Source organism: Lynx rufus, unplaced genomic scaffold (genome assembly GCF_022079265.1).
Source record: "Lynx rufus isolate CCGP_SWC_20201006 ecotype Redwood Valley unplaced genomic scaffold, mLynRuf1.p SCAF_5, whole genome shotgun sequence".
Classification (NCBI taxonomy): domain Eukaryota; kingdom Metazoa; phylum Chordata; class Mammalia; order Carnivora; family Felidae; genus Lynx; species Lynx rufus.
Window position 1 is genome coordinate 36,394,615 of NW_025814867.1, and position 144,179 is coordinate 36,538,793.

The 144,179-nt window shown below is 47.4% G+C and overlaps 1 protein-coding gene across 1 annotated transcript; it reads left to right on the top strand.

The window, feature by feature from the left end:
• The first annotated feature begins 31,985 nt into the window (after nucleotides 1-31,985).
• On the top strand, nucleotides 31,986-95,719 carry SPSB4 (splA/ryanodine receptor domain and SOCS box containing 4). Its single transcript, XM_047098740.1, has 2 exons — nucleotides 31,986-32,679; nucleotides 95,592-95,719. Exons 1-2 carry the CDS (start codon nucleotides 31,986-31,988, stop codon nucleotides 95,717-95,719), a joined length of 822 nt encoding a protein of 273 aa, XP_046954696.1.
• Nucleotides 95,720-144,179: the final 48,460 nt, after the last annotated feature.

Here is a 144,179-nt window from a genome sequence, read left to right on the forward strand (position 1 = left end):
GCCTGAACCAGGGAAGGCTACTAGGGGCATGTTGCACATGAAATCAGCTGAGCCCTTCTAGAATCTTATGTACTCTAGTCTGTAAGATCTCTGGATAATACATTTCAAATATGCACTCTCCAATGTCAGGAGAATACTAGCTGTGTGGCCCTGGACAAGTTATTAATCTCTCTGAGCCCCACACGGGGCACTTTGGTGCTTGGAGAAAAGACGTGAGCCTGTCTATGATGTTGCTCAGAAAATGTTTCCAAATTTACCTTGAATCAATGGTTTTGGCCAACAGCACGTTTTTCTTTAATTGGCAATTGCCTATTCCTTTCAACACTACAGGAATCTCAAATCCTTTTAATACATGGCATCGTAATTGTAGTTTTCATCTTAAACCACTTATTTTCAGAGGGAATGAGAGACTATGTCAAGAACATAATGAGATAATTTAATGAAAAAGATGAAATGCTTGACTACCACCCAAGTAATAGCTGACAAAAAAAAAATCTTCAAGTGGCAGTATAGATCAGGTAGTGGAGAGTAGGTATCTCTAACCTGTGTAGGTGGAATATATTCCAAGTTATTAAATTCCCTATGTGCTCAAGGCCAGGCATCCTCCGTGATGGCCTGACCTGGCTTCCTGTCAGCAGAAGGGATGCTATCCATGTTAGTAGTGGAGGGTAATGACAATAGTCAGGACTTTGGAGTCAGCCAGACCTGTATTCAAGTTCCAGCTCTGTTCTTCATCACTGTATAATGCTGGGCTGTTACAAAGGGGTAAGAAATCCTGAATGTGTAAGATATGCCTTTGGTAAGATAATGAATGATGAAAGCCAACCACACAGACACACAGTGAGTGAGTGTTCCCTTCCCCCTTTGCAACTTCCATGGATTTACTTTTGTGCCCCGACAAAGCCCTATTTATCCATATATCCTCTCAGCTACACAGTGGCCTCAGCCTAATGTACCATTAGCCAGCCATGAAGATTAGACACCAGAGAAACAAGAGCCAAGAGGAACCATGCTTCTTCCAATATCACACCCCGTATTTCTTTCAGGACTCAGGAAGCACTAAGTCACCTGTTTCTCTGTTTATAAAGACAAGTTCATAATATTCTTAAACACCTACCCAGCACTCAGTTTCTGTCCTGAATTTTGTGGATGATACAAAGAAATATAAGGTGTGGTCCCTGCTTCCCAGGAACATAAGGTCCCAGTTAAGGACCCAAGTAAGCACAATGCATAGCAGACAGACCTGGGTTCAATCCCAGCTCTGCACTTACTAGCTGTGTGACCGTGAATAGTCATGTAACATCTTTGTACCTCTATTTCCTCACCTGTAAAACAGACCCACCAGGTCTGTAGGTCTAAACCTACATCATAGGTTTAGAGTAACTACTACATGGAGGTGCATGGGTGGCTTGAGTTGGTTAAGTGTCCGACTCTCGATTTTTGCTCAGGTCATGATCTCACAGTTTGTGAGTTCCAGCTCAGTTTGAGCCCCACATCGGGCTCTGTGCTCACAGTGCAGAGCCTGCTTGGGATTCTCTCTCTCCTCCTCTCTCTCTGCCCTGTACCCGCCTCTCTCAAAATAAACAATACAAAACTTAAAAAAAAAAAAAAAAAAAAGGAATAGCTACTACATGTAGTTGGCCCAGAGTAGGCACATGGAAAATCTAAGTTCCTCTTTCCTCAAAGCATATTGTAGCTAAATAATGTAACAGAAGATCTCTTACAGGACAGCCTATATTCACTGCAAGTGAAATGCCCTGAAATAAAGGCTGTTAGAGTTCATTGAAAAGCAAAAGCATTCAGGCTGAGGCAGGTAGTGTAGATTCTTGGATGAAGAAGGAAAATGACTGGCATCCTCCAAAGATGGGCTGATTTTCTCAGATGCATCGTGGAAGCCCTGTTTCCTGCACCAGTGACAAGGAATAAAGACTTGGGCACCTAAGATCAAAGTAGCACCTTGAAGACTAAAGAAAGTCATTCAGTTATCCATCCAGTGCCATGCATTCTTTCAGGTGGGAGGGCACATCCAGACTCTGCTCTTTCACCTTGGCTGGAGGCAGAAGTCTTCCTTTTGCACTTCCTGTTGGACACAGCCAGAGTAACTTTCTGATGTTTACAACCGAAAACCCTGGCTGAAACGTTACCTTGCATGATTAGTGTGAGGATTACGTGAATGTAATGCACGCATGTAAATGCTCAGGACGGTGCCAGCACACAGCAAGTGTTCAATTAAAGTTAATGTACTAGTCAGTTTATCAGCTTTTTGTGGCCACAGCAAAACTGACTAGTACATTGACTTTAGTCAGTGTAAGTCAGTGACTTACAATAACAAACATTTCTAACTAATGTGTCTGCTGGTATGTTGGTTTACTTAATGCTGTCATGACTCAGCTGTGCTTAATTTACCTTGAGGACCAGGCTTCCTCATTCTGGGACCCAGGTGGAAAGTAACATCATCTGAGAAGACAAGAGCCTAAGGCCAAGTAAACGACTGAAATGCAGTTAATGTTTCCGCTCTGATGTAGTGGCTATTGCGTCCTCCCATATTTTATTGGCCAAAGCAGGTTATATGGCCATCCTGAAACTCAATGGAATACCACTGTACTCTACCCGCAGAGAGTCCTGGCAAGAGGACACTTACAGAAGATTTTCTTACAGAAGGAGGAACTGATAATTGGAACAATAACATAATTTACCATAGCCGCTGATTGTTATTAACATCCTCGTCTAGAAGTAAATTTCCCTGTACATGTCTGTTCAAAGCAATACTATTTTTTAGAAGTATTGGGGTGAGCACATCTCTGTCCATCAGCATTTCCTTCATCCTAGGGATATCTGTCCTCCGCTTAATTTGTCTTTGCCCAATGGACTCCGATTACTGCGGGAGGGGGGTCGATTGATTCATTGTGGGGTGAAAGGCCATTGAGACAGGTGGATGGTGAGAACTGGCAGTTTGAGGGCAAAGAATGTTCTCTAAATACAGTAGAATTAAATTAGAAATTAATATGGAACAATGACTGGAAAATCTCCAAATACTTGGAAACAAAATAACATGGTTTTAAGTAATTTATGAGTCAAAAAGAAAGTTTGCTAAAGTTACAAAATATTTTGAACGGACTGAAACTGAAAATGCTATGTTGCAAAATCTGCAAGATGCAGCTGTAACAGTACTTAAAAAGGACTTTATAGCAGTAAAGGCCTATATTAGACAAGAAAAATGGTTGCAAATCAATGATCTCCACTTCCACCTTAAGAAACTAAAAAAAGAAGAGCAAGCAGACGCCAAAGTAACAGAAGAAAGGAAGTAATGAAAGATCAGAGCAAAAATCAATGGAATCAAAACCAGAAAAACAAAGAAATAAATGAAACCAAAAGCTGATTCTTTGAGAAGATCAATGAAGTCGATAAACTGCTAGCCAGACCGAACAGGCAAAAAGGGAGAGAAAAGACCTGAGTTACCACTATCAGAAACATGAGCAGTGGTACCACTATAGATTCCACACATATTAAAGGGATAATAAGGAAGGGGCTCAGTCGGTTGAGTGTCCAACTTCAGCCCAGGTCATGATCTCACTGCTCGTGGGTTCGAGCCCCACGTCGGGCTCTGTGCTGACAGTTTGGAGTCTGGAACCTGCTTCAGATTCTGTTTCACTGACTCTCTCTGCCCCTTTCCTGCTCACATTCTCTCTCTCTCTCTCTCTCTCTCTCTCTCAAAAATAAACAAATAAATAAATATTAAAAAAAATTTAAAGGATAATAAAGAAATATTATAGACAACTTAATGCCAATAGAGACAACAACTAGATGAAATGACAAATTTCTTAGAAGATAATGAACTACCACAGTTTACTAAAAAGAGAGAGGAAGGCTTGGGTGGCTCAGTCGGTTGAGTGTCTGACTTCGGCTCAAGTCACGATCTCACAGCTCCTGAGTTCGAGCCCTGCGTCGGGCTCTGTGTTGACAGTTCGCAGCCTGGAGCCTTCTTCGGATTCTGTGTCTCCCTCTCTCTGCCCCTAACCCACGTGCATGGTGTCTCTGTCTCTCTCAAAAATAAATAAACATTTAAAGAGGGAGAGAGAGAGAGAGAATAGCTCTGTATCTGTTAAAGTAATTGAATTTCTATTTAAAAATCTCTTCACAAAGAAAACTCCAGGGCCAGGTTACTTCACTGGTGGGTTCTGTGAAGATTTAAAGAGGAAATAATACAAATTCTACATAAATTCTTCCAGAAAATAGAAGGAAAGAGAACACCTCAACTCACTTGTGGATTTGATGCCAAAGCTAGGCAAAGATAACAAGAAAAAAAAAATCTCAGACCAGTATCCCCCATAAACATAGATGTAAATGGAACCCAACAACGTATTAAAGGGATAATAAATATATTATGGCCAAATGGGATTTATTCTCAGAATGCAAAGCTAGTACCGCATTCAAAATTCAGTCAATGTAATTCACTGTATGACCAGACTCAAAAAGAAAGGAAATGGGGAAATGGCAGAATGACTGGGGGACTGGAGAACCAGACCCAGAACCACAGCTGGAATCACAGCCCAAACATGATCTGTTGCGGACACTGCTGCCACGGCCAGGTCCCTGGACACTGGACACGGGGGTGGGCACCATGGCTAATGCCATTGCTGGGGTCTGGATGTAGCTGCTGCTAACCCTGCCCCCATCAGAATGCATTCTCTGCTATCTTTGCTTCTTTGAATGGCTGGTTCCAGCTGTGAAGACCCAAGAATGAGGTTCTGATCAGCCAAGCTGTCAAGAAGACAGGATAAGACAGGGTGACAGAAGAGGTTCTTAGTTGTCAACAACAGAATCAATGCCACCTGCTTCACACAGGTGGGGACTTAGTGAGACAGATTAAATAGTTCACAGAATCCTTGGAATTGTTGAAAACTAGGCTACAGACAGAACTTTCAGGAAAATACCTGAGATTACACTGCAGAGCAGGGCCTGATAAGGCAGCTTCTGCCACAACTGAGCTCTTGCTCCTGATCCCAGAAAAGAGCTGCCTCTACTTCCCCAGAAGTACCAGCCAGAATGGGTGTCCCAGGCTCAGAAAGTTTCCTCAAGTAGCTCACTTTGTTTGTTTGTTTGTTTGTTTGTTTGTTTTTTAAGTTTACTTATTTTGAGAGAGAGAGAGAGAGAGACCACAAGCAGGGGAGGGGCAGAGAGAGAGGGAGAGAGAGAACCCCAAGCAGGATTCACACTGTCAGTGCAGAGCCTGATGTGGGGCTCAAATCCATGCATGGCGAGATCATGACCTGACCCGAAATCAAGAGTTGGATTCTTAACCGACTGAGCCGCGCAGGCACCCCTCAAGTAGCTCACTTCTGAATTAGACTGGTGTTATCTGTTTGGCAGAATCCAGATGATATCCACACCGAGTGGCAAGGGAGGCTAGGGAATGCAGGGGCTTTGTTTGGTTTTACCAAAAATAAAATGTGAAGAGGGTTTGCAAGAGATCTGAAAGTGCCATGAATGAGTGCTAGGTTTTTTGTCCCTCAGTGAGAGGCGACTCTTCTTCCTACCCAGAGGGAGGAGGGAACTTCCCTCCTTCATGTGGAGCAAAGTTCCTCAAGCTTAGGAAGGTGGTTTGGATGCTGGATTTCCAAAAGTGACAATGGAAAAGCACTAGAGAAAGGCACTTTATTACTTCCATTGTACAGACTAGAAACTGAGCTTCCCAGACATTTGGTAACTTGTGCAAGATGACAGTTTGAAGAACAAGCATCAGCCAAAACGCTTACAGACCTCACTGCCTTTAATCTTCACAGCCCTCCGTGGCAGTTATTACCACCCTGGTTTATATAATAGAAAAACGAGCATTATAGAAATCAATTAAAAAGCTCAAAGTCCTGTGGTGTGACCCTGCTGTAACCTGCCCTCCATCCCACCACCTCATCCCAGCGAACCAAGGTGCCTCATGACAGCAGAACTCTCCAGGTCTCTGGGTATAGGTGTGCATTTGCGCGTGTGCAGTTGTGTGTCCTTAACATCTTGTCCTGCACCAAGTTCAATGTTCATTGGATAAATTTGGGTATCTCTGTTACTAAGTCTCACTTTTTCTTACTACACACTATCTCAGGTATATTCCAGAGTCTCCTGGGGTGCTGAGATGTCTGGGCCCTGCTAGCTCTAATGATCTAACAAGTAAAGGGCAATGGGATGGGAGCATGGAATGGTCTGGGATCTGTAGCTATGTCAGTATGCAAGTCATTTATTTATATGCAAAATATTCCAAGGAAATGGTGTTTGGGATCCCTGAGTCAATCTTTCTTTCCCATAAATGATGCAAAATACCTTTGGTGTATATGACCCTCTGTGTTTTGTGGTTAGACTGAAATAGTTTTTAAAGAATAGACTTTATTTTTTTAGAGTAGTTTTAAGGACACAGCAAAACTGAGCAGAAGATACCAAGATTTTGCATGCACTCTGCATAGCCTCCCCTGTTGACATACCCTGCAGAGTGATACATTTGTTACAACTGATAGATCAGTATTACATTGACACATCGGTATCACTCTAAATCCATAGTTTCCCTTAGGGTCATTCTTGGTGATGTTCCAAATAAAATGAACTGAAAAAGATCCACACGAAGATACATTATAATTTAAATGTCAAATGCTAAAAACAAGGAGAGAATGTGAAAAGCAGCAAGAGAAAAACAACTTGTATGTACAAGGGAACCTCCATAACAGTACTGCAGCAAATTAGTCAGCAGAAACTTTGCCGGCCAGAAAGGAATGACGTAATATATTCAAAGTGCTGAAAGAAAAAACACTTCCAACCAAGAATGCTCTACCTGGCAAAGTTATCATTAAGAATTGGAGGAAAGGGGCGCCTGGGTGGCGCAGTCGGTTGGGCGTCCGACTTCAGCTCAGGTCAAGATCTTGCGGTCTGTGGGTTCGAGCCCCGCGTTGGGCTCTGGGCTGATGGCTCAGAGCCTGGAGCCTGCTTCCGATTCTGTGTCTCCTTCTCTCTCTGCCCCTCCCCCCTTCATGCTCTGTCTCTCTCTGTCTCAAAAATAAACAAACGTTAAAAAAGAATTGGAGGAAAGACAAAGTTTTTTCAGACAAGAAAAAATAAAGGAATTCATTACCATTAGGCCGGCCTCATAAGAAGTGTGAAAGGGACTTCTTTAAACTGAAAGAAATGGTGCTAATTAGTAACAAGTAAACATGAAAGAATAAACCTCACTGGAAAGGCAAATATGTAGTAAAAGTAGTAGGTTAATTACTTATATGCTAGTATAAAAGTTAAAAGACAAAAGTAGTAAAAATAACTATAATTATAATAATAGGTTAAGGAATACACAAGATGAAAAGATGTAAAATGTGATCTCAAAAACATAAAATGGGGGGAGGGAGAATAAGAATGTTAAACTTTAGAATGGGATCACACTTAAGTTGTTATCAACTTAAAATAGACTATTACAGGGGCACCTGGGTGGTTCAGCTGGTTAAATGTCTCTTGGTTTCAGCTCAAGTCATGATCTCACTAGTTCATGAATTTGAGCCCTGCATCAGGCTCCGTGTTGACAGCATGGACCCTGCCTGGGATTCTCTCTCTCTTTCTCTCTTTGCCCCTCCTCTGCTCTTTCTGTCTCTCAAAATAAATAAACTTAAAAAAAAATAGACTATTACAGATACAAGCTGTTATATGTAAGCTTTGTGACAACCACAAAGTAAAAACCTATAGTAAACACACAAAGAGAAAAGGGAAAGGATTATAAGTGTACCACTAAAGAAAGTCATCAAACCACCAAGGAAGAGAACAAGAAAAGAACAGAACCAAGAGGAACTATAAAAACAGCCAATAAACAATTAACAATATGGCAATAAGCACATACCTATCAATAATTTTTTTTAATTTTTTAACGTTTATTTATTATTGAGAGACAGAGAGACACAGAGCGTGAGCAGGGAAGGGATAGAGAGAGGGGAAGACACAGAATTTGAAGCAGGTTCCAGGCTCTGAGGTGTCAGCACAGGCCTGATGCGGGGCTCGAACCCACAAAGTGTGAGATCATGACCTGAGCTGAAGTCGGTCACCTAACCAACTGAGCCACCCAGGAGCCCCCCAATCAATAATTATTTTTAATGTAAATGGATTAAATTGTCCAAAAGACATAGAGTAGCTGAATAGGAAAAAAAAAAAAAGACCCATCTATATGCTGCCTACAAGACATACACTTTAGATATAAGGACACACACATGGACTGAAAGTGAAGGATAGAAAAAGGTATCCCATGCAAATGGAAACCAAGCAAAGTTGGAGTAGCTACGCTTAAATTAGGCAAAATAGCCTTTAAAACAAAGACTGTAATAAGATACAAAGATGGATGTCACATAATGATAAAGGGGTCAAACCAACAAGAGGATAGAATATTCATAAATATTTATGCACCCAACATAGAAGTACCTAAATATATGAAGCAAATATTATCAGACCTAAAAGGAGAAATAGACAGCAATATAATAATAGTAAGGGATTTTAATACCTTACTTACATCAAAGGATAGGTCATTCAGGCAGAAAATCAATTAGGAAACATTAGCCTTAAATGACATGTAGGACCAGATGGACTGACAGATAATATACAGAACACTGCATCCAAAAGCACCAGAATACACATTCTTCTTAAGTGCACGTGAGACATTTTCCCAGATGGATCATATGTTAGGCCACAAAACAAGTCTTAATACATTTAGTAGGAAGCATTTTTTTTTTTTTTTTTTTTTTTTTGCTACAAGGGCATGAAACTAGAAAATAATTATAAAGGAAAACTGGAAAATTCACAAATATGTTGAGATTAAACACATGTTACATGAACAAACAACGGATAAAAGAAGAAATCAAAAAAATATCTTAAGGCAAATAAAAATAGAAATATACCAAAATTTGTAGGATGCAGCAAAAGCGGTTCTAAGAGGGAATTTCATAGCAATAAATGCCTACCTCAAGTAAAGAAGAAAAGTCTTAAATAAAAAAAACTTAACTTTGTACCTCAAGGAGCTAGAAAAGTAAGAATAAATGAAGTTCAAAGTTAGTAGGAGGTAAAATAACAAGATTAGAGCATAAATAAATGAAATAGAGATTATGAACACAATAGAGAAGACTAGTGAAACTAAGAGCTGGTTCTTTGAAAAGATAAACAAAATTGACAAGCCTATAGCTAGACCCATCAAGACAAAAAAGAGAGAGGACTCAAACAAAATCAGAATTGAAAGAGAAGATATTACAACTGATATCACAGAAATACAAAGGATCATAAGAGACTACTATGAGAAATCATACCATCAAACTGGACAATCTGGAAGAAATGGATACATTCCTAGAAACATACAACCCATCAATACTGAATCATGATGAAATAAAAAAATTTTTGAATAGATTACTAAGAAGGAAATTGAATTGGTAATCAGAAATCTTCTAACATATAGAAGTTCAGCAGCGCATGGATTCACTGGAAAATTCTATCAAACATTCAAATTCAAAACACTCTCAAATTCTTTCAAAAAATAGACAAGGAGGGAATGCTTCTAAACTTAGTTTATGAGGTCAGCAATATCCGGATACCAAAGCCAGACGAGGACACCACAAGAAAAGAAAATTATAGGTCAATAACCCTGATGAACATAGATGCAAAAATCATTACCAGAATATTAGCAAATGGAATTCAACAATACATTAAAAGGACCATGTATCATGATCAAGTGGGATTTCCTCCAGGCATATGAGGATGGTTCAATATCCACAAATCAGCCATTGTAATATACCACATTAACAAAATGAAGGATGAAAACCATAAGATCATCTCAATAGATGCAGAAAAATCATTTGACAAAATTCAACTTCCATTTATGATAAAAATTCACAACCAAGGCTGGCTGTAGAGGGAACATACCTCAACATAATAAATGCCATATATGATAAACCCACAGCTTCACACTTAGTGGTGAAAAGTTGAAAGTCTTTCCTCTAAGATGAGGAACAAGACAAGGATGTCTACTCTCGCCAGTTTTTAAAAATGTTTATTTATTTTGAGAGAGAGGGACAGAGAGCAAGCAGAGAGAGAGAGGGAAACAGAGAATCCTAAGCAGGCTCTGTACTGTCAGTGCAGAGCTCAATACAGGACTTGAAATCTGGAACTGTGAGATCATGACCTGAGCTGAAGTCAGGAGTCAGATGGCTAATTAACTGAGCCACCCAGGTGCCCCACTCTTGCCAATTTTATTCAACATAGTATTGGAAGTACTAGCTACAGCAATTGGGCAAAAAAAGAAAGGAAGGAAGGGAAGGAAGGAAGGAAAGGAGGGAGGGAGGGGAAAGAAGGACGGTAGGATGGTAGGACAGTAGGAAGGAAGGAAAGAAGGAAGGAAGGAAGGAAGGAAGGAAGGAAGGAAGGAAGGAAGGAAGGAAGGAAAGGCATCCATTAGAGAAGTAAAACTATCACTATTTGCAGATGACATGTAGAATCCTAAAGACTCCACCAAAAAACTGTTAGAACTAATAAGCAAACTCAGTACAGTTGCAGGATACAAAAGCAATATGTGGAAATCTGTATTTCTATTAATATACTATTAGAGGAATTAAGAAAATCCCATTTACAAGTGCATCAAAAAGAATAAAAAACCCAGGAACAAATTTAACCAAAGAGATGAAAGCCTTGTATATTGAAAACTGTAAGACATTAATGAAGGAGACTGAAGAAGGCACAAATAAATGGAAAGATGTTCTGTGATCATGGATTGGAGAAATTAATGTTGTTAAAATGTCCAAAGCAATCTACAGATTTAATGAAATCCCTACCATAATTCCAATGCATTTTTCACAGAAATAGAACAAAGGATTCTAAAATTTGTATGGAACCATAAAAGGCCCCGAATAGCCAAAGCAATCTTGAAAAAGAAGAACAAAGCCGGAGGCATCACACTTCCTGATTTCAAACAATATTACAAAGCTATAATAATTGAAACAGTACAGTATTGGCATAAAAACACACATATAGATCAATAGAACAGAATAGAGAGCCAAGAAGTAAACCCATGCATGTAAGTTCCATTAATTTATAACAAAGGAGCCAAGAATATACAATGGGGAAAGGACTGTCTCTTTAATAAATGGTGTTGGGTAAACTAGACAGCCATATGCAAAAGAATGAAATTTGACCACTATCTTACAGTGTACATAAACAATCACTCAAAGTGGATTAAAGACTTGTATATAAGATGTGCAACCATAAAACTCCTAGAAGAAAATACAGACAGTAAGCTCCTTGACATAGGCCTTGGTGCGATTTTCTGAGTCTGATATCAAAAGTAAAAAGCAACAGGGGTGCCTGAATGGGGCAGTCAGTTAAGTGCCCAACTCTTGATTTTGATTCAGGTCATGATCTCACGTTTTGTGAAATTGAGCCCCATGTCAGGCTCTGCACTGTGTGTGGAGCCTGCTTAAGAGTCTCCCTCTCCCTCTCCCTCTCCCTCTGCCATCCATCCCATCTCTTGCTCTCAAATAAATAAATAAATAAATGGGACTGCATTGTACTAAAAAACTTCTGCACAGGAAAGGAAACCATCAACAAAATGAAAAGACAGCCTACAGAATGGTAGAAAATATTTGCAAAACCCGTATTTACTAAGGGGCTAATATCCAAAATGTATAAAGAATTCATTCAACTTAATGGAAAGAAAATTTAAAAAACCAATCGTATTAAAAAAATAAGCAGAAGTTTAAAAAATAAAAATATAAAAAATTTTTATAATTAAAAAAAAAGAAACAGAAGATCTGGATAGACCTTTTTCCAAAGATGACAAACAGATGCCAATAGGCACATGAAAAGATGCTCAACACCACTAAGCATCAGGAAAATGCAAATCAAAACCACAATGAGATATCACCTCACACCTGTTAGAATGTCTATTACAAAAAAGGTAAGAGGGGTACCTGGATGGCTCAGTTGGTTGAGGGTTCAACTCTTAATTTCAGCCCAGGTCATGATCTCATGGTTTGTGAGTTCGAGCCCCATATCAGGCTCTGCACTGACCGTGTGGAGCCTGCTTGGAATTCTCTCTCCCTCCCACTCTGCCCCTCCCCTGTTCTCTCTCTCTCTCTGAAATAAATAAACATTGTTTTAAATTTTATATTTGAGAGAGAGAGACAGAGACAAAGTGCAAGCCGGAAAGGGGCAGAGAGACGGAGACAGAAACTGAAGCAGGATCCAGGCTCTGAGCCTTCAGCACAGAGCTGGACCTGGGGCTTGAACTCAGGAGCAGCGAGATCATGACCTGAGCCAATGTCAGACACCTAACTGACTGAACCACTCAGGCACCCCAATAAATAAGCGTTTTTAAAAAAAGAAAAGATAGTAGTATTGGCAAGGATGTGGAGAAAATAAAACCCTTGTGCACTGTTGGCAGGAATATAAATTGGGGTAGCCAGTATGGAAAACATTATGGAGGTTCCTCAAAAAATTAAAACTAGGATTACCACATGATTCAGGAATTCAAATTCTGGATATTTATCTGAAGAAAATGAAAACAATAACTCAAGATATCTGCACTCCATGTTCACTGCAGCATTATTTACAACAGTCAAGATATGGAAACAACCCAAGTGTCTACTGATGAATAAATGGATAAAGAAATTTTTGGTGTATATACACACACACACACACACACACACACAAAATGGGATATTATTCAGCCATAAAAAAAGAAATTTTGCCATTTATGACAACATGGATGGACATTGAGGGTATTATGCTAAGTGAAATAAGTCAAAGAAAGACAAATATTCTATTATCTTTTTTATATGTGGAATCTAAAAAAATAAAAATATGAAAATAAAAATAAAAATCTAAAAAAATAAAAATAGAAATAGAAATAGAAATAGAAATAGAAATAGAAATAGAAATAAACCAAGCTTATAGAGTATAGACTGGTGGTTGTCACAGGTGGGTGGGTGGAGGGGAAGAAATGCTAAAGGGGGTAAAAAAGAGAAAAAAAAAACCCGTAAATCTCCATCCATGGTTATAAACAAGGAGAGTGCTCATGTTCTATGTTATTTCTTCCTCCCTTCCTTCCTTCCTCCCTCCCTCCCTCCCTCCCTCCCTCCCTTCTTTCTTTCTTTCTTTCTTTCTTTCTTTCTTTCTTTCTTTCTTTCTCTTTCTTTCTTTCTAAGTAGGCTTCACCCCCAACACGGGGCTTGAACTCATACCCCTGAGATCAAGACTTGAGTTCAAGAGTTGTATACCTAAGTGACTGAGCCACCCAAGAGCTCCTCTATTTTACTACTTATAACATTAAATCTACCATCGTATTCTCAGTGTATGAGCATCAATTTTTCCATATTGTCTAAATGAACTTCAACATTTAGTCATTAAAATAAATAATTATTTATATTTTTAGTGCATACAGTACACATAGACTGATACTCAATATTAAATAGTACTTTAGGTCATTTCTGAGTTCCTGAAAAGGCTCATCATTAAATACTTTGGATTGTGCTCTGTAGGAATCATGTTATTGAGTCCGGAAAAGAAATTAAATGTGTTAATGGAATGTGGTAGATGTAGCGTAGTCCCTTAAACCAGTTATTTAAAAAAAATCTTTTTTAAAAAGATGCTCTGAATCTAGTAGAAATTATTGGTACTGAGAATCTATCTGATTAAAAAAGCCCTATCTCTGTTCAAGCATAGAGCTAAACTTCTAAACTGAGATGCTCTTTTCACAGACTCTGAGTTATGGTTAAATACACAGTTGGGCTGACACAGTTTAGCAATCAAGGTAGTATCTGCATTTAAAAAGAAGAAGAAGAAGAAGGAAGAAAAATGAATTTTGCTAAGTCAGTTTAGTGAAAATCTCCTGCTCTGGTATCTGACCACCCTCCGCATCTGAACAAATTCCTCATCTCTCACCCTAGTCTGCCTTCAGCAAGAACCCTGTGGGGTTTGGTGTGGCACGGATCCCCATCACCCCTGATGTGTGCTAATTTTCTATCCACTGACCCCCACCCAGTTCCTCGGCTATAAATTCGCACTTGTCCTTGTATTGAGTTGAGCCTAATCTTTCTCCCCTACAACAAAACCCCATTGTAGAAGCCCCCCTCACCCTTGAACAAAGTCTTCCTTACCATCTTTTACAAGTGTCAGGAATGGTTTAGCATTGTTTGTCCACCCAAAGAACTATTATAAGCCATGAAAATGAAGGAACTACAGGTGCATGCATCAGTGTGGATGAATCCTGTTGAGTCCAAACAGCAAGTCCAAGAGTATAGCATTAATAAAGTTCAAAAAACAAATACATAAAACTACATAAGATGATGTTTAGGCATATACATATAACTTTTTTCAAGTGCCTGCATATGTGTATGTATATCAATACAGATAGTGGGTTTTGTTTTGTTTTGTTTTGTTTTTGCAGAGACAAAAAGATGTACTAGGAAAGGAGCACACAGGGAACTGTAGGAGCCTGGCTTTGGATAGTGGGATCATGGGTGTATTATATTGTGAATAAACACATAAATAAATGTAAGTTCCAGGAAGACTCCCTGGAGACAATTGGCATACAGGCAGAGAGCTGGAGGGTGAATCAGAGTTATCTGGGGTCAGGCTCTATCAGGCAGAGAGATCACTGTGTGCAAAGGCCTGTGTCAGAGAGAGAGAGCTCAACTTTCTGGAGCCACTGAGAGGGTCTCAGCACAGTGTGGCCCAGAGCAAAGTTGCATAAAAGTAAGACTGGAGTGGGGTGCCTGGGTGGCTCAGTCAGTTAAGCGTCTGGTTTGGGGTCAGGTCATGATCTCGGGTCCATCAGTTTGAGCCCCACGTTGGGCTGTGTGCTGACAGCTCGGAGCCTGGAGCCTGCTTTGGATTCTATGTCTCCCTCTCTCTCTGTCCCTCCTCCACTCATGCTCTCTCTCGCTCAAAAATAAATAAACATTAAAAAATTAAAAAAAAAATGAGACTGGAGCTCAGGAGCTAGCCTCAGCTAAGAAGTGGGAAAGCATCCTGTAGGCCATGGGGTACCAGGGAGGGAGAGTACTGACTTTAGGGAAAGTACCAGGACACTGACTTTAGGAAGACAGCTCTGGCTGTCTACTCACTGTGGGAGTGAGTTGGCTGCCCTCAAGCAGCCTAACCACTGTCTGTCCCTTCAGCTTTGTCTTAACCACCTTCTGCTAACACACCAGTCTTGCTCTGTGCTGGATTGGGTACTTAGCTAGGTGATCATCCCGTCGTCTGCCTCCAGGAGCTAATTCTTGTAACTACCTTCACCAGGAAACATTCCCAGACTGCCCTTCCCAGCCCGGGAAAGGAGCTCCAGATCCTCCATCAAAACATTTCCCTCACTGGTTTGAATGGTCTTTACCTGTCTGTGTTTTTGATGAACCGGCGCTTGTTGCATTTAGGCTCTTTGGTTCCTGGCACAGAGTGAACGGGGATCAGACCAAATGACTGTGGAATGGAACTGAAGTCAACCCCGGGAGCAGAGATGAGGATACCCAGACCAGGAACTTTCAATTTCCCTAAGGAAGCACCCCCTCGGCCTTCGCTCTGGCCACGCCCTCTGCCTTAGGTCTCCGCTCTGGCTGGGGAGGAGGCTGCCCACCATCAGCTCTAGGGGCCGGTACAGCAGAGAGACCCATCTCCCTGAGCCTCGGGTGGGTGGGGAAGGCTCCGCGAAGCAGGTGCAGTGTGAAATGGGGATTTAAAGACGATCTGAAGCCTGCTCTTTAAAAATAAAGTGTGGACACATGTCTGAGGAAGAGGCTATTAAGCCATCCTCTTTTCCTGGCTGCTACTTCCCACGTGCGCTGGGTAGAGACACCAAAGCTGCCGAGTGACCGAGGGTGTCTCCTCCCTCTCAGGGGCACCCACCCTGGAGCTCCCCGCGCGCTTGAATGAATGGGGGAGGACCCGTGCACATGAATGAGTGCGGGAGTGAGGGAGTGCGCGGGTGAGCGGGCGGGTGAATGGCGACCGCGCCGACTCGGCACGGGGGCGCGGGCGCGGGCTCCACTTCCCTCTCCCGCCAGCTGGTGGCCTCGGGAAGGTGGCGGCGCCGGCAGCGGCCCGAGCTGGGACGGGCCGGGGCGCGGGATGGTGGGGGAAGGGGCGTTCCCGGCGGCCGCGCCTTCCGCGGCTATTGGATTAGTGGCCTTCAGGGATGAGCTCAGCCGGATCGGCTTTCAGCTGCAGCCTCCGGGCCGGCCGGGAAGGCGGGGAGCGGGCGGCGGCGGAGGAGGAGGAGGAGGAGGGGGAGGCGGCGGCGGCTGCAGCATCCAGAGCTGGCCGCGGCGGCCGGCGCGCCCCGCGCACAAAGGCGCCCAGCCCCTGGGGAAGACGATGAGCACACCGCAGCCTGGGCCAGGACCCCAGCTCCAACTACCGAGACGTGCGCCCAGGGCGCCGGGGAAGACGCAGGGCGCGCCAGGGGCCAGCGGCCGAGGCGCGGGCCGTGAGCCCTGAGCCCTGAGCTCGGGACTCGCCGCCCTCCGGGTCAGGCGCGGAGCTTCGGAACGGCTAGCGCGCGGGCCTTGGCGCGTCCCCGGAATCCGCGCAGGAAGGCACTGCCCCACTCCCACCCGACCTCTCGCGCCCTCCCGCCGCGCCCGAGCGCCAACTTCCCCAAGAACGCTCCAACTCCAGGCCACCCTGCCGGGCAGAGGGGGCGCTGCTGCTGGGCACCGGCCGTGAGGACGCGCCCCTGGCCCTGGGGAGCCAGCCGGCATCTTCGAGGTTCCTCGGGCGCCCCTGAGTGGGCGGCGGCGGCGGCGGCGGCAGACGCCTCTTCAGGGAGTGCAGGACCTGCCAGCGCTGGCGATTCCTCCCGGCAGGCGCTCGCCCTCTCTTTTATGGTGAGTATTGTCCAGCTTCTGGCGAGGGGCGCCCTTGGGCGCGCTGGAGCCGGGAGCCAAGATCTGGCAGCGCGGACCTCGTGCGGGCAGGCACTCACCACAGCGGGAGCTCCTGGCACGGGTCCTGTTCGGGTTCCCGGGAATTCCTCTCTGCAGGCTGTGGCGGTCCCAGCTGGTTTGGTTTTGCGCTCAGCCTTTGGGGCGTTTGGGGCTGGCCCCTCTTGCCGTAGGTTCGAAGCCTGCCGCTTCTCTGTAATGGAGACAGCACGAAAAACTGTCCCCCGAGTCACCCTGCCTGGGTTTGGGTCCAAGATCCGTCATTCACTGGCTGGGTGACCTTGGGCAAGGAGCCAAACCTCGGTTTTCTCATCCGTAGGATGGGGATGGTCATGGTACGTATTTTATAGGAGTATTGGTAGGATCTACGAGGTGGTGCCTGTAACGCCCGTAGACCCGTGCCTGGCACAGAGGAAGTACTCAGGCAAATGCTACTAGCTACATTATTATTAGCTGGGTGAGCCCAAGCGTGTCACAACTTTCCGGAGCTGTAGCAGCTCCCTCGTCTATTTAACGGGGAATGAATAGATTGTGGGGGTCTGGGCGGGGTCAGGGGATTCGGAGCGGTGGAAATTAAGGGCCTGGCACGCAGTAGGCTGTGAGGAACTGGTGTCTGTTGTTATCGTTTACTCTAGACGCTGGGGTAAGAGAGCGCTGCTCGCTGCTCGGGGCCAGTTTCTGGCCTTGCCTGGAGACAAACTTGGTGATGCTCAGGAAGGGAAGGGAAGGGAAGGGGTCGCGAGCTCTGCGAGTCACGGATAGGGGTAGGAGGTGGGGTCTGGGAAGGCGGGAGGAGGCCAGAGCCTGGAGCGCGGCAAATGTGGCTGCTCGGGTAGCGCAGGACGCGCCACGGGCTCCGAGCCAGGAGGGGACACCAAGCCCGGGACCTCTCTCTGGTGGGATAAGCTGAGAAAGTGACCTATCCAGCCTCCCTAATGGCCGACCGTGGACTATTGCGGACTGGAAAGGAGGGGAGGGCAGTTTTGTACCGCTGTCACCAAGAGGCGGAGAGTTCTGGGCTCTGGAGACAGGCTAGAGTTCGAATTCCGCCTCCACCATCAGCCCTCCGTATGACCTTGGGCAAGTACTCTAATCTCTCCCAGTTTAGTTTCTTCCTCTGCCCTATCCTCCTCCGGGGGCGGTTGGGGGTGGGGGGGTGTGAAGAAAGGAGTTCTCTCCTCTCTAGGAATCTGAGCCCCCATCTTTCCACCCACCTTCTGCCCTCCCCGCAATCTGATGAGCCTAAATCCGGAAGACGTGAAATGTTACGCCTGAGCCTCAGGGAAACGCTGTTAAAAGGAGGATCCAGGATCTGCCCACCCTCTTCCCGTCCGGTCACCGCAGCATAAGAAGAGATCAATGTACTAAATCTCTCTCAGTCTCTCCATCTCTGTTTCCCCACCTTCTCACCTCTCTCCTCCAGACATATTCTGCCCCTTCTGTCAGGCTGATGGGGGAACCTCTTCTCATCCTGCAAAACCTTCATTTGTTTTTAAAGCTCTGCAGATTAATGGAGTTTGCAGAAAGACAAAAAGTGTCAGTAGCATGATATAAGCAAGCTTTACACAAGGGCATATTCCTCTGAAACACATACTTTCTCATTGATTCAATTTTTAAAACTTCCTTAAAAAGTAGTAATAAAAGTACTTTAAGCCACCTTTGGCAAGAAGCAAACAACATTCAACTTGCTGGCCTTTCCACTCAAATATCTCTCCAGTTTGCATTTCTATTTTATTTCAAAGACTGATAAATTCAATGATATGAAAAGAAACTCTGCACGGGAAAGAAATCACCATAAATAGTCAAAAGTCAAAGTAGGGGGAGAATTATTACTCCTATCCAAAGGGCTCACCTCTTTAATATGTAAAATGTTCCTCATGTCAATAAGCAAAAGACCAAAACTGGATAAAGATCATAAACAGTCCACACACACGAAATGACACTTAAACATGTGACAAGATGCTCTACCTCCCTCAATAAGAATGCAAGTGAAAACATGCACTCTTTTCACTTACTTACTTAGTAAGTAAGATAGGGGCCCTGGGGAGGCTCAGTTGATTGGGCTACCAATTCTTGATTTCAGCTCTGGTCATGATCCCAGGGTCGTGAGAGTGAGCCCTGAGTTTAGCTCCACGCTAAGCATGGAGCCTAATAAAGATTCTCTCTCTCTGCCCCTCTCCCCTGCTTGTGTTCTATCTCTATTAAAATACAAACAAACAAACAAACAAAAAACACGCTACAATAAGATACATATTTTTTTCACTTCAGCAGATATTAGCAATAAGCATTTATCAGAAACATCTTTTAAAATTTAAATCAAAACCCTCTCTCTCTTAGAACCTTCTCCAAGCTGCCACACAGTAGAGCCTGGTCACCACCAGGGTCTTCCAGGTCTGGTTACTGCCCCCTACTCCCTTTTGCCATCATTTTCTTCCCACATTGCCCTCCACTACCGGCCTTTCTGGTTTTGCTGCAACAGTGGAAGGACTTCATTTGCTGTTCCCCCTCCTAGACTACTTTTTCTCTTTGCTTTTCTTAAGACTGGCGGCTTCTTCTAGCTTGGGCAGGCCTGTCCTTGGGGGACCTCACTCCTCTCCCAGGAAGTGGCCCAGGCCCGGGCCACTACAGTGTTCCTCATCCCTCTGTGAACAGACCCAGTTCAACTCACCAAATGGGGGCTACTTAATTCTGAGTTGCCTGGCCTGTTGTCACATAGCCAGGCTCTTGAAAGGTCCCTTCTCTGTTGTTATAAGAACCAAGGGTCTCAGGGCAGCTCCCTGGCTAGAACATGCCATTCTGTGTGGAAAATCAGGAGGGTGGTGGGACCTGGGGTGAAGTTACCAGGCAGAAGCGTCTGCCTCATAGTCATTTAAAAAAATTAGTACATAAATGTGTGCGCTTAATTTTTGTGGACATAACCATACGTATTTGGTTAAAGAAGATCAACAGCAAAATATATGTAAAATATCAACACATTTTTAATAAAACATGGTTCCTAAATAAGTCAACTAGTTTATCTGCTGCTGCTGAGCTCAAGAAATAAGGTTCTGTTTGGAAGCTGTGAGAAAAAGTCATCTCTGCTAAACCCTTTGGGAAAGAGGATGGTGAACCCAAATCAGATATCATGGGCCTTGTGGACCTTTCCAGGGCATTGTTGACTGTGTGATTTTTGCTTCACATATTGAATTTAGAACTGAATCCCCATTTAAAGTGTGTACTTGGTTTATTATTTTTTTAATGTGTACTTTAATTTTGAAAAAAGTGTTGCTTAAAATGCAAAATACACAGGAGATGTGGAATGGATATTCCTTCTTCAATCCAACAAGTACTTTCTAACCTAGCCCAAGGGGCTGGGTGCTGGCTGGCTGCTGCCAGGAGGTAGAGGAGAGTCGGGTGCTGGCTTTGCCAGCAAGAAATGCAGCATGCACTGCAGAAGACAGCAGAGATGAGGGTGCATAGAGCTGGAGGGCTGGCAGAGAGGATGCCCAGCCTGCCTGGGGGGAGCAATCAGCCAGGCAAGTGAAAGTGGGAAGGCTCCTAGGACACCAAGGTATGGACAAGATGTGGTGCTTGGGGGAGTCTGGCATGGGTACCCTGGGCTAGGCCATGCTGGGAGGCAGTGCAGGAGGAATAAGCAGGAGCAGGTCTTGGGGGCTGTTGTGCCAAGCCACGGGGTGCAGCTTCTCCTGAGAAGCCACGTGGAGAGGTGAATGAGAAGATGGGTGGTGGCTTGGTCAGATTTACCCCTTGGCAATGTGGAAGTGGGCTTAGGGGACACAGACTGGAGTCCAGGAGCCCCATTAGGAGACCATTGTAGTAATCCAGGCAACAGCTGAGCTGAGGGAGAGCTGGAGGCACTAAATGAGAGGGATGGGGGGGAAATCCATGGCAGAAATGGGGGTGCACAGAGGGGAACCTGGTATGCTGGAGAGGGAAGAGGCTGAGGTTGAGCCCTGGACATGTACTATTGGGTCATCTTCTCCCCAGATGTCTGGTATCCCAAGAAGGTGAGCATGCCCCCAGACGAGGCTTGTGGTAGAGACCAGGTGGCTTTCCGAGGCTGTTTGAAGGAGCACCTAATCTGGTGGGCAGAGGCTTCCAGCAAGAGGGTTGTGGTGCTGAGGAGAGAAGGCAGGGCTGGATACACAGTTTGGAAGAATCTGCAGAGGCCGGAATTGAGAGAAGACACATGGAGAGAGAGAGGAGCAGAAACAAAAGATGTGACCTAGGGGGTACCCCCAGGTTTATGGGGCAGGCAAGGTGCATTCTGGAGCCAGGAGGTGGCAGGAAGCTGCCACGAGTTCTGTACCTCTATATGTGCACAGGAGAGGCCCAGAGCAGCTCCCAAGTCACCACCTGGCTTAGTGCTGTGAAATGTCATTGGTGGGGAACATGGAGCTCTACTTTGTCCAGGAGGGAGCTGAGTTCTTCCAGTTAGCCAGACCACAGAGATGGCTCCCCTCTCGGCCGCATACTGTGAGATAGGTTGAATTACATAGATTCCTGGGGTCGGGGACTCCCTCTCACCTGTCCTCCCCGCCCCCACCCCTACCCCCATCGTCTCTCTCTGTCTCACTGTCTTCCCTCTCTGGCCTCCCTGTTTTCCCAATTCCTCACCAGCCCCTTTTCCTCTCTTGTCTGCTCCCTGGTATCTCAAAAATGCTCCCAGAGACCTCAGCCTTAACAGAGGACCTTCAGAAATCCCAGAAGGTGCCTATCATGATCTCCTCAATCAAGCCTGAGGCATGAATACTTTTGCTTTTCTTTCAGGCATCCTGTGTTTTCCCACAACCAGTTAAACCAAATGGGCAACGTTCAGCTTGGGAGACAAACGAGGTGCTGGACCTGAAGATTATTGTGTTGTCCTCATGGAATTTTCCCTGAGAGGGTCCCAAAGTGTAGCACCCTCCCCCAGCCCCTGTGGTCCAGCTTTGCCGTAGCCCGAGCCACGCTGCGCCTCACGGAGGCCAGCTGTCCCTCAGAACAACCCATATGTGCCTGGGGCTGCCCTCTGGGTATGGGAGCAGCTGCAGGGTGACCAGGCCTGCCCAGGCTGCATCTGTATCAGGGCCCCTGGCCTCCGCTGCCTCAGAGGAGTGTCTCTTTCAAATGACCTTGCGAAGCACGCTGGCCTGGTCTCCGCCCAGCAACCTCCTTCATCCCATCCTCTGCTCTCCTTGCTGGCTGACAGCCTGAGCTTCTGCCTTGGGGGCTCCTGGCTCAGTCACGCGTGGGAGGATTCCCATGGAAACCCCACAAGAAGGAGAGGCTTGGGAAAGCCTCATTGATTCACACTCCAGGAAGACAGGCGTGAGACGGTTCCACCTGGAACTGGACAGATGGCTCTCTTTGTGAGCTCTGGGGAAGAAAAGACTTGCCCAGCCAGTTGTAGCATGCGCTCCAAGCATGTGTATAGAGGGGGAAAGATCATGGGCGTCAGTGGAGAAAACCTTGGAGGTTCTTTAGTTCATTCATCATTGGTGGTTTCTCTCTGAATGAGCATCTTGTGATGAAACAGCCCCTCTACTGAATGTTTGTATTAAGAGAATCTTAAAAACATCCCAGTCAAACCAGATTAGGGTAGGTATCATTGGCACCATTGGAGAGGCAAACACTAAAGAATAAAGATGGAAATGAATTGCCCGAGCTGCCGGGGCTCTGTACTTCCAGCTCATGCCTCAGTGGAGGTTCTTTTACTCATTTTCTCAGGCTTGTGTGTTGTGTAGACATTCACCTAGCCCTTGCTCTGAGCCAGAGCCATGGAGACTCCCTGGGACTTCAGTGAGGGGACCCAGCCCTGCTCTCGAGTTGTTTCCTTGCTGGCGGTGGGCAGGCAGCTAAGGAGAGTCACGGCCTCCTGTGATTAGTCTGGTGGAGACAAGAATAGGGGCTTTGCGAGCAGGGAAGGAGGCTCCCCAGAAGTGTTGATTCCCGAGCTGAATTACCCACCTGTGTGCCTGTGGGGGTGTGCAGGGAGAGGGAAGGGACGAAGGCAGCAGCGTGTCAGGACAGGAATGTGTGGGCTTACATGTGCCTGTTGGGAAATTCTGGCAGGTTGGTAGGGATGCAGTGAAGGGGTTTGTGTGGAGGCCAGGGGAGCACTTTGGGAGGTTAGGGTTAGGGGTCTGCACTTTGTCCTGCTGCGGAAGATTGTAAGCAGGGACATGATTAAATTAGTTTTGCATGTTACAAATGCTGTAGTATACATTGAAAGGCAGTATGCCGTCTGTTAAAGGAATTCAAACGGTATCAAACTGCACTGTTGTTTTTTTTTTATAGTCCTTGTCATTATTCAGACCTGTCACTGGGTGTGACCCCTTTGGTGTGAGCTCTCCCTAGAGGGACGCGGTCTGGTTTTATACTTCCCTGTAGCCTCAGCTCCCCAGGGAGGCAGCATCACTGTCGGTTACAAGAAGGACTGAAATCCATACCCACCCCGTAAGTCTGAAGCCAAAGGCCACACTGAGAGGAGGGTGGCTCACCCAGTCATTACCAATTCCTGCAGCGTCTGTCTTGTGGCAAACCCCATGCCTAGGTGAGCCTGGCCAGGCCTCTGAGAATGGGATTTCTGGTCCCGTGCCTCTGAAGGCTGAGTGTCACATTTTGCAAACCACTGAGGCTCTTTAAGCGATGCAACCTCCACACTTCACATCTCCTTGTTTCTCTGTCGGGTTGCGAGACCCACCAGGGTCCTGGGAAGGGCAAGTGGCAATTTGGGTTTTTGTTTTCTTGCTCAGTCATCGTTGAAGCCCCAGGGCGGACCCTTCCAGATAATGTCATTAAGCATCCCATCCAAGCGTAGACTAAGAAATTAAGTTTGGTTTGGGGGGAATGTGAAAGAGGAACCATTAAGCATTGTTCAGTATGCCCTCTGCTTACTGGGTTGAGAGATGATGTTATTATTCCTATCAGGAAGTTGGACTTTGTTGTATCTCCTGTGTGCCTGGCCCGGTGCCACGTCCTGTGGTGGAGACAAGAAATGTGACAAGCCACTCCTGGCTGAAGAGAGAAGGCAGGGACTGAGCCTGACCTGGCCACTGCTCTATCCCTAGCTCTCAGCAGCACAGAGCCTGGCACGTGGCAGCTATCCTCCAAGTGTTTGTTGAATGAATACATGAGAACTAGGGCAGGAAGCGTGCACAGCAGTACCTAACAAAGGGGCAGATTAGGTACAGCCAAGAGTCAGGTGATCAGAGGCGATGACAGTGTTAACGGCAGAACTAGGCCCCATGTCCTCATCTCCTGATTACATCCTCTAAAAAGCAGAAAGTGAGACCTCCCTGAAGGTCACTGTCACCTCTCCACATGCATACATGTACTCTACCCTGTCTTTAGAGCATGGTGCCTCTGTCTGTGCTTGGAGGGGAGCAGAGATGTGCAGGTGAGAGATTCCTGTCCTCAGAGGAACACCCCTAAAGGTAGAAAAAAAGCAGACCAATAGGACTAGAGAGACCAGGCTGGCTCTGGGCGGACAGAGGTCCAGGGCAGGTCCCTCGAGTCCTGGTGGATCAGGGCAGGCTTCCTGGAGAAGGTGGAGCTCTCAGGCAGGATTGGGAAGATGAGGCAGGAAGGACTAGGGACTCCACCCCCCTGGACACAGACATGAAGACTGACCTGTGGCCCCGGTTTAGGAGTTGGGACTCTGCATTGCTAATTTCCTTTCTCCCAGCTCTGGCCTCGAGCCGGTTGTCAGCTGGTCCTTCTGTCCCTCGATTCTGATCCTGACCATTGCCCGTGACAGGGTTCTATGGGACTAAAACCAAATTTCTTAGCCCCTCTTTTATTCATTATTCACTCACTAGTTGCAGGAAACCAAAGATGCTAGAACTTCCCTGGGGTGAAGACTATAGAGGCTGTGAGTCTTGGCTGGGTGCAGGGAAGGTGAGGGCAGAATAGGGCCCCCGCTGCAGACCAGGATCTGGGCTAGAAGCTAACACATAGTCCCCTATTGTTGAGCGTTTGCGCTGGTCTCCATTCTTCACGGCTGTGAACCACTCTGCCCTTCGCTCCGTCGCTGAATCCTAGTGCACACCCGTGGTTGTGTCTTTAGGGTGCGTTCAGGGCCCAAAATGGCAATGTCAGAGAATATACAGAGTTTAAAGGAGCACTTACCATTTACTGGGTACCTCCTGAGTGCCCTGGGCCATTCCAGACATCCTGGCAAAAGCAGGCAAGGTTAGCACAGAGTTAGCAGCCCTTCTCAGGTGAGTCTCAGAGAGGTTATGTCCTTGCCCAAGGCCCAGTGGACAGCCAGGCATTCAAACCCTGCCCTTCATTATAATGTGCGGTCGCTAGTTAGTGGACATCAGCACTCTGCGTGGGTCCTGCCTTGGGGGGGAGCAGCAAAGGGGCCATCTGTTATATGTCTGCCTTGCCTCACCCCCAGTGTGGGCAGCCTATGGGATCCCCACCTGCCACTGTTGGGACAGAGGCCTTGAGGCCCTGAGACTGCAGCTGGGAAGGAGAGCCTTGCCCTCAGGGACCCAGTGCGGGTCTCCTCTGGGGATGTGGTTTCGCTGTTGCTCTCAAACACCTTAAAGGTGTCTGTTCAACAGCAACAACTCTCAAGCGGGCCTGGCTGTGCACAAGGATAAGGCAGCTTCCCTTAGACTCGCCCTGTGTGGGCCACACAGCCCTGATTACAGGAAGAAAAATGGGAGAGCATGGGCTTGTCCTACCATGGCCCAGGGGTCCCTCTCAGTCCTGCCGCTTGCTAGGAACCTCTCTGAGCCTGTTTCCTCATTTGAATAAAGGGGCAGATGCCTTACAGTTCCTGGGAAGCGGCTGTCATGCCGCTTGGCACAGAGCGAGTGCAGATACTTAAGGTTAGTGTTGGAGGAAGCATAGAGGAGCGCGTGCGATGGGGGCTTTGGCTTCAGGATGGGAACAGCTCTGCTGTCCTTTAGCCGTTAGCTGCGGTCAGGCTGCTTCCTCTTGGCGCCTTAGTTTCCTGGTCTGTTAGCTGGGACTATAAGGTGCCTTCAAGGTAGATTCCAACCCTTACAGTCCGTTGCATCAGGGCAGACTGTACAGACTTACAGACACGGCCCTGGATGAGTGTCAGTTCTATTAACGGAGTCCCCACACACAGCCTGCACCTCTCACACGTTATCTTGTTTATTTCTCATAATCAGGTTGAGGCTCGAGGGCTGAGTGAAGGTTGCTATGAAGCTCTAAGGTGAATAGAGAAAAAAAGCAAGTTGTCTTGCTCACTGAACTACAGTGTCCAGTTTTCTTGTACACACAATGGGTCCTCATTTCTGTCTGGGCCCTTTGGGTTTGACACCCCCACCCCCTCCTCACTCCCCTACCTCTTCCCTTTTACTCCTTCCCCTGCCCTCCACAGAAATGGCAGCACACCTCACATAAGGTTCTGCACTTTGTTTGACTTCATCATCGGTACGTTCTTTTCTCCAGTTGCATAGTATTCCATTACACGGATTTACCATAATTTATTTAGCCTGTCTTTAGTTATGTTTTCCCCCCAATATTTTGCTATTACAAACAATGCTGCAGTGTATTACATCTATATAAAATATTTGATATATACATGTATTATATACGTATTATATATAATACGTATTTTATGCATCTGATGTATTATACGTATGTACATAGTTCTGCATATTCAATACTGAATAAATACTGGCAGTGGAATAGCTAGGTCAAAAGGTATGCGCATTTCCAATTCTGATAGACGGTGTTAATATGTCATCCACTGAAGTCACACCATTTTACCTTCACTTTAGCAACATATGAGCCTGTCTGCTTCTCCAGGAAGGTGTAATCCAACTTTTTGAGCTTTGCTAATCTGATAAATAAAATAGCATTTCATTGCAGTTCTAACTTGTTTCTCTCTCTCTTTTTAAATGTTTGTTTATTTTTGAGAGAGAGTGAGTAGGTGAGGGACAGAGAGATAGGAGAGAGACAATCCCAGACAGGCCCTGTGCTGTCAGTGCAGAGACCCACACAGGGCTTTGAACCCACAAACTGTGAGATCATGAGCTGAGCCGAAATTAAGAGTCCAAGGCTTAACCGACTGAGCCATCCAGGTGCCCCCTAACCTGTTTCTCTTTTATTATGCATTTGGTGGAACATCTTTCCAAAGGAGCCATTTGGTTTTCTTTTTGTGTGAACTATTTGTTGTATCTTTCACATTCTGTATGTGGGTTGGTCTTCTCTTAGCAATTTGTTTGTCATATATTTGTAATCTGTGTCTTAAATATTTCCCCATATTAAAACAATAAGCAAGTCTAACTTCTTTCATGAGTGCTTTTTGTTACGCCATTTGGTTATTTCCCATTTTCATTTCTTTTTTATTTTTTAATAAATTTTTAATGTTTTATTTCTTTTCAAGAGAGAGAGAGAGAGACAGAGTGTGAGTGGGGGAGGGGCAGAGAGAGAAGGAGCACAGAATCCGAAGCAGGCTCCAGGTTCTCAGCACAGAGCCTCACGTGGGGCTCGAACCCACGAACCATGAGATCATGACCTGAGCTGACGTTGGACACTTAACTGACTGAGCCACCCAGCTGCCCCCCCCATTTTCAGTTCTTATGTCTCATATTTGTGCCTTCTCCCCACCCTTTACATGATTAGCTTAAATGGTTTATGTGTTTTATTGTTTCCTTATTTTAGTCATTGAAGTTCTGCATTTAAAGTACAGTTAACAATATATGAAAATATAAATTATTTAATTTTAGGTGAAATGACCTGAATAAAGGCCCATGATGCCATTTTTTAAAAAGAAAATTCACTAATATTTTGTAAATTAAGAAAAAGATAAACTGAAATAATCTAAATGCTAACACTGTTTACATCTGGTTAATGAGATAGGTGGTGATTTATAGTTTTGTACATTTTTTTGAATTTTCTAGAACTTAGAAATTAATTTGTTTTCTAATTAATAGACTTTAATTTTTAGAATAGTTGTAGATTTATAGAAAACTGCATAGAAAATATGTACAGTTCCCATATACTCACACCCAGTTTTCCCTATTATTAACATTTTACATTAGTATGGTACATTTATCACAGCTAATTAACCAATATTGATACCCTGTTAACTAAAGACTATGCTTTATTCAGATTTCCTTAGTTTTCTCCTAGTATCGTTTCTCTGTTCCAGGATACCATATTAAATTTAGTTGTCATGTCTCTTTAGGTAGGCTCCCCTTGGCTGTGACAGTTTGTTCCTTTTTCTTTTTTTAAGCTTATTTACTTATTTATTTTTGAGAGAGAGAGAGAGCCAGTGTGTGCCCTCAAATACAAGAGCAGGGGAGGGGCAGAGAGAGAGGGAGAGAGAGAGAATCCCATGCAGCCTCTGCACTGTCAGAGCAGAGCCCAATGTGGGGCTCAAACCCACAAACCGTGAGATCATGGCCTGAACCAAAATCAAGGTCTGGTGTTTAACCGACTGAGCCACTCAGATGCCCCAGATGTTCCTTGTCTTTAACACCCTTAACAGTGTTGACGAGTATTGGTCAGGTATTTTGTTGGATGCCCCCCATTGGAATCTGTCCTATATCTTTGTCATGATTAGACTGAGGTTATGGGTTTTGTGGAAGAAGACCATAAAGTACTATTTCATTACATCATGTTTTATCATTTCATGACATACTATCAGCATGATAATGATATAATAATTAATAACCATATAATAGATAATATAATATGGTAGATTAAATGATTGCCTTAGACAGTTTTTGTGTTTTATTGGTTTTGTTTTGTTTTGTTTTTGTGGTACTTTTTTCCCAAAGAATTAGTTCTCACATTAGTTCTATTGTTTTTCTATTTTATTATGCTTAATTCACGTATTTTCATTTTTTATACTTACTAGTATAAGTACACCAGCCGTGATTTCCTCTGAGTAGTAGGATCCCACAGGTTTTAAGATATGGAATGTGTTTTGTTATTCTCACTCTGTATATATTCTTCAAATTCTATGTAGGTTTCTTTTTTTGATTTGAGTTGTTTAGAAGAAAGTTTTTAGGGGCACCTTGCTGGCTCAGTCGATTAAGCTTTCGGCTTTTGGTTTCAGCTCAGGTCATGATCCCATGGTTCATGGGTTCAAGCCCCACGTTGGGCTCTGCTCTGATAGCATGCAACCTGCTTGGGATTCCCTCTCTCGCCTTCCCTCTGCCCCTCCCCCCACTCATGCTCCCATGCTCGCGCGCTCTCTCTCTCTCTCTCTCTCTCTAAATAAATAAACTTTAGAAAAAACAGAGTTTTGTAAAATATCCAAGTGGTAGGGTTCTGTCTCATATTTTTGTGACTAATTTTTAGTTTTTTTTTTTTATGTTATTAGATTCTGTATTATCTCTGCTTTTTTCGTAAGGTTTACTTGTGGCCTGATAAATGGGAAATGTTTTGATATATACTTCAATTAACCCTGCCTGATTAATTATGCAATTTTTATTTTTTTATGTCCTTTGCTAATTTGGTTCACTGATCTGTCAAAAGCTTACAAAGGTACATTAAAGTCACCTGCCTCTGCTGTGTATCTATCTGCCTGTTCTTCCTTGTTATTGTCTGTAGCTTTTGATCTGAATTTTGGTGCTATTATTTGGTATGTTAGATCTTTAATATTGTTGCCTCTCTTTGCTTTGGAGATACCTCTTTTTAAAAAAAATTTTTTTTAATGTTTATTTTTGAGAGAGAGAGCATGAGTGGGGGAGGGGGAGAGAGAGACAGAAACACAGAATCTATTGGAAGCAGGCTCCAGGCTCCGAGCTGCCAGTACAGAGCCCAACTCAGGGTTCGAAGTCACAGGTTGTGAGATCATGACCTGGGCTGAAGTCAGATGCTTAACCGACTGAGCCACCCAGGTGCCCCTGGAGAGGTCTTTTATATGTAGCATATGGTTGGGAGTTTTGTCTTATTTTCCAACTTACTTTTTTTTTTTTTTTTTTTTTTTTTACTATGGCCATTCATTGACACAGCTAGTGTTTCAGGCTTAGTTTTACTATCATATTTTATGTCTTTGTGTTATGATTTCTCTTGCTTCTTACAGCAGAATCTTTCAGTGTGCGGTCTTTTGTGTTGTGTTCTTTCTGACAGTTTGGAAGCTTTGCACTTTAGTTCTTCTAGAGGTTGCCTTTATAACTATGTAAGATGCATTTTATCTTTTTTTTTTTTTAGACTGTGCTAGTTGTCTCCCTTCTGAAATAAGTGATCACAAAATTACTTTACAAATTTAGTCACACTTTTTATATGCTTTGTGACAGCTTTTTTCCGGTGAATTTTCTTGATTTGCCATTTGTTGTTGTTGTTGTTCTCTCCCTCCTTTATTTCTCCTGTAAGCATCTTTGACTATGTCGTGTGCTAATTCCTCTAGATCAACGTTTTGCAGGGGATTTATGCAGAGGGGAGGTGCCAGGAAGTATTTTAGGAGAGCAGGATTGCTCCCGGTTCATGGTAATTTTGTTCCTAGGACTGAGGCCGTGATTTCTTTTGGCCTCGCTTCTACCCAGCAGCACAGTTCTGTAGCTATGGGCTTCCCCCCATCTCCCACTCTGCCTCAACAACACACTGCTTCCTGTGACGATGGCAGGCCTGTGGTTTTCTTGCTGCCCCTGCCCTCCTCTGTCCTCAGGGTGTCCGAGGCAGCTCCCACTGCCAGACCACATGCCCTGCTCCCACTGTTCTGTTTAGGAACCATTGGTTTTTTTCCATCAGAGAGTGCCAGCTACTGGTTGGCTCTGCCAGCTTTAGCCGAGATCTGCAGCCACAGGTGTTTTCTGTAGGTGTTTTCTCACCCCCGTTTGATCTTCGCTGCTTTTGGCAGTCCTTTACTGTTTTTGGCAGTCTTTCCTTATAAGTTGTGGTTCGGGTTACAAATGTGTTCTGGTTTTGCTGAAGATAAAATTTGCATTTCTCTTTCTCTTTCTCCTTTATTTTAGGTGGTTTGGGATATGAAAAGAAGTAACTGTATTCTGCTATCTTCGGGCTGTCTAGTGTTGCAAATTTTTACGTGCTCTGGTTTCCCCCAGATTAAACATTAGCCAGAGCTCTCTGGATAGGGTTGGCATGTGCTGAAGTTGGGGTCTGCAAATAGAAGGAAAAGAAAATGAGAGTTGAGAATAAAATAGGAGAGTTAGAAAGGAATCCATAGTATACTTGCCGTGCTGTGTAGCAGCAAGCTTCTTTCCTTCTCCGTTTGGACTGTGGCTGGGAGTGGGCCACTGTTTGGGTGGGAGGTTGTGGCCAGGCAGAGCAGGGCATGAAAAATGCCTGCCTCTTGGTCTGTCTCAGGGCAAGTCATTCTGAGCCCAGCAGCTCTTAGGCCAGAGAAGCGAGGGCACATACCTCTGCCCTGGACTGGCTGCCGGGCTCACCTCTCCATCTTTCCCCACACCCAGGGCTTGTCCAAGCAGCCCAAGCACTCTGGGCTCTGGCTGGCCTCCTAGAGATGGTGGCCAAGTCCTCCTCCCTGAAAACCAGGATCTTGCCTCAGAGGAGGTCGTCCGGGGTCAGTGTTGTTAATGGTGTTTACGTGCCCAAAGAAAAAGCATGCTTATCCGGAGGGAAGGGGTGCTTGTGGGATTCCCAGAGGATAGAGCCAGAGAGGAAAACCTGCCCCCAGAGTCTCAGGCTTGGCCCTTTGTATTACTGTCTCTCCAGATTACCATGCCACCCAGCGGGTGCTATTTATCCCCATTTTACAGATGAGGAAACTGCAGGCCACGCAGCTTCGAGTTGGAGACAGGCATTTGGATGCAGTTTTTTCTGGCTCCAGAACCTGGGCTCCAGCTCCCTCATTCCCCCTGCCTCCCGCTCCCCTTCCCATGGAGACCCCACCCCACCCTCAGATGGCTGTCCTGTGTCCATGTTCACGTTATTATTCACGCAGCCCCTGGGCATCACTGGCTGTCGGTGCTGCTGTTGTAACCCGTGCGCTTTGCTTCCTTCCAGGAGCTTGGGCCCCTGCCCCAGCCCGGTAGAGGCTGTGGAGGTGTACGGTCCAGAAGCCTGGTACCCAGCCCGGCGGCCCATCCCTGGCTGTGGGGAGCGGAAGCTCCCACGAGGTAGCGGTGGCCTGCAGCGGCCCCCTCCCGGCAGCGAGCCATGGGCCAGAAGCTCTCGGGGAGCCTCAAGTCGGTGGAGGTGCGAGAGCCGGCGCTGCGGCCGGCCAAGCGGGAGCTACAGGGAGCGGAGCCGGGGCGGCCGGCGCGGCTGGACCAGCTGTTGGACATGCCGGCGGCGGGGCCGGCGGTGCAGCTGCGGCACGCGTGGAACCCTGAGGACCGCTCGCTCAATGTCTTCGTCAAGGATGACGACCGGCTCACCTTCCACCGGCACCCGGTGGCCCAGAGCACCGACGGCATCCGCGGCAAGGTGGGCCACGCCCGGGGCCTGCACGCCTGGCAGATCAACTGGCCGGCGCGGCAGCGTGGCACCCACGCCGTAGTGGGGGTGGCCACGGCTCGAGCCCCCCTGCACTCCGTGGGCTACACGGCACTGGTGGGCAGTGACGCGGAGTCGTGGGGCTGGGACCTGGGCCGCAGCCGCCTCTACCACGACGGCAAGAACAGGCCGGGAGTGGCCTACCCCGCCTTCCTGGGGCCCGAGGAGGCCTTCGCGCTGCCGGACTCGCTGCTCGTGGTGCTGGACATGGACGAGGGCACGCTCAGCTTCGTGGTGGACGGCCAGTATCTGGGCGTGGCCTTCCGCGGCCTCAAGGGCAAGAAGCTGTACCCGGTGGTGAGTGCGGTGTGGGGCCACTGCGAAGTCACCATGCGCTACATCAACGGCCTTGACCGTAAGTACAGAGTGGGGGTGCCTGGCGGTTTCAGAGGCGGCCTGTCGCGGGACCAGTTGGGGAGGGCGGCAGGAAGCAGGCGAGGCCCCACCTTCCGTGGTCGCTGGGCATAACCCTGCCGTGTAGAGGACGTGGACTCGCCTTTACTGGCTTGGTGATCTTGGGCTGTGCCTCAGTTTTCCCACCTGCAAAGGTGGCACAAGGACAGTAACCTTGGGCGGGTTGTTGTGACGATCACATACCATAATAATGTATGTGACGCGCTGAGAACGGTGACTGGCGCCTAATAAGGGGCTTCCTGTGTTGATGCGAATCATGAATCTTGCTATCTGTATAACGGTTATGCAAAATGAGGTCTCCTCTGTGCCAGGCCTCAGCTCACAGCAGGAGGAGAGGGACGGTAGAAGACAGAGTCCCTGCACACGAATGCCATACACTCTGAGTTAATATGTATAATAAGTGTAGTAAGTGATGATAATAACGACTCTCCTGTATTGACCACCAGCTGAAGGCAGGGACTGGACGCTCAATTCCCAGCTCTTCCTGGTGAGGAATAATCATCTCTAGCTGATTATTGCTTCCTGGGAATGAGAGCCAAAAGTTGTAGAATCTCTTAATTTTTCCAAGAGGACCCAGAAATTTAGATCTGTGTGAAAGATCCCAATTTTCGGGAGTTGGCAGCTGCTGAAAACACCACGTTGTCAAACAAAACACCCTCGCAGGCTGTAGGCAAGCCCCCGGGCTGCTGGGGTTGATCCCTGGCAGCTCTAAGGCCTCCTGTCATTTAACATGCACCATCATGCTGTCAGGCAGCTTCAAAATCACGGCAACAAAAATGGTTATGTTTTTAGGAGGGAGTCATTCGGAGGCAGGGTGGCCTCTGGACAGAGGCACCTATGGCCACCAGCTGAGCGGAGCCTTGTGGGCTTATGCACTCCTCATCCAAATAGACTTCCTGCCACACCCCTGACACAGCTCACAGAGGCAGGTGCTTAAAGCCTGAATTCCAGTTTATTCATTTCAAATGAGAGATATAATTGCCCCCATTTCAGGGAGCAGAGCTATAGAGAGCCAGTGTCTACCTAGGTCGTCTGTCAGCCCCTGAAACTTATTCTTTTTCCACGCTCCCCCCCACCACCTTCAGTTGAGGCGCTGAGAGTAACACCCAAGAAAAGAAGTCAAGAACAAGATTTTACTCAAGTAAAATTTATATTTACTTGAGTATAGGTTAGGTTGACTGTTTTCAAGGGTGCCAGGCCAGCAGAAAGTGGCTGGTGTGCTCAGCTCTCTGGTGTAATAGGTGATATTCTTGCTCAGATTTCCTTTTCACGGTTGTTGAACTGAGATTGCCATTGATGGCAAAGTGTTGTTCTCTTTTCTCTGATTTATCTGGTTAGATCTCAGAGCAGCTGAGTGTGTGCTGAGAAGGGCTAGTTTAATCATCCCAGTGCCATGTGGAGAATGTCTGGAACCCTCACAGACATGGGGCGCAGGCAAACCCCAGTACCAAGAAAACCAATGGCAACAACAAACACTCTTTTCAAGCAGAATTGGGAAATTTACTTGCCAGAATTTATCCTGGGACTAGAAGGGTGGACTTGGTGCACAAGGCTCTGGAGTCTCACATGCCTTAGTTCCAACTGCATCCCCAGTGCTCAATGGTTTTGTGTCTTCAGTGAGTCATTCTAATGCCTTACAGCTCATTTTGCTTGTCAGTAAAATGGGACAGGATCAGGTCTCTTTCACAGCTGCTGTGAGATCTCATAGCTGGGATTAAAGGCTGACATTGATACCCAGCAGGAGCTACCTGAGCCAGCAATTGGGCCCCCAAGGTGGACTTCCTCTTGGGTATTGATTCACTGGTATTGATACCCAGCTATTATCTGTTGCTTGGTTTTCAGGCACAAAGCTGAGATGCTAACAAGGTCATAGACCGTGGCTCCCCCATGAGTGTTAGGATCAGGAGGAGTCAAGCCCTGGTATCCTCCTTGGTGCAATGTTGGTGGGGAGCTAGGTGGGAACAGATAGTTGTGATGGGGGCATTTTGAGTGCTTGGATCCTTCAGGTGGCTGGAGAAGCTCGGTGAGGCTGAAACGTGGACTGTTCCATGCTTCTCCCCACTGGCGGTGATTTTTGAGGTTGGCTGAAGCTGGAATGCTCCTCGAGGAGGCAAGCAAAGGCCGGGATGTCATGTGATGCTGGCCTGTAGCATCTGTTGTTCCATGTCAGGATTGGCTTGTCTGCTATGACACTGGCCTGTTCTCCAGCTAGAAGTAATGTTCTCTATCATGGGCAGGGTATGATTGCAAAAAGGAGGAGCTCAGCAGAGGCACCTGGCTGGCTCAGTCGCTTAAGCGTTCGACTCTTGGTTTCAGCTCAGGTCACGATTTCACAGTTCATGAGTTCAAGCCCCACATTAGGCTCCACACTCCTGCTTGGAATTCTTTCTCTCTTCCTCTCTCTCTGCCCCTCTCCTGCTCACTCTTTCTGTCTCTCTCTCAAAGTAAATAAGTCAACTTCAAAATTTTTTTAAAAAGGGGGGGAACTCAACTTTTCTGTGCTTTGAAAGGCCATGGTCAGCCTAGGACAAGCCCTGACTACGGAGTGGGCCATAGGACATGCTGCAGTGGACTCTGATAGGGACTGGTTGGGAAGGGACTGTGTGATGCCCGTAGCTGGGACCTGGGCTGATGTCCACCAAGGGCATCCTGGGCACCGGGAGGCGTTTGGCCTCAGGGAGTCCCTGGGCAGGGAAGGTGACCCAATGTGGGGTTGTGTACATGAGAATTCTGTGCCAACATTGGTTGCGGACATGATGTCAAGTCCCCATTCTCAGACCCGACAGGGATGTAGGGGAGCACAGTCAGAGACACGTTCTGGAGCAGAAAGGCGGGGCTGCTCTCTGGGGTTGCTTCCCCGGAAGATCATCAGGGAGAGAGCTGTGCCCCGGGCTCCTCACAGACTATGTTAGTGTGGCCCTAGCGTTCACCAGAAGGCCGGGCACAAAGATTACCGCTCTGAACCTCACTGTTCTCCTTTGTAAAATGGACGTAGTAAAGCTCGCCGACACAGAGCAGTTACACGGCAAGTGGTGCTTCTGCTTTCATTAGCTAGGTGAGCGGAGCCAGGTCCTGGGGTTGACCTATGGGTTACAACAAAAGTGGCCTCAATAGACGCTTCTCCTCTAATGTGATGGAAGGAAGTTGATGGATGTCCTTTTCTCAATTTTTGAATTTTTATGACTCTGAAAGCAAGACCTAAAAAGGTCTAACCTCATTTAACTCGGAAGCATGTGTTCGCTGGGGGCAGGAGCTCCTAGAAGCACGTTTTCCTGTTGCAAATGTGTTCTTTGGCCGTGGCATGGAGTGAAGTGCCTCTACCTCTCAGAGTTTGCTGCAAAGAGCTGCAGGACCCCCGGGGGCTCTGCCATCCGAATGAAGCGCAGAACCAAGGCCGGGCAAGTGGGCAAGTCTCCAGATGATCAGATCCAGGGCCCAAATAATAACAGCAGTAATAGCACACCAGCAATAAACTAAACTCCCTCTTAGGTGGTGCTGGGCTCTATTCTAAACACTTTACAAATTTTAACTCATTTAATCCTTGTAACCACTCATTCAGCCAATGCCTGTATTATCTCATTTAAAGTGAGGAAATTGAAGCACAGAGAGCTTGAGTATGTTGCTCAAGGTCACCAAACTGGAAACTGGGGGAACTGGGATTCAAACGGGAGGCATAGTGGCCCAGCGGGCCCCTTGTGGAGACGTTTGCAGAGGGGGCAGAAGGGAAGGAACAGGAAAGGCTGCTCCACCGGGCTGGGTGGCCACACAGCCAACTGGACTTTTCCTTCAGCGGTGGGTCTAGGTGAGACTCTGAAATGCTGTGCTGGTAGCTCTCCTCACTCCTGCCTTCATCTCTAGCCCTCAAAGCTCTTGGCTCAGCACAGAGCTCCACGGGGTGTTCTAAAAAGTTAGCTGCATAAAGACAGCCCCAGCAGTGGCTGTGAATCAGGCATGCTTTGGTCGCTAACAGGAGAATGTCACTGAAAATGTCCCAACTGCTGTGAGGTTTGGCCCAACTGCTGTGAGGTAGGCCAGGCCTTTGGAATCTGCTCCAGGATGGTTTCCGGAGTTGCTCCTCTGCTCCCTGGCTCCTCCTTCCACATGTTGGAGGCCAGGAAAGTAGGTTGACAGAACGGCTTTGTCTCCTGTCTTGGAGATCTTGGGTGGCGAGTGGAGTATAAGTGACACAGGAAGTGGAGAGGAGCCCCAGACAGAGACGCGCAGGCTTGGAGTGCCACACAGCTTTGATTTGAGAGTCATATAACAATTACAAGGTGTTTGTTTGTTTATGCCATTCATGTTTCGTGCTCTGGGCCAGGCATTCTTCTCTCCCTCTCCCTCTCCCCTGCCTCGCTTTTTTGTGCCTACAATAAACATGGAGGCATTGTGCTGTTATTATCTCCATCCTGTAGATGGGCAAATGGACTCTTGGAAAGGTAAATTAGTGAATGTGCTCAAGGCCACACAGACAGGCAGCAGTAGAGCTGTGCTTAAACCCGGGCCCGAGCACTCCTGTGCCCTGCCTCCTGCTGTCTAGACCATCCGTGACTCCATTTTGCCCACCAAGTAGGGCCTGATTCCACAGAGCAGGTGTCGGTGCCCAGGGCTCATTTTCTGGGGTGGGGGTTGTGGGGGAGAACGGGAAACATAGGATCTGAGGTCTAATTGGCAGAGAGGGCTTGGCCACCTGCATCGGGCCAGGGAAACTGTATTTCCAGACGTTGTTCCTAGATGGTTTAATTGACCTGCCAACAAGTATTTATTGGCGCAGCGGCTCAGCAGAAGAGGCTGGCAGCCAGCCAAAGCTTCTGGTATTGATGAAGGCCAGAGAGAGTTTTATACCGAGATGAGTACAAGGACACCATCCCCTTGCCAGAGCCATCCTCCAGTCTGCACTGAACTCACCACCTTCCTGCTCAACTCCCATGTGTCTCTCCCAGGTGACATGGTCCTCCCAGTCTCCCTGACATTGAGACTCAGCTCCTCTTTGCTCCTGACGCAGGGCCATACCTGGTCTCCCCTTCGCCCTCTGTCATATCATTGTGCCCTGACCCCAGCTCACCCCCAGCCCTCAGCCCAGGCTGTCCCCTGTGTACTCATTCAGCACCTAGTGTCCCTCATCTGCTCCATTTACTTTTCCATATGTGTGCCTTCTTTCCCTAAGTAGATATGAAATAAGTTCCTTAGGACGAGGGACGGTGACCCAGGAGGCATGCGTGGGGAAGCCATAGAGACTTAAAAATATGTATGTATTTACTTATGTTTGTCTTTTTAATGTTTATTCACTTTTGAGAGAGAGAGACAGACAGACAGACAGACAGACAGAGTGGTGAGCAGGGGAGGGGCAGAGAGAGAGGGAGAGGGAGGCACAGAATTGAAAGGAGGCCTCAGGCTCTGAGCTGTCAGCACAGAGCCCGATGAGGGGCTCAACCTCATGAACCATGAGATCTTGACCTGAGCCCAATCGATGCTTAACTGACTGAGCAACCCAGGTGCCCCTGCATTTACTTTTGAAAGGCAAACTGAAATATAAACATGACAATGGAATACCCCTCTCCCCTACACCCATCAGCTCCCCAGCTCCTCTCCCTGCTGGCAACCTCCCTTAACAGTTTCTCGAGTTTCCTTCCAGAATTTTATGACAGAGAATTTTTACATGAGTGTGATCATGCTGTAAACATTGTTCTGCATCTCACTTCCCCCTTAATAGATCTTGACGATGATTTAATATGATTAATGTAGAGCTGCCTCATTCTTTATTAACAGCTGTATGGAGTTTCTTGGTATGGTTGTCTCATAATTTAATAACTCAGACCCCTGGTTTTTGACATTAAGGCAGTTTCCAATCTTTGAGAATGATCATTTGATTCCGATTTAAGTTTCATTTCTGCTTCCTGGCCAATTAACATCCTCGAGCCATTGTTTTCCCATCTGTGCAGTGGGAATAATCGTATGTACCTTTGCATCATTGCTGCATGAGAAATGATGCAGAAACAAAGCATGGTCCAGCACGTGGCTCCTAGGTGTGTGTGCTGCAGGGTGCTGTGGGTATTACTGCGCTTACCCTGCATGACCGACTGGACCATGTCCAGTGCTGAACTCACCCTGGACACTTGATGAATCTTGTGAACGATTTGGCTTCTTGTTTAAGATATAGTAGAATGACATTAATTTGCTGTTACGGAGGCTTCAGACAGTACTGGACTCAGATCATTTGAGTCGCATAATCTGGTCCTTTCGTAGGGTGAATGTCAGTGCGGTAAGTCACCGGGTCCCTTACCTGCACAGAGCGGGTCCACAATGAGCGTGGCTTGCTCTTCTGTTGTTGCCACTGCCGCTGCTGAAGCTGGTGGTTCTGGGAGGCAGGGACTGCATCTCAGCCTTCTCGGCCACCCGCTGTTGCACCCCCTTGGAACTGAGGACATAGTAGGTGCTCAGTAAGTACACGTGAATATACTGGCCTCCTACCACCCAGCACAGCTTTTCTTTTCTCTGCTGCAGTGGGACCTGAGTCACAGTTAGCTGGAACAGAGGGAGGCTGGCTACGAGAGGCCGCCCTCTTGAAGCCTGACCCTAGAGTGACCCATTCCCGCCTCTCATTGTGCGTGGAGCACAGCACATCTGTCCCCACACTCAGGCCAGGCGAAGGCTGAACGATGGGCTGGGCAACTCAATTCAGAATCTTGACATTCAGAAAGTGGCCCCTGCCCTTTGTTTTCCACAAAAAGGAACAGACTTTGAGCTGAAAAAAAGCTTTTGCTCAGACACCGTGGCCTGCTGTGAGTGGGGGTTTTTCGCATTTGAACAGCGGTGGGTAGGTTCACTCTAGGAAAGTCCTGCCTGTAGGAAGGGGGCTCTGGAGCTCAGGCTCAGTCAGGAGAGTGTCACCATGGGCCGGGTTGCAGTTACACACGGGGCACTGCAAACAATGCGTGCCTGCCATCTTCCTTTCAGAGGGCGTCAGTGTGGCCTCGTGGGACAAGCTAGGGCTCACTCCTGACTGGGCTGCTCATTAGCTGTGACCCTGAGCAAGTCACTTCACTTCAGAGCCTCAGTTTCCTTATCTATAATAGTAATAGAAACATAACCATGCTCAAGTTGTCATGTGGATGATATATACAAAGTAAGTGGGCTAGTGCCTGACACATAGTAGATACTGGAAAAAAGTAGGTTTCACAATTGCTGGTTATGACAATTGCAGCTCCCATAGATTGGTAAAATTACTGTTAGAGTTATTAAATGTGGAAATACTCATTGTTATTGAATTTTGGTCCACGGGGCGCCTGGGTGGCTCAGTCGGTTAAGCGTCCGACTTCGGCTCAGGTCGTGATCTCATGGTTTGTGAGTTTGAGACCTGTGTTGGGCTCTGTGCTGACAGCTCAGAGCCTGGAGCCTGCTTCAGATTCTGTGTCTTCCTCTCTCTCTGCCCCTCCCCTACTAGAGCTCGATCTTTCTCTCTTTCTCTCAAAAATAAACATTAAAAAAAATATTTCGGTCCACATTGTGCAATCTGAGGGATTTCACATAAGGGAGTATGTTGGTTTGGGGAGATTTTGACTCTTTTATCTTTAAGATACTTGGTGGAAATGCCACCTGAGGTTCAAAGACCACTGTGAGTTTGTCACAAATGAGCTGGGAGTGTTTAGCCTTCCTTGTGAGCAGTTTCAAAGGTTTCCAGCTAAGTGTCTGGTTTAAGCATTTTGTAGTTCCCAGTGGCAACTTGGTTGGTGAACGAGTGTTCAGCAAGGATGTCCAAATAAGTGACCTCCTTGCCAGCTGTGCCCCACATGCATATTCAGTGGGGGTGAGCTACTGAGGTGGTGGGCCTGAGGGGCAGCATCTGCCAGAGAACAGATGGTCAGTAGGCCCGACTGTGGGCCAGCCCCTGCTGGACCTTTGGAGGAAAGGGAAGGGGGAGTAGGTGGCCGGTCTCCACTCTTCGGGAGCTGGCAGGAGGGTGAAGGCAGGCCCCAGGCATTATAACTGGAACAGATGCCATCCAGCAGCCAGTGCCAGACCCCCACTTTACAGGTGGGAGCTGAACGGACCAGAGAGCTGGGAGGACGTGCCCAAGGTCACCAACTAATTAGCCTAAAACCCAGACTGCCAATCCCCCTTGAAAATGCACCTCGCTGGAAACAAGAGAGTGAGAATCCAATGCAATTTGTGAGCTCATCTTGAAAAACCCTGACATAGATGACAGAGGACATAGGAGTTTAAGAGGAGAATGATGCCTTCCTAGAAGCAGCCTTTGCAGTTTGAGCAAAGTTCAAACCCTCCATGGCTTCCCAGTGCCTTCTACATGTCAGAGACCCTGTCCCTACCCCTCTCAGACCATAGAGCAAGGAGTTCAGCCCAGAGACCAGAGACCCACCGGTCCCTTCATTTATGATGAGCTGGGCATAAGTTTCCTAACTTCTCAGTGTCTCAGTATTCTCATCTGTAAAGTGGGTCTGATGATGGCACTCACCCCATAGACTTGTGGTCAGCAGTGCTTCTCAAACCTTAACGTGCATTCAGGTCAGCTGGAGATCTTGTTAAATGAGGTTCTGACTTAAAGAGGTGTGGGCCGTGCCCGGGATTCTGCATCAGCTGCATGTTGAGGGCAGGGCACAAGATAAGACTTCCACATGAATGGCTTGTCCCTTACTTCCACCGTCCTCACTCTGATCATGCAGCCAAGCCAACCTGCTTATTCCTCTGCGCCTTGGTCTGTGCTGACCTCTTTGTTGGAATTGGCCTGTTCCTCAGGCCCGCCCCCCTCCCCCCATCAAAGCCCAGTGTTACCGAGCCAGGCTCTGCCCACTACCCCTCCTGCCTGGCTGACGTGAGGGTAGTTCCTGTGCCTTGCCCCCCAACACTCCCCAGCCTTCCGATGTCCACCTGTGCCTCAGCATAGCTCCTTCATTTCCCATCCAGCCCCATTTTCCTCTTGTTCTCATCCTCCCCAACCACTGTGTGACCCAGTTTACCTGTCCTGGAACCCCAATTCACACAGCTGCCAGCAACGTATACACAAGTAAATCCGTGAATTTTCCATGAGGGCAACTTTGTTTGGGAAAAGATTACTGCAAATAGAAACGGCTCTTTGTTAAACAGTTATTGAGCACCTACAAAAGTCCACATACTGCTTGGCACTGCTTATGCATCACATCGTCTTATTTAGACACCCCCAGCCCCATACAAATGCTAGAAAGTGCCCTGTGCCCATTCGCTCATCAAATCCCCACAGATGAGAAGATACTGTTGCCCCGCTTCCCACAAGAGGAGCCTGAGGCCAAGGGAGACGGAGAGCCCGCCCACAGCACAAGCTTGGAGGCAGCCGTTTGCACGGGAATCCAGGCCGCCAACCCCAGCACCCCCACCTCTAACCTCCAGGCCGCACGGGGTCACGGCGAGCCTTCCTTCATATTTGCTGGTGGTCTCGAGCCTTAGCAGAAGAGTTTACTGAAGCTGGCATCAGCAGACCCACTGCCACGGCATTTAGGCCCCCTAAATACAGGACATCCGGACTGTGTTCATTCCCACCTGTGCCCGTGGGAGCGGTGCTGACGCAGAGTGGGTGGTGCGGTGGTAGCGATGAACGGAGTAAGCAGATTTGCAGGACGGTGTTGAAACGACTGGGGAGAGCAAACAGCCTGCCAGGCTGGCAGCAGCATTTGTTTGCCGCGGTCGGGGAGCCAGCTGACCCTCCCAGTCGTGTCCCTTGGTTAAGGCAAGGGGGCAGTTAGCATGAGTTACAGCCCAGCCCAGACACTAATAAGGCTGCTTGTCTGAGGCCTTCCATAATTCAAGCTAAGCCTGTCCCGTTTAAGGGCTGTTCTTCATCGCATCTTCCAAGACTCGATGCCTCCTTAATGATTTATTTGCTTGGGATGAAATTAAGCCGAGACAGCGTGAGCTTGGAAAATACTGCCGGGCTGGTTCTCCCCAGTTCTTCGTCCTTAGTGGTGGCCACTTCTCTACACAGAGCTGTGAGCCCCGCTTTGTGACCTACCTGCTGGGAGCCCCGGGGGGCACGGGCGGCCCTGCCACGACCCTCTGGGGCCACACCTGATGAGGCACCTGGTGCCTCTCATCTTTCCCACCTCCCAGGCTGGCGACCCCCCTGGGGAGCAGCGAGGGGTGGGAGCTGTCAGCAAAGACATCGCTGTCTTGGCTTTGGAGCCATTTAAGTAGAAGCGCTTGAGGTGATCCATTTGGAGCTACGGCCGTGTTCCAGATCTTGCCCTATTTGTTGATGTTTCTCCCTCAAAATGCATTTCATGAGAGAGTCCCAGGGTGAGAGTGGGTTTGCTTCTGGTGTTTAGTGAGGTGGATGACAGATCTCTGCCTGAGTCTGGGCCTTGCTAGGAGGGGCATGTGGGATCCGGTTTATCTCCCTAAGTGTGGCCGCCTCTGTGGGGTGGGGCCGGAGATATGGCCAAGGGCCACTCACGTGGAGGCCGGGTGCCGAGTGAGGGTGGGACGTTTAGTCCAGCTCCTTTGGAGTTGCCTCAAGAAAGGGGTGAGTGTGAGGGTGTGTGAGGACTGAGCGGTCCAGGAACGGGAGTGTGCTCATGTACCTCACTGCTGCCTCAACGGGTTGAGTGTCAGTGTTGGGTGCCTGAGTTTGGAGAGGCTGCTTTACTCCCCTTGTTGCCTCCTGGGGTGTCCCAAGGGGTGTCGGGGTCGATCGGTCCATCGTGTGGAAGTTCTGCCCCGAATCAGTCCCTCAGCCAGGGCTCCAGGAGGTGGAACATACCTGTGTGTGCCACTTCTGCACCTTTGGGATGGCCGAGGTGCAGTCTCGGGACGTCCGGAGCCACTGCTTTTCTCCCCGTCGACAGAGACTAGGTCGCCCCCTTTGCCCTTGTGTCCTCAGCATCTGGCACATGGTGGATTCTCAGTGACCTCTGTTGAATGAATGACTAGATAACCAAGGGTCCACGTGGCAGGGTGAAAAACCATTGCAGGTTTGGGTGGAGGAGGACAAGGCCCAGGGAAGAGCACATTCCTCCTACAGCATCTGCACAAAAGCCTTTACAAGCTTCCTGTTGAAACTTCGGGGAACGGAATCCTAAGAAATTTCCAATTAGCCAGGAATAGTAAATTAAAATTAGTCGCACTCTGCCCACAGCCAGTAATTTGATCTTGGTGTAAATAAGCCGTTGCTCTTCGCTCAACCGCATGCCGTCCTGCGGGGGCCAGTCCGTCCCGCGGTGTAAGGAGGTGATTTATCCTTTCACTCAGTGTTTGTGAAGGGCCTGACCTGTGCTGACCTGGGCCGGGAGCCGGGCCGCAGTGGTGAGCAGGGGAGGCCGGCGGGCTTTCCACTCTCCGTGGAGCCACAGTCTGCTGGAGAGCCATGGTCACAATAAGAGAGGCTTTTTATCACTCAGCTTATCAGTCAGTGACTATTTTTTAAAACATCTCCTGTGTGCCAGGCACTGGGGGTACTGTGATGGCAATTTAGGAGAAAAGGCAGAAACAGAAAAAAACAAATAAATGCTGTGATAAATCTAGACATGGAAAATTGTGGTTAAATGAGCAAAACAGGGGACCATGATGGGCAGGGGTGTCTCCATATGCTGCTGCTGGGGATGGGCCCTGGAGGTATCTATGGTAAGGTGGAGGCAGCCCTGGGAAGATCTGGGGAAGAGTGAGTTGGTGGGCACCAGGCGGCAAGTCTGTGGCCAACAGGGCAGCCAGCAAGGCCGGGTGTGGTGCAGGGGAGAGCAAGGGCTGGGAGACATAGGGGTTGGCAGAGGCAGGACTTGGGGGCCTGCAGCCCGTGGCATTTCCTCCCATCCTACAGACTCAGATGATTCACTGTTTTTTAAAAAGTCATAAACAACGTTATTTTAAAGAAGCAATATTTGAAGTTCCTTTTCCACTGGGACATGTCTCCTGGTTCTACCAAATGACATGCTGTTGGACGTTTGGTGAAGGTAGCTTTGTTTGAGGTGGGTATTGCCATTTCCATTTTTACAGAGGAGTTGATTGAGGCCCAGAAAATTTGGGAGCCTTGCCCAGGTCGCACTGTGAGTGGGAAAGCTGATTTGAACTCCATCTTTCATTTTTCCACATTGTCACTGCTCAAGAGGCGGATCCTAGGGGTGTGTGTGTGTGTGAGCATGACAGGGCTCTGTGGGTCTACTAAGAGCCATCTGGCAGTCCAGATGAAGGCCCCAGAGAAGGGGCCTCTCCAGAGCAGGGAAGCCCATGGGGACCTGGGTAAGTCTCCGCCCCACACTGTTCTTTTGTTCCTCCAGGCTGTTGAGGGTGCTGTGGCTGGTGATTTGTGGTTCACAGTCATCTTCCCTATCTGGGTGGTGGGTGGCTGACCCAGGGCTTGGAGCCACCACTGTGGCCAAGGTCTGGGCCAGCCACTGTTCACTGTGCTTCTGCTCCTCCGTGTCCTTGGCTGCACCCTGGGAAGGGGGACACCTGGGTGGGTTCTGGGCAGGTAGGCTCTGCCTTCCCTTCTGTCCCCTGGCATGATGGAGCTCCAGGGATGGGACAGATGTCTTTTGGCTTAGGCGCTTGTCACCTCCAGGCCGGGTGAGCCACCCAGGAGGGACATGGCAGGTGGAGGACTTTGTTTCCATTTTGGATGACACCGTCAGCTTCCCTCAGTTATTCAAGGCGTTGTGGCAAATGGATTGTTGAGATATGTGAGTTGAAAAAACATTTTCAGGCTGAAGTAACTTGATTTACCTAGAATCTGGTGTTGGGTGGACAAGAGAAGGAGGAGTTAAGTCCTGGAAAAAAATGCTAGATTTGGAGCCAAAAAAGCTGGTTCAACCCATTCCACCTTGGCCATCAGCTCTGTGTGATGTCGGGCAAGTTACCTCACCTTTCTGTGCCTTTATTTCTCTACTACTGGAAGGAGGGGATTGGACAAGATGACCTCAAAGCATCTCCATTGTTCTGTTTTGCTATCTAGTATTGAGACACTATCTGCACATGATGACAAATATTTTACACTGCTGTGCTGTCCAGTACAGCAGCCGCTAGCCTCATGTAGCTGCTTGGATTTGAGTTTCAGTTAATGTAAGTTAAAGTTAAACATTCAGTGCTTCAGTTGCACCAGCCGCATTCAAGTGCTCCATAGCAACATGTCGGTGGTGGCTACCATATTGGATGGGTACATGCAGAACGTTTCCATCGTCACACAAAGTTCTTGTGGTCAGCACTGCTTTCAAGCCCCTGGGGAGGACTGGGGAACATAATAGAGGGGTGCAGGCCTCTGTTCCCATTCTGGAACTATTCTGGGGCCAGTGCCAAGAGGAGGGTCAGCTTTCCCCTGGGCCTGGCTTGAGCAAGGTGAGTGTAGGAAGAAGATTCAGCACAGATGCCCATCCAGGGAGTGTTGGGCACAACCAGGAAGGAAACCTTAGAGAATGTCAAAGGTCCTGGGTGAGGAGAGCCAGGAGGGGGCCAGTGACAGAGGTATGCAAGGAATGCCAAAGAGGAGGGCCTGGGGACAGCAGGGACCAGGAGCCCCTGGGGAGGGGCGGCTGCCACAAGGAAGAAACAGGTCTGGACACCTGGGTTCAAGATCCGAGAGCAGCCATCACCCACCCCCAGGTCTGTGTCCTTGGGCAAGTTTCTGAGCCCATGGAGCCTCCACTTCCTTTTGGGTGAAAGGGGAGGAAGAAGAAACGAAGGTTTTGATGGAGATGAAATAAAATCAGGCTCTTGAAAGCCCACTGTCAATGGTACGGCCAAATCATGTTAGAGAGTGCTTCACAGAGCACTGTTGACGATTTGTGTTGACTTGTAATCACAGACGGGCTTCAGTTGTGATTTTAAGGACCTGAGGTGTCTGTCCTGTCTTTCCAACTGGATGGTAGGCTCTTTGGAGAAGGGGACCAGCCTGTTCTTCCGGTGTCTCCTTAGCCCCGAATACTCAGGCACTTTCCCTTTGCTCAGTTGAATGGAACAGGGCCGGTGGCCACCATGTGGGGGGCCATGCTGGCTTGTTCTCTTTGCTCCTGACCCGGTGGCCTTTCACCAACACCTAGCCATGCTCTGAGAGTTGTTGAACACTCTCCTTGTCCCTGACACATAGGCACATCTGGCTAGGTCTGGTTGTCATTTTCTGAACCCATGCCCATCTCAGGCTCTGACCCCAGCCCCACTGTGTGTAAACAAATCAAGGGCAGAGGTCAAAGGCCAGAGCTGGGCTTTGCCAGTACCTCGCACATGCTCTTGGCAGGAAGCAGCCTGGTGTCTGGTTTCATCATGTAGGCCCCCACCCCACGCAGAAATCAGCTTTTTGTCTGCATTCCTAGCTGGGAGGTGACATTTCTGGCCGGCTTGTCAATGATGGATTGCCTGCTACACACCAGCCCTGGGTAGGTTCATTGCTCAGGTCTGGCTCTGGCTTTTCATGAAGTCTGCACCATGGGCATGCAGAACACAGATAGGGGAGCTCGAATCCCACCAGAGCCACCTTTCCTGCCACAGAACTGGTATGCTTCCCAAAAAAAGTGGCAACGAAGATAAGTCAAAGAACCATTTGATAAACATCTCCCAGCCCCAAACAAGTGTTTTACACATATATGCATCCCATCCTTTTGGCCCTGTGTGGGTCATATTAATATCCCCATTTCATGGATGAGGAAACTGAGGCTGCTAGAAGCTAAAAGGTCGCAGGGCCAGAACTGGAATTGGAACCTTATCTGTCTGACTCCAAGTTCAAAGGCTCCCTTTCAGGAGGTCCTGAAGGCCTCCTTTCTTGCTCCTGGCATCTTTCCTCTGATCACGATGAGCTGTAGCAGAGTTTTTAAACCATCTGATATGCCCTGTAGCATCCTTGTTTTCCTTGCTTCGCCTCAACTTGACGATCTGAACTTCTCTAGATGTGTGTTTAAGGCCAGGTTTTGCGGAGCTGTGTGACCTAGGCCAGCCACAGGACCCCCTCACCCCCTGAGCCTCAGGTGTCCTCACTAGACAGTGGGGACACCATACGTATCCAAGGAGCTAGAGGGATGGAGTGCCCCAGTCCATGGCAACTGTGCTCTGTGGTTGTTCTGTTGTCCCCTTGCTACCCACCCACCCCCTACCCCAAATAGAACCCTGGATGGTGCCCCTCTTATTCAGGAAATGTCCGCCACAAGACATAGGACAGGCATCAGCCCCACTCGGGCCCCATTTTCTCAGCCTCTTGTCAGGAGGGAGGCCTGGGGAGCAGGGGCCCTCATTGTGCCCCTTTCTCTAGGCCACCCCAAGGCGATGCGCCCTGTGTGTGGCCTCCCTCCGCAGAGCCCGCGTATCAGAACTTCCATCACAAAAGTATGGCCCCAAAATAAATAAACATTAAAAAAACAAGAGAATGGCCCCCAGTCCTGAGACCAGGCAAATTTCACCCCCACACTTTTGCTTATGCTGTGCCCCCTGACTGGAGGCCAGCCCCACCTCTCCGTCTGCCTAAAGGTATCCTTTCTCACAGGTCAGAGAGATGCCAACTTCGTTTTTAAAGTCCTCTTTAGTGATCTCAGTCTGGAGTAACAACATTCTGTACCATTGGAGCACATCTGGGTGGATAGTAGGGGCCTGCAGGGTTTGTAACCCAGAAAAGATGAAGGCATGACCACCTTCCTGGTGACACATCTTCGGACGTCGTTCTCTGTGGCTCCTCCTTGCTGGACTCTGGCCCCTGTCACCTCTCCCTCCACTAACTCCAGAACCTCTGGAGGCCCTTCAGGGCAGAGGGGAAAGGCTCTGAATTGGGCAGAAAGCCCGAGCTTGAATCCTAGCTCTGCCCTTCCAAACCGCGGGACTCTGCACTTTCGCTTTGTTCCCATCATCTGTAAAATGTGGCTAATAATGGCTCTGCTGGAGGGTGACAGAGAGGCCAATGAGCCTGCCAGCATGAAAAGCCTAGCACAGTGCCCAAGGCCTGGCATCACTGGATGGAGCTCAGGTGGCTGTTTCTTCTCCCAACAGTAACAGCATGTGATATACTCCCAGGTGGATAGTGGGCATGCAATAAAGACTTCTTAGTTCTTTTCAATCTTTCTTTTGTAATGTTGCTCTATTAAATGCAACCTGAGGCACTCCAAGGCCCAGAGCAGAAGCACAGTGCTTGCTCAGCCTTCCAGGGAGCCTCTCTCTGCCTGGCCCTTCCATCCTCCTCCCCGACACCCCTGCCCTGGCCCCTCTTTGCCCTCCTCTCCATGCCGCCTGGGCGACTGCAGTGGCCTATAAATCAAACCTGTCCCTGGAGACCTCTGACCCAAACCAGATGGCCCTACATCGCCAGCACGGAGTAACCCAGCTTCCAACAATGCTTGACCCCTCCCGTGCCTGACCCAGGGCCTTAGAGCTCCTTTACGCAGCTGCCCTGTCAATCAATCCCAATCCGTGATCCAGGCTCTAGCTGGGGGCCATGACCTCTCAGAGACACTTAGGGACTGCCTTGGAGACATTCCATTAAAGCCATATAAAGATCTCTGGAAGGTTTGTGCTGCCTGCTTTGCCACACCAGGCCAGGGAGTAGCCTGGCTCAATAGCCCCAGAGCTGGCATGCTCTGTGCAATTTTCAACCCCTCCTTCAGGAAGCCTTCCCTGACTACAGCAGTTACTGTAACTTCTATGGCATAGAATATCTGACGGCCCCAGGCACTCACTCATATATTGTTCATTCATTCTGCATTTACTGTGCTTCCTTTGCCTGGGCCCACTGGGAAGCTTGGACGTTGCCCTTACCACCCGGTGTACCCAGAGACAGCTATGGATATAGAGTATTACAGGACAAGGTGTTAGGAGCTACAGTGGAGCAGGAGACCCAGAGCACTGTGAGAACTTAGAGGTGGGTGTACTATAACCTAGGAATCTAGGACAGTTTCCCAGGGAGGAGCACTGAAGCTGAGTTTTGAAGGATGAGTTGGTGTTTGCCAAATGAAGGTGGGTGTGTTTCAGACAGAGGAACAGCATGTGGCAGGGGCAGGCATGGGGTGTGAAGCAGCTTGATAGATTCAGGACCTACAAACTGGAGAGCAGCTGCAAGTCTACCTGGGGAATAAAGCGGGGCTAGCGGTGTATTGGGATCAAATAGGTCTGGCTGTGTGTGGCCAAAAATTGCCGCTAATATAGGCTTAAACAAGAAGAGAGATTCATTTCTCTCTCATTTAAGGCAATCCAAGGATATTGTGAGCCTCCGTGAGGTGATCAGTGCCCCAGGTTCCTTTTGCCTGCTACTCTACCTCATCAGCTTGTGACTTCTATTCCCAAAGGTACCATATGGTACAGAATGGCTGCCAGAGCTCCAGCTTTTGCATGCACACTTCGGGCAGTAGGACCAAAGAAGAGGTGAAGGAGGGCACACTCTTTCCTTTAAAAAGATGTCTCAGAAATACCATACCATGCTTCTGCTTATAGCTCAATGGTCAATATGTTATCACATACCACTCTCGGCTGCAAGGAAGATGAGAAAGGTAGCTCAGGTCAGTAGGTGCTGCCTGTAATACTGTTCTTCTGTGAAGGATCCTGAGGCCCTACCTTGCCTTTGTGGGAAAGAAGGCGGCTCAGTTAATAATGCCTCCCTTCATTGTGGGCATGGAGCCAATTAGCACGCATTCCCGTGTTTGTCTTGTTGGTTCACAGCCAGAAGGTCCTCTCCCCAGGGATTCCCATGGTGTTTTGGTGCACTTCCTGCAAATAGAGCCAAGCGCATGGCCAGTCAGTCTCCAAAGCCCCAAAGCTGAGCTGAATTAAGGCAAAGGGTTTCTTGGTGTTCTGCAGTCTGATTTCGTTTCCGATCTACCACCTCCTTAAGGCATCCATTGCCCTTCCCTAAGCCGGGATTTGCACAGAATGGGCTGTGCAGTGAGAGCAGGGACTAGGAGGACAAGAAAGAAATACAATGTCACTAAATAGCTGCAGCCTCATTCCTCAGTGAGGAGAACTCCGAGAATGCAATAATACAGAAAGAATTTGAGGGAAGTTTTGAGCCATTTTATTTTCACAGCTGGAAATGGATTGTCTCCTGGTTTAATTTCATACCTGCCGTGTGCCAGAGCCCCCTTTACTTAGCTGTGAAATGGGGCTAATACTACCTACCTTGAGAGGCTGTTTGGAGACTCACATGAAATAAGAGAGGGCAAAGCAGGGAAGAGACACCGAGGATGGCAGATGGGAGCCTAGGCTCTGGCCTCCAACTGCCTGGGTTCCAATCCTGACTCTGCTACTGGTTACTGTGTGACCTTGCATATGTTACTTAACTTCTCTGTGCCTTGGTTTCATTATGTGAAATGGGGATGATAATAATAACAGTACCTACCTTGCAGAGCTGTTGGAAGGCTCACCCGTATGAAAACGTACAGGAAGGGCTTAAAGCCTGGCACGTGATGTGTGCGTGTAGGAGGTTACAGCTCCAAAAAGCACCGTCTTTGGGTAATTGCTCCTCTTCGCCATTTCCTTGTTTGTGAGATAAGGATAACGTGACCTCCCTTGCAGCCTGAGGATTAGTGACAGAATAACTGTAAAGCGACACGTAGGACACCTGACGAGTCAGAACTATGGTAAGGATTATAATAATGATACCTTGTCCCAGGCTCTGTCAACAGCTCCTTTACCTAAAAACACTATAGATGTAGGCTGCTGTTAAGGTTCCTCCTGGGGCAGCTGAGGCCTAAGGGCTGGCCCAAGGTCACCCAGCTGCTGAGACATGAAGCTGAGGTTTGACTTCCTGGGTGAACTGACCCGGAGCCTGCGCTGTCCTCTTGGGAACGTCAAGAGGAGCAGGCCCTGGGATTAAGAGGGGAAGGGCTGGGGGTGGAGGACTCCCAGAGTTTCAGGAACAGCTGCCCCTGAGGTGATGCACAACCGAGGACCAGGGCTTCTGAGCCGCTGTAGTCGGATTTGCACGCAGGACCTTGACCCTAGCTCAGAGGACGAGCTCCTGGGACCTGCCTCTGAGGTGGGCTGTGCTTGCCGCGTGTGGCCGGCAGCAGCCGGGTGACAGGCATGGAAGGCGGTGGGGCTGGGCTGAGGCAGGCCTGGATCTCTCAGCTACATTTAGACCCTAGCTGCAGGCAGTGGGATCCAAGGGAGGGGCTGGAGGGGCACCAAGAAAGCCACATTTTTGGAGGATTCGCAGTACGTGGAGGGATGGCAGACACTGTGGACTTTGCGCAGACAGGATTGGAGAGTGGAGCGGGAGCAGGCCACAGGGAGAGGTCACTCAGGAGACAGACCCAGCAGGAGGCGAAAAGCCTAAGGTGTGCCGGTGGAGCCCCGGTGTCTGGGTCCCAACGATGTCAGGACCTGTGACAGCTGCTTTATCCGATGATCTTGTTTGATCCTCAGAGAGTCCTGGGAAGCAAGTGTGATGTACCCGTTTTCCAGATGAGGAAGCAGAGGCTCAGGAGGTGAAATGGCTTGCCTGAGGTTGCACAGCCAGGGAACAGCAGAGCTGGACCTGGGCCCAGAGCCGAGTACTAAGGTCAGGGCCCTGCTCTCTGCCTTGCCCACCTAGGCTGCCGTGGGCAGGGGGAGAGGCAGAGTGGGACGGGGAGCGGCAGGTGAGGAGTTGCTGCCTTGTCTGTGGCAGGAGTAGGCATGGTGGGACCCTTCTGTGTTTACAACCTTAAGGAATAGACTTTTCTTTAGGACGCAAAAGTTTGGTTGTGCTCAGTGAGCAGGAAAATGGAAGTGACCCTGGAGCAGAGATTTAAAGCCCTGTTGGCCGTTTAGGCAGCACTGTGTTTAATAACTTGGGACCACAGTGTCAGAGTGATAAATCCACTGTGCACCGTGAGGTGGGGAGCTGGCCTCCTGGGGTCTCCCTGCTCTCTGAGTTCCACCAGGACCCAAAACTCCTTCCAATCTGTCTTGGAAATGGACCCGGCCCTGGACTAGAGAGGCTGTTAGCACCAGCTTCAAAAGGTGACGTTGCCAGTGTTACACGGGAAACACAAAGAGGGCACAAAATGATACATATGTAAGTCCACAAGTACGAAATTAATGTAAGTACACACTATAAAAACTAATGCTAGAAGGCTACACTCCAAACAGGTTATCTATCCAAGGTTACTTCTAGGCAGGAGGAGAGGTAGATTTCCTATTTCTTTGTGCTCAATGCCCCTTACAAATCAACACACACACAGGGATATAAAAAGTGCTCTCCATCCATCCCCATTTCCTAGCAGATTCTTGGGGTGCCCATGCTTCATCCCCCCAGCCCACTGGGTTTCAGAGCCACTGTGGTGGGCGTTCCCAGGGCCCGTCGCTTTGGCACTGTGCTGGCTTCCGTCCGCTCTGCTCTGTGCTGACCTGCAGCGGCCCCTCAGCTGGGTGCAGCTACCACTTGGACGTACCCGTGGGGGGTACCCCTCAACTACTGTGAGGAGGGGGGCCAGGGGATAAATGCCTCCATCCCCCAGGACAGCTTTGAAGCATGACTGAGGGTTGCTCAGAGGGACCTGAGAGAATAAGGCCAGGTGCCCCCATCTGTGTGAGCTCATTAGCATGCTCTTTCTTGGGGCTTCTGGGTGGTTCAGCTGGTTAAGTGTCTGGCTCTTGGTTTTGGCTCAGGTCATGATCTCACGGTTCATGAGTTCGAGCCCCGCATTGAGCTCTGTGCTGTCAGTGCAGAACCTGCTTGGGATTCTCTCTCCTTCTCGCTGTGGCCCTCCCCTGCTCGTGCTCTCTGTGTCTCTCTCAAATAAACTTTATAAAACAAAAACCATACCCTTTCTTGTCTTCCTCCCTTCCCTGTTGTACTCTGCCCTTTCCCTCATATTTTTGGACATCATGTCCCCCCCCCACCCCCGAAACTACCTGCTCCCCTCATCTCAGGGGAGCCCCAACCAAGAAAAGCCCACACTGACCAATTTCTGGAAGAGCTCCTCAGACGTCTTCTAGCACATCTGTATCCACAGCTAAATACTGATGTGTGCACTTGCTTTTTCGCAAAGCACAAACGGGACCAGACCGTACTTACCATTCTGCAACTTGCTTCCTTTGTGACTCAGTGGAACACTGCAGTGGGATTTCAGGTGCCGGTGTGTGCACTTAGCAGCCCTTCCTGGCGACCTTGATCCTGCTTATTGTGGACACCCAGGTCCCCCAGGACGGGACCAATCCCAGCTAGAGGTTACTGGTCCTCAAGGAAGGGGAGCGTGTGACAAATACTTGTCCTCATCCAGTAGGTCCGTATTCACTGTCCAAGCACTGGCTGAGCCTTGTCCGCTTCCCCCAGGCCAGATCCTGGCTGGGCTTTGCAGCTGCAAAGATAGGCCTGCATGGTCCAGCCCATTTGCCCAGCAAAAATGGAACAGTCCAGTAAGAGCTGCAGGTTTCCACAGACCTCAGAAAGCGGAGAAAGGGCGCCGAGGGGGCACAGATAGCAGATAAGGTAGGTCTCTGCAGAGGAAGGGACCTCTGAGTCCTGAAACCTGGGTGTTTGCCAAGTGGGGTAGAGCCCAAAGGAGCGAGGCAGGCTGAGGTGTGGAGGTGAGAGAGAGGGTGGCGGGGGGGAGGGGGTAGGACAGGGAGCAGATGTGGTATTTCTCATGCCTCGGCCTGACATTTTCCTCGACTGCAATGGATTCTTTTATCACGACTTTCACAAGCAGGCCTGTGTCTGCCAGCAGCCTTAGGGTCAGGAACAAAGGAGATGATGGACGCATTTGGACAGAAGCCCTTACCTCATTCTTTGGGGACTTTGTCAAAAGCCAGTTATCTTTGAAAAAGCAATTTTCAGGGATTTCACAGAAATTGTTCCAGAATTTGTGAGTGTTGACAGCTCTGTCACTAATCAGCTGGGTGACCTTGGGAAAGTCACTTTAGAGACTGTTTTGGAATTGCTCTATTTGCTTTTTTGAAAGCAGCTGACCAAATGAGTGTACCCATTGTGTGTGGGTGGGGGAGGTGATGGGAACATTCATGAATACTTGTCTGAGGTGACGCTGGCTACCTACTCCTTTTTCAGCTCCTGCCCCCCATCCAGACTGCTTGTAAAGCCAGACGGGTAAACAGAACAGTTCTCTCTCTCTCTCTCTCTCTCTCTCTCTCTCTCTCTCTCTCTCCCTGCCTCCTTGCCTACTCCCCAGATTGGGAATACACATTAGGGTCAGCCCAGAATTTAAAACCCCAGCTCTTCCGCCGTTTGACCCTGGACAAGTCATTTTTTAAAAATTCATTTATTCTGCACATACTGAGCACCTACTATGTGACAATTACTAGTAGGCACTGGGGATACAAATGACACAGGCAAAATGGATAAAAAAAACTCCGTCCTTGTGAAGCTTATATTTAGTAGGTAGAGACAGACAAAATCAGGCAGTAAAAATGAATAAAATGTTAGCTAGTGATAAGTGCTACAGAGAAAAGTAAAGCAGGGAAGGGGCTAGAGTGTGTTGGAGGAGGCCTTGTTGAGATAGAGACATTTGAGTAAAGAACTTGAAACAGAGCAGCGGTGAGCCCAGTGGGTGTGTCTGGGAAGGACCGTCCAGCTGACAGTAACAGCAAGTGCAGAAGCCCTGAGGCACATGTGCTGTGAAGGGTACAGGAACACGGTATGAAGCCAGAGAGGATCCAGGCACGAGGATGGGCAGGTCATGTATGACATTTGGCTTTTTCTCTGAGTGTGGTGGGGAGTCAATACAGACTCTTGGGAAGAGGAGCAACATGATTTGCCTTAGGTTTTAGCGGGATCGCTTTTACTGTGGTCTTGAGAATAGATTGTAGGGTGGTCTGGGTAGAAGCATGGAGGCCACTTAGGAGGCTATTAGAGATGCTAGTGGCCTGGATCAGGAAGGTAACAGAAGAGGTGATGAGAAGTAGCTGAATGCTGGATATAGTCTGAAAATTCCAATGGGATTTGCTGGAGTGGGTGAGAAAAAGAGAAGAGTCAAGGAGTCAGGGATGATCTCCTGGTTTGGGACCCAAGCAACGGCAAGGGCAGAGGTGCCATCAACTGAGATGAGGAAGACTGTAGGTTGGGTAGTGATCAGGAGCCTTACCTTGGACATGTAGGGGTTAAGATGCCCATAGGACATTTGAGAGGAGGTGCTGTGTAGGGAGTTGCATATGGGGTGCAGGGGAGAGTCCCGCATAGATATGGCTTTTATAGCCATGAGACAGTGTGAAGTCTGCTGGGGAATGAGCGTAGCTACTAAAGGGAGGAGGTCCCAGACCAAACCCTTGGGCACTGTGGTGCTTAGAAACCAAGCCTCAGTTTCTCCTTCTGTAAAATGGGAATCAAAACTAGAATCATCTCATAAGGGCTGCCATAGAGATCATGTGAGACACTGCATGTGTTATGCATTTATTAAACATTTCACAATAAAGGCCATAGGTAAGAGTATCATAGGCCCGAGTTGTCATTAATGATACAAATAGTTGTTATTAATGAGTAATGACGGTCTCAATAAGCATAATGCCTCCTACTTATAAATGCTTTTTAACTTTCAAATCTACTTTCTGGTTTTTTTTTTTAAGATTTTATTTTTTTTCTTTAAAATCATCTCTGCACCCAAAGTAGGGCTCGAACTCATAACCCTGAGATCAAGAGTTGCATGCTTTACTGACTGAGCAAGCCAGGCACCCCAACTTTGTTATTTTTGACCATCAAAACTGTCCTGAGAGGGGCACCTGGATGGCTCAGCCGGTTCAGTGTCCAGCTTCAGCTCAGGTCATGATCTCACAGTTCATGGGTTCGAGTCCCACTTTGGGCTCTGTGCTGACACCTCAGAGCCTGGAGCCTGCTTGGGATTCTGTGTGTGTGTGTGTGTCTCTCTCTGCCCCATTCCCACTCGCACTGTGTGCCTCTCTCTCTCAGAAATAAACATTTTTAAAAAAGCTTTAAAAAAGTGTCCTGAGCTATAAGATACATCATAAGTATCCCTGTGTAGCAAGTGTGAAACCTGGGGCTCACAGAGGTTAAGGGAGGTGCCCAGCTTTCCACCAGGTTAGTGACAGAGCCAGGATTTGTGTGGACACCCCCCCCAAACCCCTGCTTCTCTGATCCTCCCACCACAGCCTGTTAAGCCTGACGAATGACTTTATTAAGTAGAACAGGTGCTACTCACCTGTGAGAATGTGGATGCCAGCTTTACTCAGGACAAGCCCCAATGGCAGTGCTCCCCACTGGTGGTACCAGTGGCCCAGGTTCATGCTAAATGGCCAGGGACACAGGCTGAAACGTATGGAGGTGGTGACAGGACAGGGTGACTCCCTTTTGTCAGACACCCTCCTTTTTCAAAGCAGATGAGGAGGCCGTAAAGCTCATTCACATACCAGCTCTATTCAGCAAAACCTGCAGGACCCCTGCTCAGCCCGGGTACTGCTTTTCCTGGCGGTCAGTGCATCTCCCAGCACAGCAGCTAACTCTGGAAGAAGCTGTGAACCCAGTTAGCGGCATAGGAGGTTTGGGGGGGAGGCCTGGGTTGGCCCTGGGTCAAGCTGAGCTGCGTTCAGATCTCGACTTCTTTGTCTTCAGCTGGGTTCCTGGTGTAAGTTATTTTACCTCTTTGAGCTTCAGCTCTCTCTTCTGTAAGGTGGGGGGGGGGTCCCCTTGGTTCCCAGCATTGTTTATGGACTAGAAATAACATATAGGGTGAATGGCACAAAACAGGGCTTGATAAATAGGTGATGACATGATTATTATTAGCATTAATGTTATCAGCAAACTAAATGAAGAGTGAAATCAACCTACACACGTTCAACCAAAGCCCTTCTCCTTCAACAACCACATCTACTCTCAACCATCGACAAGGGGGTCTATCAAGAAGTACTGATCAGAGGGGCGCCTGGGTGTGTCAGTTGGTTAAGTGTTTTGGCTCACGTCATGATCTCATGGTTCATACGTTCGAGCCCCGTGTCCATACGTTCGAGCCCCGTGTCCTGTCGGGCTCTCAGCTGACAGCATGGAGCCTGCTTGGGATCCCCTCTCTCTCCTCTTTCTCTGCCACTCCTCTGCTGTGCTCTCTCTCTTTGCAAACAAATAAACTTAAAAAAAAAAAAAAAGTACTGATTAGAATCTGCTACAATTAAGGCCTCCATCACTGATATAGCCAGTACCTCTGAGTGCCCCTGTGCACCAGGAGTGAGACTTGAAGTGGGGAGGAAGCCAGATTCTGCCCGGAACTCAGGGCAGCCAGGCCCGGCTTAGGCAGCCTCTGGTTTTGCTGGTGTCCTGCCCCATGAGCTGGCCCTCTGGAGGAACAACTGGCATGAGAGCTCGGTGTCCTGCACCAGGGGCCTCCCACGCTTGCTGACTGCATTGGAGTGGGCCTCCTACCCTCAGCTCCCTGATCCAGGGAGAGCAGGGAGGGAAGCTAAGGATAGGTACGTAGCCTGGGCACTGTCTCAAGGCAGAGAGAAAGAAGCAGCATTGCCTCCTTCCACCGGAAGGGAGCCCCTCCTGTGTCCAGTGTATACTTGATATCTTCTAGACTCCTTCACCTCTGCTCCACTGCAGAGAGGGGCTGCTTACCACATTTTAAGAAGCTCAGGGAGGTGAAGCAACTTGCCCATGACCACACAGTTGTTTCGAGGCCAGTCTGATGCTTGGGCTCTGGCTCCTTCTGCTCTGCCTCCCTCCCTCTGCCCTCAGAGGGGGCTGTGGGCCACACTGTGGCTGCCAGCCCGCAGGGAAGATTTCAGTGACGGGCTCTGGGCCTGGGATAGCAGTGGGGCTGAGCCTGACCTGCCTGGAGCGGAAGATGGAAGGTGCCAGGATCCCCACTCAGAGAGGAGAGGAGGAGGCAGAGGGTGGGGCAGCCCTGGCGATGTGGGAACATTTGCAGAGGTCATGCAGGGAGATGAAGGTGTTCTTTTTCATAACAGAGTCTGTAGGGAGAAATTAAGCCTTCTTGGAAGTTGAACCTAAAAATGACAGCTGGCCGTAATGACAACAGCAATAATACAATATGTAGTAATGCCATATATTGTGGTAGGCACTTTTCATATTGTAAATCTTCCTAGCACATCTGCCGAGTAGACGTTACTTTCTTCTCTACTTTGTAGCTGAGGTCATTGGGGCTTAGAGAGGTCACTTGATTTGCCCAAGGTCACTCAGCTAATAAGTGGCAGAGCCAGGATCTGTCTCATTTCAAAAACATGCTCCTTCTGCTATTCTAACTGAGGTATAATTTAATTCATCAGCCTGTTTGATCTGAAGTGACCAAGAGGAGGCCCAGAGAGGTTAAGCTGGGCGTGAGGCCCACGGTGGATTAGTCACAGCTGGGGAAGCTTCCGGATCTCCAGAGCCACCTTACCACCATGCACTGCTGGAGAAGGGCTGTGTGCCAGCTGCCAGGGCCCGGCTGGGCTCCCTTCTTCCCTCCTTCCACATGCCTATTTATCACATATATATTTTTACGAGCAGCTCAACCTCTGCAAGAGAGGCAAACTGGAAGCCAAGGGTCTTCCTTGCCAGTCGTGTACAAAGAGCCATGCGCCTATTCCCTTGGCCATCTGCAGCCAGAGCCACATCTTGCTGAACTCCGGCACGACGGCCTCCTCCTCTAACACCATGTAGACATTCTATGTGACCTTGGGCAAGCCATTGCCAAGTTCTGGGCCTCAGTTTCCCCTCCTGGGAAATAGGGGCTAGCAGCACCTCCCTCTGGGATGGCAGGGGGGCTTTGGTGTGGTGACATCTATGAAAAAGTCAGCCAGCTGCCCGGCACCCAGTCAGTTTTTAACAAATGCCACTTAGGCCTGACCTGGTTCCCTTTAGTGAGTGGTAGCCAGGAGTGCTCATTCTATTTCTAGAACAATATCTGTGGCAGTCTTGCAGCTTGGGGCCACCAAGTGGTCACCCTCTGCAGCCGAGGGCAGCTTGTGTCCATCGTCATCTTCCTCCTGTGACTCCCCCAGCGTCGGCCCTTTCTACCTGACCCAGCATTGTCTGCCCTCCCCCATGACACTGCACAGAGTAGGTGCTTGGAACCTGGTGGGTGGTTGAATTCGTGTTCCGGGTCAATGCAGATCTGTGCTGACTACCACAGGGTGTCCCGAGGAGCAAGCGACTCCGCCAGCCTCACCCATGGGGTGGCTCCTGGCCTGCACATCCCCCTCAGGGACAGCTGGCTGGACAGCAGTTCCTTCCACACACTTCTGTGCCCTGAGCAGGCAATTTTTGAGGTGGCCTGAAGAGAACACGGATTGGAAATTACGTTTGCCCCTGGCTTTTTTTTTTTTTTTTTTTTTTTTTTTAGCTTACCCCAAAAGTCCTGTCACAAAAGGCTTTCAGGTGGAAATCGCTCTATTGCACCCTGAGGAGGAAGATGTCATAGGCTAGGACTGAGACTGGTTAAGGACCCATCGCGCCCAGTGCCCGAGCACAGACTGGCCGGTGCCCTCCATGCCTGTGGCCTGACTTCCCGCTGTGAGAGATGGCTGTGCCACCCGATTGTCCCCTGGGAGCAGCCTTCCTTCACAGTCTGGAGGTTGCTGTATAAACTCCCCAGCTGCCCTGTCCTCAGGTGGGATCGCTCTGAGAGCACCTTCCGGCCAACTCTCGCTGCTAGCCGGCTGAAGAACACATCCTGCCTACGTGTCCCTTCCCCTGCCCTCCTTCCCCCGATTCCCTTGTCCCCTACACTACACGCTTTCTCTGTGGCTGCACTTTCTGTCTCAGGGAACATGGGGGTTTAGAAGTGCCCCAGGGGCCACCAAGGAAGCACTATAGGAGAAAAGGTGTCAAGGAGAGTCTGGACTATCTACCCATGTATCCTGCTTCCCAGCAGGGCATAACTAGTGGATGTTCCCATTGGAAGAATGGGCTTGGCTCCTCTCAGGCCCGCTTCCAGGTAGCTTGGGGCAGGGGGGCCTGCCGCTGGGTGTCAGGGTGACGAGGCAGCCCTGCACCATCCCTGGGGAAGAGTGCTCTGGGCGAGACTGCAGAGGGCATGTTCGGGAAGGGATTTCCGGGCTACTCTGAGGCGGAAAATTTGAGACCGTAAGCTCCTCAACAGCTGTGCTCTCTGTATTGTTTGGGCCACTGCCTGGAGCACCATGGCTACGGGATGAATACAAATGCATAATGGAAGAGGCTGTCCTGGGGCTCAGAACAGACTTATTCATCCCTCGCTCCCCCACCTGCTCCCTGCCCAGCTCCCCTGCGACTTCTCTGGGACTCGATGTTGTCAAAACTCATATAAATCCCAATGTCATCTGGCTCTGTTGTCTGCAGGGCCCCAGACATCAGGAGGGAAGAGGGAATTTTCACTTTTCTCCATAAATGAGGGGGATCGATGGGGAGGGCCCGTTGTCCACCCAAACTTCCTGGGAAGCATCTAGGACCCAGAACGCAGGGATGGCTAGGGATCCTTTGTGCCCCATCCCCCCAGAACATTTTAGGTCATCTGCTCCAGTGCCATCTGCTTCAGAGGCTGGGCCGGGGGGAGCTGGCACTGTGCGCGGGGGTGTCTCCCAAGAGGATGGAGATCTCCAAACTGGTACAACCATAAGACCTCTGTGACTGAGTCTGGGCTGGGAGTCTGAGCCTGGATTTGGACAAACCATAAGAAGAGCATAGAAGGAGTAGAAATAACACCCAAGGCAGAAGTAGAGGCCCCCTCTGGAAGAGGAGCCAAAGCTGGGGTGTGATGACCATCTAGGGCTATAGGGGGAAAGAGCTAAATAAGTTCATAAGCCAGCAAGTGATAGATAGGTAGCAAGGAGGTAGATAGTCGGGGCCTCTCCAACAAACATTATAGCGAGACCTCCCCTCCTGTCATCTGGACCTCATACTGCTTTTGATGCAGCCTCTGTTAGTCTCAGCTAACTAAGCAGCCAGCTCACATTGTCCAGTCTCAGGGAGCTTATGACTCTGTTTCACAGAATACACTGCCAGGCCAGCTCTTCCTGTCCTGCCAGCTGGATTTATTTCCAAGGCTTAAAAGCAGGACTTTATAGGAAACCGTGATAGGTTCCATCTTACTGCAGTATGCCAAATTTCCTAGAGTGTGCAGATCATTTGGGTTTCTAGTTCCATACTGGGTATCATCTATCATTTCCAGCTTGTGCTTCTTACATATGTGGTAACATCATAACAAACACATTAAAACTTACAACACCCTTAAAGCGAAATAAGTCAGTCAGAGAAAGACAAATATCATATGATTTCCCACTCATATGTGGAACTTAAGAAATAAAACAGATGAACATAGGGAAAGGGAAAAAAAATAAGATAAAAACAGAGAGGGAGGCAAACCCTAAGAGACTGTTAAATACAGAGAACAAACTGAGGGTTGCTGGAGGGGAGGGCGTGGGGGGATGGGCATGAAGGAGGGCACGTGTTGGGATGAGTACTGGGTATTATATGCAAATGATGAACCTCTGGATTCTACTTATGAAACCAGTACTACACTGTATGTTAACTTGAATTTAAAAAAATTAATTTCAAAAAGCCTCGCAGCATCCTTTGTTAAACATAATGAAGGTGTAGTGGTGAGTTCAGTTGTGTTGCCCGGAACTTGACTTCTTGACATAATGCTCTTTTTCTAGGGTAGATATTTAGTTAAATGTATTAACTTTAGTTTTGCAGCTTTCTTTCAATAAGTTTGCCAATGAATGAACCAATAAATTTACCCCGATCTCAAACATATTTTAAGGATCTTGGAAAGTTTGTAATCCAGAGCCTTATGTCTGGAGCGTTGCATGGTTTAAGCAGGCCTGGCATCTTCCTGCTCCTTTCTAGGTCAGCTGCATCAGCAATCCTGGCTGAACTTCCTGCCTCTGGGTTCCCTGTCCGCAACCTGGTGCCTTTTATACATGGCTGCCAGACTCATCACCCTGAAATACCATTTCTTTTTGTTCCATTTTCTTCTTGACAGTCTGTGTTGGAGCTGGAATTAGGCCAGGACACTCAGCCTGCATTTGGGGCTCTCCATCATCAGCTCCCAGCCCCGGGTGACCCAAAGTCCCTTGGTCCTAACACAGGCCATCCCTGAAGTCAGGCCAGGGCCTTTGTTGGCCCTTGGACCCACCATGCTGATTCCTTCATGTCCACCATTGTCCCTCTTCTCTCCCAACCTGGGGATGCGATGATCTTCAATAATACCATCCTGGGCCCATAACAGAGGCTTTCCAGCAATGGAGACTGTTTCTGAGGCTGCCCACGTTTCTCTCCAAAGACTTACATTTCTTGTAGTCTTGATCCTTTCTTACGAGTATCTCCTAAGGCCTCCACTTTGACTTTCTGCTTGTCTCCCATGGGAGAGAGAGCCTGGCCTCCTCTCTGTTAAAGGAGGAGAGATGGGCTCAAGGACCCTCGGGAGGGAAGACCAGATGGCACTGGGATGTGGCTGGTGCCACAGGAAAGAAGGCCGGTGAGCCTCTGACTGGGTGGCAGTGTGGTAATATCCAAAAGGTAAATTCAACAACTTAAAATAGTTAAAACAATCCAGTCATTAAAATAATTTAAAAATAACAAATAATAAATTACTGACCATCATTGTGTCTCTTCACTGAGTCCCCGTGACATCTGACCCCCTATTCATGACCTTTACCTTACCATACTCATGTGAAATAAAAATAGGCTCAGGGCAGGTACCGCAGGTGTTCAAGGCCACACAGTCTGTGAGGACAGCCCAGGCCTGTCTGCTTATCACATCCATGACCTTTCTTCCCCGTCAGGACCATTTTCTCACCCAGCAGCAGATAGGTTCACCAATTGCTGGAGAAGTACAGCATTTCACTATCTGTCTAGACCTCCACCAGTGCCAAGTGGTTTTAATTACTGTAATGCAGTGATTAAAAATCTGTTTTAATAGCCTGTAGGACTGCTTCTGCCTCATTATTCCTTATTTTTGCATTTTTCTGTTTCTTTTGTGTTTACTTTTCCAGATAAACTTTAATCATTTTAGTAAGGTCCCCCCAAAGCCCCATTGGCATTTTAATCGAGATCATACTACATTTATGTATTATTTTAGGGGATAATTGACATCTTTGAGTTACTGAGTACTGCGGTCCACACATAAAATATATTTCTCCATTTAGGCAAGTTTTCTGTTACGTCCTTCAATGTGATTTACATTTTTATTCTTACAAGCCTTACACATTTCTTGTTGTGTTTATCCCTAAGTATTTTATCTTTTTTTGTTGTTATTATGAAAGGAATCCTACCTTCCATTATATTTCCCAACTTGTTATATGCCTGCAGGGAAGCTGTTGATTTTTGATGACCAGTAATTTTCTACTTCACTGCATTCTTATTTCTCTCGAAGGTTCTCTTTTGGTTCTCCTGGGTATACAAGCAAACCATCTGCAGAAAATGACAATTTTGCCTTCTTTCTCTTCTTTCACTTACAGAACAGTGATAAGTAGTCGTGGTGTTGGTGGTATAATGTAATTTTTAATAACTAAATAAATAGTATGTCACCATTTAATCATATCATAATTTAATTAACTGTCCTCTATTTTATACATTTGTTTCCAACTTTTCCCTCTTGTAAATAACATCGCAGTGAATGCTTTTACCTATACCAGCTGTTCTCTTTATTTATCTCAGCATGGTAGATTGTTAGGAGTAATAATAGGTCAAGAAATATAAGCTGTTTTTGAGATTGCTGACACTGAGTGCCAACCGATTTTCCAGAAAGAGTTTATCTAATTAATTAAACATGTACATGTTAAAGCTTTGAACATTGGCTAGTGCCTTGTAGAATCTCAAGATTGGGGGACCATTTACTTAGAGGAGATTTATATTAAGTGAGGTTGGTTGTTAGTCTTGTCAAGAAGATGTTTTATTGTCAACTCAGACTTAGTTCAGAACAAGAGATTGTAGCATCAGAATGGGCTAGTGCTGAGGCCAGGTCTGGCCTCTTGGGGTCCCCTGAGCTCAAGTCCAGCAGAGTCTATGTTTACCTTCTTCTGAGAATCCCCTCTGCCAGAGACTGTTGTAAACTACACCACCATTGGGCATGGGCCAAGTATTGTCCTGACTGGGCTTGCCCATGCCCAGAAGCCACAAGTCTGTGGCAGGGGTCGTGGTCCTTTGGCTCATGGCTCTGCCCCTCTGTGCTGCCTTTTGCATACATGTTTCAGTCTTTCTCTCCTGACTCTCCAGACGTACCAGCTGCTGAGCTGGTTTGTTCTTCCTTGGTAGCCCTCATCTTCCCTTGCGTAAAGTAAACAAAGTGTTACCGGCTTACTTATGTTCCCCTAAAACTGGTATGTTGAAGCCCTAACCCCCAGAACCTCAGAATATAACCTTATTTTTCCAAATAAGATACAATAAGATGTAAGTTAAGATGAGGTCACTCCAGTGGGCTCTAATCTAATAAGATAGGTGTCCTTATAAAAAGGGGAGATCCAGACACAGAGACAGGGAGAACACCATGTGAACAAGAAGGCAGAGATCAGGGTGCATGTCTACAGGCCGAGAACCACCAAAGATGGCCTGCAAACCACCAGAAGCTAGGGGAAAGCGGGTAGAACAGATTCTCCCTCCCAGCCCTCAAAGGCTCCCACTGTGTAGACACCCTGATCTTGAACTCTCAGCCTCCAGAGCTGTGAGACAATAAACTTCTGTTGCTTAAGCCACCCAGTCTGTAGCACTTTTTTTAGGGCAGACCGAACAAACTAATACGTAGGGGAAAGGCTCATCTGCTCAATCAACGTGAAGCAAAGGCCTCTGTGTGCTCAGAAAGATGCACTACGATGGCTTCAACAGGTGAGGCCAAGGGTGAGGAGGGGCACGGCTTGCAGAGCGAGCATCCTGGATCCCAGGACTTAGCAGCCCTGGGCGTGGGCCTGGAGCCTTGAGAGAGAAGGCAAGGGTACCCTTGCAGGCAGGTCTCTGGGCAATGCTTGTTGCATAAACCCAACAGAGTCCCTATAAAATGGTCAGAGGCCTCTGCTTTCCAGGCCCAAGCCCTGTAGCTACCCTGCTAGTGTTGGAGATACACAATGACCACACAGGAAACGTCACTTCAGGGAGGCGGAGGCCTGGCTTCTCGTGAAACCAGCGACTCTGCAAGTGTAGACGAACAGGTGGAAGTTGTCACACATGAGTGACACTGGTCTTAAAACATGCTCTCCAGACCTTCCAGGCTGGCAGTGGAGGAGTCCCTTTGGAGAAGGCTGGGGGAACTTAGAGCCCAACTGCCATCCCCTTGGAGACTGCCACAGCCCTCAGCAGGCTGGCCTGAGTACTGCAGTGGCCCACCCTCCCCTTCCTCCCCACTGCAGATGCCCACGCTGGGAGGCTGGGGAGCACCTGACTAAACAGTGGGTCAAACAGACCCGGCCGGACGCGAGGCTGGGAACCTTGTTTCCATGGCAACACTGCATCTTCAGTTTGGGGGATGCTCCCCCGCAGGCACCTGCCCAGAACCTCACTCTGCAGCCGGGCAGAGACTTCAGAGTCCAGCTACCAGGGATAGAGCCCAACCCTGCCACAGCTCCTCTGTCATCATGGCTGAGCTCCTCAACCTCTCTGAGCCTCTGTCTTCTCAGCTGGAAAATGGAGATAGATCCCACCTGTCAAAGGTCTCCTGACCATTAATAAATAATACAATGCATATAAACTGCCCCGCATGACTTTGGCACATAGAAGTGACCACTGCCAGGTAACTCTTACCATTACCTGCATAATACTCCCCAAATAATGGACACCCAAGTTCTGTCCACCTTATGAACATTTTTCCTTCTCCCTTAAGCTAAGCAGCAGACAGCACACCAAACATGAAAGGCATCAATGATGCGTGCTCATCTTAAATTAATCATAATAGGTTCTGCACTATTCATTTCCATTCACCGGCCCTTGCTCACCAGAGACTTTTTAGGATTTCCCAAAAGCATTTTCAGGGATGCTTGTCAATTCATTCCGCTTTGTTATAGGCAGCGCTCCCACTCCAGGCCCTTTTCTCCATGAATGCTTCTCCAGCCACACGTTCAGAGCCTTTCCAATGCAGTGGAAGGCCTCATGACTCCCATATAAATTAACTGAAATCCTAATAGTTTGTTCGTTGGTTCATGCTTTCGTTGATTCATTCCTTCCTTCATCAAAGAGCAGGAATTACTTAAGCAGGAAGGTGTATCCAGGCAGAAAGAGCAGGAAATCACAGTTATGAGAGGCCTCAGGGTCTGGGGCTGGAGGCCTCAGCTTGGCTGGGGTTGGAGTGGAGGGTGTAGTGATTGACTGAATATTTACTGCCAACGTACTCTGTGCCAGACCCTGTGCTAGGTGCTGATAAGGCAGTGAACAGGGCAGCCAGGGACCCCGTCCTGGAACTTAGAACTCAGCAGGGAGACATGTCACAACCAATTATAGAAGTTGTCCTGTGGTTACTATGGTGCTGGTGGCACACAGGGGAAGCAGAGAGTGCTGGGAGCGGGCATGAGGGAGCTCTGGTCTGTCTTGGGAGTCAGAAAAGGCCAATCTAGGGAACCTCTAAACTTAGAGGAGAAATTAACTAGCAAGATGTCTATTGCAGGGTGGGAGTGAAGAAAAAGGTATTCCAGGCAGCAGGAGCAGTATGTGCAAAGGCCCTGAGGTGAGAAGGAGCTTGGTATAATTTAGGAATGGAGATAACAAGTGGCATGCATGGAGCATGGCAAGAAACAAGGCTGGAGAGGCAGCAGGGTCTCCCAAAGGTTAAAAGGAGAAAGCAGGAAGTAAAGCTTTGTGTATGTAAGATTTTCGAGCAAGGGTAATTTGGGGTGTGATGAGATTACAAACTTACTAACAGTGCCCAAAGCCAGGTGGCCGAGTGGCACCTTGGAGATGCCTCGTGGTTGAAGTGGCTGCCCAAGGAAAGCACTGCCGGGGAGGAGAACACTGCTTGACAGAACTCACCACGTTTCAGGCAGACAGGCTACCTGCCTATGAACCAAGCCACACCTTCACCTCCACCTCCACCCAGCAACTCTAAGGGCCACCCAAGCCCTTTCTTCCTACTGTCTTTGACAGTAGTGGCTGTGTAGTTCACCACGCCCAGCCCACTCTTTGTTCAGCACCTCTATTCCCAGGCCTTAAAAGAGGATTTACTGCAGCCCAAACCAGCTGTGGTAACTTACAAGAAACGAAATGGCTCCTAAGTGGCCATACCTGTCCTGTGTGCTGCATAAAGTCGTTTGACCTCTCTGTTTTCCAAGAACCAGAGATTAGACACAACAACTCATTCCAGCAAAGTTTAGAAATTCTCACCCATCCCAAATGTACATCCTCTGGAGCCAGCAGTCACCAGTGACCTGGAGCCATGGCCCCTCCGAGGCAGAGATGATGCAGCCTGCCCTTCAAGAAGCCGTCAGTTCTAAAGTGAGAGCTGAGAACGGTGCCCTGGGGTGACCCCATCCCAGTCACACATTGCCCAAAGCAAGTCAGCTGGGTCTTCTTATGGAGCCGCTCTGGGTCAAGCACCACAGAGCCCACTCATCACCCCGAGGGCACAGCAACATGGGAAGAGCACAGTTGTTTCACATCCTCAAGCCCTATACAACCTCAGCCCAGAGAATGAATGGAAAGACTCAGGGCCTTGAAAGGAGCCCAATTTCTGTTTTGAAGTTTAGAGCAATCTTCTTAGACACTATTTTCTGTTCATCCACACCTTACTAGCATGTACATCAGCCCGGTCGTCTGCCTCCCACTGCCTTCGCCAAACAGAAGCAGCAGCCCGCGTGGGCAGTGAGGCCAGAGAAAAGCACACAGGCACGGGCCCACAGCGTGGACCACCTACCCACATGGGGGCGCTCAGGAGAGCAGCAGCAAGCGGGAGCTCTCAGAGCACAGCAAAGGGGCGTGCAGCCCCCACCCCAGCAGCCAGGCAGAACCAGGACCAAACGTGGCATTTTCTTTTCTAACGGAATTCTCAGAAATGGATTCCATTGGGGCGCCTGGGTGGCTCAGCCGGCTGGGCGTCCGCCTTCAGCTCAGGTCACGATCTCGCAGTTTGTGGGTTCGAGCGCCGCGTCGGGCTCTGTGCTGGCAGCTCAGAGCCTGGAGCTTGTTTCAGATTCTGTGTCTCCCTCTCTCTGACCCACCCCGTTCATGCTCTATCTCTCTCTGTCTCAAAAATAAATAAACGTTAAAAAAAAAAATGGATTCCATTGTGTTAAGGGTGACTGGTTTTAGATGGGGACATGATATCATTTCACAGTATATGCATATATAAAATCATTGTGGTGCACCTTAAGCCTGTACAGTGTTATATGTTAATTATATCTCAGTAAAACTGGAAAAAAATTAAAGGTGAAGGCATAATGCATTTTAGAAAAATTCCCACCCAAAGAGATCAAACTAAAAGTAGGTTTAGGTACTTAAAAGGATAATTTATCAGAAAAATTCACTGATGTTGAAAAAGCTCTTTCCCTGTTTCAAATAAATGAGGTGTCAGCGAAATAATGCCAGCATTAAATAATAAAGGCATCCCGGGAAGGGTGTGATTAATTATCTAATGAGGGCATGGGCAATGAGTGCTGTCAGCTCGTGGAAAGGCACAGTCCCTGTGGGTGCAGAATTACGGGGGGATGGACCAAGGAGGACCTTGTGCAGGGGTGGGACCTAGTAGGAATGGGCCTGATGGGGGGGATGGGAGAGGTGTTCCAGGCAGGCTGAATGGCAGGAGCAAAGGCGGGGAGGCTGGGAGCACTTGAGTCTGCAGAAGGGGAGCGTGTGGGTGGGTTCCTTGAGGGGAGCCTGCTGGGGCCAGACTGTGACCCGGATACGCGGCAGACATCTCCCGGTGGCTGCCGCTGACCGGTCCACAGAAGCTTCTTTGAGAGCCTCCCAGGCATGCCCCTGAGAATGCCCTAGGCCGTGCCAATGGCCCGGGTTGGTTTTGGCAGCTCAGGGTCGGGAAGTGCGTGGGAGGAGACGGCCCGGCAGAGCCGAGAGGCTGCCAGGCCTCATGGTCTGCACACAGGTGGCCGGTGTCAGGCGGGCAGTGGTGTCTGTGGACCTCACTGCCCAGATGGGCAGGGCTGTCCCTCACAAGCGAGCCTTTGTGGCCCTGGTTTACGAAACCAGCCAAATATTTTCCCTGTCGCTTTATGAGGTGCTAGCTCTGCCCATTCAAGCTGGGAAAAATAAAAGCGTCACATAATTTGCTCCGTGAGAGTTGAGAGGAGGTTTGAAGTTAAGGGAATTCTGTGCCCCTGGAAAGGCCTGTCAGCCCTGGGCGGGGGGGGGGGGGGGGGGGCGGTTCCCAGGACCCCACCTCTGGAGGGGATGTGGGCACCATCCAAGTCAGCTGCAGCTTTTTTGTGGATGGAGAGAATGAGGCCCTAAGCCTGGAAAGTCAGCCCAGAAGATGGAGTTAGGTGAGGAGAGCCAGCTCCCTGAGAATCTTCTATAGCACTGTGTTTTTAGGGACAGTTTAGCCCCTTATGCATAGGTGAGGCCGGGGAAGTCACAAAGAAAGGGAAATGGGAATTCTCCTGCAGAACTTGCCCACCAGGCATAGAGGTTTCTAGAAGGGTTTCAGAGCCAAGGTACCTGGTAGGAGAGGACCTCGGACAGTGAGGTTGCCAAGCATCAGCCTTGGGACACCAGGGTGGCTCAGTCAGTTAAGTGTCAGACTCTTGATATCAGCTCAGGTCATGACTTCAGGGTCATGGGATTTAGCCCCACGTCAGGCTCCACAATGAGCATGGAGCCTGCTTAGGATTCTCTCTCTCGCTCGCTTTCTCTCTGCCCTTCCCCAACTCACATGCTTTCTCTCAAAATAAATAAACATTAAAGAAAAAAAAGGGGGAAAAAAGCATCAGTCTTATGTCGTGAGGGAGTGGGCAGCCACCGACACACTGTGATTTCTAGCTTCCCAGTGAGTTCTTACATCCCCTACAAAGCGCCCTTTCTTACTGACCATGGCCTGCAATTCACTGGTAGACCTACTTCCCTTTTGCCTCTAGTAATAAGTGTCATTGGGTACTTGTCACTCTGTGCCAAGCACTTCATTAGGTACCACGTTCTTCCAACTGAGGTTTATTGAAAACCTACTATATATACAAGCTCCTGAGAATGTAGCAATGAAATTCTCCTTTGCAACAGCGCTGTTTATAGTAGCAGTGAACCCATTGTTACAGATGAATAAGTGGAGCTCATGCAGAAATGACTTGCCAAAGACATACAGCTACTACATGGCAGAGCTGCTTTTGAAAGCCAAGTCAGTCTGACTTCAATGCCTGGCTTCTCTCTACTACATTGGCCAGGTTAGAAAGAGGCACGTAATTAGTAAAGAAGCGACAATATATGTAGCCTCAATTATAATTCTTTGGTTTGTGTTCCAAGTTATATTCAAATTAGTCATAGTTTTGTATGCTAATTATCTTTAGAGATGAATAAAGATACATTTTCTTAAAAGCAAATCCATAATGGCTGTTGACCTCAATGCTACAAAGCATGCGGCAACTCCTCATCGCCACCTGGTGGCAGAGCTTTCTCATAGCAGAGGAGAGAGAGCTGAAAAAGAGCAGACTTAACTAGACAACAACTATGGGTAGTGGAAAGGACACCACATCTGAGGGGTTCTGGCCTGTGATCTGCCCTGGACTGGCCATGTGGGCACTGAGTCAGCCACTTCAGCTCTCTGGGCAGCAGATTCTTGATTGTGCAGTGCCTGATGGACTGGTATCCCTGAAGATCCCTTCCAACTTGTACATTCCCTGACTCTCTGCGTCTCTTACGTAGTACTGAACTTGAGGGGAAAATGCTCAGGTGGATTTTGACGCACCTGAGCCGGAAAACTGGCACTGGGCAAGGAGGGCTTTCCAGAGCCCTTAAGCTACTCCATGAAGGCAGACTTCCTCCTCCAAGTGTATAGCATGGCCCGCCACGGTTTTCTTACCTCTCTGGAATCCTTTCTGACTCCAGGCCTCTTAATGTCCATTCTTACCTCCTTCCATTCTTCACTGGACCAGGGATCCTCTTCGACCTACTATAGTGCCTCCATCTGAAATAACCTCTGATCATAGTCCCATAACTCAAGTCCAGGGTTAGAGAAGGCCTAACACAGCCAGGGTGGTTTATTAGTTGTATTCTCTTGTAAGCAACAGGAAACTTGACCCAAACTACCTTATATTAATAAAGGGAGTGTACATGCTTTTATCACTGACTAGTACTTGGGTAAATCTGGCTTCAGCCTCACCTACATCCAGGGTTCAAACCCTATTGCCAGGGTCTAGTTTCTCTCTCCATTTCTCAGCTCTTCTTCCTTTGCATGCAGTGGTGCCTTAGGGCTACTTCGTGGGGCTTGAGGTCCTCATACTCTCAATCTCCATGAAATAACACAATTTAAGTATAGACCAGTCTCCAGATCTCTGATCCCACAGGGCATCCCACAATGAAGTGAGGTTATCAGAAGGATAGCCTTGATTATCACCCTGATTTATTGAAAGATCGATCATTATACACTTTCATTCTATTAACCCTTATGTTAGTTACTAATGGATTTTTGGTGGGTTTGCTCCCAGCATCTTTTCTCTGCTCTTTTAATAAAACATCTTCAGATTCCCTTGGGGAATATGGGTGTTCCCAAGACCCTGCCCCATCCCACCTCTTAAGCCCCTTCTGCACACACATTTCTGGAGGCACCATGGTTGGGCTCTTTCTCAAGTCCCAAAATGCCTGCAAGAAGCCCCTGGGGCCACCTGTTCCATCCTTTTTTTTTAATCTTTATTTATTTTGAAAGAGTGTCTATGTGCATGAGCAGGAGAGGGGCAGGGGAAGAGAGAGAATCTCAGTCTCCAAGCTCAGTGCACAGCCCACTGCAGGTCTCAGTCCCACAACTGCGAGATCATGATGTGAACTGAAGTCAAGGGTTGGATGGTCAACCGACTGAGCCACCCAGGCATCCCAACCTATTCCCTCCTTATCTTGCAGGAGCCAGCCTGTTGTATCAGCCTTGACTAGCACAAGTCCTGGAATGCATTCTAAGGCCCTCTTTGGGTCACATACCCACTCCTGAGCCAATCACGGTGGCCACTGGCTTGGAATGTGCTGATTGGCTGAGCCCTGGTCACAATCTCCACCCACGCAGGTGGGATGGGGCAGGGTCTTGGGAACGCGCATATTCCCCAGGGGAATCTGAGTATGTTTTATTAAAAGAGCAGAGAAAAGATGCTGGAAGCAAACCCACCAAAAATCCATTAGTAACTAACATAAGGGTTAACAGAATGAAAGTGTGTAAATGATCGATCTTTCGATAAATCAGGGTGATAATCAAGGCTATCCTTCTGATAACTTCACTTCATTGTCTCCGGAGTTTCATTTAATAGCAGCTGGATTCTGTCCTCCCTGCACTGCCATCCACAGGGGGCAGTCCTGGTGAAGACACATTTCAGTGATGACTCCAATTTAAAGACCTGGAAAAAGGGAGGTATTTCTTTAGGTTTGTGGGTTTACCCATGGGAGGGTGTCTTGCATGTGATATCATCCTGTAACTACTGGGATATCCTTCTGTCCCCTCCTCTGGTCTCTGGTGTTCACTCAGAGATCTATTTGTCTAGAGTAGATTTTGCTCACCGTGCTGCCCTGCCTGGGCTGATGTTTAAAATTCCAGGTAGAGATTTCAAATGGGAAGAGCCTTAGGGACCCTGGTCCAAGCCCCCGTGCTGTGGATGGGGACCGGTGAGAGTCAGGGGCTTGCCAAGGCCGCTCAACCAGTTAAATTGCAGAGCCAAGGCCCTCTGCCTGGCAGCCCCTTCCTGTGGGTGCCTCATTTCCATGGGATTCCTGAGTATCCAGGCAGGAAGGCAGCTGAGGCGAAGGCCCAGATGTAACCTTTGCCGTGAAGAATCCACAGAATCCTTTCTCTTTAGAGCAGTGGGGCAGGCCCCTCGCTGTGTATGTTGCTGGGTGCATCCACTGTGGTTATTTCTTGCTGCAGGGCATCCCTTCCTAATTGTATTTTGCTCAGACTAATGTGAAAACGTAACTTTCCCAGCACACCCAAATGAGGCCAAGGGAGGAGGTGGTGTGAAAGTAGAGACAAATTTCAGCAGATAAACTGCAGGGAATCATCTGGAATGGATGCTCTGTGTGTGTGTGATCCCTGAGAGATACTGAGCAGCATTCTATGTGAGGGCCTGGGATACACTCTGAAATCAGATAGGGGCCCGGCCTCAAAAATCTCCTACTTATTGGAGCAGCTGCACAGATAATGGTAATTCAGTGAGATAAGATTAATCAAGTGCTCTAGGAAGTACAGTGGGGAGAATAACAGGTGTTTGGGGCAGCTGTGGCATCTAGGAAGTGCTCACAGAAGAGGGATATTGGAGTTGAGATTTAAAGAGGTTGCTAGATGGAAAGGCTGTTGCTAGATGGGTATAGCATGTGCAAAGGCACAGAGGCTTTAAAACACATAGCCAAGTGCAGGACACTGCAAGAAGTTCAAGCAGCACATGAGGCGGAGAGTAGTCATGTAAGGGTGACCCCACTGATGTAGTTGGTCATTTGTTCATTCATTAAACCTGGGCCTTTTGAAGTGCCATATTTTTTAAATTTAAAATGTATTTATATTAAATACATTCATAAAGTTTAATTAAGATATAACAGTCAAAAGTTTCCTGCCCACCCTTTTTCCCAGCTACCCTCCCCAGAGGCAACCATTGCTGTCAGGTTCTTGGGTTTTCTTCTAGGGGATTTTTCACAGATACGCAGACAGCAGCATTCCCCTTATGCCCTGATGTGCACCTTGCTTTCTTCGTTTCATATATCTTGGAGGTGACTCAGCACCCAGAGGGCTTCATCATTCTTCTTGACAGTGGTGGGAGTTCAGCTGTAGAGCCCCAGCTGTGCACGAAGAGACCTTCTCATCCGGTCTCTTGTTGATGGTGGAAAAGACCAGAGGTCCAGAAGAGTAGGAAGCCCACCCAAGGTCTCCCAGCTATTCAGTGTGTTCAGTGACTGAGCCAGGACTCAAACTCGAGTCTTCTGCTTCTCATATCTACCCAAGGCCAGCCAGGCCCACTGCCTTGCCTCGATGGTCTTCATTATTAGCCTATGGGTTGGAAAAGGTGATGGGTGAGGCTGCCATTTTTTACAGTCAGTGGGGGAGTAGGCTGATGTCTCCACTAGCCTCTTGATGTGTGCTTCCAGACTTCCATAGTAACCATTGTCACTGTTCCCTCCCCTCCCCCCATTCCCTTTCCCCCCCTTCCTCCTCCCCAGCTTTCTCCTCTCCCACCTTTGCCTCAGAAGCCCTGTGTCAAGCCTCTGGCCCATCCCTAGCCCGGCAACTGGTCACTATGACAACAAGGGCCTTCCATCAAAAAGTGGCCTTCCAGGTATTTTATTTTGAGCCCCAATTAAGCAGGGCAGGCTGCAGGCTGGGAGCAGTGCAGGGAAGTGTGTTTTATGGCCTGTGAGAGAGCCCAGGTGCTATTTATAGCTCCTTAATCGGTGTTGCTAAATGGGGTCTTAATGCAAGTCCCGTGGCAACTGCACATTTTCATCACAGAGAATCTCCTCCCCGCAGCCTCACTCCCTCCATCTGTCGGCCTGAGCGGGCTCGCCTGGAAGCCCCTCCTGAGGGAAATGGTGCCTTCTCTGTGCTCAGCAGCTGTCAGCAGGCTGCCTGGCCCCCCTGACCTCCTCCTGTCACAAGCGGGCCCTTTGCAGTCCTGTCTTTGGGGATATTTGGCCCACAGCTGTCCCTTCCATCAGGAACCTGGAGTCCTCGGGTGGCCATTTATCTCAGGGCTGAGGTTCTGTCCCCAACCCCCCTCCCCCCCCACACCTCTCCCCAGCCTCTCCATCAAAGCCAGAGTGGGGTGAGGGACATGTATGACTGAATATACAAGTAAACATCCACAAAATGCTTTCCGTTAATACCTCATGGTATTAACAAGCAGTTTTACTCATTCACACACAGCAGGATAACAATTATACCCCATTCCTTATAGCTGGGGAATTCAGGCTGAGGCCAGAAGAGGAATTAACTAACGTTCACTGCCAGGCAGTGTCTTGGAGTTTTCACAGGTGCCACCTCATTCAGTCTTCACGTCACTTGTTTTCGAGGGAAGGGGCCCGTTTCAGTTAGGGTAGGCCAGGTCTTGCTGCTGTAATAGACAAACCCCAGATTGCACTGACTTCAAACAACCAAGGTTTGTTTTTGCCCATCCCTGGTCAGCCCGAGGCTCTATTTTGCAAGGTTTATGTCCTTCAGGTCCAGGGAAAAAGGAACAGCCTCTAATGGTCCCTAATGGAAAGGAGAAGACAGCAATGCACATACTGGCTGCTAAAACTTCCACTTGGAACTGATACACAGCACTCCCACTGACCTTTCATTAGCCAAAGTAAGTGCATGGTCACACCTGAGTGCAGATGAGTAGGGAAAGGGAAAGCTGATCTGTGCCTGGAGGGTAAAAGCTGGAATATTTGAAAACAGCCCTAAAGACCTCACAGAAGCTCAGGGTCAATGGTGAGGGATTTTCCCAGCTCCTGTAGCTCCTAAGTGGCAGAGCAGAGATTTGAACATTCAGCTGTTTTCCCTAGAAATCTTTGCTCTCTTCCTTTCTTAAAAATTTTTTTAAATTTATTTTTATTTTTTATTTTGAGAGAGACAGAGCGAGAAAGAGAGAGAATGGGGGAGAGGGGCAGAGGGAGACAGAGAGAGAATCTTAAGCAGGCCTCACACTCATCATGGAGCCCAACGCATGGTTCCATCCCGTGACCCTGGGATCATGACCTGAGCCAAAGTGAAGAGTCAGACGCTCAACCAGCGGAGCCACCCGGGCACCCCTGTGCCCTTTCCCCATGTTGCCAAGAGGCTATAGACATGAATGCTAAAGACAGACTTCTGACTCAAATTCTATCTCCAGTATTCACCGGCTACGTTACCCCAATTAGCCGGTCATGTAACCTTTCAGAGCCTCATTTCTCTGTAAAACAGAGATATTGGTGCAGGACTATGTTGTGAACACCAGAACTTTATTCCTAAGTTTGGGGCAAACTCATTTGGCAGCCAGACTCCATTGGAACGGGTGTGAGCCTATTTATAGTCATTCCTTATTTCCCTCAGTGTGAATATTCATAGGTCTCACTATAGAAATATTAATGTATTTGATTACAGGCGCTGCCCCAGACCACAGGGATGTTATGCAATACATGGCATATGCAACTTAATTAATAAACTCTGGAACTCTCTCAATTCTGAAACAATCTGGCCCCAGGGTTTGGGTAAGGCACATGGATCCTTCACGGGTTGCAGTGAGGATTAAGGGAGATGATGTGTCAAAAATTCTGAGCACCAGGCCCAGCATGTAGTAAGTGCTCAATACTTGGTGATTATTTTAGATCCCAAGCTTGAACTGACAAGACAGGAAAGAGGCTCCAGCTTGTGGGAGATTGCCACAGGACCTGAAACCAAGGCAAGAAAAGAGTGGGAATTCTCCAGTCTGCACTTAACTGAAATCAGCAGGTCTCTTTGGTTCCTGAAAAGCCTATCCCAGTAAATAGAAGTCTTTAGGGCCTCAGACATTCTCGAGTGTATTTGTGGAATGATTCACTCTGATAGCAACTAGGGTATTTGTGAAGGTCCTCAGAAAAGAGACAACATGCTTGGTAAATGTAAGGTGTATCAAATAATGTGCCCTTTCTAGCCATTGGGCAAAAGTCTGAGGTTTTGTGTCAACATTCATTTCCCAGAATCGTGGATCTTGCAAAGGAGTCCCAAAACCTTGTTCCTCTGAAGTCCTCAAGGCCCCACCTTGAGGGTGTTACCTGAGACCCAACCCCTCACTCTGGTCACCTTCCCTTCTACCTGTGGTTCTACATAAAAATTCATTTGCAAAAAGCTCCTGTGGCTTTGGCCAAGAGACCTGCCCTCTTGCCTCACTCAGGCTGAGAACCGCAGCCCAGAGATGCCCTGTGTGTGGCAGTTGGAACCTTCGTTAACACTGCCTGGGCTCGGATCCCTCCTGAACCCACTCACTGGCTGAGTGATCTCGGGCAGGTTATGACCGCCATGTGACTTATCTTCCTCATCTGTAAAGGAAGATACTGATGGCTGTTGTGGGATTAAATGAAGCTAGTTTGCGGAAAGTTCTTAAAATAGTGCCTGGTGTAGCACACACCATAGAAATGCTGGCCGCTATTAACTATATTATAGTGAATCTGTGGCACAGCCAAGACCTGGGTCTTCTGTCTCTCACTCTAGGAATCTCGTCCAACTAAATTCACATTTTTGAAAATAAGTGTTGACAAGGATATGGGGAAATTGCTGGTGGGAATGTAGAACGAGGTGGCCACTGTGGAGAACAGCTTGGTGATTCCTGAAAAAGTCAAACGTAGAGTCAACACATGACCCAATAATTCCACTCCTCGTTATATACCCAAGAGAAATGAAAACAGGTGTTCAAACAAATACTTGTACCCAAATATACATAGACACAGCCAAAAAAGAGGTAGAAACAACCCAAATGTCCGTCAGCGGAGGAATAAACAAAATATGGCATTTCAACACAATGGAATATTATTTAGCCCTAAAAAGGAATGAAGTTCTGATACATGCTACAACATGGAGGAACCCTGAAGACATTGTTGCTAAATAAAAGAAGCCAGATACAGAAGGCCATGTACTGTACGATTCCATTTATGTGGGATATCCAAAATAGATAAGTTCATAGAGACAGAAGGCAGATTAGTGGCTGCCAGAGGCTGGAGGAAGGAGGGATGGTGGGAACTAGTTGCTTAATGGGTACAGGATCTCCTCTGGGGGTGATAAAAAGGGATAAAAAGGGATAAAAAGGGAACTGGATTCAAGTAATGACTCTACAACACTGTGAATGTATGAAATGCCATTGAATTGTCGATTTTAAAATAGTTAATTTTATGTTAGGTCAACCTCACCTGAATTAAAAAATAAATTCATTGCAAGGAAGCTGTCCCCAGACTTCAGTCAACAGGGTGGTTATGCTCATGCAGAAAGTATTGGAGGGGTGAACTCACTCACCCTGAGCATGGCACTGGGGAGCACCCTTTATCCCCCATGACCCCTAGGACACTGTGTGCTCCCCAAATTGAGGGTGTCTGACTCATTTCTGATTCCCCAGCACCTGGCTTTGCACACAGCAGATCCTCGGGGAACATAGGACTCCAGGGGGTAATTGACGAAAGCATAGCGAATACCCACCAGCGCTGACCGCCCCTCGCCAGGTCTGTAGTATTGTGCCAGCAGCTTAAGCCTCCCGGCTTGTTTTCCTCGCTGCGAAATAACATGGGATGATGGTGCTGTGTCTGGCTCACTATGCCAACCCAGAGAGGTGATGCATCTCAAGCTAGTGGGGCAGGGCTGGGCCCGGATGCAGGGCCCAGCAGAGGGCAGCGGCTGCCCGTCTTCGGCTGTTTTATTATTAATATTATAATTGGGAAACAAGCCTCCACCCCCTCCCAACTTTATTGAGATATAATTGACATACAACATCGTGTAAGTTTAAGATGTACAACGGGGGCGCCTGGGTGGCGCAGTCGGTTAAGCGTCCGACTTCAGCCAGGTCACGATCTCGCGGTCCGGGAGTTCGAGCCCCGCGTCAGGCTCTGGGCTGATGGCTCAGAGCCTGGAGCCTGTTTCCGATTCTGTGTCTCCCTCTCTCTCTGCCCCTCTCCCGTTCATGCTCTGTCTCTCTCTGTCCCAAAAATAAATAAACGTTGAAAAAAAAAATTAAAAAAAAAAAATAAGATGTACAACGTGTTGATTTGATACCCTTTCATATTGCAAAATGATTACCCCTGCAGGGGAAGCTAACACCTCCATCCCATCACCTAGTACCTTATCTTTTTTGTGGTAAGAGCTTCTCATTTAAGATCGATTCTCTTGGCAACTTGCAAGATTGGTCAAGGGGATTCTCAATCTGTGTTCCTTTAAGAAACTGGTTTTGCCACAACCGGAACTAAAATATTTTCCTGCCTTTGTCCAACTCACACTAACAAAAAAATTAATTTTGTCTGTCATTTTTCTCTACCAATATATTTTCGTTGCTAAACCTCTACCATCTGCTACCCGTTGTCTGGAGTAAAATAAGAAATAAGAAGGTGTCTGATTTTATGGGAAAATAGATATGGACATTTTACACCAACTACATCAGTATTCTGGGCGTTGGATAGTGTCTTGTGAGGAACAGATTCTGGGACCAACAGCTCTGCCCTCTTTTCTGGGTGACGTTGGGAATCACACGACCTCTCGATTCCTGAGTTCCTCGTCTCTACAACGAGGGTAAACATGGTACCTGCCTCATAGGATGCGGAGGACTGAACGAGTTACCAAAGGGCAAGTGTCTGTTACTTGGGCGAGCTCCATATTAACAATTATTACCGTTGGTGGGATAGTGGTGGTGGTATCATTACTGATACTCTGTGGTGATCCCTCCAGTGCCCCTGGACTGCCAGGTGTCCTAACCCCTACAGGAGGTTGTACATTTTGCCAACCTGGTTGGTTCGCCAGTCTGTCTACACAAGGAAAACCGAGTGCGAAGAAGGAGTGGGTGCATTTGGTGACCAAGTGAATGAGATCTTCCCAATCAGAATACTCAGGATCCATGGTGAGAGATGCTGGAGAGAGAGAGAGAATGGGGTTTTCGTGAAGTTCAGGATTCTTATGTGTCATCGTGGATATTATAGCTCGAGTCATCCTCAGCATAGAGGAACAGTGAGCACATTGCTGGATCCCATCGAGTTTGTGCCTCTGTGGTTGGATCGGACCTTCCAGAAGTTTACAAGGATGGGGGGTGCCCCTTCCCCCAGGGTGGGATGACTGTTAACCAGGTTCTGACAAGGTGGTGGATGAGCTTCACTCGGCAGTGAACCGACACCACTAGCCCGGGTCTGTGTCTGGCCCTAGAAATGTTTTGACACAGAAATGTCACATAAGAATCTGGATGTCAGGGGTTTTGGAAAGAGCAGGAAATCCGTAACACCGGACGCACCTTCCTGCGTGGATCCGTGGCTGGAGCTTGTGTGCGCCCTCTAGTGGAGGACTCCCCCTCCCAACCCTCATGCCCACTGCCCACACCTGCGCCTGCCATTCACACAGGCCACGCCTCTGGCCCCTAGGCATTGGAGTTGGCCGCCTCTGGTCTAAAATCCGAACACATCTGTGATACTAGAAGTGGCTTTCGTTCATGTACTGACCATTAACTTTTTACAAAGTTATCTAAAGCAAGAGCCATTTGCCTTGAAATGAGAAATGGAAATAGAGCAGGAGTTTGCAAATTTGCTAGCTATTATGCTGTATCATGGCTCTTTACACACGGAACATTTTTATTTACAGACCTCATCACTTGCCGCTTTTCAGTAGACACACTTTTTCTCTTCCCAAGCTATCCCCTAAATACGGGGTTCCTCTTGAGCTACTTGGATCCTCTGGCTGAAGGAGGGGGGAGCCAGGGTGAGAAAACTAGGCAGACTCCATCCAAGAATTCAGTTTACTCATCAGCTTTGCTTAAGTTAAGAAAAACAAGCTTCCACCATCGTCCTCTGGGCCTGTTTCTGAGCTCACACTTGGAAAGGTCAAATAAACACCATAAATCCATTAGAAGGCCTTCGTATTAAACCCCTGAGGCTTATGCTGTTTAGCAAGAGGCTAGGGTGATGACGTTTCCCAAGTGGAAGGAAGTTTGCCTGACCTTGGCTATTTGCTAGAAAACAGGAGTCAACTGTCCCCATTAGCCTTGATGGTTGCAGGGTACATGGCCCTGGGGCTGATTCAGGAAGGGATGACAGTGGAAGGCAGTCTTCTCTGGCTTCTTTCTCCTTTCCAAATTCTTCAGACCAAATCCCAGGTGCAACCAGGTGGACCGGACCACGCATTAGTAGCTGTCCCTGACTAGGCAGAGTCCCTCATTGGCCCCATATCTCACCACTTGCCTGCCAGCCATGGCTGGGCTTTGTTGGGCCAGGGGCTCACCTCCAGTCCATCCAGGGATCTCCACGCACAAAGAAAGAGCTACCCCTCCCTGACACACACACGGAGCAAGGCTGAGTCTTGGGGCATGGGGGCACAGAGACTGGGGACAATCAGCAGACCTAGGTTTCTTCCTCAGTGACTGTCACCCCACTTCCCCAGGAGAGTCTGCCAACATAAGGTGTGTCCCAAACCACACTGCCTGAGTTCTGGTCCCTTTTAACCACTTGAAGCTGGCTTTAAGTAAGCTACCTAACCTCTCTCGGTGCCTCAGTTTCCTCAGTCTGTAAGTGGGCTACCTCATTGGGTGATAGTGAGGCATAAGTACAGTAAGACTTAGACCATCTCCAGACATTAGAAGTGCTATGTACATCCTTGCTGTGACTGTTTAGATTTTTACTATTATTATTGCCAAAAATGCAGCCAAAGAGCCCAGAAGAACACCAAGATAGACTTTGAAAATAGATCAACCCTCATGGCTTTCCTCATGCTTCTGCTTCTGATGAAAAGATTGGAGGAACATCCCCAACGTAGAAGGGGCTGATGGAGAGGGCTGGAGTCTGGGATTTCACCGTGCTAGATTCGGATGCGGGCTTCGTGGCGCACCAGCTGCAGGGCCTCCCCAGCAGTTGTTGACGTGGAGGCATCCTACACGGGGTGTCCGTCCCGCTGTCTACACCAGCTGCTTTCACTTTGTTCTAAAGGACCAACTGTTCTGAAACAATAGCTGTCACGTTTGATCACCCAGGTGTGCCAGGGCCTAAGCCCGTGCCCCTCATCTCGTGCCCCCACACCCCCACACCCCCACACCCGACAAAGCAGGCATCGTCCCCCTTCTACAGAGGAAGCAGCTGGCCACTTAAAGCCAGAATTCAGCTCCAGGCCTGGGCTGTGTCTCCTTCCAGCAGCACCTTTTCCTAAGCAGCTCTAAGTTCTCAGCAGGCGAGGGTGACTCCGTTATTACTCATCGGCTCGAATTCAGCTATAAATTGTCTTCTGGCCAAGCTTCTGGCCAGATAGAGGCCAGTCCATGACTTGTCTCACTCACTTTTGCTCTTTCTCTTTTTTTTGTTTTTGACTGAACCTCTGATACAGAGAATTGGATTAAACACAATCCTTAGTTGTAATACACTGCCATCAGAGCCATGCATAGCCCTCTTTCATTCTAACTTGCTTCTTTATGTATTTACTTCCTTATAATTTAATGTTCCCATGAATCTATCCCCAACCCAAGGACTAGAACATTGGCAGTTGGATACCCCCGTGCACATCCGTGGTTCATCCCTGCCAACCTGCACTTCTCTGAATTTTGTGTTTATTGTTCCTTATAGATTTTTCACGTACTGCTTTTTAAACTATTTTTAATCGTTTATTCATTTTTGAGAGATGGAGAGAGACAGAGCATGAGTAGGGGAGGGACAGAAAGAAAGGGAGACACAGAATCCGAAGCAGGCTCCAGGCTCTGAGCTGTCAGCACAGAGCCCGCTGTGGGGCTCAAACCCATGGACCTCGAGATCATGACCTGAGCTGAACTCAGACACTTAACCGACTGAGCCACCCAGGTGCCCCTAGATTTTTCACTTATAGACATATGTGTAAACAATGGCTTATTTAGTTTTAGTTGTTCTTGAACTTTTCTAGTTTATCTGTTCGAATGCCACACTGTATTCATTGTTATGGCTTTAAGTAAGTCTTGCTACATGGTCGGCAAGTCCTGCTGCCCCCACACCCCTCATTCTTCTCCTTTAGAAGGGGACACACCATGAGAAAGGGGGACCCACCCCTGAGGGCCCCAGCACTGCCCTGGATGGGACCTGCACCAACTGTCTCCGAAGGACCATTGTGCTCTCTTATGTGGTCTTCCCATGCTGGATGTGTTTCTTTCAGCATCTGTAGGGGCAACCAGGCTGTTCCCAGGACTGCAGTAGCAGAGAAGACTTCTGGGGACATAGGACAATCCGTGGTGCAGAGCCCTCCCCCCCACCTCCCTGAGGCTCTCCCCGCATGGCCAGGGGCTGTCCTCATCCAAAGCCAGGGTGTCCAGCCATCGTGCAGCTCCCCAGGGCAAGCCCCAAGTTGAAAACAGCAGATATTCTGGGAAATTTTTCGGCTGAGTCAGGAACATCCCTCCACCAGACCGAGGAACTGGCGCAATGTGTTGCTAATTCTGTCTGCCGGTGGGACCTTGCTGGAGGGTTCTTCAGCCAGCTTAGGGCAATGTAAAAGGGCTACTTTTTAAAAATGTGTTTCTTGCACCAGAAGAGCTGGGCTACCACTTCCTTTGTAAGATGAGGCTCATCGCAGCTGCCTCCTTGGTCCCAGGGACCAAGCACCCGTGTGCAGAGCAGAGCCTTAAGGGCTGGGCAGCAAGGATAGGAGCCAGTCCCTACCTGTGGGAGCCCAGCATCTACAGGGGTGAAGAGAACACCACCAACAGGAAGTGGTTCTAGGGGAATTCGGGGTGGTCAGGGATTTATCACAGGTCGGGGGTAGGGAAACCACACTTCCCAAACGGAAAATTAGACGGTGATGTCTGGCCACAGGGCAGAATATTTCCAACAGGGGTTGTCCTATGAACTCCTCAGGCGAGTCACCATAATGATGAGAACCACTCACAGGCCTCTGCTGGGGGACGTATTTGGGGGACAGGCTCACCCAGCAGAGAGAGGAAGCTATACTAGATGGGGAGAGGGCAAAGGCAGGGGGACGCTTGGGAGGCTGCTTTTCGTGGCGGGGTCAGGAGGTGACCAGAGGGCTGGTCGCGAAGACAGAATGTCAGGATGGATCCGAGGTGTTTAGAAGGTGGGCATGGCAGGGCTTGCTGGTGGGGCCAATTTGGAGGGCAGAGGAGGGCTTAGGAGCCTGAGACATAGGACAGGGATCCCACCAGAGAAGCACAGTGGTGAGGAAGATGGGCCGGGGGAGATACGTGGGTTCTCTGCCGTGTGTTGGGATGTGTGTGGAGCAGCCCCAAGGAGCAGGCCTGTAGACTGTTGTGTTGGAATCACTGGGGATCTTGTGAAATTGCTGGGCCTGATGCAGCTGTTCGGGGTAGGCCGGAGCTCCCGCATTCCCAGCAGGCTCCCGGCTGAAACTGATGCTCCTGGGCCATGGATGGCTCACGAGGGTCCCAGACTGGGGCCGATGTAGAGGCTGGTGTGACGCTGTCCCCGACTCAGGTAATAGCAGGGGCTAAGTACCTGTCGAGTTGAGGTCGATAATCATTTTAGTTTCCCCTCCAAAATGAAATGTTCCTCAGGAACACCACCACTGATCATTCCAGTCAGAATTCAGGGACATTAGAATGGAAAGGGAGATGGGCCTTTCTGGAAATGTCTTCATTTGAAGAGTGAGGCACGCACCATCTCACAGTGTACATTCACTCCTGGGACTCGCCTGGGCACCCTCATGGACACTTGGCTAAGATCGAGGGTACAGCCTCTACTCCCAGTAAAGGGAGGGCGCTGACCTTTTCTTTTAACAGACTAGATCTTCAACAACTGGTTTTTGTTTCCTCAAAGTGTCATTTGAGAAAACTGTGAACTTTTCCCAATGTTACTTACACAAACGGGATTCCTTGAACGCATCTTAGAGAGATGGCTTTGGAGCCAATAGGCATCCTCACCCAGCAGTAAAGCTAACTCTTACTCATCTTCTGAAACTTCTCTTACTTGCAGCCTCCTCCAGGAAGCCATCCTGGATAATCCCAGGCTGGGCTAGGTGCCCCTCTTCCTGGCTCTCACAACCCCCCTTACAATTCCTGCTCTTAAACACAAACCCAGCTGGGCTGCCACCATTCATTCTCATCTCCCTGTCCCATCTGTAGCCCCGGGAGCCCCTGTGTGCCCAGCTCCCTGCTCAGGTCCTGCAAAGCAAGTTTAGAAGTAGAAGTATGATGAGTACCTGCATCTGTGATTCATCGTTGCATTAGAGGGACAAGACTTTATCCTCAAAGTCCACAAAATGACACTGGGACTCTGGTGTCCCTCCAAGCCCTCTTAAGAAGACTTTGATTATAACAGTGATGTCCTGGGGCGCCTGGGTGGCTCAGTTGGTTTAAGCGTCCGACTTCAGCTCAGGTCACGATCTCACGGCCCGTGAGTTTGAGCCCCGCGTCGGGCTCTGGGCTGATGGCTCGGAGCCTGGAGCCTGGAGATTGCTTCCGATTCTGTGTCTCCCTCTCTCTGCCCCTCCCCCATTCATGCTCTGTCTCTCTCTGTCTCAAAAATAAATAAACGTTAAAAAAAAATAATTATAACAGTGATGTCCTCATGCTTTGATTTCCCCATCTGCAGAATGGGCCAGCGAAGAGATCTTACATCATTCAGGGAAATTTCAAGTTTGCTGTCAACAGAGACTGACCTTGGCCCTGTAGGAGGACGGAAGCCGAGCTAGGATTTCTCTCCAGTACCGCTCCCCACACCCCTGCCAGGCTCTCAAGAGGCTGGGCAAGTGACGGGATCTTCTTTCCGTCTCCCCAGTACCCCCCCCCCCCCCAAACCTAAACACACAGAGGCTTCTTCAGCCTGCAACCGCTTAGGGGCTGAGGCGGCTCAACAGGCCTGAGGCCACAAATCCCCAGAGAGGCCCAAGTCCCCCAGCACCTGCCTGGAGCCATTCATTCTTCCTCACAGTGGGGTGAAGGCAGCAGCCGACACCCACCCACTGGCTTTGGCGGGGCCTGGGCACAGCGGCAGAGTGAGTGGGCAGGCAACCCCAGCTCTGCTAGATCCGGGCCAAGAGAGCAGAGAGCACCCATGGATAGAAGGCCCTCAGATGAAGGACTCAGGTCACCAAGAGTCTTCATTCCTTCGGCAGTGCTAATGTGAGACTGTGGCTAACATGAGTCTCACTTGGTAAGCCTGAGTGCGGCCTCTGAGCACCCAGCCCTGCCTTTGATAACACAGCAGAGTATGACTCAGTACCGCCTCCCCCAGGAAGCCCACCTTGCCTGTGCTAGCCTGAGAGCCACGGCCCTAGATCTCCAAGGCTCATCTAACATTTATCTCACGGAAGCCTTGCCGTTCACTTTTTCGTGTACATTGAAGCCTAATTTGATTGGGTTCAGTCCGAGTCCTTCCGCTGCCAGGATTAAATCTGATTTCCGTTCTGCCAAGTGTCAGCTGTGGAAGGGACCCTGAGCCTTCTTGCCAAACCACTTGCCACGCTGATAGAGGCTGAGACCCTAAGGAGGAAGGCGAAGCCACCCTGCCAGCTGGTGGCCGAGGCCCGCCACAGCCCAGGGCTGCCAGCTGCTCAGCCACTTTTCACTCAGCTGTGCAGCAGGTTCAGGGCGAGGGGGCCCTGAAATGGACCTGAACAGAGATGAACCGAGCTCAAGGGGCTCCTAGCTCCCTGTACGTTCTCAGACTCCAGCCCTGCGCCCCCGGCCACTTAGTGGCTACCCATCCCACCCGTCTGCCCCCCCATCCTTTGTCGCTGGGGATGGTGAATCATGCAGCTGGGGTGAGGAGGAAGGTGAAAGAAAAGAATGCTGATGGGTTGAGCGAAAAAGGAGAGGGTCCTGTGGCCACGGTGGGGGAGGCTGATCCAGTGGTCAGAGACTGGGGTGCTGAAATGGGCATTTAGGGAATGTGGCTGAGCTCCATGGCATGACCCAGGGGTGGGCACTGGGTGGAGGGGAGTGTCCCAAGCACGAGGTGGTCCAGAACCAGGAGCCTGAGTGATGAGACGGTTGTGCCTGTGGAGGACTGCGTCAGAGGTGGAGGCGGCAGGTGTGGGCGGAGAGGGGACCTGGGAGGCCGGGCCAGCACCCTGACAAACAAGGGGCCAGAGGTCAGTGGATGAAAGAAACAAGGGTCAGAGCCAAGGGGTGCAAAGAGGAGCTGGGAATTCTCGCAAGCGAATGGCAGGTGTGGAGCTTCAGACGTGCAAGGAGTCTGCCCGCCTCCTGGGCCTGCGGGCACAGACGGCCCCCAGGGAAGGCCGAGGGGCTGTGGAGTCTGGGAAAGAATGTTACGGGCCCTTCAGGCAGGAGGTGGGGGGAGCTCCTGGGGAAGTCAGGGGTGCCATTTTCTGCGTACAAAGCTGCAGTGCCAGAGGGCACAGTGGAAGATTGGCTGAGGTTTGGGGCCAGAGGTGAGGAGGCAGAGAGCGTCACGGGGAGGATGGCACTTGAGAGAAGCGACGACCACAGGCAGGAGATCTAACAGCTCTTCATGCCCATCCATCCACCTTCCTTCACATGCACGTTCCATTTCCTCTCTCCTTTTCCTGGAAACTCGTGCCATCCTGTTTCTTGGAGCACGTTTTCATTCTGCAGGAGCACCTCCTTGAGTAACAATCAGACTGGGTGGGCAGAGGCTCCCCTTTCAGAATCTGAAGGGTAGCTGCTTTTCGCTCCGTAGCAGTGCAGTTCCTCTGCGGTGGGAGTGCTGTGGAGTCTTCGGGTGACCGCTGTCTTTCTGGACCCACCTTTCTGGAGAGGACTGGGTCAGGGAGCTGGGCGGGCCAGACCCGCGGGCGCTTCATCCAGATGAAAGCGTCTCCCCCCGGCCAGCATGCCCTCTGCGGTGGAGAAGGGCTGGCTCGTGCTCCACTCGGCATCTCTGTTTGACCGCAGCGCTGACCAGGAGCTTCCCCGAGGCTGTCTGTCTCCTGCAGAGAGCGAGCCGAGGCTTCAGCTGTCCCAGATGCTGAGCTTGTAGTTCTCCAAGGGATTACCCTGATGATAGCCCATGTCTTGCCCTCTGTTGCTGGAGCTTGGGGCTTCTCCAGGGCTCCTTTGGTGAGAGCCGTGTCCACCCCTGGTGCACAGGGCTGCCAGTTCTCTGCTTGATCTTTCCACCGTCCTGTCCCTGTCTTCCCAGAATTTATCCGAACGTCTAGGCTGCTGACTGCCTGTCTTGCTTTCCAGTACTGTTGTCAGATCCTTTAAACACACACGTGCACACAGGTGCACATCTCCTCTGCCCTTTCGAGAGACATGGGCAGGAGAGGTAGAAGCCGGGGGTCCAGGCTGCCGCCTCAGGCACAGCCTCACACAGTTCAGGTGGTGTTTCCTAGCACACTTTGTTCCGGATTCTCCCCTCTGGAAGTTTCCCACGTCGCTGCTCCGCGGTGTTGCTAGGGAAGGCCATGCATTATTTAGGACTGTTCTGTTGTGCAGCATTCCCATGCTCGTGAAGGGGCTCGCTCGCTCTCTATCCCGGGGGGAAAAACGCGGGCCCCACCTGTGCTGTGGGGACCATCTGTGCCAGTGACGCTTGTTGGGACAGAGTTCATCAGAAAACGCTGCTTATGTCCCAGCTGCAGTCACAACACTTTTTGCTGGGGAAACAGTGAAGCTTGCTAAGAGAAAACTCCAGATTCCAAATGCTTTCTAGATATGAGCTGAGGTCCCTGCGGAGCATGATGGGGCCGGTTGGTACAGGGATGCCATACATTTTAGAAGTGAATGCGTAATGACATATTTGTCCATTTGTGTAATTAAGTGGAGCGACACTTGACAGGTATAGACACAGAAGGCAGAGAAGCCACGCCATTGGCGAGGAGGTGACACCTAGTTGGGGTCCTATAGAGGAGGCAGGCTTCTGGCAGGCGGGCGGGGGGTCTGACAGCTGAAGGAGCAGCATGAGGGGAGGCCCGGAGGCATGCAGGGAATTCTCTGAGTCTTCTGACACCAAAACCATAGCCTATGGATGAGTGATTAGCACGGTGTCAGGCATATAGAGTGTGTGTGTGGTTGCCCATATGCGTGTCTTCTCATTTCTTTTCCCAAAAACAAACAGTACCCACGTCTACTGAAGTTCAGGTTTCAAGGCTGGCGCTCAAACCTTCCGCTCTCTGCTGACCACTGTCTATAGCTGTTGCAAAAGAATTTCATCTCCTGACCTTAAACTGTTGATCTTTTTTCAAAATATCAACGTAGGGATGGATGTAGGGTAGGACTCACATCTTGGCATCTTCCACTGCGAGCAGAGGAGACCTCAAGGGGCCCAGGGAAGCTGCTTAAGCCACCAGTCCCTGTGTGAAATCTCCACCATTCACCGTTTCCATCACAGATATGGACTCTCTAAGCCAGATGATCTAACTTCCCCACTTCGTTGACAGCAAAACAGAGCCCCTGAGAAGTTCCGTGGCTTACTTGGGGTTGTACAAGGGGTTGATGGAGAGTTACGGAAGAATTCAGGTCACCACAGAACCTTGGAAATGATTGCCTTGTGATATTTTTAGCGTGGAACCAGACATGTAGCCCCAGCTTCAATAAATCTTCATCAAGAGCAGAGCGTTGTCAATTAGGACCATGTACTGAGGCATTTTTAGAAACACAATAAGTAAATTGCTCCTATTTTTAATGGTGCCTCTTGGGCTGATGGCCTGAAATAAGACCTACCGTAGAGAGAATGTCTTTAAGGCAAGGAGCATGCTGTGGCATACTATCGTCACAACACGTGGCTGGAAGTGTTGCTGTCCCCACTTTACAGATGAGAAAAATGTGCTCCCGAGAAGGTGAGCCAACTGCCTGGCCCACTGGTGGTGGGAGCGGGAGACGGGATTCCGAAGCAGCTTCCTCTCCTCACTTGGCCCCATTGAGGCCGCTGGGAAGACGTCTGGCTTGTGTCCACACCCCCCAACCATGGAGTGGAGGCACTCCCCACTCAGTCAGTGACCTTTTATTTTTCTTAATGTAAATGCATTTTTGATGTATAAATATGCAGAAAGCATGCAAGTCTCAGGTGACAAAGCTGGATGGTTTCTATAAATTGAACACGCAGGTACAACCAGAACTCAAAGAGCAGGACAATACCTGTCCCCCAGCTTCCTCCTGTCCCTCCTTTTTTTTTTTTTTTTTTAATATTTATTTACTTTTGAGAGAGAAACAGAGTGTGAGCCAGGGAGAGGTAGAGAGAGAGGGAGACACAGAATCCAAAGCAGGTTCCAGGCTCTGAGCTGTCAGCACAGAGCCCGACACGGGGCTCAAACTCACAAACCATGAGATCATGACATCAGCTGAAGTCTGACACTTAGCTGCCTAGCCGCTTAGCCGACTGAGCCACTCAGGCGCCCCTCCTCCTGCCCCTCCTAATCGCCCCCTGCCCTGTATCACCACTGCCCTAATGTCATCATCTTGTTTTGGGAACTTTATAGGTGAAGTCACACAAAATGTACTTTTCTTTCACTCAAAATTATGTTTGTGATTCATCCGTGTTTTTGCATGTAATTGTGGGTCCTCCTTCTCATGGCTGGTTAGGGTTGTGCTATGTGAAGATACACAATTTACGCTTACATTCCACTGTTGGCAGACAGTAGGATTGTTTCCGGATTCGTGCTCTTACAGATACTGCTTCTGGGGCATCTGGGTGGCTCAGTGGGTTAAACGTCTGATTCTTGACTCCGTCTCAGGTTGTTATCTCACCGTTTGTGGGTTCGATCCTCGCATCAGGCTCTGTGCTGACAGTGCGGCGCCTGCTTGGGATTTCTCTCTCTCCCCCTCTCTCTCTGCCCCTCCCCTGCTCGCTCTCTGCCTCTGTCTCAAAATAAATAAACTTTAAAAACCAATAATGCGTCTAGGAGCATTCGTGTACCTGCATTTAGCACACTGGTGCACACTGGAAGGAAATCTGCAGGCCACAGCCTCAGCTTTAGTTTTCCGAAATAGTTGTGCCAGCTTACATGCTCTCAGCGTCATGAGAGCTCCAGTTGTCCCACATCCTCGTCTGCACTTGCTATTGCCTTGTTTTCATTTTGGCCATTCTGGTTGGCAGACAGCAGAGTCACATTATAGTGTCAGTTTGCATTTCTCTGGCGATTCATAAAGTTGAGCACTTCTTCACATACTTATTGGCCACTTGCATAGGTGCTTTTGTGAACAATGACTCCTTTCCAATTGTCGTTTTGGTTGGAAAACATTTCTGAAAATGGCTCCTGTGCTGAAAGATTCTGTGTTTCTCTTCCCACCTGGTTGATCATTTCCAAGCCTCGGCATTTGGCAGTTCTCCGAAGGGTTCCAAAGCCAAGGGGAGTCAGAGAGAGGAGTTGGAGGGTGGGCCCAGCCAACACTGGGCATCCCTGAAGTGTTGGAAGTTCCACGGCTGCAGCAAGGCCTTGCTCTGTGCACCCTGGCATTGCTGTGCAGCCTTCAGTTTACAGGTCGCTCAGAAATTAGCAGAGATGATTTTTATTTCCTATTCAGAGCTAAAGACGTGCCCTGAACTCCAGCCCCAGCCCCCTTTCTCACTTCCTTTGGAGTTGGGCTCTGGACTGATTTCAAAGACCGCAGAGGAATGAGGATAAACAGAGTTCTTTCCTCCTCCTCAGCCCTTAACTAGGCAGGGAACACACAGGGCATTGGGTTTGCTTGACAAGGCTTAGCATTTTGGGGATTGAGGACCTGATGTGTGCCTAGAGCTTTAAAATATTTAAGGAAGCTTTCAAGCTCTGGCATGATTATCAGACATTAACAGCTCAGAATTTTCCTGATGCAAAGTGCCAGCCCCTCTCCCCTCAGAGCCAAAACCTACCTTGTTAACAGCCCTCCCCAAGCTTATCCTCACCAAGGGCAACCAAACAAATGCACGGGTGGGGAGGAGATAGCTAGAAATGGCACGTGTTAAACACTACTCTGTGTTATCATGCTAAGTGCGTTACACTTTCCAACTCACTGAATCCCCACGACAATTAAATCCCCACCTGAATTGAAACCTGCCCTGTTGGGGGGGGGGTGGGATTTACAGGAGCATGCGGGAGCTAAGGCAGACATGCTTCTGGGTAAGAGCAATTTATTCCAATAGCTTAAAACATCTATAGAGGACATGCCCCGAGGCAGAACATCAATTTGTTCATTGAACAGACAATTTCCGGGCCATCCCCCTGTGTGCAGACTGAGGGCTGTAGGTCCTAGGACAGGTGAGTCAGCTCATGTCCTTTAAGAAGTTCACAGGCTGCTTGTGACGAGGAATGGAATTGAAAACCCTTGCCACGTTTGTCTAAGTGGAGAAAGAGTGCACTTCTGGTCAGGACACCTGGTGCACGGGGCCCACCTGGGCTCTGCCACGAGTGGGGACTGGCTCCTGGCTGGGGCCCTTACTGGCCATATGTCCTTGGGCAAGTGACTTACCCTCTTTGTGTTTCAGTTTCCTCCTCCTTAAAATAGGGATAGGTGTGCCTGGGTGGCTCAGTCGGTTAAGCATCTGACTCTTGGCTTCAGCTCAGGTCACGATCTCATGGTTTTGTGAGTTTGAGCTCGGCATTGGGCTCCGCATTGACACTGCAGAGCCTGCTTGGGATCCTCTGTCCCTCCTCTCTCTCTCGGTCCCTCCCCCACTCATGCTATCTCCGTCTTTCTCAAAATAAATAAGCTAAAAAAAAAAACTTAAAAAATAAATCAATAAAATGAGGGTAATAATAATAGTTATAATAACTTCTACCCCAAAAGGTTGTTGTGATATGAGTTTGATAATACATTCACGTGAGCAGTTCCCCACAGCACCTGACCACATAAGTCTTCAGTAAAGAGTGACTACAGTTAACCTGAAACTAATGTGACATTGAGCGTCAGCTATACTCAAATAAAAAAATATATAAATAAACAACTTAAAGTAACTATAAGTAGATAGGAGGATTGGGATTTGGGAGGGGGTGTTCACAGAGGCATGATTTGGGGAGCAGCGCAAAGCTTGGATCAGAACCAGATGGGAGGACAGGGAGAAGGAGAGCTGGGTACCAGGGTGTAGCTATGGGAACGCCTCAAGAGAGGTGTCGGGTGTGGGTCTAGGCATGGTGACTGTGTGACCATGTGACTGACGGTGACTGATCTGCTTTCTGGGCCTGAAAAACAGGAGGCCAGGCCTCCCTGGCCAACATGAGTGTTCGTATGAGGGTCAAAAGAGGATACGAAGGCAAGAATGTTTAAAGCCACCAATACTCCCCGTGGATATGCCACACAGCACAGCCTCGTCTCGAGTGAAAGAGAGCTGGGAACACTCTGGTGTGTGGCTTCCAGTGCACCGGCCACGTCCTCCTTTAACTCGAATGGCTCTCCATATTAACTCCGCAGCTCTCGTAAATGAAAATTCCTCCAAAACACACTCTTGACCTCTTTCCCATCCCTTATATTATTCCTATCACAACTCTTGTGTTAGTATTCACTACTTACATTTTTATGGCATCTTAGCACATTATAGATGCTTTTAAACTGTCACTTGTTCTGTTACCAAAAAAGAGTTCAGATGCAGCTCCAGGGGGCACCTGGGTGGCTCCGTTGGTTAAGTGTCCGACTCTTGATTTCGGCTGGGGTCATGAGTTTGAGCCTCACACCGGGCTCTGTGCTGACAGTGCAGAGCCTGCTTGGGATTCTCTCTGTCTTCCTTTCTATCTCTCTCTCCCCTCCCCTACTCTCTCTCTCTCTCAAACAAAAACAAAAACAAAAACGTTAAAAAAAAAAAAAGATGCAGCATTAGGCCTCTAACGTGTTACCATCAGCTTGGGGAAACTAGCCCTATACAAGCCATACGAGACAACATGCTACCACCATCCTCTCATTCCTGACCCAGCTGACCAGCACCATTCCTCTCCTTCCAGACCTTCCAGGCTGTCCTGTTTTATGCCTCTGTGCCTTTGCCTGTTCTCTAGGCCTAGAATACTCCCCTCCCTAACGTGACATAAAACTCCTATTCATCCTTCAAAACCTTTTCAGCAATCCTCTCTTTGAAGCTTTCAAACAATTCTTCCATAGGAACTGCCCAGTTTCTGCCCCTTGTGCACTTAGGAATCATTGCATCTATTACACTCTGTTACAAGTATTCACCTGCTTAAACTCCAGCCCTGAGCCTTTCTCTACTTCCAGGACTGCCTCTGGCCTTGGTTTAGTTATCTCTGTATACCTACGTCCAATCAGAGGGCCTGGAAGAGAATAAGAGCTTAATAAATATGTGTGCAATAAAACTAATTAAACTTGGTCCCACATCCAGATGTTCTATGGGTTATGAATTTTAATTCATGAATTTTCCCAGAACTGGATATTAGAAGAAAATACATCCCTCTGCTGATTGTCGAAAGGTGCTACAGGAGAAGTTTGAGGGTTCAACGGAATTTCAAACAGCCTCCCCAAGCCTAACCTGTTTCTAAGAGGAAGACCACTGCAGATGCCCTCCTAGGTCAGAGGTTTTCATTTTTATCGGGACCGGCAGAGAGAAGTATTTTTTCCATTGAGACACACGGAACATGCATATCCGAGAAACAGCTTTCGTGGAATACTTACTCTTGCTATGGTCATTGTTCTCCATTTTCTCTTTCTTGTCTTTCTTCTTTGTTTTTTTTTTTAATTATTTTTTTAAATTGCTGGTCACCATCCAATGAATTGATTTCAGAATTCTATTTATTTATTTATTTATTTATTTATTTATTTATTTATTTATTTATTTATTTATTTATATTCTTGAGTGGGAGAGAGAGACAGAGTGTGAGAGGGGTAGGGGCAGAGAGAGAAGAAGACAGAATCCAAAACAGACTCCAGGCTCTGAACTGTCAGCACAGAGTCCGCGGCCAGGCTCCAACTCACCAACTCCGAGATCATGACCTGAACAGAAGTCAGAGGCTTAACTGACTGAGCCACCCAAGCGCCCCTCTTTTTTTTTTTTTTTTAATGTTTACTTATTTTTGAGAGAGACAGAGAGTGAGCGGTGGAGGGGCAGAGAGAGAGGGAGACACGGGATCTGAAGCAGGCTCCAGGCTTCAAGCTGTCAGCACGGAGCCCGAGGCGGGGCTTGAACTCATGCGCTGTGAGGTTATAACCTGAGCCGAAGTCCGACACTTAACCAACTGAGCCACCCAGGCACCCCGGTTTCGGGATTCTTTAGTCTAACTGAGCCACCCAGGCACCCCGGTTTCGGGATTCTTTAATCAGTTGCTTCCCACAGTTTGAAAACCCCTGCTCTAAGCCTCCAGCTAGTATAACTGAAGAAGCCTTCCCGGAGGAGGAGTCCCAGCCCTGGAGGCCAGATCAGAGGAGCAGGTGCGCCTGTGGTGGGCAGATGGTAGGCAGGGGTGAGCAGGTGTGTGAAGGCAGCGGCAAGACTAATCCACTTTCCTCTCGTTGCAGCTGAGCCCCTGCCGCTGATGGACCTGTGCCGGAGATCCATCCGCTTGGCCCTGGGCCGCCAGCGCCTACGGGACATCGGCGCCCTGCCCCTGCCTCAATCTCTCAAAAACTATCTGCAGTACCAGTGAGGCTGAGGAGCAGCAGTGGGGACCCACACACAGCAGGGCCTGGGCCTGTCATTTCACGGTCACACAGTACATTCAGGAAGGCGTCCTCCTCCTCGCCCCAGAGCGCCAGGACACTCCGTTCTTGGAAAGGACCAGGACGCGTTCCCAACGTTGAAAGTGAAATGTCCCTTGCCAACAGTATTTGCCACCCTGGAGGCAGCCCTCCTAAGTCAGGCGCCTCCTTGGGAGCCATGAGGAGCCCGGAGCCTGCGCCCAGCGGAGATCCTGCCCCCCGACCAAGAAGACACAGCAGCCCCGGTATTGATCACAGAGCGTGTCTCCTTATTCACGAGAATGAATGAAACATTTGGGCGGGAGGCTCGCTGTGGTGTGCCCGGGTGCAGACAGGGCCGGGGAAGACTGGCCAGCTCGGGGAGAAAAGTGCGGCCGAATGATGGACGAAAGCAGCTTGGTGCCGACGCCCTCTTGACACCTCGGGACTTTGTGCTCCTTTGAAAGACTGTTACCCAGGGATGCCTGATGACAGAATTGGCAAGTGGACAAAGCCGTGTGTAGACCCCTTCCAGCTTACCTCTTTGCACATTGTTTACTTACCCTTTCACGTGCCCTCTGTCCCCACCGCTGACCCACAGTTCCCTGGCTACCCGTGGCACCTTTCTTCGGGGAAGCTGAGTCTGACTAATTCACCCCGGGGACAGAGTGTAGCCTTGATTATTATTATCTTACATCTGGTGGCATTTTAAAAGAGGAATGTGGTGAGGGCAGTACGTAGTCCAAAGGTGCTAATGGGGGAAGTGGGGGCATTGTGACACCCGAGTGGATGATGGCCTCAGGCTGGGGAACCTTCCTGGGGTGCTGAGGGACTCTAGGCAACCGTCCATTCGGATGTACCTAGCCGTCACAAAGCTTTATTTGAGCGAATTATTTTTTCACTTTAGGAGACACGAACGAGTTTGTTTCTGTTTCAAGCGTGTGTGCGATGTGCTGTTTATTTATCAGCTTGGGGCTGCATGGGCGGCCCCGGACCCGTAGGGGTGCGGGTCCCGAGCCTGGTCCTCTCCTGGGGATGCCGCCACCACCCTTGTCGGGCATCTCTCACGCGCTCCCAGAGCTGTGTCCAGACTCCGTTATAACTGGAAATTGTCACCACAGTGGGATCCCAGAGCCCCAGACGGCACCGCCTCCCCCGACTTTAATGTGAATTTGACTGATGAATGAGGAGCGTTTCTAATAAAGTGTGTTGTTCAGTCCTTCCACTGTTTACTAAGTGCTGTGTGGGGAGGTGTGGGAGGGCGTCCTTCATCAGCCTGGCTGGTGTGTTCCCAGACCCTCATAAGGCAGAAGTGGGAACCCCTCTCCAGGCTCTTCTCGCGTCTTCCGTCTTGTCATTCCCACTTGAGCCCAAACCCGAGTCACTTTACAAAGGCCTGCCCCAGAAGAATGAATGTGTCTGGGGCCTGGGTCCCCACAAAGCTAGTCCCCACGGTGGGAAAACAGGTTGGACGATGCCGGGGTGGGGGTGTCCAAGGGTGGGCTCTGCAAGGAGCACAGGGTCAAGCAGGGTGAACCCTACGGGATAACAGTTTCAAACTGGACCCAGAGGTGGAACTGGATGTGACTTTGGATGTGCATGTCATCATCGAGGAGTGGTGCAAACGGCTGAAGGGTGAGTGTGCAGCCGAGACAGGCTTGGAGCTGCGAGCAGGTCAGGAGCCAGTTCAAGACCAGGTCTGGGCCGGGACGGGCACAGCATTCACTCAGCAGTACAGGCCACCAACATGCACGGTGCCAACCTCTGAGGACCCAGAGCACAGGCAGATCTGTCCCTCCAGGGGAGATGTTTACAGATGTTACGGACTAATAAAGGGAGAGGAAGATCACAAAGCTGGTGTAGGAAGATAAGGGCCTGAAGGGAAGGCTTCCTGGAGGAGGAGGCACTCCTCATACCTGTTTTTTCAGCAAAAACAACCTTGGTGAGGATGGACCGAAAGCATCAGACCGGCTAAGCCTACCACCCGGGTCAGTGTTCTTCCCTTGCTCTGATGTCAGGGCGGAGGCTGGGCTCAGTTTTGGGAGTCAGGGGGCCTGGGTTTGAGTCCCAGCATTGTGACTTAATGTGCTGTGACCTTGGGTACACCACTTCCTTCTCTACACACTGTAGTGGCTAGACCAGGTGGCCAGTGGACAAGGATCCTTCCTCTCCTGACTCCTAGGGTCCTAGTTTCAGCACCAACTTTCCAGCTTAAAGACACCTGTCTTGCCCACACCTTGCTTATGTAATTTCCTTCACCCCAGCAATACTCTCCCTGTCCTTGCTTTACCTTCTCTAAGATCAGCTTAGATTCACCCTCCTTCAGGAAGCCCTCCTTAAAACCACCTACCAACCTCTACCTGCTCTGAGAGTCTGCTCCTCGCCTCCCAGGCTTGAGGATGCCTCTCCCAGCTCCCAGGGCCCTTGCCCAAGCGCTGGCTTGGCTGTCCCAGTGGGCTGAGAGCCTTGGGGTGGTAGAGCCTGGGCCTGTTGTTCCCACACAGACCTGGACCAGATGTGTGGTCTCAGCAAAGGCCCGCGAGGTGGAGATGTGTGTGGAAGTGCCCCCCTTGTACCTGGGATGCCCATGGAACCTGCAAGGAAAGTCTCTGGGGGAGAGGAGGAATTCCTGCTAGAGCCAAGGACCTGGCCATGAGCCTCCAGGAACTCAAGCCCTTTCACCCCCTTAGCCTTCCGCAGGTATTATTGGGCATTGGAGTGTGCCCAGCACTGCCAGAACAGGAAGGAGGGGATGTGGCCCTGCCCTGCTGGACCTCCCATTCTGAGCTGGCGACAGGTAACAGGAAGCAAAGCCATGGAATGAAGTCAGAGGGAAGAAAGGAGCTGGGCAGGGCTAGAGAGCAGGGAGGGGAGCGGAAAGGGCCCAGGACTGATGATGGTGAAGGAAAACCAGTGCAGAGATGCAGAGTTGGGAAGAAATGAGAGGGAGCCATACACAGAAAGCAGGGGTGGGGGGTGGGGGAGGTGGATCTCTGGGTGGGGGAACTTCCTGCTGTCCCATCCTCAAAGCAGGAGCTTCTAGGCCCTGGTGAGATGGGCTCAGGTCAAGAGCCACTGTGCTGCCACCCTGCCTCAAGCACTAGTTCAGTTTGCCTATGATGTGTGACATGTCCCCAGGGTTCCTAGTGTATTAGCACTGTCTACACACACACACACACACACACACACACACACACACACACGCGCGCGCGAGCGCCAGTGCAGGCATCCTGGGAGCCTCTGACCACTCCCCAGAGCCAGTGCTCATCACAACCCAGCCCCCAGCTCTCTCTCATCCTTGGCACGTTCCCTGAGGTTCGGCCTTTCTCTCTATGACCTGGTTCTGCTGGAGGCACTTGCTGAGACAGTCCCGCTAACTGCTTTCTAACTGTCTATGAACAGAGCATATGGGGGGCACAGCCTCCCACAGAGCTGAGCTTTACCCCATCTAACATTGCCACTTTCTGGACAAAGGCCATCCTCTTTCCTTTGCTTTCTCTTCAAACCCTCCTGCCAGCAGCTGGCTTCTTTGGGGGCCATCTTTCACTAAGAAACAAAGATTTCATCACCTCACTGTGTGGCAGCCAGACGGGCAGCAGGTAGCAAGGAACACGGTTACTTGGTGGTTGATTTGTGCAGGACAGCCAGGCCCGCTCTCCAGGACCCGGCTCCCAGCTGCAGCCCCTGAACGGGAGACACGGCTGGGCCTCAGCCAACGGACAGGAGACCATGTGGCACCTCTCCCCAGGCCCCTGGCAAGGAGAGGAATGTCCACAATGAGTCCAAAACACAAGGAGCTGGTCTTCTCTTCCCTCTAGTTCTGAGGGCCTGAGTCCCATTCCAGTCTGTAGACGTGTTTTGTCTTCCCACTTCATGTGTGTGTTTAAATAAAATTGAGCCCAACCCAGTAAAATCAAGTAATTTAACAGAAAATCCAGATTTCTGACGTCTCTTAAAAAATAGGGAGATGAGCTGAGACCAGGCCCACATTCCTTGACGGTGATGTTGGCCAAAGCTGAGTAGTGACAGCCTCTTGAGAAGAGGCCTCTGTTCTGTGATCCAGCCCTAGCTCCACCCTTCCCACAGCACAGCATCAGGACCTCTCACTGCCAACCTCCCTCATGGGTGTAACTGTCTGGATCTGGGTCAAGGCTTCTGAGTTCACCTCTCGGGACTATTGCTATAACACAGTCACATACACAAGCACACTCAACCAAGGGCGGCTTCGGGAGGGGAGTCTGTGAGTTCTAAACTTGACTTTGAAGTGCCTCACAGCCTCGGGCACCGATGTCCAAGGAGCTCACAGACACCCAGGATCTCCGCCCAGATACCAGGGTTAACCAGTATGCCCCTGGTTAGAGGATGAACTCTTAGAGGACAAGGAAAAGAATCCCTGAGTACTCTTTTTTTTAATGTTTATTTCTTTTTCAGAGAAAGAGGGGCAGAGAGAGAGGGACACACAGGCTCTGAGCTGTCAGCACAGGGCCTGATGTGGGGCTCAAACCCATGAACTGTGAGATTATGTCCTGCGCTGAAGTCGAACACTTAACCGACTGGGCCAGCCAGGTGCCCCTCGGGTACTCTTTTAATAAGCTGCATGATATGACTAGGCAAGCGTGGCTGCACTTCAGAATCCTCTAAGGAACTTTGTAAAAAGTCCCGGCGTCCGGATCCTTCTCCCCAGGCCAATTAAATCAGGACCTCTGGGAGTGGGCCATGGGCTTTGATAGTTTGTAAAGCTGTCTAGGTGATTCTAATGCACAGCTAAGTTGAATCTCTCTGGAAGAGGTGCCTAATTAAGTTTTCTAGGTGGAGACATGGTGGACACTGGGGGATAAAGCTTATCAGAGAACAGAGACAGCTATCCTAGCCCACCCAGAACTCCCAGGGAAGAGAAGATTTTGAAGGGCAGTTGTCACCAATGTGATTAAGTCCAAAGCCAGGGAGTACTTCCCAACTCTCTCTCTTCCTTTAGTGATGCTGAGTTGGCTGCTCTCCAGAATCGGAGTGGAAGGACCATTCACTTCTGCCCCAATGGCGCACAATTCTTGACTAATTCATTCCAGCCCCACCCACCCCCCTGACCTGTGGGGCCCACGGTGTGTGGAGAATTTCCTAGAGAGATTTGTCATGATCACTCGAAATCCATATAACAATAAATACAGAAAATACAGAGTGACCGAGAGTGGCGTGGTCCTGGATGTACTGTTTTGAGTAGAAGAATTGAGAATGGTGAGCCCCAGCTATAAGAACGCTTTGGTTCCCGGTATTTCCAAACCTTGCTTCCTTAAGGAAGATGGCACATATGACCTAAATAGTGATGCCCTCCTCCCCTTCTTTGATGGGTTTGGGGAGTAAATAAGTAGCGACAAGCTCGGTGACAGTGTCCCCACCTGCTTGAGATGACAGACAAGGAAGGTTGCCCACTTCCACCACTTCTGTGCAACATTATATTGGAAATCCTAGGCAGTTCAATAAGACAAGAATGAAAAATTAAAACGTATAAAAGTTAGAAAGGAAGAAATAACACTATCATTATTTGCAGGTGACATCACTGTACAGATAGAAACAAATCTATAGAAAACTGTGAGAATCAATAAGGGAATTTAGAATGATCACTGGATACAGGGTCAGTGTTTTTTTAAATTGCATGTATAGGGGCACCTGGGTAGCTCAGTCAGTTGGGCCTCTGACTTTTGATCTTGGCTCAGGTCATGATCCCAGGGTTGTGGGATTGAGCCCCACATTAGGCTCTGTGCTGGGCGTGGAGCCTGCTTAAGATTCTCTTTCTCCTCTCCCCCTCCCTTGCTTGTGATCTCTCTCTTTCTAAAATAAAATATAAAGCAAAATAAATAAATTGCATGTGTACATATTAACAAAAATTAGAAAATAAAATTTAAAACAATGCCACTTACAGTACAAAAATAGGAAAATCTTTTTTTCTACATTTGTTTTTTTTTTACATGTTTTAAAATTTCTTTTTTTTAAACGTTTATTCATTTTTGAGATACAGGGAGAGATGGCATGAGCAGGGGAGGGGCAGAGAGACACAGACATGCATAATCTGAAGCAGGCTCCAGCTTCCAAGCTGTCAGCACAGAACCCGATGTGGGGCTTGAATCCACAAATCATGAGATCATGACCTGAGCCAAAGTTGGATGCTTAACCAACTGACTACCCAGGTGCCCCTAATTTATTTCCAAGTTAGTTAACATATAGTGTAGTCTTGACTTCAGGAGTAGAACCCAGTGATTCATCTCTTACATATAACTCCAGTCCTCACCCAGAAAAGTGCTCTCCTTAATGCCCAACACCCATTTATCTCACCCCCTCCCATCCTCCCTCCAGAAACCCTCAGTTTGTTCTCTGTGTTTAAGAGCCCCTTATGGTTTGCATCCCTCTGTTTTTGTCTTATTTTTCCTTCCCTTCTCCTATATTCATCTGTTGTGTTTCTTAAATTCCACATATCAGTGAAATCTTATGGTATTTGTCTTTCTCTGACTGACTTATTTCTCTTAGCATAATACCCTCCAGTTCCATCCACATCATTGCAAATGGCAAGATTTCATTCTTTTTCATTGCCGAGTAATACTCCATTGTGTGTGTACACACACATACACATATATACGTATACATTTATATATGTATATACATGTATACGTATATGCATATATATATATACATATATGTATGTGTGTACACACACACACACACATATATATACACACCACATTTTCTTTACCTATTCATCTGTCAATGGAAATTTGGGCTCTTTCCATAATTTGGCTATTATTGATAGAACTGCTATAAACATTGAGTACATGTGCCCCTTCAAATCAGCATTTTTGTATTGGATAAATACCTAATAGTGTAATTGATGTGTCATAGGGTAGTTCTATTTTTAATTTTTTGAGGAACCTCCATACTGTTTTCCCACCAACGTGCATTCCCACCAACAGTGCAAGAGGGTTCCTGTTTCTCCACATCCTTGCCAACATCTGTTGTTTCCTGAATTGTTAATTTAAAAATAGGAAAATCTAATGAAAGGTATGCAGGGCCTCTACATGGAAAACTACAAAACATTTTCAAGAGACGTTGAAGAAGCCCTAAATAAATGGAGAGATATACCATGTCAATCAGAAGATTCAATATTGTTCATATGTTATTCTTCCCAAAATGATCTATAGAGCCAATGCAATAGCAATAAAAATTCTGAGTGTGTTGTAGAAATTTCCAAGTTGATTCTAACTTCATTTGGAAATGCAAAGGGCCTAACACAGCTGTAGTGATCTGAAAAAAGAAAAGCAGAGTAGGAGGACTTATGTTATCAGATACTGAGAGTTGCTATAAAGGTAAATTAAAATGGCTTGTCAGTGGCATTAGGATGAACAAAGAGTTCAATGACTAGACTAGAGTTCAGAAACAGACCCACACTTGCCTGGTCAATGATTGTGTCACTGAATTTCAGTGAGGGAAAGATGGGCTTTTTCAATAAGTGGTGCTGGGTCAGGACGCCTAGGTGCCTCAGCCGGTTCAGTGCTGGACTTTCGCTCAGGTCATGATCTTACAGTTCATGGGTTCAAGCCCCACATCAAGCTCTCTGCTGTCAGCGCAAAGCCAGATTTGGATCCTCTGTCCCTCTCCCTCTCTGCCCCTCCCTCCCTCAAAAATAAAAATAAACGTAAAAAAAAAAAAAAAGTGGTACTGGGTCACTCGGATATCCATAATGGAAAAACCATGAATCATCACCCCTGCCTCGCATCACAGACAAAAATTTACATTGAAAGTGATTAGAGGCATAAACACGGAAGTAAAACAACAACATATGTTTTCTAGAGAAAGCAAGCAAGGCTTTCTTAGAAGCACAGAATGCAGTAGCTATAAAGGAAATGATAAATATATCACACTTGATGAAAATTAAGAACCCTTCTTCATCACGGGACAGCTTAAGAGAATGGAAAGGCAAGGCACGGTCTGGAAGAAGCTGGTTGTAACACACAGAACTGGGCGCATCATGGCTATTCTTAACAGGCCCAAATTGGAAAAAAGCCAAATGTCCATCACCGGAAGAGAAAAATAAATTGCATCATATTCATACAGTGGAATAGTATGCATATAATGATTTTTAGTAAAAAAAAAAAAAAATGGACTATTGCTACATATGACCTGAGTGGATCTTGCGACAATGATGAATGAAAGAAGCTAGACACAAAAGAATGCATAATTTCAGGGGTACCTGGGTGGCTCAGTCAGCTGAGCATCTAACCCTTGATTTGCAGCTCAGGTCATGATCTCACAGGAGTTCGAGCCCTGCCTCAGGCTCTGCATTGACAACACAAAGTCTGCTTGGGATTCTCTTTCTCTCTTCCTCTGTCTCTCTCTCTCATTCTCTTAAAATAAATAAATAAACATTAAAAAATACATGACTTCATTTAGGTGAGTTCAAGAACAGGCAAACGTACCTCTGATTGTACAAGTCAGAATAGTGTTACCATCATACAGATATCCAAAGGAGGGGATAGGGGCATGCCACCTATCTTGGGGATAAGCATGAGAGAGCTTGCTGGGGTCCTGGAAAACTTCCACATTTTCACCTAGGTGATGGTTACACAAATATATACATACGTAAAAATTCACCAAACTATCTACGTAAGATTCATGTACTTTGTTTATATATAGGATACCTAAATTAAAAAAAAAAAAAGGAGAGAAGGAGCTTCATGCCCCCAAAGCAACTTCCTTCTCATTGAAAAATGCTTCGGATTCAATGCAATATTTCCCTTGACATCAACTTGTATGGTTATCACATCTGAGAAGAAAAAGGAGGAGGAGGAAGGAGAAGAGGAAGAAGGAAGAAGGATAAGAAGAAAAAGAAAAAGGAGGAGGAGAAAGAGGAAGAAGGGAAGAAGGAGGAGGGGAAGGAGAAAGAGGAAAAGGGAAGGAGAGAAGAAAGAGAAGGTGAAGAAGGAGGAAGAGGAGGAAGAGAAAGAGGAAGAAGGAAGAAGGGAGAGAAGGAAGAGGAGGAGGAGGAGCAGGAGGAGAAGGCAGCTGCTGAGAGATTTGAAGGTTTTAAAGAACAAAGAATCCCATTGTCTCGTGAAAACATTTTCAGAGAGCTGAGGTCCTAGAAGCACTCCCAGGAGCGCAACATCTGTTCAGGGCTCTCCCATACCTAGTGGCCTCCTATAAAAGCAAGTGTGGATGCCCTTATGAGCCCAAACGCACACAGGGGAGAGGTTGCACGTTTCCATCTAAAAATGCACATTTCTTTCCTGGATAATAGTCATGTTACCTAACAGCCCCTGGGACTGTCACACAGAACTTAATAGGATATCACTGCCCACTAGCTACAGAAAAATCCACCTTTTTTTTTTTTTTTTTTTTTTTTTTTGTAAATAGAGAAGACCAGCCTTTTTCCTCTCCTTAAGAAAAATGTCTTGAAATCGCTTCTCCTTTATCAATGTGTGGGCAGTCCTGCATTCCTCCCAAACTCCTCCAAGATTTTCAGATGAAGTTGCCAGGACTGGTTCTGAATTCTTAGAAATTTAAAACAGAGACTGAAAATAATCTTTTTTGGTAGAAATACAAACAAATAGTTCCAGATGGAATCGCATGATGCTGGGGCTGGAGTTACAGGGATATATAGATGAGACAAAACAGGCAATGAGTTGAAAACTGTTGAAGCTGAGTAATGAGAACACGAGAGTTTATTATACAGTGTAGTCTACTCTTATTGTTTGAAATCATCTACCATAATAAAAAAAAAAAGAACAGATTCTCTGCAGGTGAATTGATTTGGATGGATGAACATTTACATCTGATCACATGAATTAACAGGGAGATTCTGACTGCTGAAAGCCACTTGCCATTTCTCATCCACCTTTGAAAATGCAAGTGACATTTCCTGATTTGCACTCCAGGTCACTAATAATTTTCTACCATCCATGTGTCCTTCACTAACTGGAGTCTAAGCTTGGGGTTTAAAAGTTTGCAGTTTTCTTTTTTGATCATTCAGATATATTTGGTTTTTATCTGCTCTTTTTTATCTGGATTCCTTCATTCAGCATAATTATTTTAAGATGCATCCATACTTCTTTTTTTTGTTGTTTGTTTACTTGTTTTTGAGACAGAGGGAGACAGAGTGCAAGTGGGGGAGGGGCAGAGAGAGAGGGAGACACAGAACCTGAAACAGGCTCCAGGCTCTGAGCTGTCAGCAGAGAGCCTGATGCAGGGCTCGAACCCACAACCATGAGATTATGACCTGAGCTGAAGTCAGACTCTTAACCGACTGACCCACCCGGGTGCCCCCTCCCCCCTTTTTAAAGATGCATCCATGCTTTTATGTGCAGCAACAGTCCATTCCTTTTTCCCGCTGAGTAGCATTCCGCTGGGTAAATACACCACAGCTTGTTTATCCATTGATGGACGTTTGGGTTGCTTCTGGATTGGGGCAATTACAAATAAAGCTGCCACAAATATTTATATGCGGGCATATGCTCATTTCTCTTGGGTAAATACATAAGAGTGGAAGATTGGATCATATGGTAGGTGTATGTTTCACTTTTTAAAAAACTGACACATTGTTTTCTAAGTTGGTTGGGACATTTTACATTCCCAGTGTGTGAGTTCCAGTTCCTTCACATGATCGCCAACATTTGATATGATCAGCCTTTACAATGTTAGGTGTGCAGTGTTATCTCACTAGGGTTTTAATTAGCAGATCACTAATGATCTTGAGCTTTTTTTCATATGCTTATTTACCATCCATGTATCTTCTTTGCCGAAATATCAATTCAAATCATTTTTACATTTTTAATTGGCTTGCTTGGTTTTCATTATTAAAATTTGAGAGTTCTTCACACATTCTGAATGCACATTCTTTATCAGATGCATCCTTTATTTTCTCCCAGTGTGTGGCTTGTCTTCTCATTCCCTTCGCAGTATCTTTTAAGAGCAGAATTTTTTTCACTTCAAAGTAGTCCAAATCATTAATTTCTTCATTTATAGTCTGTGCTTTTGGTGTCTTATTTAAAAATCTTTACCCACACTTACAAAGCTTTTATTCTATGTTTTTCTTCTAGAAGTTGTATAGTTTTAGATTTTACATTTAGGTTTTGATACACTTTGAGTTAATTTTTGTATACTGGGTAAGGCATTGATCAAAGTCATGCTATTGCATATAGATATCCAAATGTTTCAGCACTATTTGTTGTAAACATTATCCTTTCTCCACCCAATTGCCTTTGCATCTTTGTAAAAGTGCAGTTGTTCATAAATGTGCGGTATTTTTCTGGACTCTGTATTCTGTTCCATTGATCTATTTGTCTATCTTGGTGCCAATACTCTACTGTCTTGACTACTATAGTTTTATAATAAGTCTTGAAATCAGTATTAGTTCTCCAACTTTGTTCTTTATGAAATTCATTTTGGCTATCCTAGGTTTTTTGTAGTTCCATATAAGTTTTATTTGTTTTATTTAAAAAAATTTTTTTTAACGTTTATTTATTTTTGAGACAGAGAGAGACAGAGCATGAACAGGGGAGGGGCAGAGAGAGAGGGAGACACAGAATGTGAAACAGGCTCCAGGCTCTGAGCTGTTAGCACAGAGCCCGACGCGGGGCTCGAACTCACGGACCGTGAGATCATGACCTGAGCCGAAGTCGGACGCTTAACCAACCGAGCCACCCAGGTGCCCCTCTATATAAGTTTTAGAATTAACTTGTTCATTTCTCCACAAGAAAATTTGCTTGGATTTCAATAGGATTGCATTGAATCTATAGATCAATTTAGGAAGAAATGACATCTTAATAATACTGAGTCTTCCAGCTCACGAAAAACATATATCTGTCCATTTATTTAGGTCTTCTTTAATTTCTCTCAAAAATGTTTGATACTTTCAGTGGATAAGTCTTGCGTATCTTTTGTGAGATTCACCCTCTCAGTATTTAATATTTGTTGCTATGTTGTAATGTTTAAAAACAATTTCTACTTCAGATCACTGGTACCTAGTGTATAGAAATACAATGGATTTTTGTATATAGATCTTGTGTCCTGCAACATTGGTGCACTCACTCATTAGTTCCAGTGTCTTTTGTAAATTTCAAGGTACAAAGTTGAATAGAAGCGGTGAGAATAGACATTCTTGTTTTGTTCCTGATCTTAAGGGCATAAGTATCAAGTTTTTCACCTTTTAAAAAAAATTTTTAATGTTTATTTATTTTTGAGACAGAGAGAGACAGAGACAGAGCTTGAGCGGGGGAGGGGCTGAGAGAGAGGGAGACACAGAATCCGAAGCAGGTTCCACGCTCCAAGCTGTCAGCACAGAGCCCGACGCGGGGCTCGAACCCACGAACCGTGAGATCATGACCTGAGCTGAAGTCGGTCGCTTAACTGACTGAGCCACCCGGGTGCCCCAACACCTTCTTATTTTTCTCCTTCATCACCCCAACTCCGTGGCCCTGATCAGGCTGGACATGCAGTAGGTGTTCAGTGTGTGATTGCTCTATGGCAGGAAAATGTATCGGAGTGTTCATTTCTCATATTCTCTTTGTGGCAGGAAACTCTCCCACGGAGGAAAAGGTCATTTTTCTCTCTTCTCTTGCCTCTCTTAACAGATAAGGGCAGACAGGGTCTAGACTCCTTCGCCTCTGGAGTATTGATAGATTTTGGGTTTTAGAGCCCAGAACAGAAGCTGCCAGGAATTTTAGTTTGGAGTCCCCAGAAGCAGACCCCAAGACGAAGATTTGCACACAATCTGGGAGATGATCCCAGGAGTCACATGTCGGAGAACAGAGGGAAACGGAGCCAAAGTGGGTATGTTAACGAGTGGGTTACCACTTGGGGCACCTGGGCTCATCCTACTTGGACTTGTGGGAGATTGTGGGGAACACAGACATGCACTGTCTCACCCCAGGGGCCCAGAGCCGGTGTATTTACCCATCAAGTGCTATTCATCACTGGTTGAAGTTGTTCCCGGGACATTAGCTTCTGGGTACTTCTGGCCCGCACCCTGGGCCAGGCACACCCCTGTGCTAAGCAGCTGGAGAAGTCACCGGGCAGAGTGTTGGGGGCCTGCAGGAAGGTGCTGTTGGCTTCCCCAGAAAGGTGAGCTCTGGGGTTAGGGGCAGTGTACCTACAGTGACTGCTACATCTAAAACCTAGAAGATGGCCCCTCCTCACTGAGGGGTTAAGCTTGGTTCTGCCTGATGGGAAGGAATGGAGGCTAGAGCTTGGGGCTTTGGGTGACTTGTGGGGACGGAGGGGAGGAAGGTGAGTCCGTGCAAGGTGAGAATGACACCTCACGTTCACAGCAGGGCCTCTGAAGGATGGCACACAGATGCTGGGTACTGGGCCCTCGGGGGTATGACTCTGGGGAACAACAGCGAACAAACGCTGTGCCCAAGCTGGAGGAGGAAGGAACACCACCCATTGTTTGTTTGTTTTTTAATGTTGTTTATTTTTTGAGAGACAGACAGAGATAGCACATGAGCAGGGGAGGAGCAAAGAGAGAGAGAGAAAGACAGGATCAAAGCAGGCTCCAGGCTCTGAGCTGTCAGCACAGACCCTGACACGGGGCTCACACCCCTAAACCATGAGATCATGACCTGAGCCACAGTTGGACGTTTAACCAACTGAGCCACCCAGGCGCCCTGGAACACCATCCATTGTAAATGGGCAACATAGGCCATGAGAATCTCAGTGGTGGCCGTGATGGCCTGAAGACCAGAGATGCTTCCTCACGTTTCCAGGACTGTGAAAGTTCCACTGGCTCCTTGGGTGACCCCGGCGAAGAGAGAGTGTCCCCAACAATGGGTGATGTTGGGCATCTTACTGCCCTGGTAAGTAGGGGCTGAGATGCAGATTGAACTTGATCAGGAGAGGAGAAGTCATGTGATGCTTCTTACTCTTGAGTGTTATGGAGCAAATACAAACCGATTTCAGTGTTGTAGTGAATAAAGTTTTGAAATCAGAGGGGAAAGAAGCCTGAAACATGGAACCACAACCCCAAGGGCGAGCAATTAAAGTTAAATGCTGTGTGTCCAGCACATACACACAAAAAGAAGGGTCCCCTCTTCAGCAAGTGAAATAGCATCCTGGGGCCACAACACACAGCAAGGCGATTTTTAAGTGACAGAGACAAAAAAAAAAAGTGCCTCTTCATCCTTAAAAACTCATGAAGCTTGTGTGAAGTCATGGAGAAGATGAAGAGTAGAACTTGGATCTTAGGACAAAGTCTAGACACCCGAGGGAACTTTAAAACACAGAGTAGGACATCCTGTTTCCCCAAAGGCAGACTGTCACTTTGACAGATGGCACAGGCTGGAGATGGAGACAGGTTCAAGAAAGGCTGGAGGAACTCACAATTCACAAAGGCTGGCGTGTTCCTTGGGGAATGAAAAGTGTAGGGTAACCGTGCGCGGTTGAAGGACATTCCTGACCTTCACAAAACCACCACAGCCAGCAAAACCACATGGAAGCGGCCCTGGGTGCCAGTCTATAGGGATATCACTCTATATCCATGCTAAGATACCAATGGAATAAATTGAACACATGATACCGGGAACTCAGATGTCCACACTTGACCAAATGTACCGCGGTCCTGCTTTTGTGGAGGCACCCAGCACGCTGGAGGGGAAATTAAAAATACCCATAGATTGCATCCACCTGCTACGTGTGGAACAAATGTTGCTAAACTATCCAAGGGGTCCCTGTGTACCAGCCTCTCTGAGACACGCACATGTCTCAGGCCAGCCCCATTCTAAAAATTCCAACCCCTGAATGGTGGCAGGATCTGTGTGGAAGCAGGGTCTGAAAGGCATCCATGCTCCCAGCGGGGCCACAGTGGTGGGGGGGATGGTGGTGCAGAAGAGAGTTCTAGAAGCAGGTGGGGTCTGGTCGGGGAGGCTGGGAAATACAAGAAGTTCGGTGTGGGTGAAAGTGCAAGTTGGAAGTTTCAGGATATGAAGTTAGAGATATAAAACAAAGGTCAGATCGCAGTGGGCCCTATCTGATGATACGATGCTTTCAATTAGGACACTTCTTAAAAATTAACTTTTTTTATTTTGAAGTAATTGTAGATTTATATGCAGTTGTAAGAAATAACACAGGCAGGTCCTGTGTACCCTTTACACAGTTTTCCCCAGTGGTAATTTTTACACAACCATCGTACAACATCACATACAGGATATTGACCTTGATACAGTGAAGCTCAGACCGTTCCCATCACCACAAGACCCCCAATACTTCCCTTTTGTAGCTACATCTGATTCCTTTCCACTTACTGTCTCTTTAACCTCTGCCAACCATTCATCTGTTGTCTATTTCTATAATTGTATCATTTTGAGAATGTTATATAAGTGGAGTCATACAGTGTGTAACCTTTGGAATTGGCTTTTTGCATTTAGCATCATTCTCTGGAGATTCATCCAGGTTGTCACATGGATCTGCCATTCACCGTTTTTTAAAAAAACTTTTTTTTTAGTTTTTATTTATTTTGAGAGAGAGAGAGAGCGTGCAAGCAGGGGATGGGCAGAAATAGAGAGACTCCCAAGCAGGCTCCACACTGTCAGCACAGAACCCAACATGGGGCTCAATCTCATGAACCATGAGATCATGACCTGAGTCAAAATCAAGAGTCAGATGCTTAGCCGACTGAGCCACCTGGGCTCTGTGACAGTTCACCCTTTTTTATTGCTGAGTAGTATTCCATGTTTATTTACCCACTCATCTGTTGATGAACATCTGGATTATTTCCAGGTTTTGACTATTATGACCACAGCTGCCATAAATATTAGTTTAAAGGTTTTTATGTGAAAATGAGGCTTTATTTCTCTGGAATATACACCTAGGAATGCAACTACCAAATCTTATGGAAGTTGCGTGTCTAGTGTTTTGAGAAACTGCTGAAACTGTTTTCCAGAGTTCAAGGAACTGTGTTTTATTTTACATTCCCAACAGCAAATGAGCGATCTAGTCCTGCACCCTCACCAACGTGTGGTGTTGTCCTTATTTTTTTTATTATTGATAAAGAATTGACATAGAGCATCATGTAAGTCTAATGTGTAAAACACATTGATTTGACACATTTATAGTGTCATATGATTGCCATGTAGTGTTAGCTAACGACTCTATCAGGTCACATCATTATCATTTCTTCCGGTAGTGGGAACAATTAAGATCTTGTCTGTTAGCAAATTTGATGTTTATGATATGGTTTTGTTGCCTGTAATCACTATTCTGTGTCTTAGAGCTCCAGAACTTATTTGTCTTCTAGCTGCATGTACCTGTAAACAATACATCCCCAATCCCTCCATCGCAGCCCCTGGTAATCACCGTTCCGTTCTCTGCTTTTCCAAGTTTGTTTTTTTTAAGATTCCGCATATAAGTCATATCATGCGGTATTTGTCTTTTCTGTCTGACTTATCTCACTTAGCTCAGTATCCTCGAGGTCCATTCATCTTGTTGCAAATGGCAGGATTTCTCTTTTCCTCATGGTCGCATAGTATTCCAATTGTATATACAGACCACATCTTCTTTATCCATTCATCCATTAATGGATGTTGTTTCCAAATTGTGGCTATTGTGAATAATGCTACAATTAACATGGGAGTACAGATATCTCTTTGATAACCTGTTTTCATTTCCTTTGAATAATTACTGAGAAATGGGTTTACTGGGTTGTATGGTATTTCTATTTTTAATTTTTTGAGGAACCTCCTACCATTCTCCATAGTGACTGAGCCATCTTACAATGCCACTAACAGTGCACGAGAGTTCCCTTTTCTCTGAATCCTCGACAGTGGTATTGTCCCTCATTTTTATTTTAGCCACTCTGGTAGGTATGCAGTGCTACTTTATTGTGCTTTCAACTTGTACTTCCCTAATGGCTAATAATGTTGAACGCCTTCTCATGTGTTTTTTTGCCAATTACATATCTGCCTCAGTAAAATATCGTGTATGTCTTTTGCTCACTTTCAACGGGATTGTGGTGGTTTTTTTAACTGTTAAGTTTTGAGGGTCTTTATATATTCCAAATACCAGTCCTTGGCTAGATACGTCATTTGCAAAGATTTCTCTCACTCCGGAACTTGTGTTTTTATCCTATTGTGGATCATGCTTTTGGTGTCAAGTCTAAGAATTCTTTGCCTAGCCTTAGATCCACCCAAGATGCTCTTGAGAGCAAATAGGAATAATGGGAATAAACCACAACTGTGCAGGGAAATCAGAATGCATGGTGACACTATCTGCAAGGCACGCTAAATAGCCTGTGCTTAATTCTGTAGCTAACGGGACGTAACAAGATAAGATTTAGGTAAATGGATTGGCAGCTCCAAACCTGAAGAGTCAGCCCCTTGAGGGGTGGGGAGAAGGATTCTAAAACTCAAAGAACCACAGGATGACAGTTTAGGAAGAGGCCTCAGAAATCATTGATTCAACCTTCCCAATATACGGATGAGTACATTGGGGCACAGAGATGTGCCCCATCAGCAGATTCTCAATCACACATGATGAAGAACTTCTATGGAGCGTTGAGAAATCTGTTGGAGCTTCATTACTTCAGTGCAAGATCAGGCACTGGGATCTTGTTAAAATACACATTCGGACTCAGTAGGTCTGGGGTAGGGCCCAAGAGTCTGCATTTTTAATAAGTTCTCAGGTGATGCCTTTGTTGCTTGTCCTTGGATCACACAGAGAGGAGCAAAACTTAGAGAACATGAATAGCTCACAGCGGCACCTGGGTGGCTCAGTCAGTTGAGCATCTGACTTCGGCTCAAGTCATGATCTCACGGCTAATGGGTTCAAGCCCTATCTTGGGCTCTATGTTAACAGCTCAGAGCCTGGAGCCCGCTTTGGATTCTGTGTCTCCCTCTCTCTGCCCCTCCCCAGGTCCCTCTCTCTCACTCTCTCTCTCTCTCTCTCTCTCTCTCTCTCTCTCAAAAAAAAAAAAAAAAAAAAACTCACAGAATTTCCAGGGGAACCAGAAAACCAAGCAAGGTGGCTTCATGGTCAGATGGACTCACACTGGGGAACAGGCACAGGCACTGTGGGGGCCCTATTGGAAACAATGACACTGAGCCCCCCATTGCTGCCACCTTGGCTGAGTGGATTGCATGGGGGCCTGTTTCTTTACACCATGAACTTCAGATTCCAGTTTGCCATGGGGCATCTGACTGGCAGAGTGGGGATCAAGCTGGTTCCTCACTTCAAAGGAAGCTGGGAAAGAGACCTCCCCTAACTCTTGTAGTCAGGAAGCCCTGACCCACACAATGGAGGATCGCCTAAACTCAGTTCAAAGGCACTAGGTGGCTGGAAAGAATGACATCCCCCTCTTGGGGACAGAGTGTACAATCCCCTAAAATCCAATAAGATGTAAAACACTGAAATTTCTGGGAGGAAGAACACATTAACTCTAAGGTGTGAGGGCCAATAGTAATTTTTTATTCCTCTATTAAACAAACATGTGGCGGGGCACCTGGGTGGTTCATTCAGTTAAGTGTCCAACTTCAGCTCAGGTTATGGTCTTGCAGTTCATGAGTTCGAGCCCCACATCAGGCTCTGTGCTGATAGCTCAGAGCCCAGGGCCTACTTCGGATTCTGTGTCTCCCTCTCTCTTTGCCCTCCCCCACCCCCTGGCTTGTGCTCTGTCTCTGCCTCTCTCAAAATTAAATAAACATTTTAAAAAATTTTAAAAAAGAGAAGCATGTGGATATTTACTGAGCGCCTACTAAGAGCAAATCACCGAAGGGGCAGTATTCTGTGTTCATATTACTATCTTGTTAGGAACTAGGCTCCAAATATCTCTCCACAGTTTTCTCAAGGTTTATGATTTTTCTCTGACCTGCAGAAATATGGGAGTGGTCTCTTTAGAAAAGAGAAGTTTCCCTAACATCCATGATCCCCTTGAACTTCTGTTCAGATGTCAATTCATTTGTGCCCAATTGTTAAACTCCATTTATTTATCTTATCAGCAGGCTTCTGGCACATTCTCTTTCATACAGAGGGTAGAATGTGCTATCTTTCTAAAACATTCCAAAGCATATTTGAATAAAATGGTGATCGTATAGAAATCAGAGAGGGACATGACACATCACAGATGGAAAGAGCCTCAAGATGTTCAATGCTTGCAAAGTAACAAACAATGGAAAGAATGAAAGATAGAAATGGGATTTGCTAACAGATGGTCAGTATGAAAATATGCAATCCTAATTCAGATATGCAGATCTGTAACTTTGTGAAGAAAACTGGAAATGGTAACTAAAAGGGTAAATATGTAAGATTTTTTCTTATTTAAATGTTATTAAAAGATAATTATCCAACCAACAACAACAACAATAACAACAAAACACAATGGTTTGTGGGGTTTATAATATGTGTATAAATAAAATACATGGCAACAAAACACAAAGACTAGAATGGGTAAAATGAGAGCATAGGATTATAAGATTCTTATACAATATAAGTAGTAAAATATCACTTGGAGGTACAGCATAAGTTAAAAATGTATAAGCCTTAAAGCAACCACTAACATAACAAAATAAAAGGCTATAGTTTATAAGTCAAAAAAAAGGAGATAAAATGAAGCATAAACAATACTCAAGTCATCCAAAAGAAAGCAGAAAAAGAAGAAAAATGGAGCAAAGAACAGATGGAACATGAACTCCCCTTAAACACACACACACACACACACAGACACACACACTTCTGGTAGGCAGTATAATGTTTAAAGTTTGGCTTGCTTTTTTACCCACAGGGAAGAATCCAGGCACGGATGAATTCACTGATAAATTTTATGAAACATTAAAGAAAGAAATAATACCAATTCTACACAAACTTTTCTAGAAAATTGAAAAGGAGGGACTCCTTTCCAGCTCATTCTATGAGGTCAGTATTATCCTGACACTAAAACCAGAGAAAAGACATTATGAGGAAAAAAAAAAAAAAAGGTACAAACTATACCCCTCATAAAATGAATGCAAAAATTTTAAACAAAATGTTAGTAAATCAAATTCAAAAATAATTAAAAATGGATAATATATCACTGGTGAGTTTGTCCCAGGAATGCAAGGCTGGTTTAATATGTGTCAACTGATCGATACAGTTAACCATATTAATAAACTAAAAAAGAAAAACCATATAATCATCTCACTATAGGTGGAAAAACATTTGACAAAATTTAACATCCACTCCAGACAAAACTCACAGCAAATAGCAATTCTAGATGGAACTTTTCCGACTTATTAAAGAACATTTATGAAAAACCTATAGCTAACATCTTAGCTGAAGGTGAAAAACTTGGGGCGCCTGGGTGGCTCAGTCAGTTGGGCGTCCGACTTCGGCTCAGGTCATGATCTCACGGTTCGTGGGCTTGGGCCCCATGTTGGGCTCTGTGCTGACAGCTCAGAGCCTAGAGCCCATTTCAGATTCTGTGTCTCCCTCTCTCTCTCTGCCTCTCCCCCACTTGTGCTCTCTCTCTCTCTCTCTCTCTCTCAAAAATAAACATTAAGAAAAAAATTTTTTAATGACCCAGATCTCAGGAAAAGAAAACCAACATTCAGGGATTGGGAATTAACATTTAGGGAGAACCTAGTTTCTGTCATGTGTCTTATGCTCACAGTCTCAAGCATTTATTGGGGAAGTTGGGGCTCAGAGGAATGCAGGCACTTGCTCAAGCTGACAGTCACGCGGTCCAACCTTGGAGTGACTAGACATTGGTCAGCTGCCCTGATATGGGGGATCTGGGCCACTAGGAGGGGACATTGCCAATGGCAGGCCCCACCTTGGACAGGACAACAGCAGGATTTCTCTGCCTTGACTGAGCTTTTTCAAACCATGCACCCCAGTGCCACATCCTCCTCCCAGGGAAAGTGTGGTGCAGGGAAGATGAAATGAACACTCATGAAATGCGTAAACGACAGCATGGGTAACATCTTATTCATTGCCCACCTGAGTGATCCAGGGATTCCTAGGGGTCATACAGAGCAGGGAGAATTGGTGGGCACCCTCTCTGTATTTAAGCCAACAGGGTCAAAGTCACTGCAGTTAGGGACCCAAAGGCCTCCCAGACCCATTATCCTTGGCCGTCACCTTATTCTGCTCTTCTCACCTGTAAGTTGCGCGAGAGGGCCTGGCGTGGTTGAAAGGCCTCGCTGAGACAAAGCGCAGGCTGCGTTTGTTTGCACGGTGAGCACCATCTCAAAGACACAGTCTGTTTGGAGCTTGGTTTCCCTGGCTTTCCTCTTCTAAAGGCCAAGAGCTTGCAAACACTGCAATGTGAATGATGCATTAAAGTTTTATACACTAATATATATTTTACTGAACTTTTTAATAACCCGGGGAGAAATGGCTTTAAATAATTCAATATGGTGTTGGCCCCGAGCTGAACCATGCTACAAGTAACCATGTATAAAATATGACACTAATATAGCATACCTTAATATAATAAATGTTTATCTTGATAATAAGCCATTTGAATTCTAGTAATGTGGGAGTTACGGTTGCCATGGCATGGTCTTGTTAAGTTTTTAAATGAGACGTCAACAGCAACAGCCACATAAATGCATACGTTCACCTACTTGCTGTTTATAAACGAACCAACTGGACAGTGAATGGCTTATTCATCAATAAAAGTTTTAAATGCTATTTATGAAGCAATTGAATGACTGGAGGAAGTGTGTTGCCAGTAATGTATGTTCCTTCTCAGAGCCAGCCTTGGGATTTTACAGAAAGTCCGGCACGAGGCCCGAGGTCACCCTCCCCGCCCGACAAGAAGGCCATTGTCAAAAGAAGGTGCCACTGGCACATAGTAGGTGCTCCATAAATCCTTGTGGGACAGATCTTTCAATGGCTGCCTCAGGAAAAAGAATTCAAGAATCTGAGTGGTTTCCAAACCTGGCGTTGTATCAAAACCACCTGGACATTGCATTAAAAATACAGACTTGTGAGCCCCACCCAGACGCAGAGTCAGAATCTCCAGATTTGCAGCCCACGAATCCCACCCCGAGTCTATGGTAAATTTGCCTTTCATTAAATTTCTACAAGATTTTTAGGCAGAGGATCTTAGAGTTGGAAGAACCCCTGGAGATGACCTAATTCAACCCTTAAAATCACATAGCAAGTTTGTGGGAAAGCTAGGACCCAAATCCAGTCTTCTGGCTCCCGTGCCAAAGCTCTGAAATTCTTTCCAATAGGCCTGGCCTCCAAACTGGAGCACATCTCCACCAGTTGAATGAGTCAGAACGCTTTTAGTTACACGTGAAAGAAGCCTCATGCAAACCAGTTTAACCAAAAAATTACCTGGCTTCGGGTGCAGCTAGATCCAGGGACTTACATGGCCCATTAGGACTTTGCCTCTTTCCATGTTTCAGCTCTGCTTTCCTTTGGGTTGGCTCATTCCCAGGCAGCTTGACTAGGTGGCCTCAAAGCTTCCAGGCTGTCTCCCAGCAATTGAGCCATTCCAGCTGAAATAGGCCTTCTCTGTCCCTACAGCAGCAGCCGACCTCCCCAGGGTGATACTCATTGGCTCACCTTTGGCCACGTGTTCACTCCTGACGCAATCACCATGCTCAGAGGAATGTCACCTAACTTACAGGTCCAACCCTGTGACAGAGGGCACTGTGGAGGGAGAATGGGGGGATGGTTCCCTCAAGGGGAAACCGAGTCACTGGCACCAGAAAGGGATGGAGGCCGGGCAGGAAAAACAACAGAACAGATGTCTTCTCACTGAGACTGTACTGACAGAAAGCAAAGTCACAGGGAAACTCAGGCATCTCTCTGCAGCTTCTATTTTACTCACAGAAAGTAATTTCACATGCGATGTTACATTAAAACAAGCCCAGAAGTAGAGTCAAATTCTCATGAATTTTTAAGATGAAACAGGTAATTTCAAAGAGGCCTCGAGCTCGTAAGCGGCTGAGGCTCACCCAGACTCCCGGGGGCCCCAGGAGGGAACTCAGTGGACACACTCGCTGATGGAGTCTGGGAAGCTTGAACACAGGGTCTGGCCCTGAAATGATCCGCAGGTTTGAATTATTCATTATTTGTTCTCATGATGGATCTAATATCTCCCCTGCTCCCCACACCAGCTAGAAGTCCCCAGTGGTCATGCCTGTCCCTTATCCCTCCTTGGCTATGGGGACCAGATCTTCCTTTGGGTAGAAGGACCTGGAAGGCTCCACTCCCACCTCTGGCCTCAGGTACTTTGGCAACACTGGGTCCCATTGGAGGGCAGAAATGGCATAGTCAAGTGGCTCTGAGCCCAAGCAGAAGAGAGCTAGAGGCCAAAACAAGTTTAGCCTTGCCCTACCATGCAGGCTATGCAGTGCAACTCCTGATTCCTTTTCCCTAACCCTGGCAGTTGAGCTGGAGAACATGAGTGTGAGGCCATCCTTTCATCCTGTTGAGTAACAGACCCTGTTCCTGGGCACTGGGGTGTCAGAGATGAGTATGATAGTGTCTTTGCCCTAAAGGTACCCCTAGGCTGAGCAGAGAACAGTGCAGGTTCTCAACCATCAGGATCACCATGTATGGTTGTGCAAGTTGAGCACTGAACAAAGACCTCCAGCTGAGGGGTGAGTGGGGCTGAAGCCCGGTCAGCACTCTGCTTGCTTATCTGTGACTCCCGGCACAGGGCTATAAAGAGGCACAAAACCAGTATGTATGCTAGTGGCAAATAGGAGGGGTACCATGTTCCCGAGACCTGAGTCAGATCTGAGGAGGAAGCTGGGAAGCAGAATTGTGGGGGTCTGATGTGCTGGCCCCAAAACTGGGTCTCCAAACCCAGCGGCAGGGAGAGCAAGAACAACTGTGTGTCAGTGACAAAAGTAAAAGCCGTAGTCAAAAAGACCCTGGAAGCTGAAAGAAACAATAAGGCAGAGGAAGCAGGCGGTGGGGGAAGGCTGGAGCAATCTGTCTGGGAGGGGCAGGTAAACTGCCCATGTGCTCTCTGACCTATGCCCTGGCCTTCACCTGCCCTGCTCTGTGTTGCAGCGACTGCCTTCCCCGGGCCCCTTGCCCTCTGGCTGCTAGATGGTGTCCTGTGCTAACTGCCATTCGACCCAGACAGCATGCCCCTCCCTTCCTCTAGATTACCCTTCTCCACCAAGCCCAGGTCCTTCAGAACTCAAAGCAGAGGTTGCCTCCTCTGGGGAAGCGGTTCGTTTTGCACAGAGGGGATGGCACGGCTCTCCTCTGGCTCCCATAGCCCCCCATGCTTCCCTGGAGCAACAGACATGCTGTATTGTTGTAAATCAACCGAGATGTATCAGTCCCGCCTCCCCCCCCTCCCCCAACCAGGGCTCTGCACTCTCAGAGGGCAGGGTATCATCTCCCCGTTTCTGCATCCCAGCATCTGGTACTGGTGCCGAACAGGAGGAACAAATAATGTCTGAGGCTCACTGTTTGTAAAAGGATTTGCATACCTTCTCATTGAATAATCAACCAACCTCTCATGGCAGAAACTGTCATTCTCATTCCACACATGAGGCTAAGTGACTTGCTCAAAGTCACCCTCTTAAACAGTGGTTCTTGAATCTAAGTCCCCTCTCACCCTGTCCTCAGCTCTTCCTAACTCCTGGAAAGCTTCTCCTGCTTGAATATTTTTCTAAGACCTTTTAGAATAAGCACAAACCCTCCCCTAGACGGATAGCTTAATTGTTAACCTCAGTCTTGAGACCTAAGAGTTTTCTGGAGTCAGATTGCCTGACTTCAAATCCCAGGTCGGGTCCAGTAATCTTAAAACAAAATTTTTAAGTTTATGTGTTTATTTTGAGGGAGAGAGAGAGAGAGAATGGGGGAGGGGCAGAGAGAGAGGGCGGTGGGAGAGAGAGAATCCAAAGCAGGCTCCTCACTGTCAGTCCCCGATGTGGGGCTCAAACTCACGAACTGTGAGATCATGACCTGAGCCGAAACCAAGAGTCAGACGCTTAGTGGACTGAGCCACCCAGGCGCCGCCCCCCACCCTCCAGCCCCCAGCGATCTTAGGCAAGTTGCTTGATCTCTCTGAACTTTAGCCTCTTCATCTGTAAAATGGGTTCAGTAGGGTCCCTACTTTGTCAAGTTGTGTGAAAGTTGAATGAGACAAGACATGCGAAGTCTTAGCACACAGCCTGGATCACAGGAAGGATTTTTTAAATGTCACCTAGTAGTAATAGGGTCAGTTGATTTAACAGATGGTGTATTCTAACTCCCTGCTTCTCAATGTTAATGTGCATGTGAATCACTTGGGAGCTTTCTTAACAATGCAGAATCTGTTTCGGGAAGTCTGGAGGGGAACCCACGATTCTGCATTTCCGGTAAGCTCCCTGGTGATGCCTGTGCTGCTGGCCCAAGGACCACACTTTGAGTAGCAAGGCTCTAGGTCAGGACGGAGCAGGACCTTGAGGGCTGGGGTTTGCCTGAGGAGTAGTGGTGTGTTATTTTGGAACGGGGGACCCTGCCGAAGGTGGGAGAAATCTGGGGACCTGTGTGGGGTTTGGGGTGGGCAGAAAGGGGAGTAGTAGAGGGGGCAAGAGGGGGCCCTGCAGACCAGTATCCTCAGTTCTTCAGATTGGGGCACAGGGGAGGAGAAAAGGATCGGGCTTCCCTTCCGGGGGGATCGACCCTCCCCCTACAGATGACAGTCTTTGTGCTACATTGTGTCTGCCTGCCAACTGCTACCTCCATCTGTCCTCAGGGAGGAATGCTGAGACTGTGGAAGGGCCCAGGGGCTGGGGACAGCTGGTCCAGCAGGCAAGTAGCTCTGGGTTCCTGTTCACTGAGCAAGAATGACCCTCTGCCTGGGTTCCCCCACCCTACCCCCCAGCTAGGGCTGTGCAGGACCTGTGGGACCCCTGGATTGCTGGGCTCCCACTGTCCGGGATGCCGTCTGGCTCCTGCCCTGCCCCCCACAGACAGCACACATCTACCATCCAGGGGAGCGTTCTCAATCCCCTTCTGACCTCGGCAGCCAACTTCTAGCTTTGGGACTCCACCTGGTCACCCCTCTCAGACCTCACCTGATAAGATCCAACAGGGGAGAGAGGACAGGTTTTTTAGAGAGTCTGAATCACAACAGATTTCTAAGCAAAGCGTGTCTGTCAATATGTTTTAAATTTCAAGAGCCACTACTGAAGGGACTGCTTTTAAATAGTTCCCCACCTCATGCACTTTAATCATGAAAAGGCTCCTTTTGCTGGTTTTAGGTTTTTAGCAGATGCACATAGTTGATAAAATGTCAAGGAGCACGGAAAAGCTTGGAAAGGGAGGCCCAGCCACCCTCGCCACCTGCTTCCAGTGGGGCCATTCTGAACCCTTCCAGGTACTTTTGCTGGGGGTTCGTTCCTTATCTCAAGACAATAGGATTTTCTTCTCTGCATTGACTTGTGGACTTTGTTCTGCCAGAGTCCTCTGCCGTTTGCTCTCCAGTTTATTTACTCAGATGTGAGTGATATCTTGTTGTAAACATGGGACAAGGTGAGTCTAGAGTTCTCCTACTCGGCCATCTTTCCAAGCCTCTTTGAGACAATATGACTTTAACATGCTTTCTAGACTTATCAATTTTAATTTTTTTTTAATGTTTGTTCATTTTTGAGAGAGAGAGAGAGAGAGAGAGAGCAAGTAGGGGAGGGGCAGAGACAGGGAGACACCGAATCTGAAGCAGGCTCCAGGCTCCAAGCTGTCAGCACAAAGCCTGACGCGGGCCTCGAACTCACAGACCATGAGATCATGACCTGAGCCTAATTCTGACGCTTAACCGACTGAGCCACCCAGGCACGCCTAGACTTAACAATTTTCGACATTATCTGTTAGCTTCCTGATTCACCCGAGCTTAAATAATCTGAGGCATTCCTCATTTGAACGCCTTTGTGCGTGTAAATACTACCTTTATATGTCTGCTCTTAGGCCCATCAGCCTTCCACAGTATATTCGACTCTCCATAGGTCAAATGAAGACACTGATTTCTCGCTTTATTCCTTCCTATCAACCCTGGTCAGCTTTACTTTTTGCTTTCCTTCAAAGTTTATGTATCTGTTTTGAGAGAGGGAGAGTGTACATGCACAAGCTGGGGAGGGGCAGAGAGAGAGAGAATCCCAAGCAGGCTCCATGCTGTCAGCACAGAGCCCGACGCCGGGCGCAATCTCGTGGACGCTGTGAGATCATGACCTGGGCAAAAATCAAGAGTCAGACTTTCAACTGATGGTGGCACCCAGGCACCCCCGGTCAGCTTTGCTTTATGTTTTCAAGACTGACGTGCTATTACACAGCTACAAATAAGGTTTCTGTTCTTTGTTTACAGGCTGAATCTAAAAATTGAAAATCAGGAAACAGTGTTTACATGATTATTACTAGGCAAATATTGATGGTGGCTCAGCCAATTATGGTAACAGACTATAAGCACACTGTCTTTCTTATAAGTTTTTTGTTTGTTCAGGAGTTTCTTTTCTATTTGCCTTTCATTTCTTCGTCCTATTTGCCTACATCATACCCTAGTTTTCTTTCAAACTTTCCATCACATCAGACATTCTAACAAGCAGAGAATTATACTAAAAATATTTAATCACAAACCAACTTAATTTAATTCAATATATGGGGATGATTCATAGCAGAGAGCAATCAATGGACAAAGCGTGAGCCATCAAAGCACAGGGTAGGTACTGGGAGCCTCCTGCCATGCTGAGCATGAACTCCTCAGCACCTAGACCACGGTGAGGTCCAGGGGACCCAGTAAGAGACCGGGCGGTGGAAGAAGGGTGGCTCATGTCAGCTGCTATTTAACAAGCAATTCAGAAGTACTTCAACTGGCACATCAGGCCTGCTAACAAGTCGTTTTCCTCTGAATCATTCAGCCATCAGCTTCGTCTGAACTGGCCGCTTTCTGGTCCTGCTGCCTATCAGCCATTCTGGACCTCCTTCCACCCTGCCGTGCTATGGGATCCCCTGTGTCCTAGATCCCGTGTGTTCTTCCTTGTGTTACCCCCTTGTGTTTTAGTTCCTCGTTTTGCTAAATGTAATACCCAGTTTTGCCATTTGATATTAAATTCAGGGTATGCTATTAAACATATTTAACCACTGGGGCACCTGGGTGGCTCAGTCGGTTGAGCGTCCGACTTTGGCTCAGGTCATGATCTCGCGGTTTGTGGGTTCGAGCCCCGCATCAGGCTCCGTGCTGACAGCTCAGAGCCTGGAGCCGGCTTCGGATTCTGTGTCTCCCTCTCTCTCTCTGCCCCTCCCCCACTCATGCTCTTTCTCTCTCTCCTTCAAAAATAAATAAACATTAAAAAAACACATATTTAACCACCAACTCATTCAAAAATTTTAGTCACTTGACATCTTGTTACAAAGTGACACAAAGACTCTGATATTTGAAAATCTCACTTTTCTAAAATGAGCATCAGTGACATACTATAGTGGAAGTACCATATTTGCAATTGCTTGAAAGCCAGCAAAGGAGGGCGGGGCCCTCAGGAGTCCATTTGACCTGCTCTCAGGCGGCCTCAGGTGCCAGGAGCAATGCAGGACCGTCCAACACATCAGCTGTGTCATTAGCAATCTAGAGATAACTAATTATGTTCTTATTATTTAATTAAAAAATTTTTAAGTTTACTTATTTATTTTGAGAGAGCACACGCATGTGCGCAAGCAGGGGAGGGGCAGAGAGAGAGGGGAGAGAGAATCCAAGGCGGGCTCCCACCTGTCAGTATGGAGCCCCACGCGGGATTCAAACCCACGAACTGTGAGATCATGACCTGAACTGAAACCCAGAGTCGGTTGCTTAACCAGCTGAGCCACCTAGGCACCCCTTATTTAATTAAAACTTAAATGAAAATGGAAGTTCTAAAACTGTCCTCCTCCATGCCAGTGGATTGTCTTGCACGAATCCTGAGGTACCCAGCTCTCACTTGGGTGCCACTGCTTCATTCAACAAGTATTTGCTGAGTGTCTCTACCACTCCACTCTCCTGTTCTCAGAAAGTTCAATGTTTAGAAGGGAATATAGGTAAGAGAAGAGAACACTACAACCAGAGTGACAGGTGATGGGATAGAGGGAACACACATGACTGTGGGGCACTAAGGAGGGACTTCACCCAGAGGAAAGATCGTCTAAACAACTGCTTAGATGGATGTACAGGTAAGTGGGTGGATGGATGGCTGGAGGATGGATGGATGATGGTGGGTGGATGGATGAGGGGACGAATATGTGGGTTGAGAGGTGGGTGGATAGGTTGGTAGATGGATGGATGGATGGATGGATGGATGGATGGATAAGTGGATGAATGGGGGGATTGGTAGGAGGGTCCACGAGTGGATATATGGGTGAGGTGACATCACAGAAGGCAGTGGGGAATGACAGCACAGTCCTGATTGGGGCAATCATCCTTTCCCTCAACTCTGCACATCTGAAAGATGGGGAAAATATCTGAGTCATCTCTGTTTTTCTGTGCCTGACAGAGGCCTAATACACAGTAGGTATTCAATAAATGTTTGTCAAGTATGTGAATCAATGAAAATTAATAACAAGCACCAGCCAGTTCAAAGAGGTCATGTAAGTCTCTTCCCCTTTCTGGGCCTCAGTTTTTCTGTAAAATACCTGCCACCCAAACTTATAATGCCATCAGTGCTGCAAAGGGAGACTGTGCTTGGGGACCTATTTTAGATATCACCATGTGACAGACCTCAGGTACCTGGCGTCTTTAATTTACCACTTTAGTGTTCACACTGCCACTTTATGTGCATGCATGATCGTATTCAACACTGTCATAGGTATTGTTATAATTATGTCCATGTAGCAGACAAGGCTGCTGAGGCTCAGAGAGGCTAAGAAACTTTGACGTCTGTTTGATTGGGATTGCAACCTTGCAAACTTGGCAAGTCACTTCCCTTCTCAGAACCTCTCAAAGATGGAACAGTAAAATGAGATAAAGCATGTAAAGCATCTGCACACATGAGGTAATTAGTGGTGATTCTCTTTGTTGGTCAAGCCAGGCAGTTGCAGAGAGGGGATTCTGTTCATTCTATCAATTGTGCTGAGGACCTCAAGTTAACTAACAAAAAAGATTAGGGGTGCCTGGGTGGCTCAGTTGGTTGGGCGTCCGACTTCAGCTCAGGTCATGATCTCACGGTTCGTGAGTTCAAGCCCCGCGTCGGGCTCTGTGCTGACAGCTCAGAACCTGGAGCCTGTTTCGGATTCTGTGTCTCCCTCTCTCTCTGCCCTTCCTCTGCTCATGCTCTGTCTTTCCCTCTCTCAAAAATAAATAAATATTTAAAAAAAGAAAAAAAGAGTAACGTCCTGCTTAGTGCTCCAGTATATGTAAGGAAGAGTCCAAGAACACATTTTGTAACTTGTATTGTGTAGCCTAACTAAAATAATCATGGTGATGGGCATTAGGGAGGGCACTTGTTGGGATGAGCACTGGGTGTTATAAATAAGTGATGAATCACTAAATTCTACCCCTGAAACCATTATTACGCTATATGTTAACTAACTTGGATTTAAATTAAAAAATAATTAGTGAACAGCTGTGGCCTTCCCCAGCCCTAAGGCAACGGGGGTTCCCTAGCCATTCAGGGTTCTGCCGCCTCCTGTGTGGCCTTAGGTGTCATTTCTTTCCCCCGCCTGTCCCCTGGTGGTAAAAATGGGCACTACAGGCTCAGCTTCCAGCCAATATTCCATCCAAAGTAGCCCGGTTCGCCGTTGTCTCGCTACGCCATCTAGTGACTGTTGTTAACACTGCAGAACAAGAAAGGGAGTGAGTTGGACCTCACTCCCCTGGCCAACACCCACTTCGCGATCTTGAGCATATATATGTCTTAACTTCCCTGAGTGTTAGTCTCCACATTGGTAAAATGAGTAATGCACCTACCTCAAAGAGTTTTTGTGATAAGTAAGATAATTGGGGTAAAACACCTAGCCAGAAACAATGATCCATGGAAATTTAGCCCCTCTCAATAAAATGAAAAATTAAATTGCACGGTTAGATTCTTACAAGCTGGATCATTGGCTTTGTAAAAGAATAAAGCGTCATAGGGGCGCCTGGGTGGCGCAGTCGGTTAAGCGTCCGACTTCAGCCAGGTCACGATCTCGCGGTCCGTGAGTTCGAGCCCCGCGTCAGGCTCTGGGCTGATGGCTCAGAGCCTGGAGCCTGTTTCCGATTCTGTGTCTCCCTCTCTCTCTGCCCCTCCCCCGTTCATGCTCTGTCTCTCTCTGTCCCACAAAATAAACGTTGAAAAAAAAATTAAAAAAAAAAAAAGAATAAAGCGTCATAAAGCAGGTCAGTTTCGAAGGCATGGAGAAAAGGGCAAAGGGAATTGTTAGGACAATGTGGGACGTAGGCCACGACTCAGGAGTGTAGATGTGGAGTCAAGTGGACATTCAAGAGCCAGTGGATGACTTTGAGAAACAACCTATGCTTGTGTCCTTAGAATGCAGGTATGTGAAGGTCACAGGACACAGCAGAGCAGAAGCCATGAACAACAGCAAATTTTCTAGTGGGGCCAGGCCAGTCAAGGAGGGCTCCCCGGAGGAGAGGATATTTAGTTAGGGTAGGATCTGGAGAATGAAGAAGGGCTCAGGGATGGGCTGGTGGTTCTAGACCAGGGAAGGGGAGAAAGGAGAGGTGTGAGCAAAGGGTCCAGGGGCTTGGTGAAAGAGACCAGCCAGAGAGAAGCAGGAGCAGGAAGTCAGACTAGACCACTCTAGGGCCAGGAGCTTCACCTGGACCCTCTGGAATGGGAGGAGCCCACAAAAATATTCAAAGACAGACTGACGTAAGGCAGATGCTGTGTACAAATTGGACATCTCTGTGCAAGGTGAATGGCAAGAACAATTAGATTGGTCGAATGCACAAAGAATTCAAAGCAACAATCCCTGAAACCGGTATTAGGTGGGACCAGCACTTTTCAGCAGGCTCTGCTGGCCCTACTGCTGGGTAGGATTGTTTCATACTCAGCCAGAGCCTCCTCAGGCTGCAGCTGCCTCCTCAGAGCTCATCAAGCGGCCCATCCTCCCTACCGTATTAGGAGAAGCGGCAGCTCCTATCAGCCAGAGGCGGCCAGACGATGTAGGGCCAGTCCTACACCCGCTGAGCATCAGAATTACCCGGAGACCAGGGGCGCTTGTGAAAAACCAAATTCCCCAGCTCCAGCCCAGAATGGCTCGGGCAGAATCTCTGGGGTTTGGTCCTAGAATCAGAATTTTTAATAGCTCAGCAAGTGTTGGAGATATGTCTCCAGGCTTAGGGGTACCGGTGAGGAGAAAGAGCAGGGATTTGGAGTCAGACAGACCCAGGGCAAATCCCAGGCCCATTCCTTTGCAGGGAAAAACTTCTTTACCAAAAAACTACTTTAAATATAAAGACATCAATAGATTAAAGGAAAAAGGATAGGAAAGGATGTACCATACTAACCAAAAGAAAGCTGGAGTGGTTGTGTTAATATCAGATGAAGAGGGGCGCCTGGGTGGCGCAGTCGGTTAAGCGTCCGACTTCAGCCAGGTCACGATCTCGCGGTCCGTGAGTTCGAGCCCCGCGTCGGGCTCTGGGCTGATGGCTCGAAGCCTGGAGCCTGTTTCCGATTCTGTGTCTCCCTCTCTCTCTGCCCCTCCCCCGTTCATGCTCTGTCTCTCTCTGTCCCAAAAATAAATAAAAAAAAACGTTGAAAATATCAGATGAAGTAGATTTCAGATCAAAGAATATTTGAAGGCATAGAGAAAGTGTTTTCATAATAATAAAGGGACAATCTATCAAGTACCCATAACAATCCAAAACATGTATGCATCTAATAACAGCTTAAAAATACACGAAGTAAAAATTAATAGAAGTGAAAGGAGAAAGAAACAAGCATGTAATTATGGTAGATGCAACCTCTCATTCAATGAGTGATAGAACAGGGGCACCTGGGTGGCTCAGTCGGTTAAGTGTCCAACTTCGGCTCAGGTCATGATCTCACGGTTTGTGGGTTCGAGCCCCGTGTTGGGCTCTGTGCTGACAGGTCAGAGCCTGGACCCTGCTTCAGATACTATGTCTCTCTCTCTCTCTCTCTCTCTCTCTCTCTCTCTGCCCCACCCCTGCTCACGCTCTCTCTCTCTCTCAAAGATAAAACATTAAAAAAAAGAGACATATCAGGGTTCGTTTCAGCTCTCGGACCCAACGGATTCAACAGGGGCTTAAACCTACAGCCATGTTCTGTTTTATATTTTTCTTCCCCCAAAAGAAGTCCAGGTGGGCACTCCGGGCAGGTGTTGAGGTTCTAGCAAGCTCTCCAGCACCCAGACCGCCCCCATCTTTTGGCTCCACCGCACGTGAGTACCATCGTTACAATTGCCTCAAGATCCAAGGTGGCAGTGGAGTTAGTCATTACATCTCCTTCCAGCTAGTGGAGAGGCAGAAGGGGGGAAAGGAAGACTGGATGTGAGTTAAGCGAGCCTCTTTTAAGTAGCCTTCTCAGAATTTCTCCATGACGTGTTCACATCTACTGGCCAGAATCAAGCCACATGGCCACAACCACTTCCAAGAGAACCTGGGAGATACCTTCCTTATTGCGAACAGCCATGTACCCAGCTAAATACCAGGGATCTGTTACTACCTAAAAGGGGGGAGGATAGACTGCCCAGAACTTTCCAGGGAGAGGTGTGGCTTACGAAAAGATGGTTATTCACTGCAGCCTTACTCAGGAGAGTACACAGAGTGACAAGGTGCCTGATGTCAGTCCTGCAGAACTACCACTTCAGGGACCTTCCGAGGAGCCTGCAGGAGAGCCTGAGGGAGGAAGAGCTGGAGCCCCGACCGGGAGGAAACTTCGCAGAGCTAGCGAGCCAGAGGAGCTGGGGCGGGAGAGGAAGGGCATGTTCACAGCTTGAAAAGCAACGCAGACCTATAGAAGCACGGGCTTCCGAGCAGCTGCAGGATTTCACTCCAGAGCGGTCACCCGAGCTGGAAACGGAGCAGGTCTCAGGGTGGGTGGCATCGGAGGAAGCCAGCTGCAAGAGTCGGAACAGAGAATGCCTCCACCATGAGCAGGGATGACTTCTCCAGATCCCGGAGGAGAACAAGGGGAGAAAGGTAGGGCAGCGGTCAGAGATGGAAGAAGAGATTGAAAGAGGAGGTTTTTCCTTCCCCAAAGGACTGAAAGAGAATTAGGAGTATTTAAATGCAGTTGGGAAAATGGGGCGCCTGGATGGCTCAGTGGGTTAAGCGTCAGGCTCTTGATTTCCGCACAGATCATGATCTCACGGTTTGTGAGATAGAGCCCCACATCAGGCTCTGTGCTGACAGCACGGGGATCCTCCCCCTCTTTCTTCCCCAGCCCCCATCTCTCTCAAAAAAAAAATAAATAAACATTTAAAAAATAATAATAAATGTAGATGGGTAGAAGCCAGTGGAGAAAACAGTTAAATAAAACCTGGAGAAGAGGAGAAAAGTTGAAGTCTGGAATTCTCCCCTCCTGTCTTGCCCGCAGAATTCCAGACTCAAGTGACTTGCTTCTAGGAAGGAGGGCACCTCTCCACTGGGGACTGGGGGGCAGGGGCAAGAGGACAGACCTGGGCAGGGGGACACAGGACACAGATGTTACAGAGAAAAGCTGACTGTGATTCCTTTCCCACCACCACACTCTCAGATCAGAGGGTCAGAGAGGAAAGTGATTTCTCTACTCCCCTCTTCCTGGCAGAGACTGGTGGATAAGAGGTTAATGGAGATTTTAGAGGCTCCTGGGATGTGCCCATTGTTTTGCTGACTATATCAATGGATGTAAAGGGAGGCCTGGGGCAATCTAGGTGCAGAGGCAAGAATGGGCTACAGTGCTCTGAACCAGAAGGTGTGGGGGTTGTGGTTGCTGGACTGTGAATAAAGACAAACAGGGCAAGGAAGAGGTGGGGTCCAACTGGCAAAAGCAGCTGAGGGAATTTTTAGGAACAGGAAATTCTAATGTTTGATTTTAGGCTGTTTGCGTTTCTGTGCTGTAAATTCCACTGGTCTCCAAAATGATCGGTAAAATCTGCCGTACCTGCAAATGCTTTGTCTGAGTGGTGAGGGAACCCTCTGGGATCTGGATCTCCCTTGGACTCCTGAGGAGGTTCTGGCAGGATGCTGAAAGAGCCCCCTCTGAGAAGCGGGGGCAAAGTCACCTGCTGAGAGTGTGAGTGGGGCGGGGCTGGAGACCATGGAGGCATTTGCAAAGAGCTGCTGTGGCACCTTGGGGAAAGAACTCCTGGTGGCATTGAGGACCCAGCTGAGTTGAAGTCACAAGGTTATATTCTCCCAGCCTGAGACCAACAGCTCTAGGCCACGTGGAAGTGGCACAAAGGGGCAGACAATTGGGTTTCCTAGGAACTGGGGACCTTGGGGGATGGATGGGACAGCTCGACAGAGGGGCAGAGAGTTTGAAGTTACCACAAGAGGTGGAAAGCTTGGCCTGAAGAGCGGTGGAGCCTGGAGGGGTTGACAGGGAGAAGCTCAAGTCACATCAAAGTCTTCCAGATCTCACTGAGGAGAGCCAGAGGGACAGGGGCTGTGTGTACCCTGGGCAACATGTGGACTTAAGATGCTCATGGTCAGGGGCCCGTGGCTCTGTGATGGAGAGGTCTGGAGTATAGTCGTGGGAACCAGTGGCTCAGGGAGAAAAGGGGTGAAGATTCTGGGAAACATGGCTGTCTAGGGTCCGAGAGACTAGGGCACCTGACAGGTCATCCGTGTAGGCACTGGAGTACCCCGGGTGAGGAGGAAGGCAGTGAGAGGGAGGTGCCTGGCAGGGTAAGTCAGCCCCCAGCAGGGGAAGAGGGCTGCATGGTTATATGGCAGAACCCCCAAGGGAGAGGGGGATTTCTTGCTGCAGGGGTGGGGGGCGGGGGGCAGGGGGGTGGCGGCTTGGTAAGGGCATGGAGAATAGGGAGGCCTGGGGTATCAGGCACAAAGGAGAATGCATCAACGGCATTGAGGGTTTCTGCAGGGGAGCAGTGTCCTGGGGGCCAAACGGTGAAGGCAGATGGTGCAGGAGGTCTTTGGTAAGAGGGTTAAGGACAAAGGGTTTCTTTTCCCCATGAAACAAGAGTGAGCAAGGGCTCATTTTGAGGGACAGGGTACTCCTCACTGCCATGTAACTGCCTGGCTGCTCGGTCCCTCTCTTAAGGCAGACATAGCTAGGGGTCGTTACATGGAAGGGTCGTCCCCTTCCATGGGGGACCCTGAAGAGGCCTCCAAACCCTCAACACCGCTTTCCCGGGGAAGTCGCCACCAATGGATTAGGTCAGGGGTTGACAAATTACAGTCCACCAGGCTAAATGTGACCTGCCACCTGTTTTTTGTAAATGACGTTTTATTAAAACACAACCAGCCCATTCATTTATGTAGTGTATTATATGTATGTAATGTATTATCTGTGACTGCTTTCATGCTACAAGGGCAGAAATGGTACAGATATGATACAGCCCAGAGAGCCTAAGATATTTACTATCGGGTCCCTTAAAAAATGTAGCTCAATTAAAATCTAGGTGAGACATTAAATGCACTTGTTCTCCCTGGATCTTGCTTTCCGTGATCAAGACTAACCGCATTCCTTAAATGAAAAAAAAAAAAATTCCTATTTTTTTCTTTGTCAATATTGAAAATTCCTGTCTTGTAATAAATTGCAAAACAGCGTGCTACTTTTCAAAGTTGAGCAAATGAATTTTTACATATTAATATATTCATGTAGCCACCACCCAGATCGTGATAAATTATATATCCAGCCCCCAGGAGGTCCCTTTGTGCTCCTTCTTAGTCAATATCTCCACCTCTGTTGTGACCTCTATCACTGTTAGTTCTGCCTGTTCAAGTTCATATGAACAAAACGATACAGCAGGTAGCCTTTTGTGCCTGACTTCTTTAATTCAATATGTGTCTGTGAGATTCATCCCCATTGCTGCACATATCCATACTTTATTCCTCTTTACTGCTGTGTGGTATGCCATTGCCTGGCCATCCACAGGCTTGTGGGTTGTTTATTTTAATTCATTCTTCTATTGATGCACAATTATTGTTTTGTTTTAGTTTGGGGCTATCATGGAAAAGGTTGTGATGAACAATCATGTATGTGTCTTTTGTCAGATGTATGTTCATTTCACTTGAATATATGCCTAGAAATGGAATTTCTGGATCATGGAGTAGGTGTTCATCTTTAGTAAATATTCCAGACAGTTTTCCAAAATTGAATCAGCTTATACCGATCTGTAGACTGCATTTAAATGGCATGAGAGCCTTAGCTACAGGAGTGATGGCTCCTAAGAGCAAACTCTATGGTGTTAGCGAAGAAATAAGGGAAATACCAGAACAAAATTTCCTGGAAATCACAGCACGAAGGTTTGTGGTGCTCAACTGATGCAGATATGGATCAGTGGGGTGTCATTTTTTTTAAGTTTATTTTTATTTTTTATTTGTTTATTTTTTTAAATTTCATATTTTAAAAATTTACATCCAAATTAGTTAGCATATAGTGCAACAATGATTTCAGGAGTAAATTCCTTAGTGCCCTTACCCATTTAGCCCATCCCCCCTCCCACAACCCCTCCAGCAACCCTCAGTTTGTTCTCCGTATTTATGAGTCTCTTATGTTTTGTCCCCTTTCCTGTTTTTATATTCTTTTTGCTTCCCTTCCCTATGTTCACCCGTTTTGTATCTTAAAGTCCTCATATGAGTGAAGTCATATGATTTTTGTCCTTCTCTGACTGACTCATGTCACTTAGGGTAATACCCTCCAGTTCCATCCACGTAGTTGCAAATGGCAAGATTTCATTCTTTTTGATTGCCGAGTAATACTCCATTGTGTATATACATATATGTATATATATATATGTATATATATATATATATGCACACATATGCATATATATGTATATATATACCACCTCTTCTTTATCCATTCATCCATCGAAGGACATTTGGGCTCTTTCCATATTTTGGCTATTGTGGATGGTGCTGCTATAAACATTGGGGTGCATGTGTCCCTTCGAAACAGCACACCTGTATCCCTTGGATAAATGCCTAGTAGTGCAATTGCTGGGTCATAGGGTAGTTCTATTTTTAGTTTTTTAAGGAACCTCCCTACTGTTTTCCAGAGTGGCTGCACCAGCTTGCGTTGCCACCAACAATGCCAAAGAGATCCTCTTTCTCTACATCCTCACCAACATCTGTTGTTGTCTGAGTTGTTAATGTTAGCCATTCTGACAGGTGTGAGGTGGGATCTCATGGTGGTTTGGATTTGTATTTCCCTGATGATGGATGATGTTGAGCATTTTTTCATGTGTCAGTTGGCCATCTGGATGTCTTCTTTGGAGAAATGTCTATTCATGTCTTTTGCCCATTTCTTCACTGGATTATTTGGGTTTTTTGCTGTTGCATTTGATAAGTTCTTTATAGATTTTTTGGATACTAACCCTTTATCTAATATGTCGTTTGCAAATGTCTTCTCCTATTTTGTCAGTTGCCTTTTAGTTTTGCTGGTTGTTTTCTTGGCTGTGCAGAAGCTTTTTATTTTGATGAGGTCCCAGTAGTTCATTTTTGCTTTTGTTTCCCTTGCCTCCGGAGACGTATTGAGTAAGAAGTTGCTGTGGCCAAGATCAAAGAGGTTTTTGCCTGCTTTTTGCCAGGATTTTGATGGCTTCCTGTCTTACATTGAGGTCTTTCATCCGTTTTGAGTTTACTTTTGTGTATGATATAAGAAAGTTGTCCAGGTTCATTCTTCTGCATGTCGCTGTCCAGTTTTCCCAGCACCACTTGCTGAAGAGATGGTCTTTATTCCATTGGATATTCTTTCCTGCTTTGTCAAAGATTAGCTGGCCATACGTTTGTGGGTCCATTTCTGGGTTCTCTATTCTGTTCCATTGATCTGAGTGTCTGTTCTTGTGCCAGTACCATACTGTCTTGATGATTATAGCTTTGTAGTATAGCTTGAAGTCTGGGATTGTGATGTCTCCTGCTTTGGTTTTCTTTTTCAAGATTGCTTTGGCTATTCGGGGTCTTTTGTGGTTCCATACAAATTTTAGGATTATTTGTTCTAGCTCTGTGAAGAATGATGGTGTTATTCTGATAGGGATTGCATTGAATATGTAGATTGCTTTGGGTAGTATCGACATTTTAACAATATGTGTTCTCCCTATGCAGGAGCCTGGAATCTTTTTCCATTTTTTTGTGTCTTCTTCAATTTCTTTCATAAGCTCTCTATAGTTTTCAGTGTATAGATTTTTCACCTCTTTGGTTAGATTTATTCCTAGGTATTTTATGGTTTTTGGTGCAATTGTAAATGGGATCGATTCCTTGATTTCTCTTTCTGTCACTTCATTGTTGGTGTATAGGAATGCAACCGATTTCTGTGCATTGATTTTATATCCTGCAGCTTTGCTGAATTCATTAATCAGTTCTAGCAGGTTTTTTGGTGGAATCTTTTGGGTTTTCCATTAGAGTATCATGTCATCGGCAAAGAGTGAAAGTTTGACCTCCTCCCGGACAATTTGGATGCCTTTTATTTCTTTATGTTGTCTGATTGCAGAGGCAAAGACTTCCAATACTATGTTGAATAACAGTGGTGAGAGTGGACATCCTTGTCTTGTTCCTGACCTTAGGGGGAAAGCTCTCAGTTTTTCCCCATTGAGGATGATATTAGCATTGGGTCATTCATATATGGCTTTTATGATCTCGATGTATGACCCTTCTATCCCTACTTTCTTGAGGGTTTTTATCAAGAAAGGATGCTGTATTTTTGTTAAATTCTTTCTCTGCATCTATTGAGAGGATCATATGGTTCTTGTCCTTTCTTTTATTGATGTGGTGAATCACGTTAATTGTTTTGTGGATACTGAACCAGCCCTGCATCCCAGGTATAAATCCCACTTGGTTGTGGTGAATAATTTTTTTAATGTATTGTTGGAGCCGGCTAGCTAATATCTTGTTGGGGATTTTTGCATCCATGTTCATCAGGGAAATTGGTCTATAGTACTCCTTTTTAGTGGGGTCTCTGTCTGGTTTTGGAATCCAGATAATGCTGGCCTCATAGAAAGAGTTTAGAAGTTTTCCTTCCATTTATATTTTTTGGAACAGCTTCAAGAGAATAGGCGTTAACTCTTCCTTAAATGTTTGGTAGAATTCCTGTGGAAAGCCATCTGGCCCTGGACTCTTGTTTTTTGGGAGATTTTTGATTACTAGTTCAATTTCCTTACTGGTTATGGGTCTGTTCAAATTTTCTATTTCTTCCTGTTTCATTTTGGTAGTGTATATGTTTCTAGGAATTTGTCCATTTCTTCCAGATTACCCATTTTATTGGCATATAATTGCTCATAATATTCTCTTATTGTTTTTATTTCTGCTGTGTTGGTTGTGATCTCTCCGCTTTCATTCTTGATTTTATTTATTTGGGTCCTTTCCCTTTTCTTTTTCATCAAACTGGCTAGTGGTTTATCAATTTTGTTAATTCTTTCAAAGAACCAGCTTCTGGTTTCATTGATCTGTTTTACTGTTTTTTTGGTTTCAATAGCATTAATTTCTGCTCTAATCTTGATCATTTCCTGTCTTCTGCTGGTTTTAGGTTTTATTTGCTGTTCTTTTTCCAGCTCCTTAAGGCGTAAGGTTAGTTTGTGTATCTGAGGCCATTCTTCCTTCTTTAGGAAGGCCTGAATTGCTATATACTTTCCTCTTATGACCGCCTTTGCTGCGTCCCAGAGGTTTTGGGTTGTGGTGTTATCATTTTCATTGACTTCCATATACTTTTTAATTTTGTTTTTAACTGCTTGGTTAGCCCATTCATTCTTGAGTAGGATGTTCTTCAATCTCCAAGTATTTGTTACCTTCCTTTCCAAATTTTTTCTTGTGGTTGATTTCGAGTTTCATAGCATTGTGGTCTGAAAATAGTTTATTTATTTATTGTGAGAGGGGACAGAGAGACAGAGAGAGGAGAAAATCCCAAGCAGGCTCCACAGTGTCAGCACAGAGCCTGACGTGGGGCTTGATTTCATGAACCATGAGATCATGACCTGAGCCAAAATCAAGAGTCAGATGCTCAACTGACTGAGCTACCCAGGCACTCCTAGATGTCATTAATGCCACACAAAATGGAGGATGCCTCCCTGGGCTACCAGAACTGGGAGAATGCAGGCTTGGGCTGAGGCCTCACAGGCCACTCAGAATGATGTATGTCAATGTTTGGCTTATGCTAACCATACTCATAGGAGACTGATGTACCCCCTTCTCCACGAAGGAGGTGTATTCACAGCACTGAGACCCTAATCTGGAGTCAGGAAAGTTCTGAATGTGTCAATGTGCTAAGATGGTAAAGTATTAGTCCTTCAGCTGCTTAGGAACTGTGAGCCCTGAACCAGAACGTCCTAAAACAATCTCTTACTCCAGGGCTGAGGTTCCTCTCTGGTGGCAGGAGTCCCCCAAACCTCTCTATCCAGGGTCTCTCCTTTTTGGACAGTAACCTAGTTTTCTCTCTGAACCCCAGGTTTTCTCTGCTGCATGATTCTTGAGGTGGGTTCATGCCCCTGAATTAGCTGTAGTCTCTCTGTGCTACTCTGCCTATCCCAAGAGAGATTCCCTGCAGATTAATCAGATCTTACAATTCCAAGGCCTTGCTATTGTATTTGCCTTAAAATTTGGTTTAGGAGAGACTCAGTTTCTATGTCCTTTGGGACATATGAATCTATCAGGAAAATAGACACACAAGTCAAGAGCTTAGGAGATCTTGTTGGACTGGATTCAGACTTGATAAAAGAAGTAGATGACCTCATTGAGGTACGTAAAGCGGAAGGCTTAGAAGTTAACCTCAGGGAACACATCAAAATTTTAGGGCAGATGGAGCAGAGTACCAAGATCTAGAAAGAAACACATATTTTTTGAAAATAAGAACATAATCCTGCCAGCATGCAATACTGTTCAACAGATTGGAATATTTGTTTCAGAAGGCTTTGTGCTATAAGTATTGGTACCTATAAGAGCTTCCCCAGGAATTAAGCCCCAGAAGGACTTTGGAGTAGATTCTGAGATCTCTGGCTACCTACTCTGACCACATCCATCTCAGAGAGTTCTTTGAGGGTATCTCTTGGATTCTGCCTCTGCAAGCTGGGGAGCCACATTTACCTGGACATCCCCTAGCCAGTGTGAGATGTGTGACTGCAGAAATGAGAGCTCAAGGGTAGTGGAGGAGATGGTGCTTTGGGATCATACCCAACTTTGTGTGGAGAACAAAGTTTAGGCTAGATGAGGACACTGGCCAAGTCTGCCTCATCTCCACTTTTCTATTACAATGTTTGGCTCTGTCGGGTACTCAATACATATTTGTTGAATATATGTATGAATAAATAGATAAATGAATGGGTGCGTGAATTAGTGGATGAATGGATGGGAGGATGGATGGATGTATGGATGGATGGATGGATGGATGGATAGTGGGTGGATGGAGGGTAGGGTGAGGTTTCAGTCAATATTGGTTTTCCAATATCATTAGGTTTGCTGCCCTCCCCCTTTCCCACAGCCCAAGCCAGCAGGACTCCTCTGAAAAAATATGGAGGTCCTTTACTTAATCTTTCAAACTTCAGGGATAATAATATAGATTTCTCTTTCAACCCTGAGGTTTATGTTTACTTAACAAAAATATTGTACATGTGGACTCAAACCTTACCAGAAAATAAGATCGAGGGATTGATATATGTGGATTTATAAAACTTCTAATATATTTAAGTAGCCTCTACAAAAACACAATAGAGTATCACTCAAAACAACAACTACTACTACCATCTTAATGGCATTTAAAATATTTTTTTATTTAAAAAAGTTTTTTTCATGTTTATTTATTTAAAAAAAATTTTTTAACGTTTATTCATCTTTGAGAGACAGAGAGAGACAGAGCATGAGCAGGGAAGGGGCAGAGAGAGGGAGACACAGAATCCGAAGCAGGCTCCAGGCTCTGAGCTGTCAGCACAGAGCCCGATGCGGGGCTTGAACTCACAAACTGCGAGATCATGACCTGAGCCAACGTCGGATGCTCAACCGACTGAGCCACCCAGGCGCCCCAATGTTTATTTATTTTTTAGAGAGAGAGAGAAAGAGCGAGTTGGGGGGGGGAGCAAAGAGAGAGAGAGACACAGAATCTGAAGCAGGCTCCAGCTCTGAGCTGTCAGCACAGAGCCTGACACGGGGCTTGAACTCACGAACCGCAAAATCATGACCTGAGCTAAAGTTGGATGCTTAACTGACTGAGCCCCCCAGGTGCCCCTAAAACATTTTAGATTGGCAATAATGTGCCATAGATAATTAATTCACAAAAAATATTTTCAGGATCTTCCTTCTCTAAAATTTCAAAAAACTAAAAAGTGGAGGTGGGAGGATTCCTATACATTCACTTGCCTTGCTGCAAATACTGTGCATCTAAAAGCACTATTTTTTATCTCCATGCAAATATTCAAAGCCTTTCCGACATTATGATATGGGTCCCTAAATCATAACTGGAGTGACTCACCATTCGTTCTGCCTCCATTGTAATGGTTCCTGATTGTGAAAAAAGGACTCAGATGTCCAGCCACGTAGTTCAGCATTTTGAACTAGAGGGATGCAAAACTGAGGAGGAATTTCTGTACCTACCCCATCTACTTTACAAGGTTTCTAGAAGAATCCCCAAAGAAAAATAGATGAGAGGTCCTTTGTGACTCTCCAGGCTCTGTGTAGCTTCATGCAATTCGTGTTGTATGTATTAGAAGAGAATCAACCTTCCACAGAGACTCTCACAGGTCAGATCATGTCACTCACCTGCTCAGAAGGCTCTGGCACCTCCACTCACATGGCACGTTTGAGCAAGCCCTGCCCACAACCTGCAGGGCTACCTGTGATCCAACCATCCCAACCATTAAGCTCAGCTCTTACAATAACCCTTCTACCAAGGGATTCGACTTGCCAAACTTGATCCCACCCCAGGACCTTGGGACTTGCCATTCCTTCTGCCTGGCATGCTCTTCCTCCTGATATTCCCACTTCTTCAGTTCTCTGATCAAATGCTTTCTCTGCACAGAGAACTTTCTTCACCAGCCCCATCTAAAATACCATCCATGGGGCTCCTGGCTGGTTCCGTTGGTGGAGCATGTGGCTCTTGATCTCGGGGTTGTGAGTTCAAGCCTCACATGCGGTATAGAGATTACTTTTAAAAAAATGTTTAAAATACCATCCACCTCCTGTTCTAGTCCCTCACCCTGATTTTTTTCTCTTCATGGCAATAACTTGTTAATTTATTTATTATGTATCTCCTCAACTAGGAGGGAACATCCACAAAGGCAGAGAATTGTCTGTCTTTTTCACTGGTGTGTACATGGCACTTAGAACATCAGTAGGTGTTTTTATTAGTTATCTGTTGCTGCATACACAAAGGTAGTGGCTTAAAACAACACACATCTATTACCTCAGAGTTTGTGTGAATCAAGAATCCAGGCATGGCTTAGCGGAGTCCTCTGCTTTGGGACTTCTCATGAGGCTGCAATTAAGGAGTTGGCTAGGAGTTGGATTCTTATCTGAAGATCTGATTGGGGAAGAATCTACCTCCAAGCTCACATGGTTGTTGGGAGGATTCAGTTCCTTTGGGTTGTTGGACTCAGAGTTTCAGTTCCTTTCTGGGTATTGTCTGGAGTCTGCCCTCAGTTGCTTGCCAGAGGGTCTATCCACAGCTTAGCTCACAATATGGCATCTTGCTTCATCAAAGTGATCAAGGGAAAGAGTCAGTTAGCAAAACAGAAGTTACATGTTTTGTAATATAATCACAGAAGCATCGTCTTGTCACCTTTGCCATATTGGTTAAAAGCAACTCACAAGTCCTGCTCATGTTCAAAGTGAGGGGGTTATACAAGGGTATGAATACTAGGAGGTGGAGATCATTGGGGACTATTTTAGAGTCTATCTGCCACATTACTTGCTCAATAAACACTGAATATTTTTAATCCAATGTACAAATTGACACTGGGGAAGGAAAGCTGTAAGATTCAAGATTCTTGCAATTTATTTCTTGCACAATGTAGAACTTCTGTGAAATTTACTTATCCTTTTCCCAACTTCCCTCTGATGTTCTGTGACCAGCTGGTCTGCTTGCCTGCATGAGCTGCCCCAGGCTTTGAAGATTCACCCAAGAGAAGTGACCCACACACAACCCAGACCCTTCAAGAATCTATAATCTGAAACTCACCATTCACAGAGTTTATTCCTTATCCACAAGGATCCCTGGAATTGGTCAGTTGCATCCTTATACATTACAAGCTGGAAGTGGTGTCCTTGAATGGTTACTTTGCATTTATGAGGTCTTGCTGCTAGCCAAGTTAATAATGCATCTAATAAAAAGAAAGAAAGAAATATATTGTTCAGTAAGGTAGATATTATTAATATGATTCTGTTTTAAAAGGGCCATTACTTCAGAGTCTTGATGTCTGGCATGCTGTTAAAGAAGTTTTTTTTTTTTAAGAATCGCCATGACAACAGAGAGAGCCCCACTTCCCCTGAGTCGATTACAGATTTGTCCATGTAGGGAATTGGAACACATCCAGCTTACTGGGAATCCTTTTCTGTCTCCTTTGGCAAAAGCCCTCGCTTATCATCCAGAGTGAGCAGGAGTCTCAAATCCATCAATATTCACTGATGAAGTCGTCGCCATTCATTAACAGAGACTTGATCAGCAGACGTTTATTGATTGCCAGGCACATGCAAGGCACTCTGGAGGATTCAGAGACATTGCTGTCTGAAGGATTGATGTGTCCACTGTGTGACAAGTTCCAGCCCCTCCAGGCAGAAGGAGCCATGTGGGACTGAGCTCTGGGTGGGACAGACCCTGCTCAAGGACCTGGGACTTAAACGGTGAAGAACCGTGATGTCATGATGTGCACATTGGACAGTTCTGACCTGTGAGGGGATTCTTGGTGTGCAGGGTTGGGCTGCATGGATGAGAGGCCTAAGACAGTGGGTGAAAACCTGCCCTGGGTCTTAATTTTATATAAACTCTAACTCCAAATTGCTGGGTCACCTTGGGCATGCCACAGGACCTCTCTAGCCATTACTTTCATCCCTTACATGAAATAGGATTACATTTCTTCTTGGTGAACCTGCAGTGATCACATTGTGATCTGTTGCTTGTTTGACCAGACAGGCCTTTGAACCTGCTCAGGCAGTGATGACCCACTGTTGTCTTAGAGGTGCTCAACACAGTGCTGGGCATGCCCTAACACTCAACAAATGAATGAATGAGAATTGAAGCCTTCCTGCAACCACTCCATTCTTTGCCAACCCCTCCACACTGCTATTATACTGGCCTCTCACTCTTCCAAAGGAAATCCAGGACAGTAGAAAGCACCCCAGTGATCTCAGGCCTGCTTCCCACCCCAACCTATGATGCAACTCAACTTTCCTACTTTGGATAATTTTTCAACCCAGGAAGGGTCCAAAGGAATGGGATAAGGTGTTGAAGCCAGGTATGATGAATAGGGAGAAGGGGGCAGGGGAGGAAGGAACAAGTCAGAACTGTTTTGCTTCCTGTAAGATGTGTGAGAATATGTTGGATGCTCTGTGCAGTGAGGGAACAGCTCCATACTCAATTGGCAAGATGAAGAAACAAAAAATGGAATGGTACAAATAAAAAGCAAATAGTAAAATGGTAGCATTAAACCCAACCAAATTATTAATCTCATTAAATTAAAATAGTTTAAACACTTCAAACAGAAGGCAGAATGTCAGATTGAATAAAAAAGGAACATACAACTTTATGATGCTTGCCAAAAACCTACTTTAAATATAAAGACATCAATAGATTAAAGGAAATAGGATAGAAAAGGATGTACCATACTAACCAAAAGAAAGCTGGAGTGGTTGTGCTAATATCAGATGAAGTAGATTTCATATCAAAGAATATTTGAAGGGATAGAGAAAGTGTTTTCATAATAAAGGGACAATCTATCAAGTACCCATAACAATCCAAAACATGTATGCATCTAATAACAGCTTAAAAATACACGAAGTAAAAAATTAATAGAAGTGAAAGGAGAAAGAAACAAGTATGTAATTATGGTAGATGCAACCTCTCATTCAATAAGTGATAGAACAGGGGCACCTGGGTGGCTCAGTCGGTTAAGTGTCCAACTTCGGCTCAGGTCATGATCTCACGGTTTGTGGGTTCGAGCCCCGTGTTGGGCTCTGTGCTGACAGCTCAGAGCCTGGACCCTGCTTCAGATTCTGTGTCTCCCTCTCTCTCTGCCCCTTCCTCACTCGGGTTCTATCTCTCTTTCTGTCTCTCAAAACTAAATAAACATTAAAAAAATTTTTTTTTAATAAGTGATAGAACAAATAGAAAATCAGTGAGGATTGGAAATCAGCTGACTTAATTCAGTCAATCAGCTTGACTTAATTCATATTTATAGGACACTCTACACAGTAACAGCATTGGGACATTCTTTTCCAGAACATTATCAAGTTAAACTATATTATGGGCCATAAATAGGTCCCAATAAATTTCTTAAGAATCAAAGCCTACAAAGTAGGTTCTCTGACCACAATGGAGTAAAATTAGAATTCAATGACAGAAATATAGCTGGAAAATCCCCACATATTCAGAAATGAAACAGACTATTAAATAACCCATGGCTCAAAGAACAATCAGAAAGTATTTTGAACTGAATATAAATGAAAACAACACATCAGAATTTGTGAAACACAGTTAAAGCAATGATTAAAAGGAAATTTGTGCCACTAAAAGCCTGTATTAGAATATAAGGGAAGTCTTAAATCAGAGACCTAAAATTTTACCTTAAGTAATCAGGGGGAAAAGGAGCAAAGTAAATAAGAAAGTAAATAATAAGTGTAAGAGTAGAAATGAATAAAACAGAAAACCAAGAGAAAACCAATGAAAGCAAAAGATCATTTTTGAAATGCTCAATAATATTGATAAACTCTAGCAGAGAGAAGAGACAGACAAAATACAGAAACAAACTACCAACAACAGGAATGAGAGAGGAGAAATCATTACAGATCCTACAGATATTAAAAAGATATGAAAGGAATATTGTGAACAGCTTTATGCTAATATTTTTGACAACTTAGATGAAATTGACAAATTACTTCAAAGACACAAACTACTGAATCTTACTGGAAAAGAATAGATATTTTGCACAGTCATATCTACTTATGAAATCAAATTCATGGTTAAAAAAAATCCCATAAAGGAAACTCTAGATCTACATGGCTTTCATGGTGATATCTACCAAATATTTAAGGAAGGAATAACACCTGTTTTACACAAAATTTTCCAGAAACCAAAATAGGAATGAACACTTCCCAACTCATTCTATGAAGCCAGCATTGGCCTGACATCAGAAACAGAAAATTATTTCACAAGAAAATTATTAATATCACTCATGAACATAGATGCAAACATTTAATTTTTTTTAATTTTTAAACATTTATTTATTTTTGAGAGAGAGAGA

What these genes read in the sequence shown, in the direction of transcription:
- SPSB4 (XM_047098740.1), top strand. Translation starts at nt 31,986, where the DNA reads ATGGGCCAGAAGCTCTCGGGGAGCCTCAAGTCGGTGGAGGTGCGAGAG. An exon ending in CTACATCAACGGCCTTGACC is followed by an intron (nt 32,680 to 95,591) that starts GTAAGTACAGAG and finishes CTCTCGTTGCAG; the next exon opens with CTGAGCCCCTGCCGCTGATG.